Source organism: Saccopteryx bilineata, chromosome 1, assembly GCF_036850765.1.
Source record: "Saccopteryx bilineata isolate mSacBil1 chromosome 1, mSacBil1_pri_phased_curated, whole genome shotgun sequence".
In the NCBI taxonomy this organism is placed as follows: Eukaryota; Metazoa; Chordata; class Mammalia; order Chiroptera; family Emballonuridae; genus Saccopteryx; species Saccopteryx bilineata.
Window position 1 is genome coordinate 379,517,228 of NC_089490.1, and position 144,179 is coordinate 379,661,406.

General features: G+C 39.7%; 2 protein-coding genes and 1 long non-coding RNA gene across 4 annotated transcripts in view; 2 read left to right on the plus strand and 1 right to left on the minus strand.

Annotated features, from left to right (window-relative positions):
- Positions 1-13,355: 13,355 nt before the first annotated feature.
- Positions 13,356-44,213, minus strand: APIP (APAF1 interacting protein). Of its 2 annotated transcripts, none has more exons than XM_066251263.1 (7): positions 44,023-44,213; positions 24,484-24,584; positions 20,026-20,074; positions 18,682-18,799; positions 17,170-17,242; positions 14,197-14,364; positions 13,356-13,586 (listed from the first exon to the last, which is right to left on the minus strand). In XM_066251263.1, the coding sequence occupies exons 1-7, from the start codon at positions 44,095-44,097 to the stop codon at positions 13,487-13,489; spliced, it is 684 nt and encodes a 227-aa protein (XP_066107360.1). In that variant the 5' UTR covers positions 44,098-44,213; the 3' UTR covers positions 13,356-13,486. The 2 variants fall into 2 exon arrangements, with proteins under 2 accessions (XP_066107360.1, XP_066107359.1); XM_066251262.1 differs by having other exon boundaries at positions 17,170-17,305; positions 44,023-44,211.
- Positions 44,214-44,382: 169 nt separating this feature from the next.
- Positions 44,383-100,531, plus strand: PDHX (pyruvate dehydrogenase complex component X). The gene is made up of 11 exons (XM_066251264.1): positions 44,383-44,605; positions 58,086-58,166; positions 69,865-69,965; positions 78,704-78,903; positions 81,869-81,967; positions 83,843-84,017; positions 86,122-86,269; positions 88,924-88,982; positions 92,304-92,462; positions 96,445-96,509; positions 99,520-100,531. Exons 1-11 carry the CDS (start codon positions 44,443-44,445, stop codon positions 99,776-99,778), a joined length of 1,509 nt encoding a protein of 502 aa, XP_066107361.1. The 5' UTR covers positions 44,383-44,442; the 3' UTR covers positions 99,779-100,531.
- Positions 100,532-133,464: 32,933 nt separating this feature from the next.
- Positions 133,465-144,179, plus strand: part of LOC136320736 (uncharacterized) — a 24,512-nt gene continuing 13,797 nt past the window's right edge. Inside the window, exons 1-2 of the long non-coding RNA XR_010728371.1 lie at positions 133,465-133,993; positions 138,574-138,619. This is a non-coding gene — a long non-coding RNA (uncharacterized lncRNA). The remainder of the gene's footprint in view (positions 133,994-138,573; positions 138,620-144,179) is intronic.

A 144,179-nucleotide genomic window follows, 5' to 3' on the forward strand; every position in this document is an offset into this window, starting at 1 on the left:
GGATGTATTGTTTAAATTTAAATTGAACCATGGAAATCTGTGGAATGAGCCCATTCTATCACTCTGAAAGGTTCACCTGTCCCACACCGGCCGGTGAACTATCCCATTATCAATGCACTCAGAAAGCGGCTCTCACCGGGGCTCCCTCTGAAATTTCTTTGTATAGCTATGAGGCTTGTATGCAGATTAACTTAAATTTGGGATCTCAAGCTGTAGGAGGCTTTAAACCCATCAGCCAGGCATCACTGTAAACATTTGATCGTTATGCTTTCTGACCACTGGGGTGAACATTCTGGAAATTTCTCTTACTACTCTGGCTGGCATATATGCACACTCAACAGATCAAAGGCAGGCCCTGCAGTAAATCCAGCCATGTGGACACGGGCTGGTAGAACCACTGCAGCAAACAAGGGCAGGTATTGGGAATGAGAGTGGCGTGAAAAGAAGGTCCAGTTCCCTAGGGTTGGAGTTCAGGACCAATTGTGACACATGGAAGATGGAATTGATTTGGAATGGGAGAGAGGTCTTAGGAATTTTGAGCCGAAGCATAGTCTTTATCCCCCCCCCCCCCATCACTAAGCAGTCCTTCGAGAAAATGAACTGACCCTAGAGTAATACATAGCCTGTCAGTGATTTGGAAAACCACATCCACACAGATGACCTCATTGCTGCCCTACCTGTATCCAGGAACCTGACACAAAACCTGGTGTCACTGAGGAGAATGGAACTTCTAGCAGTTGCTTTATTTGTTTAAGCTAAGGTGTAGAAAGAATAAGCTCTCCTCAGCTGGAATAAGTATGGTGAGATCTGGCACTTAACTGCTCTTAACTCTCTTGCAATCAAGATCATTATCTGCAGTCTCCATGAACTAGACAGTAGAATCTTCACTACTGACATCTCAGCAGGGATTATGATCCTTTCTACTTATGGAACATGAGAAAGCCAGGCCTGGGAAATAGCTGAGACAGAATGCATGCTTGAGAAAACAACTCATCAAACAGGACTTTGTAATTGGTCCAAGCTTGGGCTGAAGTTGACAGTGGCACAGTCAGAATTCCCTGTGTCTCTGTCTTTTCACCAAACTTCTCCCATGAGTGGTCTGTGCACACTTCTCAAGGTCTTCTCCTTGACCCTCTGACATCTGGCTTTCATTCTTCAGGCTTCCCCAAGCTCAGCCCTCTCCGCTTTCAGACCTGGTTTGTCAGTACTTTCTACAGTTGCCCCTGTTCTCTCTCTTAATGGATCTCTACTACTCACTCTTTCTCCAGGGTCCAGGTAAAGGCAAGAGGAAAATCATTTGTAGCCTTCTAACTTGGGCTGAATCTGATGATTGATATACTTGCATGTTGTGGGAGACAGACCAATTCACTCCAAGCTCTGAATTGTGAGAGCCTGGACATATACTTTGCTTAAATTTCCAGCTGTGTGATTGATCACATCCTCTAAGCTAAAAGTTTGAGGCATTTAGGGCCAAATGGTGGCCCTAAATTATTATCGGAATGTCTCCTTATTACCTTTCTCCTTACAGTTTATCAGAAGGCTGCATAGTGGAAGACTGGTCTGAGGTATATAGACACTAGAAGGTTTTATGAAGAAGAGCATGTCTTTGATTTTAAGCAGATTTCCTAGAATTCACCAATTGTCCTTTTAGCAAATTCAAAAGTGCACCCAAAACTTAAAAATATCAAAAAAAAACTAAACCTCTACTTATTAAGAAGTATATTTGACACTTTGCATACATGATCTCATTTATACCACCATCTAGGAGGCATTTTCCAAAGTCATATCACCAAGGAATGGTAAGGGTAAGACTCAAAGTTGTTTTTCTGAAGCTATAGTCCATGTTCCTAATATTATGTGAACTTTCCACCCCCAGTATACTCTTGATGTTTTAGAGATGCTATTTTACCTACTTTCTCCCTTTTGAAATGCTCACATCTTAAACTGAATGCTACGCTCCTCTGGTTTTCCACCTATTTCCTCTTTCTCTAGTTCCCTTGTTGGTTTCTCTTCTTTTTCTTTACATGCTAGAACTTGCCCCAAAGCTTAGCATTTCTTCACACCCTTGGAAAGATGATCTCTATTCATGGCTTCAATGAACACTTCCACAATCCCACCAGATTCTAAATCTGAGGACAACAGAGACCAGACCTGTCATGCCCCCTGGAAAATGTCAAACGTCTTGCGGGGTGCCTGACATACAGTAGGAGTTCCATAAATATTGTTGGATAAATAAATGGATGAGTGGATGGATGAATCACTAATCTGTTGAGATTTATCATATACTGTTTTGCCCAAAGTCTAGACTCCTATTTTCAGCTCCCCAACAGATGTTGCCACCTTCATGTCCTGTCATTACTAAGCAATGGTAGTAAGAGTTTGGTGGAACTACTGAGGGTTTTAGGAATTTGCTGGGGCAGACACACCTGTTGGACTCTCTCATGTTTTCCTTTGGGAGGAAGCTGTATTACCAGGTTATAAACCTCTTACAAAAGAGAACAGAATCTATTTCCTTCCAATAATGTGGGTTTGAGCTCCTTTGGGAGTGATTCAGTGCAGCTGCTAAGTGGCATCCTTGTTAAATAGGCATAAATAGAAAAGAATTTCTGCATCTTAAGTAACTGGTAGCTCCTTTGAGAGTTGGAATATCACTGCATTCAGTGCGTAAATAAACCCTAGTGTTGAATGCCCAAGGAGACTTAATTCTAGGTCAAGTCTAGGCATGGAGAATAATGAGCTCATAGCCATGAAGAGTCAAGATTCTTTCAGGACCTCCAGATCTGTCTCCTAGTTGCCTTCTCTTACTGCACATCCAAGTATGCCCATAAACTCTGGCTGTGAATGCCCAAGTTGGTGGCTGTTCTTAGTTGCTAGGGGTGTGGTCCACAGAGGATTTTTTCAGTCTGAAATAATTAATCAAATAACTTGTGGGAGGGATTATCAGAGAGAGATTTAGAGGCTGGATGACATCTACTGGTTGAGTCATCCTGTCCAGTTGTTTCATACCTGTTCTATAGTAGGTGCCTTCTGGTGGCCATTAACATGTGATTCAAAACTCTTCTCGCTTCATGCCTGCTTTCATATACATCCTCATGCTTCTATCCAAGACCAATGTGATCCCAATTGTTTAGTCTTTCTCCTTCTAGGCACCTGATCAGCCAGGTAGGACATTTGCCACTGCCTCTGAGTCTGCACGTATTTTACCATTGAGCCCCTTCTTTTGTCCATATAAAGTAGGTAACCAGACTTATCACCTGATTGGAAGAATTGGAACAATTTTTGCATCACCACTATCTTTTGCGGCCACACCTGGGTGGGGATGTGGTGCAGCTGATGGCCAGTTTTGGCTTGCACCCATTTACTAAGTTAAGCCATCCATAAATCAAGTGCAAGCTTTTTCCTTCTCTTTCAATGGCTGGAAGGAATCTAGCAATGACCAGAGGTGTGGGCTAAGGAAGAGGTACTGGTGCAACACGGATGAATGGCATGGAAGCCTGAGCTCTCTGCTCTTATAACTGGTGACCTCTTGCTCAGCTCATGCTTGACCTTCAGGTGCACCACCGCCATCTTATGGACTGTGGCTGGGCCTGTCTGAACTATGGTTTGGTGGGTTTACAAAACCCAGCTCATTATAATGGTGGGTGTTTTGAATGCATGGCAACTTGGCAGTATTATTCAAAATTCTCCAGAGATATAAAACCAATAGGAGATATCTCTCTCTCTCTTTCTCTCTCTCTCTCTGCATATATATACTATATGAATACATATACTTACTTTAAGGAATGGGCTCACACAGTTGTTAGGCTGGCAAGTCCAAAATCTGTAGAGCAGGCCCGCAGGCTGGAGGCCCAAGTTGATGTTGACATCTTTCTTGATCAAGCACCCCTGATTTATTCCCACAGAACTCCCCCGGCTCCTGCTAGTACCTATTACCTACAACCAGGTGTTGCAGCTACTTGAGGCTCTCTTTCCTCTTTTATTGAGCCTAGCACATCCTTGGCTGGGTCAATCTGTGACTTAACCCTAGTTATTTATTTAGTGGGCAGGAGAGGAAGTGAGAACAGAGCTTGGGGGATGCTGTCTTAAGATAAAGGCAAGAGAGAGTACTGGCTCCTAATAGGGAGGGGAGTTCATTGCTGTGGGCTCAGAAAGTTCAGGAAATCTGGGAAGTAAAGGTTTTCGGGGACATACTGCTGATTCCCCATCCAGTGGGTCAAGGTCCCAGTCTTGTTCAACAAGAGTCTTGATCACAAGGCAGACTGGCCTTAGTTGAATGTTGAGATTCTTTGAATCTCAAATACTCTGATAATTAAAATCCAGCCTGTTCTTCAGCTTTCTTTGTTCTTGAGGAGGTGAAACTGCAGGAGGTGAGAGTCTCTTGGCTAAGAAGGAAGCTCTCTGGCTTTCAAAGTTGGCTATCAATTACCTATTCATCACTCTCAGCCTTTTGTTATCTTTTACCAGAGCAACAATCACAGTAGCCATCCAATCCCACTGTCGTTATAGTAACTATTTCCTCCATAATGTCCGAATGCCTGATACCTCGTGTGCACTAGTGTTTTCTCTTCCTTGGTATACCACGTCACTTTACCATCAGTGAATGTTTGAACGACTGCACCATCACCGTAGCAGGGCTATCTTCTCCACCTACCACTAGAGGGTGTCCTCAGTGTTAATTTGGTGATCAGAGATTCAGATCCAAAACTTTGCATTATACATACTTTCTCAGACCACTCTTGGTACTATCACAGGCTGAATATCCCAGGTAGCGCTGACTCTGAGACCAAAGTTGTGTAGTATCTTTATTGGGTGGTGTCACTGAAATCAACATATGTGAATAGGGTGACCAATTGAGTCATCTTTTTTTTTTTTTTCCCCCTGGGACATTTTTGGTTTTAGCACTGAAACGCCAGCATCCTGGGACCCCCTCCACTTCCACCACAGTCCTTGGAAAACACTACCTGTGGAAGGGAGGGGCAGAAGCAGGATTGGACAGAGGAGGAGTGAAGCTGCAGTGCAAGCCCAATGGCCTTATCTAATTCCATGAAGAGAGAATTCAGGAATGAGGCTGGCCCATTAGATATGTACAGGATCAGGCTGAAATGGCTGGGCCTTTATAAGCTTGATTCCTCAGTCACTGGGTTTTGTTGTCCCTGAAAGGGCATAGTAGCCTTGAGTGAGCAGCTCTGTAGCTGAAATGATCCCTGAATGCTGATAGAACTCCTAGGCAAAGGGATCTGGCTGGTGCATTTCTGTGTCCAATATGAATGAACATAAACATATCCTATGTTCTCATCTGTGAAAGGATGCACAAGATATTGGTAACAGTGGCTACCTCCAAAAAGAGGAAGCAGGTAATCAGGAGAACAGAGTAGAAAAAATAATTACTCTAAGGAGATACTTATTTGTACATTTTGTATTTTTCTATTATATTAAATGTATATGTACAATGCAAATGTGGTATTTTTTGAGTGAAAGGAGGGATGATAGTGAGACAGTCTTCCACATGCACCCCGACCAGGATCCACCCAGCAACCACTGTCAGGAGTGGATGCTTGAATCAATTGACCTATTTTTAGTGCCTGAGGCTGACATGCTTTGGCCAATGGATCTATCCTCAGCGCCCAGGCCAATGCTCCAATCAATCAAGCCACTGGCTGTGGGAGGGGAAGAGGTAGAGAAGGGGGAGTGGGGAGGAAGATATCCATACACTGGGCCAATAAGCCAACCAGCCAGGGAAGCAAATGTGAATTTAAGTTGAAAAACCTACTCAATAAATAAACGTGGAAATAAATTAAGTGATAATTTAGAACCTAAGGATATAAACTATTCTTAAAATAAATTATTTTGGCAAATATTTATTAAGTACCTATTATATGTGCTAGGATCCTGAAGATTCAAAAATAAAAAAATAGACAAAACCCCTGTTCTTATTGATCTAAAAGTCTACCACATCCCTTTTTTAATCAAATGGATAAAAAACACTTAAATTTGCCTGACCAGGTGGAGGTGCAGTGGATAGAGCATAGGATTGGGACATGGAGGACCCAAATCCTCCATGAGGCGGGTGACTTCAAAATGCCGAAGTCACCTGCTTGAGTGGAGGCTCACCAGCTTGAGTTCTGGCTCCCTGGCTTGAGCATGGGATCATAGGCATGACCTCATGGTTGTTGTCATTGGTTTGAGCAAGGGGTCACTCACTCCGCCCCAATCAAAGCACATATGAGAAAGCCATCAGTGAACAACTAGGAGCCACAACAAAGAATTGATGCTTGTCATCTCTCCCCCTTTCTGTCTGTCCCTCTCTCTGACTCTCTCTGTCTCTGTCAAAAAACAAAAACTTAAATTCTAGCAAGTTTATGCTTTTAGTTTTCAGTCAAACCAATATAGCCAGGTGGGTAGAATGAGATGAATAGTAATATTACTTAACAGATTTGGTCTGGAATTGCCTCTTAAATTTAAACAAAGTCTTAATAGTATATCTACCAACACAGGGCTTTAAAACATTCACATTGTTTTAGCCTTAACTTTACTCTCCAACATTAGTGCTTATATTTCTATTCCTTTCTTTCCCTTCACTGTTTCCCCTCAAATCATCCTACTGTGTAAATTTTCACATGATCCTCAATCCTTTTCAGAATGAGTGTGGGTATATATAAATGAAATATAAATGCTCTAACACAACATATATGTTTCTAAACTACCCTTGCTCTGCTAAAAAGAAATAAGGCTTATGGGATTGGCAGGACAAAAAACCTATGGAACTAAGTAACCAGAACAGCATTAAAAACAATAATATTACTAATAAAAATGCTATCAGCTGGCTTGCTCTCTTCTAATGTTTGCTCCTAGCATCACTGTTAATTATTTACTTCCTTACATTTCCATGAGGCTGCACTTCCTCTTTAAGATTTTGGAGGGCAGGTTTCGGAGGGCAGGTCTTGGAGGGCATTTGCTTCTAAAAGACTGTTTTCATCCAATTTAGCAATCTGATTCCATCTGAAGGCTTTTTCATTGGGGGGGGGGGTGTCTTCTTAAAGTCTTCATCCACACCTGCCCTGATAGTTTTTTTTGTTTTGTTTTGTTTTACTGAGACAGAGTAGGGATAGACAGGGACAGACAGGAATGGAGAGATGAGAAGCATCAATCATTAGTTTTTCATTGCACACTGCAACACCCTAGTTGTTCATTGACTGCTCCCTCATATGTACCTTGACTGTGGGGCTACAGCAAACCCAGTAACCCCTTGCTCGAGCCAGCGGCCTTGGGTCCAAGCTGGTGAGCTTTGCTCAAACCAGATGAGCCCACGCTCAAGCTGGCGACAATGGGGTCTCGAACCTGGGTCCTCTGCATCCCAGTTCAATGCTCTATCCACTGCGCCACCGCCTGGTCAGGCTGCCCTGATAGTTTAACAAAGTAAAAACACTGAGGGCTTGAGAAATTTTTTTTTGTAATAAAGTACAAACTTCTTCAGATGTTCAGCTTCCCCACCCTCCCACCCCCGCAAGTTTTCCCTATTTATTAAAGCTTTCTCAATTGTCAGAGCTTGCCCTGATGGTTGTAACACAGTGTGCTGAGAAAAATTGTGTATGAACCCAGACAACTTTCAGGGAAGGCAATATGCCAACATCATTTACCTATTTACCAATTGTGTATGAAGTGCCTAAAAGACTGTGGTCTCAGCAGCATTAATGTGAGTTAGCCTTTTATTTCATGCAATTGTGTAGCATCTGCTAGCCAGACAGAGTTATGAGTTAAGACTGTTAGGAAAGAACTCATCTCAAAATCACAAGTCAGAAAAAGAAAGCGCGTTTGTTCATCCCTTCTAATTCCAAAGGATCCATGTACTGAAATTCACTTTTTCAATAGTTTTCTATTAGAACTTCCTATTTTTTAAATTAAATTGATTAGAGTAACACTAGTTAACATAAATATACAGATTTCAAGCCCTGGCTGGTGGCTCAGTTGGTAGAGCATTGGTCAGCATATGGACTTCCTGGGTTCGATTCCCAGTCAGAGCACACAAGGGAAGCAACCATCTGCTTCTCTCCCTTCCCTCACCCTTTTCTGACTCCTCCCATCCTGCAGCCAGTGTCCTGGTTTGAGTGTTGGCCCTGGACACTGAGAATAGCTGGGTTTGTCTGAGCACATCAGCCTCAGGTGCTAAAAATAACTTCGTTGATTTGAGCATCAGCCCAGACAGGGGTTGCTGGGGGAATTCCAGTTGAGGTACATGTGGGAGTCTGTTTCTCTATCACCCTTCCTCTCATTTAAAAAAAAAAAAAAGATTGCACAGGCTTCAGATAGAACTCTATTTCTGTGGTTGCTTTTCCTGCTTCTCTTTGTGTGTTGGTTTCATCCTCTTCAGTAGGAGACAGGTGTGCCTGGCAGAGAGTGGAGTAAGGGTCCTGACAGCTCTTTTTGAGTCAGGAACCTCATACTTGAAACCGTCCTTGTGAGCAGGGGACTGGTGTGCCATCATTTGCCAGGCCTGGGTCATTTGCTTATGCCTGCAGCCAGAGGGCAGGTGGGACCTTGTGACTGACAGCTGTGTCAGAACTTTCATAGAGTAGGAGAGTGGTTGAAAGTGGGTTCAATGAATAAGGGGAACTGGGCAGACTCCAACAGTTTACCACTACGTAACACCAGCTCCTGGGTACTGAATATAAAAGTAGCTGAAGTTAGGAATTAAAAGATCTTTAGGAAATAGTCAAAAAAATGGAAGGAAGTTTAAAAGATTATGCTTAAGGTCAATGTAAAAATATTCAAAGTGCTAACATGCTGAGAATATAGGTGTCAGGAGAGGAAGTACCATCAGGACAGAAGAATAAAAGGATACAACAAAAGATACAGGTTTAAAGAATAAAAAATGAAGAGAAACAAGAAAAAGGCAAAGGGGGAAAAATGAATAAAGCAATGAATAAAATCTCCCTAACTAGGAATGCATGGAGAGAAGGAATTGAGGGGAAGGAAAACAAGTAGGAGAAGCTCAGTCCCAGCTGTGAAAGATGTAAGAAAAATGAGTGCTAACAGATACTTTAATGCAATGCGGATTCGGCTTATGATAAAGTTTTTCTTATTGAAACTATAGGTGGTGATCTTCTTAAGTAAACAAGAAAAATGCCTGAAGAATACATGAATGCATTGTATGATTGAAGATTAACAGCTAGAGGTAGTTAAGGCCTGGGTTAAAATCACACTTTTTTGTAAGCTGGGTGAGTCAGAATCATTGTAAATGCTAAATAGTAATTCTTATGAAGTTACCTTGGGGCAAAAGTATTATCTTTCACAATGCCAGCTTTCACAACCCAAGGTTTTAACAATGTCACTCTAGGCTGGGAGGGGAAATCGGCATCTTGAATTATGTGGATAAAAAGAGCAAAGGAGAAAAATTACAAGAGGTTCGGAAACTCAGGAAAATGGCAGGAGTCTTTTTCAAAGAATCTCTATAAAAAGCACACACGGATTGCTGATACGACATTTATGAATGTAGATCAAAATGAGTTAATTCATTCTATTGTGTGATAAAATCACTGCTTAGAGACGCCATGCAGTTAAATGAACTGCAGTAATTGCTAAAATTGAGGGAATTTAGAGGGCAGACTTATCCCTGACATCTTGTAAAAAGGCCGTCTTTGAAAATGACTTAGATGCAAGGTCCTTAGTGGTTTTTTTTTTTTTTTTTTTTTTTAAGTTTTTCTCATTGATGTGAGAGAAAGGGAGAGAAGCATCAACTCCTTGTTTCACTAGTTGCTCCATTTAGTTGTGCACTCATTGACTGCTTCTCGGATTTGCCCTGACTGGGGTTCGAGCGTGTCCTGACTGAGGGGCGAACCCACCTCTGGTGCACCCAGTTGACGCTTTATCCACTGAGCCATCTGGCCAAGGCCCTTAAGAGTTTGAGTTTAAATCAGTATCGGTACATTTTTAAATTCCATGGGACAAGTTATCAGGATTCTTATATCCGTGAAGAACAGCTAGAACCAAGTGGAAAGGCAGAAATGTGCAGTCTTAGTGTGTATAATAAGTTCATTATTAAGAATGGTAGACGGAGGTAGGGAAATAATTGCTTCTTTAATAATATCCTAATATTCTAACATTTTGATGGGCACCATCTCTATAAGTATTATTAGAGTTTTGTTAAACATATTTTAGTTCCAGTAAAATGTCAGAAAGAATACACTTGAAATTTATAGAAGGAATGAAAATAGAAAAATCAACCTGAAAATGTCCTTATATACATTACATTAAATTAACAAATCAAGCGCATAAATCTGCATTTTCTGAGAGAAGTTTGTTTATTCAGTTTGGGCAGATGCCACAGAATTTAGAGCCAAAGGCCCCAAACTCTCACCTCTACCAGTCATGGGCATTAGGCAAGTTAATCTTTCTGAGCCATGTTTTCATTTGTACCATGGGGGTTTATTTAAAAAAAATTTTTTTTTGATTGTCTACTAGGCGTGAGCACAGGGGTATAGAAATTAATAGAGAATAGAAAAATAATTCCTTGGTCTCATTTGCACAGATGTAGCCATCACTGCAAGAAAAAAATAGTATTAAGTAGGAAAGTAAAAGGTACTTAGTAAAATTATAAGTAAAATAACAGAATTCTATTATTTATATTTGAAATGATAAAAATTAATTGTATAGTGCAATAATAAATGGAAACCCAATGCCTCATTAATGAATGGTGTTTAGAGAAGTTTTCGGAAATATTAGGTCAGAAAAGCCAAAGATGCTTCTTTGTGAATATATTAAAAATTCTGTTGGAGCCTAAGTCTCTAATGCTTATTTCAGAAGCCACATAGGCTTTAAGAGGAAATTTCCTTTATACCCATAAGAGCAACTAGTATTCTTTTGATGAGATGAAGTTGAGTCAATGCAGGGAAGTGCAGAGGGCTTAGTGAGTGATATTGGTAAAATTTTGACTTGGGTAATATAACTTCCAAATTTCATTTTCTTCATCTGGCAAATGGAAACAATACCTTCCATGATTATTACAATTGGATATAATGAATTGTATTTAAAGGTTTTTATTACAGTGCATGTGTTCCTAAGAAGTAGACGGCCATGATTACTACAATGACACCTGGCCTGTGCCAGATGCCGTTCTAATGACATGAGTACATTCATTTTATCCTCTTAACCTTGAAGTACTTCTAATTCAGAAAGTTTCAAGAACAATCACAGAAGAAATTAATACAGCATTTATGATAAAAAAAATTGGCTTGCTTATTTTCTGGCCTCTTAAAAGTCCAATAATGAAAAACTTGCAGAAATTTAAATGAGGAAAAAAATAGAGGAAAACTACATTTACTTTTCCTTAAGTAGGTTTATTTGATTTTCAGAAAATAAACTTTCAAGCAATAAAATCACACAATTAGAACTATGAAAGAGATGAACATCTTAAAATCACAAAAGAATACCTATTTCAGTGATGACCATCTCAAACGTGATTGATTCAGTGATTATACATACTGATCAGTGAAATGAAAAACAGATTGTTTCTTCCATAGCCATGTTTTAAAGCATGGTGGGGGAGAATTTGAATTGCTTCTTGAAAAGTGAGATCAAGGTTACTAGACCCACATCTGACCACTTAACTAGAACTGCTGAGACAGCAGTTTTCTTCATCAAAAGGAAGTATTTGACCACATTGAAATATAAGATGAACCTCTCCTTAAGGTCATGACTTTGCCTTTCTTAGTGTTGGGGACAGTCTCTGGAGAACTCTATTGAGGTGGCTCTAAAAAGGAGCTGGGTGGGACCAAAGAACTAAAACCATTTGAGAAACAAATGACAGACTTCTTGACTAAAATGTTAATTCCTTACTCAATCTGAGAGAGTGGCATGTCCTGCACTTAATGAAATAAAAATGTTTGATCTAGAGCTCTTAATCCTTCATTCATGGCCAAGCTTTTCCCTTATTTAAAGAAGCAGGAATCATGAGAGACCAACAGTCACAAGGGCACGCGAAGAATGCCTGCTGCCCCCTTCCACAAACACGCACTGCACACCCCTGTGCCAGGCGCTGAGCACAAGCCCTCCCAGAGCTGTATTTGCACTCACCTTTGGACCTCCGCTCCTAGCAACCACAGCGTAGGGATCATATTCTTCTGGATAAACGAATTCAAGAGCAGATACTTTCGCCAGCTATCGCCCACCTTTGAATCAAGTTTTGTTAAGCCTTTCTGCACTTCCAGGGGTGAAGACATACAAAGATATCCTCTGCGGCAGCAAAGTGTGAACGACTGGTTCTTCACATACATGATCTCATTCATTAGCCCCATTAAAAAAAAAAATAAGGGAAATGAGCCTGACCTGCAGTGGTGCAGTAGATCAAGTGTCGACCTGTAATGCTGAGGTCCCCGGGTCAAAACCCCAGAAAGCAACTACTATGAGTTGATGCTTCCTGCTCCTCCCCCACCCTTTTTCTCTCTCTCTTCTCTATCTAAAAATCAATAAAGAAAACAAAAAAGAAAAAGGTTAAGGGGAAGTGACCAAAACTATTTTTCCCTGGTGGGAGAATCTCCACCAAGAACCCAGAAAACAGGAATTTACCGAGTGGCTGACAATGTGCCAGGATTTGTCTTACAGTGAACGAAACAGATGTGTCTTGGAGAGGTTTTTGGCATAAGCATTCAGGAAATGTTTGGGTGCAAGGGGACAGTGATGGTTTAGGGGGAAGAAAAATCACTAGCGTTGTTTTAGGCCCTGGTAGGTTTAAGGCACCGATTAGACACCCAAATGGTGAAAAGGAAAGGTGGAGAGGTAAGTCTGGAATGTAGGAGTCTGGGCTGGAGATAAAACACAGCGAGTTGCTAGCATATAGATAATATTTAAAGCTATGGGGCTGCATGAGATTTCCTAGGGAAAAGGTATAGATGAAGAGCATGGTCAAGGACAGAGAACCCTGGGCCCTCCAACATTTCAAAGTTGAAGTCTGATAAAGAAAAATTCAAGGAAAGAACCACTAAAGTGACGGATGAGGTAAAGAAAATCCACATCCGTCTGTCGCGGAAGTCCAGAGAAAAATGTTTCAAGGTGGGAGTGATCACTAGTAACGCTACTGTAAAGTCACATAAAAACACAGAGAACTGACCACCAGTTTTGGCAAAAACAGAGTGTTCATATCATAAGGAAGTAGAAATTTCCCAACGAGTTCCACTATCACCGGCAACTTTAAAGAATAAAGGGAATCCTCTGGAATTGTATATAAAAAAGGGAATCCATTTAAAGGGAATATTTTGTTACTTATTGAAAAAGAAAAACATTCATCATAAAATTTTTATTCTACTGCATTGTCATTTAAGATTACAAGAATATAAGCAACTATCATCCAATATCAGAAGAGATCTGTAATATTCAGTGACAAATCAATGACAGCGTGGAAATTTTCAATTAATTAAAAAAATAGGTTTCATTTAAGTAAAACTAAGTAAAAACTAAGATAAACTTGGTCTCTGTAAATAAACTTCCGTTTGGTTTATATAATCCCATTTTCTCCGACAGGAAACTGTGTAGGGTCCAGTCCGACTTTCTTCATTGACACGGCGATGTCAAACAAATAGTCATAGCACTCACACCTACACAAGAAAAAGCAAAAGGAATAGGAGGTCTTTAGAGAAACAGGTCTCCAATCCTAATAATCACACTTCTCTGCATCAAGTTAACCCTGCTCCTAGCAGGGTTAGGCATATTTCTTAATTTCAAGCTAAATTTTTCTTATTTTGCTCCCAACATTATTAAAACACAGAAAGGAATTATATTGAATCGTGCAACCATATTATATACTTCTCAGGATATAAAAGGAAGTTTAAAATGTGCAACTTATATACATTAAATTTTTTTACTATGTGCCACTTTTTGAAATAAATGTAGCAAATTATATAACTTGGATTAGCTTTACTTTCTCTTCCAGCCCTAAACTCCGAGAATAAGACCTGTGTCTCCTTTGCAACAAAGTGCATAAAGCCTTGCCAAATATCTTGTCCAATAAATACTTCTTAATAAATGAATACATAAGCGAATTAAATATCAAGAAATAATAATATGGAATAAATTATTTAAATTTAAATCAATTTGACCAATAACATATAAAAAAATCACATTTTATTTAAAATCCTAAGACATTTTGTTCTCCTTAATATTTAGAATGTGGTGACTTGTCCCAAATGTTTTTTGATTGATACCTACATGGTTTTGGCCTTCTCCCATGTTTCTCCCCAGACATAGACTCCATGACGTCTGACTAGAACCGCACAGGAGTCTGGGTATTCGTTCATTGCACGAGCCATTCGTTCTTTGAGGTCTTTTTCCTCAGGTGTATTCTCAACAATAGGTACCACCAACATATCATCATATCTATAAGACACAACAGGCCATTTTCCCCCATTAAAATAAAAGTATTCATATGTAAAATTTATAATTTTTGCAAGCAACCAGTTAGATATCCTCTTTATATCTGGGAAGCCACTCCAAATCATGAACAAGATGTTGCATGTTATTCTGTGTATCTTGCACAAACATCTGTATCAAAAGACACCTTGAGAATTTAGCAGGCATTATTCTAATCCTAAGAGTAAGTGGCAGAAATTTGTACAGGATACCAAAACCTGACAAATACATGATCAAGATCATACAAGTATTTCCTTGAAGCAGAGACAATCAAAATATTTTTAATAGGAGATAGGAAATGATAGATTTCAGAATCAGAACTGAAGGAAGGATTAACAATTGAACTACTTATTAAGTGGGAATTTTTCAATGATACAAAACGTTTTACTGTAACTCTGCAGGAGCCCAGGCTGTCTAAAATAGACAAATAAATGAAGACAGGTGTGGTCTGTTGCACTGGGATAGCAAGAACCTCTGGAGAGCACCATTAAAGGTATAGTAATCTTTCACAACATCCTTAAGTAGGTGGCAGTAGAACTTCCTTCACTTCCACCTTGTTTCAGTAAACACATGATGAAATCAGAATACACGTTTTCCTTTTCTTCACGTAATAACACTGAAGCAAATAACTTAGTTACTGTAAAGTTTAAGTCTATCCCTGAGGCCATTTATAACCAATCGAAACTCAGACAAGTTTTCCTTTTTACGTGACTTTTTCTTGTGTTGGTAATATAATATCTGCTTTTTCGCTCCCTCTGTAATGGCTGAACTTAACCAAAAAGTTCTGCTAAAGTATCATCAGAAATTGCTACCTCAGGGCAGGTACAGGCTAAGTAGTTGTCATATGTAACTTGGCCAGCCATTATTATTAGCAGTATGGAGTTGCTCATTATTTCACTTAAGTAGAGAAAAATTATAAAATAGGGAAGGGCTGAATTGCTAGTCACAAATGCTTCCTAAGATTAGCCAGGAGAACCACAGACTTATATTTTTCTCTAGCATATACTGAATAGTCAGGTGCATTTTCAGGGGAAAAATAATTTTACAGCAAAAAAAGAGCTGAAAGCTAATTCTGGCCAAGTCACCCACTTTAAAGATGAAACACTAATCCTTAAAAACTAAGTGATGAACAGAGCCAGGGGAGTCCTTGACCATCAACCAAACACACGTTGCTCCCAAAAGGGAGGACAACTATATTTAAATATGGTGACCTCCCCTGATAAGATTTAGGTATTTAAAAATTCTTTCTCCCAAGATGAACTTAAAAAAAATAGAGCAGAGACCACCAGAACCCTCCGTTCTTATTTCACCCAACCTTCCTTGCTCTCTTTTGAAAACTGGATTCTTAGGATTCTCCTCAAACTCAGATAAAATATCACTGCCCTCTGATCTGTGATAATGACCCTGTTACTGATTTCCCAGCCAGGTTCAAACAGAATCACAAACGATGTCTCAACAAAAGTTTTTCTTTATATTCTGAAACATTCAAAAGAATATACCAAATGTGTGTGTTACAATCCATAAGAAATGCATCTTCTAAAAAATTCATGTCCTTTTCAGACGTGAGTTTCAGAACGCTCTGCTGTGCTGTTCCTGTGCCCACCATTTCATATGGTCTTCCACTTCTATTCCTGCACCAAAGCCCTCAAATGCTAATGAAATTGATATCACACACACTGCCTTTTCTTCAAGATCCAGATACGGAAAAGGCAACTATACTTTCTTCAGTATGTACACTCTCCTAATATAAATATTTAACTTTTGTAAATAGGTATTTCACAGCGCTAAAGAATGCTTCAGGCATACAATAAATATTAACTAAAATCAAATTAAATCAATTTCTCAGCACACTAGTTTAAACATGCGCCTTCTATTACATGCAGCAACAATAAGATATTGCTGTAAGGACACTTTAGAAAAACTGGCACCCTTTTCTCTATTCAAGGCCCTTTAGGAAATTAAGAAGGGTAAAGACGCAGGAATGAGAATGCCAATCCATTCAAATGAAATGCTTGGCTTGTCCCTGAGCACTGAGAACGTGTTCTGTCACGTCACCATATTCTAGATTGATGGATAATTACTGCATTTTTGTAGGCTGATGGATTTATTTGATTTTTATCTAAGCTTTTGTTCTATACTATCAATGCCTCTTTCCACACTGAAAAGTTAGAAAAATGTGGGGATCTACCTAATTGAAATAAATAAAACTTATAGATGTATAATTGTTAATATGAACAGATTCTAGAAATACTAAATCAACTCAAAATGAAGTAAAAAGCTTTAGTCAGGGCTGAAACTCCCTGCAGACAAAGTAAAGGCGGGAACCTTCCTCAATGGGGCTTCAATGTAGGGACATAATCTTTCCATCTTTATAGAAGTCTCAGCCGAGGCCTTGTCATTTTGCTCTGACAAACATTTCATTATTTGTGTTGCTAATAATTTACCCAGGCTGTGGTAAAAGTGTGTGTGGGGGGGTAGACATCTGAACTGAATCACGAAGAAGAGATCTGGAAGTATAATATTAGGTGGGTATTATTTTTTTTTATTTTTTTTATTTTATTTTTTTCATTTTTCTGAAGCTGGAAACAGGGAGAGACAGTCAGACAGACTCCCGCATGCGCCCGACCGGGATCCACCCGGCACGCTAGGTGGGTATTATTTAACATAGATTCCACAACATCTCACTAAATTCATTTAAAAAGTCAGTAGCCTGTGTATCAAAAGAAGAAAAAATATTTTTTAAATTATTTAAGCAAGAAAAGAAAAAATTACCTATAATATCCTCCTGAAGTACATTTCCTTATTCCTTTTATCATCTCTTGATGTGTAATTTTAAACTCTCGTCCTGGAAAGAGAAGGGTGGCCATGACAGCAGCTTTAGAGTGGCTATGAATCACAGCGCCAGCTCCTGGGGGGGCGGGGGGGGGGAGAAAAGGTCACGTGCTTGGCAAAGGCGGAATTATACTTTTTAAAGAAAAAAATTATGTACACACACACACACACACACACACACACGTGCGCACACGCGCAATAGTGCATCCACACACACATATTTATATATGGTTACAGACCTGTTTTTCTTGGCATGGAATTAGGAGGGAGAAAGAAAGAGAAAAATGCTAATAAGAGGACTTAAAAAGCAAAATAATTATACTTTATCCAGCATCAGAACAATTCACAATGCATGTGCTCAGGAAGTGTATTTTAGATGGTCTGAAGTACAGCTATAATAATCATGGAGGTCATAGTCACAACAAGACTACCACTTATTTAGGGATTCTTGTGTGCCTTTTTATATGTTACCTCTTTGCGTTATCATCGCCACCATAGAGGTCACCACTTAATGGTCACCGGAGACTCAGAGATGTTAAAATACTTGTCTACGGTTCACAGATCATGGTGACAGAACTTTAATTTGCACCCAGATCAGTCTGACCCATAGTCATAGTGCAGGACATATGTTGGTAGTGTAAGGAATAGTCGGGATTTTAAGGTAGAGATGTAATGAATTTACCTAAAAAGGATTTTTATGCTATAAAATTCAGTAATGGCTATTTTTACAATTGGAAATTATTTTGGCTTTATGCTGGGAAAGGTCCTTCATGTTATTAGAATCTGTTCCTGAAATTTTTATCCTTTCAATAGTAGCTGTTAATGTTTAGGAATAGAACATAGCAGTAATGACCAAATCCATACTGATTCTGGTCAACGACCATATTAAAGCACAGTTCCAATGACTGTGCTGCTATGGCTGGGCCAGTCCTCATTAGAATTTTCTACTTTCACAGTGGCCTCCAGGTTCAACCTTTCTAGGTTGGTTTGATACCATGATTTTGGGGGAATTAAAATAAGACTCCTATTTTTATCACACAATACATTTTTCAAAAAGAGAGGACTACTCCCACTAAGGTGAAGAGAAGGCCGAAGCTCCCTCATTGCCATTTGACTTCTACTACAAGTTTCCAGGGGTACAACTCTAAGTATGGAAATCTAATTGTAAACACACTCTTCAGTCAATTTGACAAGCTAGTAGAGTCTACTGATCTAGGTTGGAATTCTGGCTCCAATATTCACTAGCTGAATATTTTGGAAAAAATCTTCCCAGAGCCTCTGTCTTCTCATATGTGACATGGAGCAGTAATGGACATTCCACACAGGCTGATGCGAGGACTGAAGGGGTTAACATAGTAGGTACCCAAGAAATGTGAATGGCAATAGTAATTACCATTATTTAGGGAGCCTATTCTGCAAATATTCTTCATATCAAATGGACTTTCTGCCTACCTCTCAGAGTGTAAGCATTCATAAAAAGAGGAGTACACTGGCTCTTTTTCAGATTCTTATACTGTGGAGGTCTGCTGATGTCCTGTTCATTGATGTCACAAATAAACATGTCTTCAGGCTATTTACAGAGGGCAAAAAAGAAAAGAGGAGGTTTATACAATATCACCAGAAATCTCCTTTCTTGTATGTACAGGAGTGGGCAAAAGAAGCAGGTTTACAGCTGTGAATATGCAAAAGAGTTTATCCTTGTGTTATTAGTTATTAATTATTGTATTAGTTATTTGTATTACGACTGTAAACCTACTTTTGCCCACTCCTGCATATAATATACATTCACATGCAGAGTGATCAGACATATGTACACATATTCAACTCATATTTTAAATATTCACATAATTATAATTTCAATCTAAAAGTTTTTACCCATTTGGAGAATAAAAAATATTTTATGCTAATGAAAATATGCTCAAGAGAGCTAAGAAAAATCTTCCTTTAGAATTTGGAGATAAATGGATATGGACTAATTAACATGTATGCAATGTTGCTTTCACTTAGGTTCTCAACTTTGCTCTGTGATTTCACAATTACATTTCAGAGAGACTATATAAAGAAACCATTATTCTAAGATGGATGTGATAATTTCATAATATGAGGAAAAATAGAGAGTAAATTTTTTCTTATCCCCTGAGATACTTAACCAGTACTAAGAAATGTTCATCTCAATAAAGTATATTATTCTTGAAGTTCTAAGGAACTATGTACAGCTACAGATATTTCTTAGTAATGCATACATATTCCTGATCACTTTTATTTTCCAGGGTTTTCTACAAACTATAAATGACAGGGTTAATTTCAAATGTTTTATTAGCAAAGCATTATGCCATGGATAGAAGTATTGTATTCTAGCATTAATACAAATGAGTCTTCTCAAAATTTTCAATGGTTTTATAACTTTAAATTGGAATAGCTTTGTTATTATTAAATAGGAATCAGTTTGGCTCATTTGAGGCCATCATCTCATTATCTTGCTAGCCTGATAAAGATGGTATTGCAATGCTGTAAAGTTAGAACCCTGTTTTATTACATGGCTTAAGATTGCGCTATTCACTTGTGCCCTCTAGAGGCTGAAAGAGAGTTCAAAACATAGTGGTTGCATGGAGGATACTTAACCTAAAAAAATTTAATACCTACTCAACAGACGTTTGTTGATGAGTCATTTAAATGATCATAGTATAACCACCCTTCAAAACTAACATTTCTTTTCAAATTAATTGCACTTCACAAAACAATGGTCGAGTAGAGAAGAAAAGACATTTGAGTTTAAGAAGGATCTCTTCACCGTACCTGAATCCGTTCCTTCTGCACTCCTGAAGGAGCAATGTAGATTTCATTGCTGGTAACACAAAATACAGGAATTGGTATCTACTTAACTCTAATGTTCTGCTTTTGCACAAAGAAAAACGTTCCCTTGCACTCCAATCATTAACGTCATACAAGTAGCGGCTTGATTTAATAAACGGCACAGGCTGTGTAGGAAGAATACCAAATATTTTAATGCCTTCGTAATGATGGCAACACAGTAAAATGTTGATAGTTGCTTTAACTTTTGTGTTTTCATATATATTTCTTTTAATGGGGCAAAATCATTGGGAAACCAGGCTTTTATCTGGTTAGGAGAAATAACATCTGAAAACACAAGTCTTGAAGCATAAACCTTTACGCATGAATAAGCAGAGTTGATCTTAGTATATGTGGAATACAGCTATTATTCTAAAATGCAATTGGGGGAAATACGCTCACTAGGTGTAGACCTCTGTCTTGGAAGGAATCAGGTTTAATTTTACTGTTTGAAATACTCTTATGCTAAAACATGAAGTTCAGAGACCCCTGCTGGACAGTTCCCACATCAACATCATGCTCCCTTCTGGGTGGAACAGTATGTTCCCTGTTTACATCTACCTTATGAAAATATTTGGTGATGAAGCTAACACAATTACCAAAGTTAAAAACACAAAAGGCACGGCTATATTTGTAGATCTCTCTGTTACAGAATGTTGTGTTGTACCCTACCAGTTCGCACAAGGTGCTCTCAAATTTGATTTGGAAACTAATTTCAAAATCTCTAAATTTCCTCCCTGGTCATCAAAGGTCCTTTGGCTCCTTTTCAGTGTCGGCAGCTGCCAGAGGGGATGAGAGCCCCAACACAATGCAGACGAAGGAAGCGCCAGCACACGCAGGCTCCGGCTTCTGCCACTGAGGCACAGACACAGGGACACTGAAGAAACACGAACTGTTTCATAGCGAAAATGAGAACGACAGCCTGTATTGAATCAAGCTGTCAGGGCTGGGGTCACCTGTAAACCTGTAGACGTGGACCTGACAAAAATGTAAGGCGAAATGAAAGTTCCTCTCATGGTCCACCTGTAAATGCATCTAGAAAATAAATGTAACAGTGGAATCCAGAGCACAGTGAGCAACAGTCAAACATTTGTTTTCACTAAGTAGCTCATGCTTTGGAGTTCCGTTGACTTAGAAGACCATAGACTGGCAGTCCTCTAGGACCAAATGGGTAGGGAATCATATGGTTAAAAAGGGCCCTTTGCAAATATAAATACTAGTGATCCAAATATTTTGACCTTGTGTCACACGGAAGAAACTCTAGAGCCATGTGTGGTAAGCCGCCTTGCAGGTATTCTTCTGTGGGAGAAATTCATGCAGTCCCGGGAACAGGCCCAAGTACAGTACAAAACAGTCTGCTGGTAAATAAAATCCATCTCTAAAGTAGGAAAACCCAGGGTATTTATTCTGTTCATTCAAGTGATTCGGTACGCCAAATTGGTTTTTAGTACTGCCTTTGTAAAATGAAAATTAGTTTAGACTTTGATCAGCTTTTGAGTAATTAAGAGATTAAGTAAATGGGTTTCAAGAAAAAATATATTTACACCTACAAAGAAGGAGATATCTGGATAAAAAAAACGGAGAAGACAGAGCTTTTATTTTAGGAGGGAAACCTGCCAAAGACTAAGCACGGAGCATTCGCTTGGTGCTGGGAGCCACAAACAGAAGCACTCTAAACTGCAAGGTGTGAGGTGTTGGAGTTTACTTCTCTATACTCCCTGCTCCTTCACAAGTGGGAAGCAGATGCACAAAACCCACGAATTCATAATACATCAATCTTCATTTACTATCTAGTCATTTAAATCTTACTATGCCTTAATTATTTCATCCATAATATGGGCTTATGCATTTTAATTCTAATAGCATGCAACAGGGTTAGCATCTCTGACACAGAGCAATGTTAAGCCGTGAAAACAGGGAATGCTAATGAATGGCAGGGACCCCCCCCCCCATTTCCTCCTGATTTAACCCTTCTGTGTGTCTTAAGCTGTTTTTTATATATTGTACATCTTTTGGTATCATACATCAGCAGCATTAGCTGGAATAGTGTTAGCCAAATCTTGGAATCAGTAAATAATTTTATATACCCGAAAAGCTTATTGTCAGCATTAGTCTGGAAACATAATCATTGGGTTTGTACTTCATTCCAAATTTATTTGTTCTATGCATCAGACAAAGAAAACCACACTTCCACTAATAACATGAAAATATTGCTGATGAAGTAGTTGAGGTGGGTGTTGAAAGTAATTTAAATATTAGGGGGAAATTCAACATTTTAGCACAACTTACCTAGTTTACTATGGAAGCACAAATTTACAATTCCAAATTCAGTGCCATAAAATTGTGGCTGTTTCCACTGTGACCTCCAGAGGGAGCTCCTCGCCCACTAAGAATCATACAGAATTTAACTTGCTTGTTAACTAACTGTTGTACTATAAAAGTCGTTTAATTTTAAAAGATGCCAATGTTTTAGGGTGACCACACAATTTATACAGATTATAAAAATTCTTTTAGAAAGAACATCATCTCTTATGTCTTTATGATCAAAAAAGTTCCCTCTTGAGATTTGCAATGACCCCTTATCTGCATTCTATTTTTAACTTTCCTTTTGAAATGGTTATTTTTACTTAGTTTGGTAGAAAGCCCTATTTTTGTTCATATAAAAATACTGCAGCCTGACCTGTGGTGGCGCAGTGGATAAAGCATCGACCTGGAAATGCTGAGGTCGCCGGTTCGAAACCCTGGGCTTGCCTGGTCAAGGCACATATGGGAGTTGATGCTTCCAGCTCCTCCCCCTTCTTTCTCTCTGTCTCTCCCTCCTCTCTCTCTCTCTCTGTCTCTCACCCTCTCTCTCTCCTCTCTAAAAATGAATAAAAAAAAAATACTGCATATGCAAATAAAGTGTTAACTAAAGGCAATATTTAGAATATGATTTATTATAAATAATACAGCTGAGAAACCAATACTGGAACTCAACTCCTAAATGAATAAAATAGCAACAAACGTTTTTGTAGAACTTAGCTGGAAACGAGTCATCTTAAAAGTTTTAGCGGAGTAATCTGAAAGCCTGCGTGCACAGTGCTGACGGGACACGTCAGCACCGGGTAGACAGTAGGAAAAGAGGCAGGGATGAATGCCTAACGCACCACATGAGTGTGACCTTTCCAGAACTGGTGCCCCCCCCCACACACACACAGAACTGTGACCGTTGTTGACTAAGGCCCCTGTGCATTCCCCACAGTTCAATTACTATTTCATGAGTTACTTGGTAATTTGAAGTAGATGAAAATACAATGGCATCATCTTGTGGAATGCCATAAATTCCCCTTTGTTCAAAATGTCCTGATTAACATGGACAACCGTGTGGTGATTGCTGGGGTGGGGGCGGGATGAGGAGAAGCTATAGGAGGAATAAATGGTGATGGACAAAGACTTGACTTGGGGAAGGGGCACACAATACGGTGTATAGAAATGTGTTGCAGAATTGGGCACCGGAAATCTGTATAATTATGTTAACCAGTGTCACTCCAATAAAATTCCATTAAAAAAATGTCCTGATTACATTTTACGTTGTATTCCTTTTATACAATGCAACCTCCTTGAGGGCATTACTATATATACTCAAACTCAACATTATATAAATATTGTAGTAAACCAATTTTGTTAAAGAAAGCGAATTAGGATAAAAAAAATATCAAGTTGCTCAGTTTAACATTCAGCCTCCAGATGATAATAGTCCTAACCATTTCAAGAGAAAAAACACTTGAGAAAACGAGATTCCACAAACTCCCTTTGCATCGTCCAGTAAGTGACAGTTCTTCATCCTCTTGGAGGAAAGATGCTGAATAAATCTAATAAAGTATTAAATACTCTTCATTCCTTCTGTTTCTGGTTCAGTACCTATTTTGTCCTCTGAGCAACATGGTCCAGCAGGTGCTATGCCCACTAATAATGACACATGTGCTTAGAAAGGCATAATGCCTTGCTTCTGACTCAGTAAAATGTAATTTTTAGGATTTCGATGGTCAGTAACCTATAAAGTGACTTTAAAATACATATCTGAACCTTTGTAAAAAATTCTACCTACCTAGAGGGGCCCTTTACAATTCCAGACATGAACATACTTAGCAGCAAGTTATTTAACTGTAGTACTCCGAAGACTGAGGATCAAATTATTCTGAGCAGAAGTTGTGTTCTCAAGTCCTTGGGTGCTTATTATATTTGCAACTTCAGCCTACTTTTTCCACTCTGTTATACAAATATTTATTTCTCCAAGTAGAAACAAAATACCCTTACTACATGTAAAAGTGTATATCAGTTGTTATTTGGAAAAAATGCATGGTAGTCTATCAGTGGTCTAATTTTACAGAGAATTCCCAGAAATGAAATCAGCCAGAAACTTACCCATGCTTCAAGCTAATTCCTCCTCCAGTCCCAGTGACCCAGCCCAGATGGTAAAACTGTTTGCAAAGCTCTGGGATCAGGTATCTTGGATGTTCCTTCTCCTTAAAAAGAAGACAATGATTGTAAAAATAGACATTTTTAAATCAAGTGACTATTTTAGCCAAAATCTCTATTAGCAAGCCAATTTAAGGAGGTTTAAGAAAATCTCCCACAGAGAGTATACTACTGTGAGGAAGAAAACTATTATAAGACAAACTTTGTTTTTAATGTTTAGAAAGTGGATATACTATATTATTTGGCACCGGGAATTACTCAGTATAATGCCTACAGTCCTACACTATGGAATAGGCCACAAAAACAAAGAGGGGAAATGCCCAGTATATATTACAAAACATCTACTGACATCGCTGAAATAAAATAAAATCCAATGTTAAAAGGAACATGTTTGTCATTTTGTAAATTTCTCTACACAGAACATTTAATTAAGGGATGACATATATAATAGCTATTCACAGTCTGCACGTTGATTCAATTTTTTTAATCTAAAAATGCCTTGTGTTTTTACCATAGGGATTGCATTATTTTCTCTTATCACAAAAGCAATATGTACTCATTATGTATATAATATAAAGTCAAGAAAGTAACATAAAAAGCACTCACTCAGAAACAATCACAATTAATACTTCCCAGGCCCATTTCTGTGAAGACTGGTGTGTATAGGAACATATGTATATATGTTGAGATTGTAGTAAGGTACCAAAAAGCTGCAAAATTAATATTGATATTTTAGGAGGAAAGGTCAGGCTTTCCTGTCCCATCCTTCCTTTAAGGAGGGGACGGAGAAGAATGTAGAAGTTTCTGGCTTGCAAGAACAATGGGTCATTTAGTTTTAAATCTAAAATAAAGGTTAACCAAGAAACTTCTCTTTCAATGGGAGACAGAATTTACATACCACCTTGCATTGATTGAACTTCCTCCCCCTTCCCGGAATCTTGGGGGTAAAATACCTCTAGGCAAAGGAAGGAAGATGAACCCTAAAAGATCTGTAAACATCTTTGATTGTGTTACCTTGAAAGTCTTAATGTTTCTGTGTATCCCCTAAACAAATGTTGTAAGCTTGTGCCATGATGTCATGCTCTCCCCTGCCCGTGTGTGATCAAGAGTATATAAACAGCCCCGGAGATGTACCTGGCACACATGATTTGGGTTTGCAACTGCCCCGTGTCAGCCATATGCGGCCAACATATTTAATAAATCTACTCCTTTAATAAGACTTCAAAATTCATCTGGACTTGGTGTCTCTACGTAAACCCATGGAATTGAGGTATGTGTACTTTACAAGATAAACACTGAACCTTATTTATTTTTATTGGGGTATAATTGATACATAACATATTAGTTTCAGGTGTACAGCCTAATTATTCAATATTCCTATAATACTGTGAAATGATCAGCGTAATAAGTCTAGTTAAAATAAGAGCCTTTATTTATATATAAGTCTAATAATTACTTCTTTAGAGTAAAACACTGTTTTCCCCTCTTTTTTAAAGTTAGAATTAATGAAAACAAAAATAAAGAATTACATATTTGGCACTATGATGTATGTAAAGCCAGTAGGTGCAGCCACCATCAAAGCCACCTGGCCCGTATAGGTTCGCATTTAATTCAGACAGATCATAGAGAAACAACTAAGCTGAAAACTAGTGGTCCATTTTCCTTTATTCCAGACTTGCACTCAGCAAGTGAGTAAAAACACACAGTGGGAAACACTTCCCTTTCCATTCGGGCTCCCAAAGCCACTGACTCATCCGAGTTTTCCTAAAATCAAAGGCTCCCACCTCTTTGCCTCCATTTCGGCTGTGACCTCTCCTCCATGTATCCTCTCTCTCTCCCCTGAAACTGTTGTGGACCGTAAATGGCAAAAAAGCCATTGTAGATTCGAAGCTTAGCAAAAGGCTAAGTTCTCCCCCCCTTCACCTCCATATTGGCTATGATGCTGAGTATTTGCACCCACTTCACTTGCTTGCTTAAGTTGCTGGAGGCAATTTACATGCCCTTCCTCTTACTCTTTGTTCAGATGTTGGTTAATTTCACTTATGCATGGTAGAGGGATTCCTGTTTATGCCTTGGAAGAGTTTCTGTTTTAGCCTCGGATGTGTAACTTTGTATCAAGGACTTCCTTGATTTGCATATGGCTATGTAATAAAGCAAACTGGAGCTATGGGGCACTCGGATATTGCCATCAGCATTGAAGAGTCCTCCCGATCCCATCCTTTTTTCTTAATAAGTCTGTTTTCTTAATTCCACACCATTCTCACTCAAAACCCAGAATTAGGAGCTGCGCTGGTCTGCGGCAAGTGGCACCCAAACAGAAGACTTGAGTACAAGAAAACTAAACTGAAGGCAGGTGACAGAACTCCCTAAGTGAAGTGTGCACAGTGAGTAAAGAAAGTTTTTGGGGAAAGTATAATCGGGAGTAAAAATTATGGGAGTTAGGGTAAAAAATAAGGGACTTTTTTTGAGAAATGTTTCCTTATGAGGACAAATCATTGTCTAAAGAGTATCAGGGTGAGCAGGAAACAGAGGGATGTGAATACGAGGATACCTTGGAGTCTGAGGATGACTCAGGGGATAAAAAATCTGTGGCTATGGCTGCCTTAGCCGCGGGGCCTCCGCTCCCCTTGGCTCCTTCCTATGTTCAACCCTCTGCTCCTCCGTTCCCTTAGCGGGCTGATTCCAGAGTCTATAGCTCAAAATCTGGGAAATCCCCTCTCCAACAATCTATAGACCAGGCTCGAAATATAGGAGAAACAATAAATGGCTTTACCCGTTTTCCTGTTGTAGAAAGACAGGACAATATGGGAAGACTAGTGCAAGAACATGAACCTGTACCTTTTAGAACTCTGAAAGAGTTTAAACTTGCTTGTGTTCAGTATGGGCCTACTGCCCCTTTTTCACTTGGTTTATTAGATACTATTAGTGCAAAGGCACTTCCTCCAAATGACTGGAAGGTGATTGCTTGTGCTTGTCTCTCCAGGGGTGATTATTTGCTGTGGAAGTTGGACTTTCATGAGGGGCCACTGAGGTAGGGGAGAAATCTCAGCATAGTCAACATGAGCCACTGGTTACAGCGACTATAGAATTTGCGAATGGATAGAGGAGACTCAGGTATTAGGAAAGTTACAGCTTTTCCTGTTATGGTCTGATTCTCTTTAATGTTCTAACTACAATCTTCTGAACTATCATTTTGTTTCTTTCTTATTCTTTGCCTGGAAATTGAGGCAGGGGACCTATGTTGGATCTGACTATGGAAAATATCCCAGCAGCTGCTGAGGGCAAATTTTCTCAGGGAGATTTTGTTTAGTCCCATCCTTTAGTCCCTCTGTCAGAAAATGCCCTGACTAAAATCAGGCAGGCATCTTTTTAATCTGGTTGTGCTCTGAAATCCCAGGTTTCTCTCTGGTTTGTCTAATTCTTGTTTCTGTTTAGTGTTTGTTTAATGTTATCTAAAATGTGTCTGTTTTTAAGGCCTGAATTAAGTTCTTTTTCTTTACATGCAAAAATTGGGAATGCTGGCTCTAATATTTAGAAAAAATAAGATGATTTTAGAATTTGTAAGGAGCACTCATTTAAATTTAAATAGAATAGAATGTAGATCCTTAAGACTTACTGATTTGGTTAGTGCATTGTGAGGTGTGTTCAGAGTTAGGAGCCAAATAGCAATTAAAGTATTAGGATTAATCAAAGTTGTATGTTATACTGGTGTTTTTTGTGCATAAATTGTCTTGTTTATGTGTAAGGTTGTACTCATGTAGGCAAGACAAAGGAATTGAGCAAAATTAAGCAGGGCCCTAATAAGTCAGCTCAAGAATTTGTCTCAAACTGCTTCAGGCAGTTAGAAGAATAGTATAAGGATGCTAATTCTGCTTCTTGGTCCAAACCCTGCAAAAGGGACCCCGAGAAATTTGAGGATTCACCTCTTCTGATTTTGCCAATTGGATTTAAAAAATAGGTCAGGAACATCCTGAAATGGAACTAACAATACAAGGGCATAAATTTAAAGGACTTTTAGATACTGGAGCTGATGTATCTGTTATTGCTAAGCTACATTGGCCCCCTTCCTGGACCACTTATGCAGCAGCCACAGAATTACAAGGTATAGGGCAGAGTAAATCCCCTCAACAAAGCTCTAGTTTTTTACAATGGAAGATAAAGAAGGTCATTCTGGACTTTTTCAGCCTTATGTGCTCCCTGGATTGCCGGTTAATTTGTGCGGTAGAAATGTTTTGAAAAATATGGGAGTGTTGCTTGTCAGTCTTAATAGTTTAGTTAGTACTCAAGTGCTTAATCAGGAATCTTTGCCCAGTAAGGGACTAGGAAAAGAACAGTGGGGAATTCTCACCCCATAAAAGTGACACCCAATACCAGAAGGCGTGGATTAGGATATCAAAATTTAGCATATGGGCCTTAGTAGCTCCTGCTACCCCAATAATGCATTGTGAAGACCCAATTACTTGGAAATCAGATAATCCTGTGTGGGTAAGCCAATGGTCCCTTTCTCAGGAGAAACTTAAGGCAGCTGCTCAATTGGTACAAGAGCAGTTACAGCTTGGGCACATTGAACCATCTAATAGTCCATGGAATATGCCTATATTTGTCATTAAAAAGAAATCAAGAAACTGGAGACTATTACAAGATTTGAGAGCAATAAATAAGACCATGGGAATTATAGGTCCTCTCCAGCTAGGACTCCCTTCTCCTACTGCCATTCCATGGAATTTTCACCTTATAATTATTGACTTGCAGGACTGCTTTGTTACTATTCCATTTAAGCTCTCATGATTACAAGCGTTTGCAATCAGTGTTCTTTCACTTAATTTCTAGGCTCAAATGGAGCAATACTAGTGGAAAGTTTTGCCTCAAGGTATGGCTAACAGTCCTACCTTGTGCCAAAAATACATTTCTCAAGCTATCTCACCAGTATGAAGGCAGCACCCTAAGATGTACATAATTCATTATATAGATAATATTCTTATTACTTATTCAGATAAAGACATTGTGTTGACCATTTTGCAACAACTAGAATATTCTTTGAAAGAATCAGGACTTTATATAGCTCCTGAAAAGGTACAGCAATCTTTACCTTTTTCTTATTTAGGACAAATTACTGAGGCGCAACAAATTCGTCCACAAAAATTAGAAATCAGGACAGATCATTTGCAAACTTTAAATGATTTCCATAAATTATTAGGAGATATTAATTGGCTTAGACCTTCCCTGAAATTAACTACCGGAATACTGAAACTATTTTTTGATAATCTTAGAGGCTCGGCTGAACCAGCTTCTCCTCGGCTACTTACAGCTGTGGGACAACAAGCTTTAAAGTTTGTAGAAAAAGCCTTGCAACAAGCACAACTAAAATGCATAAATGCTGAAGAGTCAATTGCCTTACTAATTTGTCCCTTGAGTTACACTCCAAAGGGACTATTGTGGCAAGCTTCAGGTCCTATTGAATGGATTCATTTAGCTGTTACTCCTAAGAAAGTTTTATCTTCATATTTTGATCTTGTCGCCTCCTTGATTATCAAGGGGCGTAGGCGACTCTTACAGCTTATAGGCTTTGAGCCTCAAATTGTTGTTGTTTCTTTTTTCAAAGTATCAACAACAATGGCTCTGGGAAACTTCCACTAAATGGCAAATTGCTTTTGCAAATTTTACAGGCCAAATTGATTCTCACTACCCAGCTGATAAAATAGTTCAATTTTCATTAATTACTATATTTGTATATATTTCCTAAAACAATTGTTAATGAACCCATTCTTGAAGCACCTACAGTCTTTACTAATGGGTCCAGCTCAGGAATAGCAGGCTTAATAATTAATGGACAAGTTTATACTAAAATAATTCACCTTGAAATCAGCTCAAAGAGTAAAATTACATGCCATTATCATGGCTTTTTAGCATTTGCCATGTTCCTCCATTAATCTGTATACAGACAGCAAATATTGACTTATGGTTGTTTCCACTATAGAGACTGCTGTCTTGGGGACAACTGCTGATGAGGAACTATTCTGGCAATTTCACCTTCTTCAAAGACTTATACATCAACATAAAGCTCCATGTTTTATTGGACATATTCGAGCTCACTCCATGCTTCCTGGAGCTTTAGCACAAGGGAATGCAAAAGAAAATTATTGGAGCAACCATGACAAGTCAAGTAATTCAGTCTCATACTATTCATCACCAGAATGCTGCAGCCCTGCGTAAACAGTTTCAACTTTCTCGGGAAGCAGCATGGCAGATTGTTAAATCCTGTCCAAGGGGTCCTATACTACAATCTGTCCCTTCATTTGGAGTTAACTTTTGAGGACTCCTACCAGGACAACTTTGGCAAATGGATGTTACTCATATACTTCATTTGGCAAACAGTCCTTTGTCCACATTACAGTGGATACTTATTCTGGATTTATAGTAGCCTCTGCCAAACAGGAGAGGCTGCTAAACATGTTATAGCTCATTGTTTGTATGCATTCTCTATTATTGGACTTCCCAAACTGATTAAAACTGACAATACTCCTACATATGTATGAAAAACATTTACTATATTTTGTCACATCTTTTGAATTATGGGAATTTCTTACAATCTTTAAAGTCAAGGTATTATTAAAGTGTACCCAGCAAATATTTAAGGTCAATTTTAAAAAATATATAAGGGGGAGTCATATCCTGGAACTCCTGCAAATCTACCTTATCTTTAAAAAATTTCTTTGGAATGCTGATGAACAGGAGACACCAAATCTTTTTCTCTTGCAAACTTCTACCCTCTTTTATTTGATCCAGCTAATAATGCTGTCTTGTCTTTTTCCAAATAGCTCCAGATATACAGAAAAGAATTATATAGGCAGATGGGGATCCTCAAACCCCTCAGCAAGATCTTCTGAGCATAGCTTTTAAGGTCTATAATGACCAAGAGACAGAAAAAGCCCAAAAGAGATCAGGTGAAATACCAGCTCTTGGCATACGCCCTTGAAGGCTCCAACGTGCCAAAGGGGCCTCAGAGGACTCCATCTGGGCCCTGCTTCAATAGTGGAAGGGAATGTCATTGAGCTAAAGCCTGCCAGGTTTCTCGGCCCCCAACCAGGACATGCCTTTGCTGTGGAAAAAAGGGACACTGGAAGGTAGGCTTCCCCCTTGCTCCTCTAAGGGAAGGTTTAGTCTCTTCCAGCTCTGCTCCAGCCACCTGTGACCTGACCTTGTCCAGCCTGCTGGGACTTGCCACTGAAGGCTAAAGGTGCCCAGGGCCATCGATCCCCATCTCACATGGACAACCCTAGCGTATTTCTTCCAAATAGCAGGTAAACTGATCTAATTTCTTATGGACACAAGGGCCACTTACTATGTCTTGCCTGAATATTCAGGTTTTTATTCATTCCCTCGAAGATCTCTGTTGTGGATATTGATAGTCCTATTTTCTGCTACTTTGTTTAATATACAGTGTTTCCTTTATTTCTCCTACTTCAATGCCCCATTCATATTTTAGGTTGGGACCTACTCCTAATTTAGAGCTCTTTCTCCTTTTTGCCAACTTCTATTACAAATTTACCTTTGCCACTCAGCTTAGTGTATCCCAAGGTTCTCTTTACCACGCCACAGTTGCAGAGCTCCAGGGAAAAGCACCCTGGTCTCATCTCTCCAGGCAGAGGAGAACAGAAGCTCCATCTCCACACATGGTGCAGATGGTTTTTCCAGTCTACCTGAATCATTACCAGCTAGAAGCAGTGGTTATTGGGACTTGGACGCGAGGTGCAAAGTACAGAAATATGACAACAATTCCAGTGCCATGCGGACTTTTCCTGGACTCCTGCTCCTTGTGACAGCTCCTAATGGACTGAACGGGGGTTGGGTTGCATTTTTCAGGGATTTAGAATGGTGCTGGTGCCAACTTGGACTTGGTGAACATGTTAAGGACATCTTTTATATATTCTTGTTATATTGGCTAAGAATTTGCTTAAAGGCTTTAATCACTGTAATATATTAGAACATTGTTTGGGTATCTGTTAGCACTGGCTATACTAATTTTATGTTTGTTCTACATTTTTTCAGTCTGCCTCCAAATTAGAATCAGGGAAACTAGGAAATCAGATGAGTGCAAATCTCAGCACACAAATTTAAAAGAAAAAAGAAAAGGGGAACATGTTGTGGACCGTAAATGGCAAAAAGCCATTGTAGATTCGAGGCTTAGCAAAGGGCTAAGTTCTCTCCCCTTCACCTCCATATTGGCTATGACGCTGAGTATTTGCACCATTTCACTTGCTTCCTTAAGTTGCTGGAGGCAATTTACATGCCCTTCCTCTTACTCTTTGTTTGTTCAGATGTTGGTTGATTTCACTTATGTATGGTAGGGGGATTCCTGTTTATGCCTTGGAAGAGTTCCTGTTTTAGCCTCGGATGTGTAACTTTGTATCAAGGACTTCCTTGATTTGCATATGGCTATATAATAAAGCAAACTGGGGCTCTGGGGTACTTGGGTATTACCATCAGCATTGAAGAGTCCTCCTGATCCCATCCTTTTTTCTTAATAAGTCTGTTTTCTTAATTCCACACCATTCTCTCTCAAAACCCAGAATTAGGAGCCGCGCTGGTCCATGGCATGGAACAATGGGATCTCTCCAAAATGGCCTCCTAGCTCCTCCTTTTAAAACTTTTCCGTGGGACAACCCTCTCCTCCAGCACACATTAGCATAACCAAGCCCCTTCCCAAGCAAGAAGGGCATTAATATTATCACCTGTGCAAAGGGCAGCGCCATCTTTAACAAAAAGAGAAAACAAAACCAGAAAATGCAGATTTTACAACTCATTTGCCTGACAATGTGCCACCATAGCTTTGAAAACAACTAAAATGCTGAATAAATTATTTTTTAAATATTTCAAAAGAAATGGCTGAGCTGGCAAGAACGTAAGAGTTCCGAGGGGCTCTAAAAGAAATCAGAGTCGGTCTACCTGGAAGGGAAGTGAGCTCCCAAGCCATCATTTCCCTGAAGGTATCTGCAAAACTCTGGTGACCTTGAGTTTCGATTTTGATAGCTCTGCAAGCTACTATACAGAAACACTGATAAAACCTAGGCATGCTCAAAATGGGACATCTAACAAAGAATCCCTATATAGGCTGGGGACCCCAAGGAGCTGAAATAAATCCACTGTGCAGACAAACAGCAAGGAAGCTTACCTCCATAACTCTTGGCACTGGGTAAAAGGGAAAAAACATCTTTGAGTCCAGATTTTACTGCTCAAAAAAACTAGGGGATATTTTATCACTTCATATTCATGTTAAAATGTCCCCTTATTTTTGTGAACAGTATATTATTGAACAGACTGAATTTTCAGCAACTTAACTGGATTTCTGAAATCATGGTGTTTTTCCAAATTCACTGTTGATATGTAACATAAACATTTTATTTTCAGTAAGTATTATGGATGTTAAATTGATGGAGTAGATTGAAAATACAAAATTAAGAACTGAGGTACGTTGAAATCTTTTAAAGATCTGATTCAACTCAGGGCACAGGGATTGATGGACATAAAGTCCAGTCCTCATCACACCGTTTGTTGCTTTCATGACTTTGTGTTTCAGTTTACTGATCCATAAAATGAGAACATTATGAGGATTAAAATGAGATACAATGAATATAAAGCATCAGCACAATGTGTGACACAGTCATTGTTAGTTTCCTCTCCATTTCGATGAGTTAAAAATTCTTGAATTAAAATTAATAGTAGAGCTATGTTGGTTTTTCTTACATCTGTGGTTATGAAATCTGGCCAAATTATACATACCCTTATAATTTGCTATTTCCTTTTTTTAGAAATGTAAATGCTATTCTAATTATATGGTAAAGTACAGCTAATGAGGAGACTCCTGTAGTTTTTCAATCCTTGAAACCACCAATTTGCACAGCAAGTTGCAAATAAAGAGTCTGTCATTAACAGTCTCTCTTTGACCTTTTGTCTTTTCTAGTACTGAGGTATTAGAGCAATTAGCCAGCTTCATTCTACAGGAATAACAATGACAAGGCAGCTGTTGTTAATAAAGTTTCACTCAATTGTTCAAACCCACAAAATTACAGACCCAAGAAGAATAACCACATAGCAGCGGGAACCAACAGAGAGATATTTGGTAAAAATGCAGTCATTTAAATTGTCCAGAATAAAAATCAGAAAATATGTAATTAACAAGACCTGACAGCAGGAAAAAGTTTAGTTTGCATTTAGTTTTCCAGTGCATGCCAGTGGCATCACTTGTCTATTATTGATGCATCTGGTTTTCAATTAGAATGAGAATTTTGAAAGATGTATCTAAAGATGGATTACAATCAACCGCTTACAGTAAAGGTTCTGCTCTAAATTAAGTGAGGGAGAAACATTTAACAGTATATATAATATTTTGTATATACTGAAAACATTAAAGTCTCAAGTTTTTGAATCAGTATTCTATTTTCCCAATTTTTCAATCCAGCATTTTAAGGAAATCAGTCCCAATCGTCATTGAGATATTTGCTGACAGCAGCCCATGGCTCTCCCCTCCTCTACCTTCTGTTTCAATTTAAGCATAATAGAAGCTTGTATTGCTCAGACAGAGGTTTTCCCTGGGACACTAATAAAAAAATATAAAGTAAATATGTATCAAAGGTATTATTTATTCCAGCATTTAATGAGAGAACAAGAAAGATGTTACAACTGGAACCAAAGAGAATTCAAAACACACACATGCACACATAGGTAATCAGGAATCCTAGATTTACAAATAAAGCGAGAACAGAGCAATAGCCACCAGGCAGCAATAAGCTGAAGGTCCATAATACAACTTGCATTTCTATGAACAGTAATCATCTACATTACTGCCAGTATCCTACGATTCAAACAGTTGTAAAATGGCTCAAAGATAGCCCCAAGACAGGGAGCAATCCTTTCTGCTCATTTCAGTCTTTGACAACTGTTCCTGACACTGGCCTCAGGAAGGGACTGGATGCAGACACAGCAAACTTGTCAGCACTGTCTCTGTCTTTGGTTTTTGTTCCTTTCTGCACTTGTTTCATTCTCCTTTCTGTGCATACTGGTCTTTGCAACTTCCCCTCCACTCAAAGCCCTGCACACACTTATAAACTCTTATCAGTCTAACTATTGATAGAAATCAGAAGACCCTAAGGCAAGTCAGTGACCCTTTCTGTTTCCTTCTATCAATAATATGGATCTCTGATTCTCGACTTCTGAATTTCAAGACCAGTAGTTTTTGTTGTTTTTAAATTTTAGGGACTGACAGAAGGTTGCCAGGTTATAGCATTAATCATATTTAACAATTCCTATCACCTTCTTCAAAAAATAAAGTATATTTTTAACATTAAGAAAAAAGTAGGAAGGATAATCTCAGAATAAAAGGTAATTCTTTAAATTGAATGCAATTTTGTGAAATTCACTTTTTCACTATCCTTATTTTTATTATTTTGTAACAGTCAAGGAAAAATTCTTTCAGAGACTGATATAAATATTTTGGGGAGAATTAAAGCTATCTTTTCCTATTTGGTCCCCTTGTCTACAATTTCTCCTCCTTTTTCTCCACCTTACCCTTCACTATCCTGTGAGCACTAAAATAACAACCTACTTTGGTCATTGAACTCACATCATCTAAAGCCCAAATACCACCTTCTTATTCTGTTAAGTCCTTCTGTTTTCTTACCCTATTTTAACTTTTCAAAAACTTTCTTACATAAATCTCCTAATTCTTTTCAACCTGGTTGTGGAGGTCAACCACTAGGATGGCTCTTAATGATCCCCTGGTAAATAGTAAGGTGACCAATCATCCTCCTTTAAGGAGGACAGTCCTTCTTTTGTAAGTTCTGTCCTCCCCCCAAAAGTATCCTCCTACATGTCTTCCTTTTTGATATTGGAAGACTAATCTGTAAATGTCCGTATTTGATCGATGCAGAGTCAATCCATTGAGTGTGATGTGATATATTTGTATCTAAATGAGTACATTTTTCTTACAATTATTATTAAAATTTAACAGGCATGTAAGCATAATTACAATATGAAATATTACAAATGTTTTTATTATGCATTTATCAAATTATAGTATTATTGTTGCAATGAAAAAATGTTTCTTTTATTTACGATGTTGTTTTCTTCTATTTATTTTTGTCCTGCTTTTCATTGTAAAAATGTTGGTCACCTTATATATTGATATAGTTCCCTGACCTGTGGTGGCGCAGTGGATAAAGCGTCGACCTGGAAATGCTGAGGTCACCGGTTCGAAACCCTGGGCTTGCCTGGTCAAGGCACATATGGGAGTTGATGCTTTCAGCTCCTCCCCCTTCTCTCTCTGTGTCTCTCCTCTCTCTCTCTCTCTCTCTCCTCTCTAAAAATAAAATAAAAATAATAAAATAAATTAATAAAAAATTTAAAAAAAAAGCCTGACCAGGTGGTGGCGCAGTGGATAGAGCGTCAGACTGGGGTGCAGAGGACCTGGGTTCGAGACCCCGAGGTCGCCAGCTTGAGTGCGGGCTCATCTGGTTTGAGGAAAAGCCCACCAGCTTGAACCCAAGGTCGCTGGCTCCAGCATGGGGTTACTCGGTCTGCTGAAGGCCCGCGGTCAAGGCACATATGAGAAAGCAATTAATGAACAACTAAGGTGTTGCAATATGCAATGAAAAACTAATGATTGATGCTTCTCATCTCTCTCCGTTCCTGTCTGTCTGTCCCTGTCTATCCCTCTCTCTGACTCACTCTCTGTCTCTGTAAAAAGTAAATAAATAAATAGATATAGTTCCTCTCCACCTTGTACCAGGGTTGGTCTCTAAGACTAACAATTACTGCAAAAGGGACAGCATGTCATGTCTGGAATCAGGATATAAGACTGTAGCTTCCACATTGGTTGCCTCTCTCTCTCAGATCACTTGGTGTGGGAAAAGTCAGCTGTTCAAGATATTTAGGCAGCCTACGCAGAAGGCTGTGTGGTGAAGAACAGAGGAATGTGGCCAACATCATCGAGCTTGGAAGCTCACTCCAGCTGCAGCCAAGACTTGAGATCAACCTGTTGCTCCAGCTGACGGCTTGACTGCCAACTAAAGAGATACCCTGGGCTCCCTGGATTCCTAATCCTCAGAAAATGGGACAAATGTTTGTGTTTTAAGCTTAAGTTCTGGGATACCTGTCAGGCAGCAAGAGATAACTAAGACATTTTCCTGCCAGCCAAGAATACTCTTTTTCTTTGTACTGTTACTGCTCACGCTGGATCCCCAACAATCCCAACTCTAGCTGTCAGACTCCTGCTTGTCATCCTTCACCAACCCCCACCCACTTCATTGACTCCTTCTGTCATCGCAGCAAGAAGTGATCTTTTTCCTCAGACTCTGGGCCAGATCATTTGAGCTATGTTCTTTCTTATGGTATTGGTTATGGAGCCCTCTCATTCATTCATTCAGCAACTTTTACTGAAGGACCCAAAGAAATGAATATGAGTAAGATCCTTACCCTTGAGGAACTCACACTCTAGTAAAGAAGTTAACAGTTACAAAGCAACATACAATACAAGATGGTTCAGGGCATTATGGGAGCAGAAGCTATGGGTAGGAGGGAGCAAGAGTTAGGAAAAACTTCATAGAGGAGGAGATGGTTATATAGTGTTAATGAAGGACAGTGGGAATATGCTGGGTAAGCTAAGAGGAGAAAGGGCATTTCAGTCAGAGAGAACTCTCAGTAGTTGGAATAATTATAATTTAGATTCTGTGGGATGGAGGGGAAGCAGAGTATAGAGGATTTACCATGCCATGCACAGGAGTTTGGACTTTATAAATAGTTGAAAACCACTGAGCATTTTCAGATAGATGACTTGATACGACCTCAGTTTTGAAACATTTCCACAGTGGCAGTGGAGTTCAGAGGAAAGGTGGTGACCCAGGGAGCAAGAGACAAGACCAGCAAGGAGCTGGGGAAAGAGTTTTAAAAGGAAATTCCAAGGGAGTGATAGTGGAGATGGACTTGGAAGGTATTTTGGAAGTTGAGAAGAAAGGATGAACTTTGGGTGAGAAAACTGAAGAAAAGGAAGGCTTCAAAGACTTCCAAGTTTTGGGTTAGTTGAGTAGTTGTTAGTGGATAGTGATGCCACTCTCTGGGATGTGAGTCACACGCATTTATTGAGTACTTACTGGTAAAGCGTTTTCCTGGAATTTCAGCTACAAACAAGACAAAGTCTCTGTTTTAAAGAAATTTCATGGCAGGGGGTAGTTTTTATAAAGTAAACAGAAAATAAATAAGTGGCAATAAAGGAACAAGGGACTTAGAGAAAAACAGCAAAGATCAACTTTGATTAAGGAAGGCTTATCTGAGCAAGACACATTTAAGGCTTAACAGACGTGGAAAACCAGGGTATGATGGATGAGTGTGTGCACAGCCAGGTTTCCTGCTGGGAGAGGAAGCCCCCCAGGCACAGCAAACAGCGGGTGTGAAGGCCCTAGAGCAGGGGTCGGAACCTTTTTGGCTGAGAGAGCCATGAACGCCACATATTTTAAAATGTAATTTCGTGAGAGCCATACAAAGACCCGTGTACATTAGGCATTAGTCAATAAAAATTTCATGTTGTCCCGGAGGACAGCTGTGACTGGCTCCAGCCACCCACAACCATGAACATGAGTGGTAGAAAATGAATGGATTGTAATACATGAGAATGTTTTATATTTTTAACATTTATTATTTTTTATTAAAGATTTGTCTGCGAGCCAGATGCAGCCATCAAAAGAGCCACATCTGGCTCGCAAGCCATAGGTTCCCGACCCCTGCCCTGGAGTGAGGGTGTGTCTGAGGACTTTAAGGAACAGGAAGAAGACTAGGTGACCAAGGCAGAGTAATGAAGTGTTGAGAGTGCCAAGCTAAGAGTCTGCAGGACCATATCACACTGGGGCTTGAAAGCCCCGCTGATGAGAACAATTCTCCAGAAGGGAAATTGATTCATGGTAAGAGAGACAAGGAGAGGAACAACTCTAGTGAGATGGAACAGAAATCCTGAGCATAAGTAGAAAGACTGGCCTTCCATTTTACAAAATGAGAAGGTGATGGGTTCAAGTTTAGGCAGATGTGTGGTGGTGGTAAGTTCATACCACATGACTTCTACTTTCTTAAGAATAAACACAGTCATCAGTTTAGTGAGAGTGTGGGAAGAGGCTATGAAAGTATTGAAAAGAGAATAAAAGGTATAAACTAGTCATCTCCAGAAGTGCGACAGCAAACTACTAGGGAAACACAGGTTTGCTGGGCAGCATTAAGTGCAAATCTGAGGTTAAGATCTTGACCAGAACGTGAAGCCTGTTAACACAGTTGTGGAATTTTCTCTAGCAACGTTCGGCTGCACAGTGCAATCACAAACAGGATAGTAGGGTCCATCTTGGGTTGGAGTTTTGCTAGGTCAACTATATTTGTAAATAAGGTCAATCATGACCTTAAGTAACAACTGTTTCAATGAAGTGGGCATAAAAGCTAGATAAAATGAGTTAAGAAGTAAAAAAAACAACAAAAAAACCTTAAGAGGTAGAGAATTCTAAGAACTCTTTCATTAGTGTTGCCACGAAGGGCTGGATAGGAAATTAGAAAAACTGGTTAATAGTTTTTCACATGTTAGGAGGTAAAATTAAGGAAAGAGAGAAACTAAAGGTATAGGAGAACAAAGGCCTAACTAATAGGTATTCACTGAGCCAGAAGCTGAAATAGGAAAAACAGGGAAGTGTTCTCTTTAGACAGGAGGGAGAGTAAAGATGCAAGTAAATACGGGGGAGGGGGGGGTTAGAGAGGGGCAAAAGTAGGTTTATAGTTATTCATATGGAAAATACAATAATAATATATAATACAAGAATAACCTGTTTTTGATACAACTGTAAACCTATTTTTGTCCTACCCTGTATGCACTAATACAATTGATGTCAAGAATAGCTATCATTTTTTGAGTGCTTTTTTGTGCCATGCACTATTCTACAGCCTTTATAGGGAGACTTTACTTAATCCTTTCGATAACTGTATTATACTAAGAAAGATTAGTTTGTCCAATACCACTCAGGTGGAGAAGCATGATTTGAATCCAGGCAGTCTGATTTTAGATGCCTTGTCCTTAGCCTTTTAATCATAATACAGTGGAAAGAGGAGGGAATTGAAGTTGACAAGTTCATCCGTGAAACAGGCTTTGGGTAGAGAATGAGGGCAGATGGTGAAGTTTTGGGTATAGTCACCCAGAAGATGTGAAAGGAAGCTCACCAGGGGACTGCCTGAGGTGCTCAGAAGCTAGCAACAGGATATCATAAGATTTGTAAAGACAGTAAAGGGGTTGGGAACAGGCCTCCCCAAGATGTGCCACTTTGGCATGTAAATTATTTTGAGCAGAAAGTAATCGAGGCCCAGCAGACCTAGGAAAAACTTTTACCTCTCCCTTAAGGAATTTAAATTTGGGGTCTTGCCCATATGAGTCACTACCAGAAATAACTTTTCATAACCTATCTATAAGGCAGGGCAAACTTCTGATTACTTAACATCTGCTCTTCTTATCATTCTAAGAATGACCTTCCTCTCCCCTTGATGCTCCAAGTCCAAGGGCATCTAACTTAGCTCAGAAAATCACATATACTTCATTTACCTTTCTGTCTCTGAACCTCATGTATTTCGGGGGGGGGGGGTATCTCTGACTCTCTTATGTATACGGGGCCCCTTTTGTACTATGCAAGTAAGTTTGTTATTTTCTCTTATTAATCTGCCTCATGCCGAATAGACAAGCCAAAGAACCTAGAAGGGTAGACGAAAACTTCATCCTCTCTGAAAAGTAATTCACACTAAAGTATCCGGCTGGTTATTACTTTTAAATTGGGACTTTCAGCCCTAGGAAGCATAATGGGAGAGGAATAAGGGGGTTCAATTTTTTCCCTTCCTCATAAGCAAGGCTTCTCACATTGTATTGAAATCTTTATTTTTCTAGTGTTCCTCTAGACCGGTGTTTCCCAACGTGGGGCCCACGCCCCACAGGGGGGCAATTCGATAGTTAAGGGGGGCAATTTGAAAATGGACTCCACAAAACTTTAACTCTTTCGCCCCGGGCCATTTAAATGCAATGCTAGATATCGGTGCCAAATTTAACAAAAAATGCAATTCTTAAATAATTGCGGTAAATAATTATTAAGTATAATTTCGTTTGACGAGACCAAAATATCAACTGGGTGATTGGCGTCGTCAAGTAAACTTCGTCCTGGGTTCACCGCGGAGCGTGCCGTCTGCCGCGGGGAACCCCGGACATTTTAAAAACTCGGTAAACAACGCAGTTATTCTCACCTAATTGGCCCATCGCAATTTCTGTAGTGTTTCACATCATTCAGTTGGTGTTAATTTGAAATGTGTCAGTCAAAACTGTTGTAAAAACTCGTTGATTTAATAAATATACATATATATATTGTATAGATATAATTGGTAAGTATTTGATTTTATTTTTATCAATATTAAACTCTTTATTAAGTACTTCTTGCATCGGGGCTAGAAAGCACTAATATTTTATAAATATTATTGGGGCTATAATAGTACATGCATGACAATTTTAATTTTAGAAGCATAACTTTTCAGAAAATTTTGTCAAGTGGAAAAAATATAGATACCTTTTGATTTGCGGTGGTAGTGTAGTAAATGTGTTATATACATTTAAATAAATATGAATTTTTAGTATACATTTACTCTATGTCACATTGAATATATTTTAACACATATTTTAATATTAGTTTTTAATTGATCTTATTTTTATTTCTTATAGCCCATAGTAAAATGAGTGGTGCAAGCAAGAAAAAAACTCGTCAATATTCGGAGGAATATTTAAAATTTGGGTTCATACCCGCTGTTCACGATGAGCGGATTCCTTTTTGTCTTTTATACCAGCAATGCTTGACCAACGAATCAATGAAACGAGGTCGTCTTGAGGCGCATTTGAAGGCGAAGCATAGTGCTCATATTAATTCAGATTTGAGTTACTTTAAAACTTTAAAGAAAAATTTTGAAAAAAGAACAACATTAAAGTCTCTATTTACTGCTCATACTTCAACTAATAATCGTGTTCTTGAGGCTAGTTATCAAATTTCTTTATTCATCGCTAAAACTGGAGAAAATCACACTATAGGCGAGAATTTAATAAAACCGTCAATATCAGCAGACTAACCAAATTGGAACCGAATATAAAATCTCTGTGCAGCAAGCATCAAGCGCAAGGATCACACTAAATTAAAATAATAAATTAATATAGAAAAATCTGTATTAAAATTATTTGGAATTTAAATTTGTTTTTCATTATATGTTTTGAAATTTTACTTACTGTTTTGTTAACAATTTCATAGTGATTTCTTCCTAGAACCTATCATTTATGTTTATTAAGTGAACAAATCAATTTTTTAATGTTAAAAATTATGTATGTTACATAGGGGGGGGACATAAAAATTTTAGAAAGGTTAAGGTGGGGCATGGCACAAAAAAGGTTGGGAAACACTGCTCTAGACCCTAGGCCATTTGTCTTAATCATCACTGTATCAATGAGCAGGTAGGTGCTCCATAAAATTGTTGATGTGTACAAATAAATGAAAAGCATAAACAGCCCCAGAGTGGATATGCCTTTGACTTCAGCTTACGGAAGAATCCTTTCGATGATCATCCCATAATCAATTTTCTTTCTTTTTTTTTTTCAGAGAGAGTCAGAGAGAGGGATAGATAGGGACAGACAGACAGGAACGGAGAGAGATGAGAAGCATCAATCATCAGTTTTTCATTGCGACACTCTCAGCAGTTTTCAACCCCGGCGGGGGTCAAACGACCAAAACACAGGGGTAGCCGAAAGCCACCGGAAATACATATTTCTGGGGTCGCGACCCACAGGTTGAGAACCCCTGCCTTAGTTGTTCATTGACTGCTTTCTCATATGTGCCTTGACCGTGGGCCTACAGCAGACTGAGTAACCTCTTGCTCAAGCCAGCGACCTTGGGTCCAAGCTGGTGAGCTTTGCTCAAACCAGATGAGCCATAATCAATCTAAACTGAGGCAGGTAAACTGCTCAGAGGACAAGTGCTGGCTACGGAGGCACAGCTCCGGTCCAGGCCCACGTTTCCCGGGGTGACGTGCTCTGCGTGGGGCCGGTGCTCAGTGCGCAGGGGACAGCCGAAGAGCTCCCAGTCTGCTCCAATCCCACACCAGCGCCGCACGTGCCCGGGATGGGCCCGTCTTCCTGATAAGTTCCTTTAAGACACACACTTAACACACCACAAACTCTCATCCGTTATTTCTACTTTTTTCAATGTTCAGTGTCCAGCTCCCATCGTTAGACAGCCCAGCCCCGGGAGCAGATCGTCTTGGGCCGAAGCCTCACGTTGCCATGCAGTGCGGAACGGCGGGGTGCAGGGGTCGCGTGGCGCTGGCAGCCCCGCCACCTGGAAGCCTCCGCCGCAACCGCCCAGCCTCTTCGGAATCGTTCACCCGAGGCCCCGCCCCTACCTGCGCGTCGCATCGCCGCGAGCAACAGTCTCCCTCCGCAGCGGGACAGCCAGACATGGCCCCGACTACGGGCATCCACAGCTTGTTAATTCGCACGACTTTGCTCCCAGAGATCGGTCGGAGCTACCGCAACGAAGGTTTAAATACAATCAGGCGACACTGAAGACAGCCCGGGGGCGGGACGGACTAGGCGAAGGGCAGGAGAGGGAGGGCCTCGTTGATTGGAGAACCAGCGGCGCAACGTCTCGGCGGGGAGGCGGGGCCAACAAGGTTGGGGCGGGGCTAGGAAACTTTGCCTAAGACACAAAAGCGACTGGCGTTTAGGGGCGCGTCTAACTGGGTGAGAGGAGGGACCTGGGCGGTGCTTGAGGACAAACAGATCAGGCTTTGCTGCGGGCAGCCGGTGAGAAGGCCGGGAAGATGGCGGCCTCCTGGAGGCTGGGCTGTGACCTGCGGTTACTGCGCTACCTTCCAGGCTTCGGCGGCCGGCGAGGCCAGGGGCTGGTGGTTAAGGGGGCAGCTGAGTGGTCTGCCGGCCGTGGAGCTAGTTGGAGATGGCTTCACAGCACGCAGTGGCTGCGGGGTGAGTGACCGGGGCCGCCCAGCGTCTCTCTAACTAAACGGCGGACGTGGGTCAGGGGCTTTTTGCTTGAGGGCCCGCTTTGGGGTGTGGAGGATCTGCGCGCTCCCTGTATTCTCGGCCTTTCCTTCGGGAGCGGTCCGCTGACCTGGCCGCCTGTTAGTGCATTCCCCGAAGGACTTTTTTGGAAGCGGGGAGAACTTGACTCCGTCTCTGGCCCCCGTGTTGGTATGGCTTCTGTTGACCTTGCCTCGGGATTTGTTTTTTGTGTGTGTGAGGCGCAAAGATAGGCTTTAATCGCTCTTCTCTCAGCCCTTATCCTAGTCACGTCTCGGGTTCCCTTAGCGTTGTCAGGCATCCCTGACCCGGAAGAGCTGCCTAAGGTTGCTGGGATTCAAAAGCCACTTCTGACTGTTATTCATTCTTGTGGCCTTTCTCTAGTGGGAGACCTTCCCCCCCCCCCCCTATCTAGGCCGCTCGGGTGGCCCCACGTGAGGAGGGTGAAGGGTTTTAATTTGTAAATGCCCGCCGCATCGCACACACAGGTCCGGCAGAACTTGAGCGTGGAAGAGTGAAAAGTTAGGAGAGGAAATAGTACCGTGAAGTTTTTCATAGGAAATAGGCATTTAGTAATGATATTGACACAATTAACATTTCTTCGGTACTTAACAGTAATATAGCACGTAGGGAATTATTTTTCTTTTCATGGGGATGGAGTAGGGTCATAGGACCAATATTTTTTGAATGTGGTACATACCTGTCGGTGATAGAACAAATACTGTGTGTGAATGGAAAAGAAGACAATTCTTACAGATTTAATTAGGGAAATAAAGTATGCCTAGATTTAAAGAGAAAAAACCTTAAGATCCTGCTAGCCTGCTTCTTTCACCTGCTTATTCCCTGTGGGCTTCTGATTTTTGACAGCAGTTCTATAACAGAGGCAAATTCTTTGGTGAGAGTTGATGGTATGGTAGGTATTTCTGCCGAAACATGGATACCATTTTAGGCTTGATCCTTATTAAGTGGTTCTACTCTGATACTCATAAGATTAATACTATTCTTTGAGTTCTTCTTTAACTGGAAACAAACAGAATAGCCGGAGTAAAAGTAGAGTTTATCAGAAGGATATGACATGTATGAAGCACTTCTGGGCCATGGGGAACTAGGATGATTTCATCCTTTTCTTCTAGGACTCCCGTGGTCGTTCTCCTCTCTCTCTCTGATTTACTTTGTTTTTCTCTGCAAACTTGCCAATAGATGTACTCATGGTTTCTTCCTCTATAATGTCAGCTTGTCTGGCCTTAATGTTGATTCGGGCCCTTATGCCCCATGCTCTTTCAGTTTAGTTAAGGTGGGCACTGTCATTTCTGCCACCTAATTCTGAATTCCCTGGAGGGAAACTGGTGTCCCCATTGTAGGTCAGTCCTACACAGGGCACATAGGGCTGATTCTTTCAAAGGGTGCAGTTTGACATTTTCTTTTAAGAAAGGAAGTATGCCCTGGCTCGGTAGCCCAACTGGCTAGAACATCATCCCGGTGCGCCAAGGTTGCAGGTTTGATCCCCTGCTGGGTCACATGCAAGAATTAACCAATGAGTGCATGGATGGGTGGAATAGCAAATTGATGTTTCTCTCTCCCTTCCTTCATTTCTCTCTCCCTAAAAATCAATCAATAAAAAAAAAATTAAAAAGATTTATAAAAGGAAGTATGAGTTGGTAACCACAGATTGTCATGTCTGTTACTATGACAATCTGATTAAAGTAGAACAGTAGTGAAGTGCTTCTTTATTTTAGTTGTGAGCAAAGCAAATCTAGGCCAGTCAGTAGTTGAGAGATGTGTGACTAAGGAAAATAGGAAGAATATAAATGAGATCTTATAAGTGTGCAAAACTAATAAAATTTGAGTGATCAGGAAGTACTTAGTTCATGTTTGCATTGCTTTAGAACATTTTGTTGTGTATATGAAAGTGAGACATTACAAGTGCCATCACATAATAGAGCATTCACTGTTTGCCAGGCGTCATTTTAGATTCTTGACTTGCATCACTTCTAATCATCATAAGAGCCCTGCTAAGGTTAGTTGTGTTTTACACATTGGGAAATAGAGACTCCGTGAGGTTTATCTGTTTACCCAAGGTTAGTTAGTGAATGACTGCTTTGGAACTATGCACATGATAATATCCAGAGGAAGGTACTCTTTTCTGGGGCTATTTTGGAAAGAATCTACTCTGACTAACCAAGGGATGAATACTATGGATTGAATTTTGTTGTCCTCCCCAAAACTCAAATGTTGAAACCTAAAGCCCAGTGCGATGGTATTAGGAAGTGGGGGCCTTTGGGAGGTGCTTAAGTCATAAGGAAAGCCCTCATGAATGGGATCAGTACTTTTATGAAAGAGACCCCACAGAGCTCTCTAGTCAGACCCTGCTGTGAGGTGAGAAGGTGCCATCCATGAAATAGGAAACAGACCTGCATCAGCCATCACAAATCTGCCAGCATCATGATCTTGAACTTCCCCGCTTCCAGAATTGTGAGGGAAAAAAAATGTTTATAAGCTACCAGTCTCAGGTAGGTTTTATAGCAGTCCAGACAGACTGAGACCTTGGGCAGTGGGGTCACTAACTCAGAGCACATGTTCATAAGAAAGGTGTACAGCTGAACCCAAAATTGGTTTTCCGCTGGCAGGAAAGAAGTTGGGACAGTGGGTTTGGAAATAATAAGTAGTATTTATTGAGAGCTTACTATGTTCCATGTGTCCTTGGCATTTTACATGAATTAACTCATTTAGTACAGCAGCTAATGCTGTGCTCTGATAATAGACATCTAGTTCAACCCACGTCTGCCTGATACCAAAGCCCATTTCCTTCAGTGTTAGGTGGTAGCTTGGCGGTGGACATCAGCTGAACAGTGTCAGCATGCTTAAATTGTGTTTACCATGTGAATATTCTAATTGAGCCCCTCTTTTTTTAATAGAGTGAGATATAAGTAACATCTGTTTACATTAAAATAGTATTTCAGTGACAATCATGATAACATCATTTTAGAACAAATTAAGATACTAAAATTCTAGACCGCATGTAGGGTAACAGGACCATTTAAGAGAGAGTATATGTTTAAGTCTTCCTATTTGTAAGTTTCTGAGATGATGCTCTCTTAAATATGCCTCATTATTATTTTGTGCTTTATTTGCCTTTTACACAAAATGTGTAAATCCTCTATTAAGCTTGTGTTCATTCTTTTGGTAGACTCTTTTTAAGTGGAGGAGTAATTTCTTTTTGTGATTGTTTCAGGATTGCAAAATAAGCTAATATTCATGTATAGTTTAATCACAAGAAGACCAGTGTTGCAAGAGGAAACCTCTTCTGAAGTGTTCATTTCACTCAGAGGAAACAGTTCTGCAGCTTTTTATTTTATTTGTACTTGGTAGGCAGTACCTTTACAGTAGCTAGTGATCTCAATACTTTTCTGCAACCAGGGACTTTCTTATATTACATGAAATATTTTTAGAAAAGGCTTAGGGTTCTCAAATTTAAAATTCAGGAGAGATTCCTTGGAAATCTACAAGCATTGTTTTAGAGGGATACAAAATCTATTTGAAAACTGATAAAGGCTGTACCACTTTTTCAGAAAAATGTAGCACTTTTTCAAACTCTTGCATAGATTTCAAGGAACTCATAGATGTCCCTGTAATTTATAAATACTGCCTACCCTATTACCATAAACATTTATTGGTCATTTCCTACAGAAAACAGCTGTGCTGCTTTGCAAGGATACTTACTGTATCTGAGAACAAGAAAGATGTGTTTTAATATAGGGATTTTAATTATAAATAAATGACTAGTGGATTCATTTACATAAGTGACTACAACGAAGCCAGTAATTTAGAAATCATTTTGGGGTTTTTTTTCCTTATTAAGTGAGAGACAGGGAGGTAGAGACAGACTGTTGTATGTGCCTCCACCGGGATCCACCCAGCAAGCCCCCTTCTAGGCTATGCTCTGTCTCACTGGGCTGCTATTCTGTTGCTTGGCAACTGAGCTATTTTAGTGCCTGGGGCGGGGCCATGGAGCCATCCTCAGCACCCTGGTCCAACTTTGCTAGAACCATTTGAGCTATGGCTGAGGAAGAAGATAAAGGAAGGTGGGGGAGGGGAAGAGGTGGAGAAGCAGATGGGCTCTTCTCCTATGTGCCCTGATGGAACCGAACCAGGGACTTCCACATGCCAGGGTGATGCTCTACCACGGAGCCAACTGGCCAGGGCCAATTTAGAAATCTTGATTCAGATCTGGGTTTGGATTAAATTGACTTGTGCATTTAGGCTCATCCGACCATTCACCTTTCCCTAAACATTCATACTTCTCTTTTCTTTCATTTGCTCATGCTATTCTTTCTAAAGGAATGAACTTGTAGTTTGAAATTTTCCTCATTACTTAAATGTCATACTCCTAAGTCTTTCTATAGGGTCTTGGTAGGGAACAGATGACACTCTAAAAATGGGTAATTTGAGTTGAGTTTATAAGTAATCGTTTTTGTAAATTCAGGTTGTAGAGATGGTGCTGTACCAAGGGACTGTTTACAGGAAGGTGCTGTCACCACTTCTAAGCTTGAAGAAGTTTGGCAGGGCTCCGGAGCGGTTACCAGACTTGGAAAGGAGGGAGCCTGTGGGAGGCCCTGTGATGAAACTGTGCCCTGCAGTTAAAGCAGTGGTAGTCAACCTGGTCCCTACCGCCCACTAGGGGGCGTTCCAGCTTTCATGGTGGGCGGTAGCGGAGCAACCAAAGTATAAATAAAAAGATAGATTTAACTATAGTAAGTTGTTTTATAAAGATTTATTCTGCCAAACTTAGCGAAAATCCGACATAAAGTACTTGGTAAGTAATTATAATTATATGCTTTAACTTGCTGTAACTCTGCTTTATAAATTTTATAAAGTAAAGTTACTTCCCTACCTTATAAATCACCATTACTGTGGAACCGGTGGACGGTTAGAAAATTTTACTACCTACAGAGATACAAAAGTGGGCGGTAGGTATAAAAAGGTTGACTACCCCTGATTTAAAGGATCCAGCCAGCCCCAGATGACCCCACAAGGAGGTAGCTGGGGAAATAAATACCCTGTCCTCATTTTCTCTCTTCAGTCTCCTGCTTTATGCTGCCCATTGACAACCCAACTGGAGGCCAAAGCCCGTGCAGTAGTGTGGGGGAAGGTTGAGACATACATCTGGGAAGACAAATGGTGAATAGCTCCCATACCCACTGACTTACATTGGTCGTTCCACTGTATACCCCAGTTATCTGAGCACTCCTCAGGATGTCTGTGACTACCCACTAGACTGGTCCAAGCTACCAACACCTGTCATCTAGATTCTTGCAGCAGTGTCTCAGTGGATGTCCCTGCCACCACCCTTGGCCCAGTACAGATTATTTCCCACACAGTGTTCAGAGAGCTTGCAAATTATAAGTCAGATCATGTCACTAAAAACCCTCCAAGAGCTTCTGGCTAAACTCAGAATAAAATCTGAAGTCCTTACTCTGGCTTATAAGGCCCAGTATGAGGTGAATGCTCTCCACCTCTCTTCTCCGTCCCTCCCGCATGTTGGCTTCTTTGTGTTTTGAACATACCAAGCACACTACTCATTCTTTGTGCTTGCTGTTGCCTCTGTGTAGAAGCTCTTCCATCAGATGCGTGCATGACTTCCTCCATTCAGTCTTGCTCACTTTTTCAGAGAAGCCTTCTGAGATCAACTGATAAAATAGTTCCTCACTTTGTCCCCTTACCATTCTTTATTTTCTTAGTTCATAACACTGTGAAACATATTATTTTCCTTGCTTTACCATGAGATTAAGGATTGTTTGTTTTTATTCACTTTTTAATCTCTAACCTCTACCTGGTATGTGCTGAATAAATATTTGTTGAATTAATGACAAATAAACAAACAAACTTTTTTTCTTTCTCCTCCATTCCACTCCTGTGCCATGAAGTGATCTTCCAGAAATGCCCACACCCCAGCTTAAAGCCCTTCCATTCCTCTCTAATACTTTTTGGGTGAAGGCCAGAAGTTTAGAAGGACCTGGTACCTAGGTGCCTTCTCAGTCTCCCAGGTCAAATGATCTAATGGGTGAAGGGGAAAGGACGCACATTCATGGGTATTTTCAGATTGTACTTATTTTAGCTTTTCTGTGAGGTTTATAGTGACCATCTAAAAGCATGTGCATTTTTTTAAATAGAATAATGAAAGTTAGCTATATATGGAACTGCAGACAAGTTCAGTTTTGTATTGTGGTTATTTCTCTTACCTGCTCAAAAGTTTTTTTCATGGCTTTCCATTGCTTTTTAAATAACCTCAAACCAAAAGTAATTTTTGAAGTATACTATAAGGTACTATAGTACTATGAGGTACTATAATCTCAGGTAGTAGTTCCAATATGCTTTTTTTTTTAACTTACATGATCCACCAAAACTGGTCCCAATGATTTTATGAGAGTTTGGTTTTCAGATGTTTACAGTTGTTGAAATAGAGGCTGTGAGTTAGTCAGTGTTAGCTGTGAGACCAAGGCTGAACTAGGTAATGGCAAAAGTAAGAAGGAAACCAAGTTTAGGCTGAGAACTGAAAGGAACCCATAAATCCACCTCTCGCTGCTGGAAGAAGGAATTATTAAGTATGATAATGTTATACATCTAGCCGACTGGACATCAGCATCCAACCATATCTGTGCTGCCTGCTTATCAGTAAATAGCTAACATGGTTGAGACTGACTTGGCCCTTTGCCAGGACCCATTGTGATGAAGACTGCGTGTGTTGCCTTCTTTAATCCTTACAAAACTCGTATTTTACTAAAGAGGCGACTGAGGCGTAGAATGATTAAGTAACTTGAAAGGGGTAGAATAAGTTTTTTTAATTACTTAAACATTTTGTTAAATAGTAAAATACTTATTTTAACACAGCAATATATAATACAATATTTATATATATAAAATACTATCTATGTGTATAAAATATAATATTTGGTTTGAATAGTCAAATAGTACAAAAAGGCTTCTACAGTACAATAGGTCTCTGCCCTGTCTCTTCCTACTTTCCCAGTCAGAAGCAACAGGTCTTCTCTCATAGCTTTCTTCTGGTGTTTGCTCCTCTTCCTATTTACACTTTATTATTATTTTGGATGAATGCTGGCCAGTACCATACCACCATGTTTTGCTTCTCTTGTTCTCTTAATGTTCTTACTTAAATCCCTATCCATTCTTTAGACCAGGGGTCCCCAAACTACAGCCCGCGGGCCGCATGCGGCCCCCTGAGGCTATTTATCCCCCCCCATCGCACTTCCGGAAGGGGCACTTCTTTCATTGGTGGTCAGTGAGAGGTCGCAAAGCGCAGCGTCGCTCACGTACAGTACTACTTCTGGTGACGTGGTACACACGTCATGGCTCCGGAAGCACATCATATCACTTGTTATGGCTAGCAGTGACAAATATGGAACTGGACATTGACCATCTCATTAGCCAAAAGCAGGCCCATAGTTCCCATTGAAATACTGGTCAGTTTGTTGATTTAAATTTACTTGTTCTTTATTTTAAATATTGTATTTGTTCCCGTTTTGTTTTTTTACTTTAAAATAAAATATGTGTGGTGTTCATAGAGATTTGTTCATAGTTTTTTTTTATAGTCCAGCCCTCCAGTGGTCTGAGGGACAGTGAACTGGCCCCCTGTGTAAAAAGTTTGGGGACCCCTGGTGTAGGCTGAACTTCCATTCCGAAGTGCCCTCTCCAGGGGAAGCCATCTCCATTCTTTCAGTGTTCTGTTGAATGAGGGTGCTTGGTTTAGCTTTCTGGAGTCTCGTTAGTCAGTTATTTCTCATCTATTCACTTTTCTGCTTCCAAAGTTTTATTCCATTGTTCCTTTTTCCCTCCCTGTCCCTGCGGGTTTGTGTCTAAAAATAACAAAAACAAAAGCATGTTTTTTCCTTAATATTAGATAAGATTTGGAGGGGGAGTGAAATTGCATAAGTTTATTGTAGAAAGTTAACATGTTGATTATAAGAAACAGATGTAATGAAAGGCACTTGTAATAACATCACTAACTAGAGAGTACTGTTGGCATTTTGGAGAGTATCCTTTCAGTCTTTTTCTAAAAACTAAGCAGGTAGAAATTAGATGATGCTATGTTTACTGTTTGATGCATCTCTTACATGTTTTTTGTATGATGCCAAGACATAAATGATGTTTTCACGCAGGCTATTATGCCTACATTTTCTGTTGTCGTCCACTGATATTTTCAGTGTATTCTTATGTCAATACCACACCAAAATAATTATTTGGACAAAGAACACTTACGTGACAAACATTAAAAAAATGCTTTGGCTGCCTTTATCCAAGGCAGGCGTCCCTAAACTACGGCTTGCGGGCCGCAATGCAGCCCCCTGAGGCCATTTATCCAGCCCCTACTGCACTTCTGGAAGGGGCACCTCTTTCATTGGTGGTCAGTGAGAGGACCACTGTATTTGGCAGCCCTCCAAAGGTCTGAGGGACAGTGAACTGGCCCCCTGTGTAAAAAGTTTGGAGACCCCTGATCCAAGGCTTCAGTGTTAATAATATTCTGTGCCTGGGGGTTGATATTTAAATTACCCATACACTTCATTCTGCTTTATTTTATTCAACCTGCAGATGGCAGAATTGTTTTCCTTGAACAATTTTTAAAGTTTCAGTTATACTTATGAGTTCTTGCCTTGAAAAGAGAGGTGATTAAATGATTGGCATCTCTCCTTCTTAGAGAAGCAAATTAATATAAATATTAGGAATAGGGAGCCACACCAAGAAAGTACTGGTTAATATCCTTCTTTATTTAGTCTGTCTTCATTTCATGATCCTTGTGTTTGGATTATAGTGGTATAAATGGACTAGAATGGTGCTTGAGCTGTACCATATGTAAACTGCTCAGTGTCCTTAATTATGTTAGTCAGCCAAATGGAGCTTAGATCTGCTTCATATTATCCATGAAGCAATTTGATCTGCATTTGTATGTTGTCTGCATGTTATCTTTTTTAATCTTGAGAACTTTCAGAACTTATATATAGATCATCAATTTAAAGCTTTGATATAATTGATTTTGCCTGAAGGATGAATGTTTTAGGATTAAAATAACCTTAGGGAACTAGAAACTAGGATTAGATCAGCACACAATATTTGGTGTTGAAGACAGAATTATGCTGTAGGAAGTTTGTGTAGCGAAACTGCTATAATATTCAGTGTTTGATAACTTGCTCATGTGCCCTGTGTGGCAGGTAAAGCAGCAATGTGCTATGCAAAAAATTTTAATGTGTCATTTTATTGATGCAAGAAATAGATTAAGACAGTTTGAATGATTTGTGAGACTCTACTTTTAAAATCAGTGTGTTTAAATATGAAAATATATATTACCATAGTCATCTTAAATATTTTTTTAAACTGCCACGAAAGGACAGACTAAATTATTAGTAGTTTGTTAGCTTGATAAAAAGGAATAGAACACTAAAATGACTACAAAAGGGTTAAATTCTAACTAAATTTGGAGTGTTTTTATTAATTACGGTATTGAAATAACCTGTATGACTAGTGGAGGAGAAAAACCACATTTCCTTTGTTCTGCCTCATAGACGTGCCCAGCTGTTCGCAGGAAGAAACGGGTGCACATTTCCAGCCTCCTCAGTTTGACAGGGGAAAGGTAGAGCGTACTGCTTACTGGAACAGAAGGGGAAGCTAGATTTAGTTTCTAACGAAATTAGACGGTATTAGGTATAGGTTAAAATGCTGAGGAGTCTGGAGAAGTCCACAGGGTTTCAGGAGAATTGGTGGCAACCGTAAAGGGCGAATATTAATTATGTGCAGTCCTGTCACTCAAAGCTGATGTTACGTTTGTATAATTACTTTTCCACTGGAAAAATACATTTGAAAAAGATGTATATAATGTTCCAGTTGAAAGAGGCTATATTAAAATGAAATATGTACCATTATTAATAAATTAATGCTATGTTTGAAGTTATTTTCCAGCATGACAGTTTAAGGATTGGTTAGATTAATCAGAAAATACATTGCACATTTTACTTTCCATAGTAAGCCAGTATAATCAATCAAAAGATAGTCCTGAATAATGGAAACGTCCAAAATGTCTTTGTTTTTTTGTCACCTTTGTTTTAGAGTAAGGATAGTGATCTATTACACAATTTTTATATTTTATTGTCATTATTCAGAGAAGCAATTTCAGTTTATCCATGAAAGGTGGCTGTATGAAGAATGATTACATTCTTTTTATTTTTAAAATATGGACAATTTTGAGGCTTTTGATGTGGTAACTTGAAAAATAATAAATGCAAAAATTTTATAATGCTAGTCCTTAATGTCAGGATTAATGGAAATGTGAAAGTCTCTTAGATGAGAGATTATAATGGCAAATAGAATCATAAAATAAATAGGAATTGCATCATGGTGACTAGAATCAAGATGTAAAAATATTGAATACAGACTTTGTTTTGAGAGAATTGATTTAGTGTTTGTCGTAAATTGGAATCTGAACATTGAATTATTGAGGTCCATTTATTTTGCGTCTTTGAAGTGGAACACTTTGATATAAATTTAATGTGTATATGCATATTTTATATAATTTAATGTATATGAAATAATTTATCTCATAATACCTGGCTTGAACTTTTTGTTAGAAACAACAGCTAGAAAAAGTTAAAGCAGCAAATGGGATTTGTGTTAAGTTGTGTTTTTCAAGGAGAGACTGGCCTCCTTTCATTGTGCTGTTAGATTTTTCTTTTCTTTTTTTCCCCCCTTTCCCCCCCAAAACCTACTTCGTCACTACAAGCTTTAAAATATTAAAGACTCAGGTTTAGGCTGGCTCTATATTCTTTAGGCAAATATTTTTTTGTTTTTGTTTAATCAAGCCGTGTAAAAAATGAAAAATGTGTTATATATACACAAATAATATAGGAGCTTAGAAAGCTCATTTAATTATTCCAAATGTATTGACTGTACGAAGCTCTGAGTATTTTTTAACAATTCTTGCAGTTAAATGTAGGCTTGTTACAGTTTGAATTTGAAGATGCATCACTGTTACAGTTTTGCCTGTGTGTGTGTTTAACCTAAGTGCCCTTCCATAATTATAATTCTGTTCACTCAAGAATTTAGTGCTCCAGTGTTTTATAGACAACAATGTCCTGAGATTGTACATAGTAGTCTGCATTATTTTATACTTACTCGATATATGAATCATACCTATTTTAATCCATGAGGATTTACTTTACTAAGAAAATAAATGAGACTTTTTAAAAACTATATATATTTAAACATAACCCTGCTTTTCAACTAGAGGTAGCTTGGAAATTGAAACTGTTACAGTGAAGGTTATTGAGATACATAGTGTGCTGTTTGTTCTCCAGTTTTTTCTGAGATAACTGTGTCCTTTAATAATAAATCAGGAGTCAGGAAACTCCTTCTAGCTATTTTTTTTTCCTTATTAAGATACAATGCATGTAAAGATTGCCTGTTCTCTTCCAAATTCAAAATACTTATTGTCAATAGGAAAAGTGGTTTCTTAGTACAGTAATTCTTTATGTCTAAGGCACAGAAAGTGTTTATTAGGATATTCGATTATACAGAAGAATAGTGCTCACATGGACTTGATGTGTCTGGGTTGTAATGTTTGAATTTTGAGTGAATAGGCTATAAATAACCAGTGATGATCCTCCCTTGTAATTAATGACAGGTGGTGCAGTGGAATATAGTACAGCCTTGAGAGTTAGGCAGAATTCAAATCCCTTAATTTGAATTGGTTCTCATTGATAAAATGGGTGTGTTGACTTGGAGTTTAGTTCTGGCTCTAATTGTTGGAGTGTTAGGAATGATAATTCTTTCTGTTCTTAGAGTTTGGTACAATTGAGAGAGAGGCAAAAAAAAAAAACGATCATAAAAATCAAAAGTAATAATTTTAATGCTGATGGTTTCATTAGGTTGGAGAATATGACTTAGATGTGTGGCTTTCTATATTTGGACTTCCCAGTATAACCCCATGTTTAGACTTTGGGCTTTTTGAGAGGGAGAGTTTGTGTAGACAGAGCAAACACACATGCCTGTGAATTGCTTCCGCACACCCAGTGGGACTGACGTGGGTACAGAGAGAGGTGGGCTTGTCTCTTTCTCTGAAAGGCAGTCCATTTACTGCTCGCCCCGCCCGTGGAAGAGCTGAAAGGAAACTGCAGGTTCCCTGCAGGTAGGCAGTTCTTAGAAGAAAACGAAGAAAAGGCAGGCATATGTCCCAGTCCTTTTCCTAATTCTTTAGAGAGGAGAGAATGGAAAAGGGAAAGAGGACAGAAACTACCTTCCAAATGCTTAAGAGGAGGAATTCCTTTATCATGAAGCCATAGGAACTCTTCCTTTGAAATTACAGTAAAATTAGTTCAGTTTCCCAAAGGAAATAATTAACCTCATTTAATAATAGTGTTCAGTACCCTTGCTTTTAACCCTAAAATATCAACAGAGGAAAAAGAAACCCCATTCTGTTTCCTTCCATATTGGAAATAAGTTAGATATGCAGTGGTGTTTGCCCCTTTGGGGTCAGATTGTTGAGTTATCTGAGTAGAGAATAGGGTCTATGAAAGAGTTCATGGAAATATAATTGTTACCATGGCTACTGCTAGAGCTGGAACATGCTGTTAATTTTATTAGTATGAGCTTTGTATAAGTAATCAAACAGCTGTGTGCTCTATGAGTATGGTCCTGTTCAGTGGGTGACTATTGGGAAGCACATCTGACCAGATATATAGAGAACCGTTTTTGCTATCTAAGGAAAAGTAGCGCTGTGTTACTGAGAGGTCTCCTCGGTCTGACTCTACCTTCTTGGACCCCCAGTTGAACTGTGGTATGGAACAGTCTGAGATTAATGCAGCCACTTCAGTTCGCTTGCCTGATCACCCTTCATGAGGCAAGCCGTTCTTTCACACTCACCAGCAGGAAGCGTTGATTCTTGAACAGGAAAATATTAGAGGAAAATAAGAACAACCAATTTCTTAAAAGTCTCACCTTGATTAGTCTGTTGTAAGTTACCAGAACACTAGTTTTTCTTTTTTAATTATTTGTTTTTTTCTTTGATCATTTTACTTGTAAATATTTTTTTGTAGCCACAAACGGGAAGGAGAAGATGAAACATAAATCAACTTTTCTATTTTTTAATCTTGTGAACACCTTCCTTGAGAATATGTGCAGGGTACTGGGGAACTATGAGAAAGGAGTTGAAAGTATCCCAAAAAAGTTTTATTTTTAAAAAGTTGTAAATTTTATGTTTCCATACTACAGTATATATTTCCTGGATACTTAGTTTGACCAATTGGGAGTCTTTCCCAATTGTTTTCTTTCTCATGTTGAATTTGGTATTAATTTACTTGGACTTTTTATCGATGCCTTGTGAGGTGCATTATTTATTGTGGCTAATCTTTCCTTTTTTCAATTGCAGCTGATCCTATTAAGATACTGATGCCATCCCTGTCTCCGACAATGGAGGAGGGGAACATTGTGAAATGGCTGAAGAAGGAAGGTGAGCGAGTCCAGTACTAATGCCTTGTGTTCTTTGGTCATTTTTTTCCCAGACCAGATGTATTACACAACAAATGATGAATGAAATAAATTGGCTTCCTCTGTTAGTTAATCTAAGTTTGTTTAAATACGGTTTTCCCATGGTAACGTAACAAAGGCTTCTGAGTTCAGCCTATAACTTTCCACAAGCTGAGAATGGTAAACTGTTTTAAGGTTTTTTGTTTGTTTGTTTCCCCAAATTTTATTTCTTATACTTAACTTTTAGTTTCAACATCATAAATTTGTCAGTCCCCTTAAGTTAATTTATAGCTTTATGATGACTGTGTGTGTGAATGTGTGAGTGTGTGCGTGTTTCCTGGAGCTAGGCAAGCTGATTATACATTGAATTGGAAAAAACAAATAAGAATAAGGAAGACTCTTGAAAGAAGAGCAGTGGAGGAGGATTGTTTCCCAACTATATATTGAAACATTTTTAATTAAAACTGTGGTATTGATGCTTTAAAAGACAATAATAGAACTGAGTGGAAAATGAGGGAATTCACAGTTACACATGAGTACTTAGTATATAATGAAGGAAGACAGTATTAGATTTAGTCTTTCTACTGTACATAGGAAAAATAATAAGTGAATCAAATACTTAATGTACAAAAATGAAACTCTTCAAGTACTGGTGCGGGGTGTGTAGGGGGTGTGACTCCCTCTGAACCTGGAAGGGAAGGAAACATCCTAACTACGACTCAGAACACAAATGCAATAAGGGTACTGTTGATAGATTTGACAGTAAAAATCGTAACTTTTATATAACTGAAAACAAGTCAAAAACAAGTGACTAATTAGAGTATAGTTGCAGTTTATTTCACAGAGGGTTAATATCCCTAAAATTGAGATAATAAAACTATTAACTCAGTAGGAAAATGGGAAAGATATATGAACAAACGGTTTTCAGAAGAATTGCGTATTGCCTTTAAACATATGAAAATATCTTTAGTCTCTTATTAATTAGAAATAAACTAATACTACACTGAGATAGCATTTCTTATTGTTCATGGTGACAAATTAGAAAGTTTGACAGACTATTTAGTTGATGATGCTGTGGAAAGAATGGTGGAAGCAGGCTTTCCCATACTTTTCTGGAAGAAATGCAAAATGGTCTAAACTCTGGAGAAGAGAATTTGTCAATAGCTAGGCAACACTACTAGGGACTCTATCTCAGTGTTACACAGGCAGAAGTCATTTGGCATAACAACAAGCAACAGAACTAGACCTCCAGGAACTCAGTTAATTAGAACTGCTAGATATATAAAAATGTATGTTTGAAATGATTAAATATACAAAAGAAGGAGTTAAAAATACAAATAAACACTATCTAAAAAGTCTAGGCAGATTTGATAAATAGAATTTTTAGCAATGAAAAATACTGTCTCTAAAATTTAAAAACAAAAACTAAAGGTTGGGTTACAATGTGGTTAAACATGACTGACCAAAGAATTTGAACTGAAGACCAACCTGAAAAAATTAGCTTGCAGCACAGAGAGAGAATGCAGTAGAAAATATGAAAGAAAACTTGAGACATGAAGAATAAGCCTGACCAGTGGTGGCACAGTGGATAGAGTGTCATCCTGGGACTATGAGGTCCCAGGTTCAAAACTCCAAGATTGCCAGCTTTGAGCATGGGGTCATCTGGCTTGAGCACAGGGTCATCAGCTTGAGTGTGGGATCATTGACGTGGTTCCACAGTCACTGGCTTGAGCAAGGGGTCACTGGCTTGAGCAAGGGGTCACTGGCTTGGCTGGAGCCCCCCGGTCAAGGCATATATGAGAGAAGCAATCAGTGAACAACAAAAGTGATGCAACTACGAGTTAATGCTTCTCATCTCTCTCTCTCTTCTTGTCTTGCTCTCTCCCTTGCTTAAAAAAGAAATAAAAAAGGAATAAATGAGACTCAGTCAATAATCCAATAGAAGGAATTTCATCCAGAAGGAGACAAAAGAGATGAGGAAAAGATAATATTCAAAGAAAAAAAATGGCAGAGAATATTCTAGATTGGAGAAAGACATGTCGTATAATTGAAACAGCCAGTGCTTCATTAGGAAGCACTTCAAGTAATTGGCTCTTCAAGGCTGTTGCCATCTTTTAAAATATAGTAATTACTAGTATCTAAGAAAGTTTCACCTTTATAAATAATGTAATTAATTGGATTCTATTTTTAACTTTCTTTTTCCTGATAAATTACAGAGCTATGACTATTTCCATATGCAGTATGATAGAGTGTTGGTGTCATTAAATAATAATTCAGACACGAACAGCTTTTCAGGCTTATTATAAAGAGATTAAATTTTACCAGACTTTGGGAACTCATAGGCAAGTAGATAAGACAGTTCTTCAGACCACATTTATCTCTGAGACTTCCAGCTCACTGGCAGTCTGTTAAGTTATTCACACCCACTAGAATATGGAAAGTATGATGAAGAGCCAGGAGACAAATGGTCTCATCATTCTGTTCTTTTTTCCTTTTGATTACAGTGTCCTCTTTTATATAGGACAAATCCGGTTGTGCTTTAAGCCCATGGAGCCCATTTCCCTGATGGGCTCTTAAAATTCAGTGTCCTGTTACCTGAGGAGTAATGTTTGTTTGTTAGTACATTATAAATAATTGAAAGCAGTATTAATCCTCGGTTCTCAATAATTTACTGGCTTCTTTTTTAAAGTTAGTCACCTTTGTGGTTTAATTGAGCATAGTTTCTTTTTATTAACATTTATGCACTATGCACATGGGTATGACTGTCTAAGTATGTTTGGTACTTGATATATTTATAATCACTTGGTTCAGTCATTCTCTATCAAAATAATTTATATTCTGGTAGAAAACTTTTATAAGCCTTTTTTTATTAGCTATGTTTTTAAAATTTGTCTTGAGATCTTTATTAATACTTGATCATCATTATTTAAAACAATGAGTTTAGATCTTCAAGCATTAAGAGGATTAAAGTTTTTTCATAAAAAGGAATAGTGTTGTATCTTATGAATCGAATTTGTTTTTAAGCAAAGGCTGATCTGATAGCCTTTAATGGATAGAGGTCAGTCTTAAAGTTTTTTGTAAATCTGAGACTTATTCACAACTACTCTTATAAAGTCGTGTGGGGGGTGCATACATGGGTAAAGCCAAGGCAGTAAGGGTGCAAGGAAAGAGTGCTGGCCTGGCGATCATGGTTTGTCTTTTGGGGTCCCTACTCTTCCATGAACTATCTGGGAATGAGTTGAACTACATGGGATCTAAGTATAGCTTTGGCTTTAGAATTCTCTGGTAACTGAACTTTCTTTTCTTTTTTTAAGTTCCAGAAACATGCAATAATATAGCATATAACTTATTCCAATTTTTGTTGGAAATCTTTAAAAAGTCATTTTATAATGCTTATTAGAATACTTAATTTCATCTGAGGATTAAGAAAAGCAGTATGCATCATAAAATTAGTAGAGAAGACCTTGGCCATTTGGTTCAGTGGATAGAGCATCAGCCTGCCACGCTGACATCCGGGTTCAATCCTTGATCAGAGCACACATGAGACATAACCATGTGCTTCTTTCCACTGGCCTCTCCCCCCTTCTCTCGCTCTTCCTCCCATAGCCAGTGGCTCGATTGGTTCAGGTGTCAGCCCAGACACTGAGGATAGCTCAGTCAGTCCTAGCGTTGGCCCCAGATAGGGGTTGCTGGGTGGATCCTGGTCAGGGTACATGCGGGAGTCGTCTCTCTGTCTCTCCTCTTCTCACTTGAAAAAAAAATTAGAGGAGAAAACACTTAAAAGGTGCTATACAACATCTCTTGAAAGGTGAATTGAGCTATAATTCCTTTTCTTTGTTACAAGATTGTTATATGTGGGGAAAGTGTGCTCCTGATATTTTTAGTTTAATTAAAGTGGGTATGGTTTACTCTTTCATCATTTGGAAGAAGATGTGTTAAAATGACAAAAAGGAAGAAAATATTCTTGTTGACTCTTTAGTAAAAAAATATTTGAGGGTATGAAAAACCTTGTTTTTTTTCTTGAGACATTAGCATATATCCCAAAGCTCTGGAGCAGAGCTAGGCCAAGATGGAGTGCTTGGCACAGTGCTGTCTGGGCCACACTGCTGCCCCAGCAGTGTCTGGCTGCTGCTCTCGGGGCGCGCTCGTCTGGCATTTTCTGTGGGTATTCCTTCTGTCGTGTGGTTGGGAATTTTAATATGTCAGGTGGGTTTGTATAACTGTCAGACTGGAATACAGTGTTTGTAGTTCAGAAGTAGAAGTGTCTTGAAGAGCTTTGTCACTGATGTGTTATCACGAGGCACCACTGGAGAGAATATGGGTCTCTGGCATCAACTGTAGAAGAGGCTTTGCTTTCTGTTATTTTGGAGTCCTTTTATAATGTGTTTGTGGTGCTAAAATGGACATTTTTTGAAATGGGTAATTTCACAAATAACATTTTTTCAGTGTACTATTACATATAGTAACACAACTTTATTGAGGTATAATTTACATAACAATGTTTACCTAGTTTAAGTGCACAATGTAATAACTTTTAGTAAGTATATATAGTTTTACAGTCATCACTGCAATCCAATTTTAGAATATTTCTGTCACACCAAAAGCTGCCTGGTGTGTGGTTATAGACACTTTCTTCCTATATCACTAGCCCTAAACAGCCCTGATTTGGTCTTTGTCTTTTACCTTTTACCTTTTACCTTTTCTGGACATTTTTTTTCTTTTTTTTTTTCTTCAGAGACAGAGAGAGAGTCAGAGAGGGATAGACAGAAACAGAGAGATGAGAAGCATCAATCATTTGTTTTTCATTGCACATTGCAACACCTTAGTTGTTCATTGATTGCTTTCTCATATGTGCCTTGACCATGGGCCTTCAGCAGACCGAGTAACCCCTTGCTCGAGCCAGTGACCTTGGGTCCAAGCTGGTGAGCTTTGCTCAAACCAGGTGAGCCCGCGCTCAAGCTGGCGACCTCGGGGTCTCGAACCTGGGTCCTCGGCATCCCAGTCCAATGCTCTACCCACTGCGCCACCACCTGGTCAGGCTTTTCTGGACATTTTATGACAACAGAATCACATAATGTGTAGTCTTTTGTGACTGGCTTCTTCCATTTAGCATGATTTTGAGGTTCTTTCATGTTGTAGCCAGGTATCAGCAACTCATTCCTTTTGTTGCTAAAGAGCATTCCATCGTGATGCTTTCGTACTCTTATTGTTAGTATTTCTGTTATGTCACTGTTTTAGAATTGGTCAGTAGAATTATAGATTATAGTATTATTCAATAGAACTTTCTGTGATGATGGAAATGTTCTGTCTGCACTGTCCGATACAGTATCCACTCACCACTTGGCAAGTTCTTGAATGAACAGTGCAGTAAAATGTAAGAGGTCAGAGGGATGTGAGGAGTTACAACTTTGCCCAGTGGTTTCCTTCTCAAACTGTTACTCATGGCCTCAGCCCTCCTGCAGAAACTAGATGGTCTAGAAGCCAGGTTGCCTGGGTTCTTGTGCCATGCAAATAATATCTTTTTCTCCTGTATGATGAAATGAAAAGAGTTGGCAGCCTCGCTGACTAGGGGCCCTTCCTCTATTGTCCAACACTGCCATAGGCACTGATTGGATGGAATTGGCTTTGCTGTCTGTCTGTACTCTTCTTTAACCAGATTAGGAACTTATTGAAGCAGGGCTGTCTTACTATTTTTTACCACAATGTCTTACAGTGTCATTCACATAGGGATTTAGTAAATATTTTTTGAATAAACAATTGAATTATTTTTTGTCGGTAATCATGGCTGTCATGATGGTTCAACACAGCACAAAAAAGAGATTATTTTCTTTAATGAACATTAACAGGTGAACTTGACTTGAACCATTGAGCTAAAGCCAGCCCTAATGAGCATTAAAGTAGACTTGATTTACATGGTCTTAAGATAAAAACTTAACTCCCCTGCTGTTACTACCTCACCCATCTTTTAAATGAAGACTTTTATTCCTCATTTGTTTCAGAACAGAATTATTTTTTGAAAGTCACAATATTTGTTTAGTGAATAACATAAAGACCACTGTTAACTGTGTTTCATTAAGACTATATTTCATACCCAGAATTTCTAAAGAGAATGGGAAGCCTCTTTATTCTCTAACCGTTGGCCCTGGCAGCTACCCCTGGGACCAAGGAAGGATGATGCTGCTGGCTTTGGTGCTGGGAAGCGGCCCCCCTGGGTGGCCTCTGCTTGGCCCCTCCTGGGGCCCGCACTCTCACTCCTGCCCGCTCCACTCGGCTGCACCATGAGAAGATGGCACAGGGGCACTGCAAGGCTGCCATCTCTTTCTGCAACCAGCCAGCAGACATCAATGTGGCAGCTGCGGAGCCATCTGTCACCCCACACCGACCATGATGCTCTGTCTTAGCTTCCCAGTTTTCTCCTCTCAACTCTGAACTTGTGGACAGAACCATATCTCACTGTTGTATTTATTAATACCCAGTTCTTAGTATAATGCCTTGTACATTAATATTTGCTGAATGATCTGTTTGAAATAACAGAGTATAGACTAGGGAGATAGAATGAGTATTAGTTATTAATGGTTATTAATAATTTACCTAACATTTTAATCTAAAGATGTTGCAAAGCGTTATTTGACTATGTATATGAAGTTAACCTAACATTTCTAGTTCTTGTGGGGTTTTTTGTTTGTTTGTTTTCACTCAGCTGCACATTCAAAACCTTTCTGAGAGAGAGATTAAGTAACCTGGTCAAGATTACTATTAAGTGTCAGAACTTGGACTTAAACCTTGTCTGAGTTAGAAGAGCTTTTTGTAACCATTCTGCCATGTAGCTTCTGTAAATTCTAGTGCTAAAATGTTGATCAAAGCTGAAACTGAGTATATTTGGAATCTTCATGGCTCATTATTTGGTCTCAAATTTTTTTTGGCATTTGTATATGTAAGGTATTTTTCCCCACGGAGAAGGAAGGAAAGGGCCCAGAGCAGCAAAGTGTGGAATAACAAAAGGCTTTATTGAGTACAACGCATCCCACCTGGCAAGGTTCCCTGGCCCCGAGGAAAGAAAGATGGAGACCAGGGAAGTCGCAAGGATCAAACCTCGTGGGATATATTTAAAGGGTCCCTCTAGGGAAGTCAAGCTAATATGACGTGGTGAAATCTCACTGGCTGGCAGACGGTCGCTTTTTTCCAAGGGGTTCCTGCTAAGCTTCTTTTGGTGTGCTTGGTTGTGGGCTGTCCTAGCCAAAGTTCGTGGGTCTGGGTTCCCCAGGTGACCATCCCCCATTATCCACCAACCTTACAGTATAATGTTTGATTCATTGGTAAATAGAATCCTGGTTTCATGATATCTTAAAGGTACTGAGTTCTTATATAATAAGATGGCCTTTTAAAGTTGACTGTGGTTCCTCTGGGAAGTTCACCATACAGTAACAGATCCTTTCCGGGGTTTCTTTTCTTTATCCCCATTCTTATATAGCTAATACATATGTCTATGTTATGTGAATAGATGTATATATAATTAATATAAAAGGGAAATAGGCTACCTAAATTTTTAAATGTTAGAAACATGCTACCAAACAAATGTTAGAACCAAAAGAAATATAAAGAACAGTTTGATTATACCTTATGAGGAAATGAGGATGTGTGAAATTATTGCAATTTTTTTTTGAAGTGTTTTAATCTTTAACTCATTATCTGTGAGGTACTAGCCTAGGGAATTAGGTAGACTGTGAAACACTACTTAAGGTGTGTCCTGTTCCTATTATGAAGAAGCTCATAGTCTGGTAAACAGATGACAACCTAATTTTGAAAAAAGGTACTTAATAGTAGCAACATAACATTTTATACTGCAATTTCTGATTCATTGGAAATAAATTACAACTATGTAAAGCCAGTAGCCAGGGCCACCATCACAGCAGCCTGGCCCATGCAGGTTCGCATTGGATTCGGACAGTCGGTAAAGAAACAACGGAGCCAAAAACTGATGGGCCATCATCTTGAATCCTAGCTTGCACCCGGTGGGCAAGTAAAACACACACTGGGCTCCAAAACCCACTCACATTCAGTGCTCACAAAGCCACTGACTTATCCGAGTTTCCTAGAATCAAAGGTTTCTAGCTCACCAGCCTTATTCTCCTCTGTTCCCCATCTCCTTCCTTCTCCCTGCACAAGCTCTGCACAAACTGGCTTCTCCTCCTGGTCTACTCCACGTGGCCTTTTCTGCTCTCCTCTGCTCTCTCCTCTAATATTAATCTCAGGAACTAAAGAGAGCAAGCTCCCGTTCTGCCCTCATTTTATACTGTAGATTCATAACCTTTAATCCAATATACAAAATAGGGGAAGTCTCTAATACAAAGTCACTTATCTGAGGCATAATGGCATTGTACCACCCCACATCAAAAAGGGTGGGAAAGGCTTAGTCCTAAAACCAAGCCCCAGGCCACAAGGATCCTGCCTGCCCACAGCCCGCCCCCAACACACATTAATATCACCTGGGCAATGGCCTCCACATGGGCAGTGCCATCTTTAACAAAGTGAGCATAATTTCTATAGTAGTTTGTTGGGCAGATTTTGTTATCTGCCCAACAAACTACTATAGAAATTCAGGAATAGGAACAAAATCATCTAGGTTGAGCTATAGCTGAACTAGAATTTGTAAATGGTTCTTGAAAGGATGTTTGGAATTTAAAATAGATGAGCACAAGCAATAAAGCATCAACTTCTCTTTTCCCATGGCCAGAATTTCTTTTCTAGGTGTCTAGAAGTATTTAATTGCTAGCTGCCTAGTTCAGTTGTTTTCTCCTTGGTTACAGCAGAAACATATAAAGGTGTGAATTTCTTTCCTTTTTGAAGGACAATCTATTTTAACCACTAAAACATCTGTTATATAAAGAAGTGTGTAAGATGATATAATCTGGCACTGTAGCTTTCTCTATGTTACATACAATGAATGGTCTTTCTGGTCTAATTCCTACTTACCCTGCCATCTTAATATCTCAGACCTTCTCTCAGGTACTATGAGACCAATACCCCAGTTTCCTGGGTTTTTTTGTGTCCCCCTCCCCCCACCCCCTCTACCCTTGACCTTGGGTATATTGTGCCTTCTGCCTGGATTACTCACCGCCCTTTTATTTCATTGTTTCCTCCTCATTTTTTCAGGCTCAGATAAGATGTCTTTCACCTTCCAAAAACTGAATTAGATGCCCATCCTGAATATTCCCATAGCATCCTGACTTCACCTAATCCTGCTATAAATTCCAATTAACTTGTCACTAGGAAGTAATCTCTTAACTTCCTCCCAACCCCCCACTTCTGTGCCCTCAGTGCCCTAATGTGTTTTCCATAAACAGTTGTTGAGTAGAAAAATCTCTTCATCTCTTTATACAAAGCACCTTTTAGGTGTTCGCTAGATATTATCTAACAAATTTATTTCATTAAAACAATATATATGGATAGTTCTGAACTGGTTAACTAAAGATATACTACAACTATCTATGTGAAAATCTTGGTATACAATGAAGTAATTTCTGTACGGCGACCTCTCAGAGCATATTTGTTATCTTAGTATTTTAGGTTTTCCTTCATATTCTTTTATTGAATGTTGCTATTCATATTACTGTACTAGCTATTTTGGGGGTATGTGTGTAAGGAGGGTTATATCTATGTTGCTTATTTTTCTATCCCTATTTTTTATTTTTGTTTTAGGTCTATTATAAGCCACATTTTGAGAATCTCTGCTTTTAGTAGGTAGTTTTAATACATTTATATTTATTACAATTGCTGATACATTTGGATTTATTTCTGCCTTTTTTGTTTTTGTTTTTATTTTTTGCTGTTTTTCTTTTTATAAATATTTCTTTTCAATAAAGCCTAAAAAAGTTTCTAGCATCCTTTAACTGTCATTTAAATATTGCCGTATTCATCTATTCTTTTTTAAAGACTTGAGTTTTACACATTTATAAACACTTAGAAATGACCTTGTAAATGATTACTGGTTAACATTTTTATCAATTTCTGTGCTAATTTGTTTCTTGTAGCCCATCGGTTGCCTCCCTGTTCACTTTTCTTAATGATCTATATTTTGTAATAACTCATAAGTAGGCAGTAAATTTTCTAACTCTTTGTATGTCTGAAGAACACTTTTTCTTTGTTCTTAAATGATGGTTTGGCTTCATATAGAATTTTAGAGTTATTTTCCTCAGCCTTTTGAAGATATTTCTCCATTGTGTTCTAAGCTCTATAGCAGCTGCTGAGAAGTGTGCTCTCCGTCTGTCATTGAGGTAATTGTTTTTTTTCCCTCTGAAAGCTTTTACAGTTGTCTTTTTGGTGTTAATAGTAGCAATTTCTCTACAGTGGATCTAATGTGGATTCATGTTTATATAATCTGATTATCTTTTTTTTCTGTTTAACTTTTTAAATCAAGTTATTGTAGCAAGTGTGAACTCAGTTAATTTTTACATACATGAATATTTAGGCTACTACCACGTAGAGGAAGATACAGAAGACTGTTTCCAATAGGCTACAAGGCTTCCTGTGTCCTTCCCACTTCATACACCCTAGGTAGCCATTATTCTAAACTCATTCAGAACTCTTAAAATGGAATTGTTTCAGTTATTGATTTTTGTTGTTTTGTTTCTTAGCATTAGATTTTTTGACATGTTTTAGAACTTTGTTTTGCAGTTTACTTTTGAGGGGAAGATGTTTGTGTTTAATATCTTCCCTTTCCATCTCTCCCCTGCTGTCCCTCTCCCACCCTCCAATCAGGGGTTTTGCTCTTGGTATTAGAGATATTGACAGGTGCAGTAATGGAGCCCGAGGGCAGCTTGGTGCTGTTCCTGGTATAGAAACAGTGTTTTTGTTCCCCCACCTTCCTAGACCCACAATATTTACTAAAGCCACAGTCCTAATTGATAGGTATTGATTGCCAATTTTATCAGCCTCCTATTAGGAGTAGTGGAAACCACCCAGGCCTAGCTTCAAGTTGAGAATCTGATTTGAGTCCCCTAGCTTCATGAGGTCACCTTCAGTTCCCTTTACTCTGGGAGAAGCTGCTATCCTTTATACTCAGTCTGGTTCTAGAGCTAGAAACCAACAAGTCAGTCCTGCTCAACATTTTTGAGTTTCCATGCAGTTTCTGTTCCACAGAAATGTTTTTTATTTGACCTCAGTGTATCTTTGATTATCATTCTCCTTTCTTAATATGCTTTATTCATTATGCTCTGTGGTGCCAGCAGGTTTCTGAACTCAACCTGTGGTGTTAACCCAGAAGCTCTATTAATTGTAAAACGTTTCTCTTTGTTATTAGAATAATAGTCAAAGTATTTATATATTATAAAGGAACAAAGGTGGAGTCTGAAATTCACTTTTTTATAGGAAGATATGCATTTATTGCTATTGTCCCTAAAATGTGATTTCATTTTTATATTTGCTCAGTAATCTTTGTATTTGCTATTTTATATAACAAATATCCTTTATGTCCATTATAGAGCTTTTGGAAAGTAAAGCATCCATCTATACACACATGCAAACACACGTACATCACAATGAACTGCTTGTAATTCCACAGCCCAGAGATAGCTACTGAATATTTTGGTGTTTATTATTCATGTTTTACACACAAACACACCAGCTCACATACTAACATTCATATTCTAAAAAAACAAAACAAACCCAGTCTTGTTTTATAGGTGAATCTGTGAGTGCCGGAGATGCCTTATGTGAGATAGAGACGGACAAAGCTGTGGTTACCTTAGATGCAAGTGATGATGGCATCTTGGCTAAAATAGTGGTAAGTTTTTATTTTGATTGATTTCAGGAGGATGAGTTCTTAAATGTAAAGTTATTCAAAATAAAATTACCTTTAATTTTTACCTCTTTATTTATAGTATTGTATTATCTGCTACATGATACATTTTAAATTCAGACATATGAAATATTTTAGTGTTGAGGTATAATAATAGCCAGTGGTGGTCAGACAACAGAGAACTATTTAAACCTTAACCATGGTGCTCAGTGTTTCCGGTGTCCTAGTTGAGAATGAGAAGCATTCTGGCCTGAGGGATGAGAGAGGGCTACTTGAGGTGGAATTTGAAGACAAAGAAAGCAATAGGTTGTTAAAGCTTAGAACTAGCAATTTCAAAGTTTATGATTGGTAAGATCAAAATGAAGGGGCGTTTTATTCTTATCACGGGAAAGGAATAAATCTTACCTTCATTGTTCCCATTGTCCCCAGGACTGAAAGTGTGTCGAGTCATCTGCTCAGCTCCTTTTGCCAGACAAGGCTGTTTTGAAGATGTCCTGTGAAGTATTGTCTCTAGGTTTCTTAGCCAGACTCACCGGCCTGGGTCATTCTTACAACTTGGACATTGTTCTAATCATTTAAAACATATTTATATGAAAAGATGTGTGTATGGAATATTTTACATACTTAAATATAGTTGAGTTGAGTCTTTTCTGTTGATAGTATATTTTCTGTTCCATTTTTATGGAAAATATGTTTGTGGATCTAGCAAGACCAGTCCTTTTCTTTTAGATCTAAATTTAAATATATGCAGCTGTTAAACAAAAACACTTACCAGCCTAAAGCTTTTCTAAAAGAAAGGATTTGTTGGGCCAAATGTTAGCCAGAAAAAGGACCTGGCCCTGGAGGCAGAAAGTCTGAACCACCAGCAGCAGGGCTAGAAACGGAGAGGACAGGTCACCTGTCCTGGAGATGAAGGCTCTAATGCAAACAGTTAGGGGGAGAAAGATGTTCATTGTTTTGAAAAAATTTACATTGGCTGTAGATACAGGGAGGGGGGGACGTAAAGAGGAGCTGGTTCTGGGCAAAGTGCATAGTCCCTAGGAAGAAGTATTTGTTCCTTTGGATTGGTTGTGGGCAACTGTCCAGAAAGTTCAGGCTAAAGCAAGAAGCAGAGGCACCTGGCGGTAGGCTTCTTGGCTCTTCTTTTAGATAATCCTGCAAATAGCTACCTGGAAGTTAAATCGAAGTTTCAACGTGTGCTCAGGAGTGTGAGCAGTCTTTTGTTGGTTTTGCCCAATAGTTGTTAACTGATTAACCTCTCCTATCTCTTCCTTCCGCCTAATGTAATTTAATTTAGGACAACTCAGAATTTTCTCCTTGTCACTGTCATTTTGAAAGCTCTTCTCTGAACAATCTTTGCTTTATAACTAATTTAAAATATGGAGCTACATCTTGGATACACTAGTGGTTTTAGTGTAGGCTGAAGTTAGTACAGCCCTTATTGTCTAATATAAGAAAGGTTACTTAAATACCAGAAGAAAATATGAAATATCGTATAGCTGTTAAAAACTATTTCCAGAAAATGATTTCTTTAGATATGTGTACATTAATAAATATTTTTAAAATTTTGAAAAAATGGTTTTAAAATTGTATCTAGATAGTGATTTCAGTCTTGTAGGACCACAAAGAAAAACATAAGTATAGAAAAGAGTAAATGTTATAAAAATGTTGAATGTCTTTGGGGAGTAGAACCAAGTAATCTTTCTTCCCCATTTTTCCTATATTTTCTGAATTTTCTATAATAAGCATATTATTTTAAAAGAGAAATATTACAGTGTATGTGAAAGGTAAATGAATCAGAATGCATAAAGCCTGACTATTTAGGGTTATGTGGTATATTCACTGATGGTACTTGTTTGTTTCTTAACTGCCAGAATATTCAATAGATAGTGTGTTGTAGCAGTTAAGACTATAGATTCTGGAGTCTTACTGCTGTCTGATTCATATAGCTAATAAGTCGTGACAGTTATTTATTTTTTAATGATTGGCAATTTCTTTAACTTCTCTCTGCCTTTTTCTTCATAATAAAGTTAATACCTATGTCCTGGGGCAACAGTGGAAATTAACTGAGAGAATACATATTGCACTCATCACAAGACCTGTTACCCACCAAATGTCAATAAATGTTGCTATTTCCATTATTATTATAATTATTCTCTTAGCTCTTGGTGACCATTAGATCACATGCTTTCTGTATGTTTGTAATAAATTGTAACGGTTGTGACTAAACATTAAGTGCCCATTCGTACCTTTATAGTTTGATTTGTACAGATGAGCTGCACATCTATTAGTAGTTCCTTGTTGCTGTGTTTTCAAATCTGAAACTCCCCTCACCTCTGCTTTGAGCATGAATGTAACACTTTCCTTTGTATATTCTTTCCAAAGACCACAGTTTGAAATGTTATACTCTAATTAGATATAGAGATACACAGTTTTCATTTGTTTCCCTTTTTTCTAGTTGCTTTTATTTTTTACATTCTACTTTGGCAGGCTTCATTTACTTGTCATATACCATTAATATATCTAATATTAATAGCTGTGAAAAACACATTGTTGAAAGTGCTTCCTTGAAGGAAATATGAACAGAAGGCTAAAATTTCTTTGCTGTTATAACTAAATATAAATATATGATGTAGCAGCTAAGATTATAGGCTTCGAAAATATAAATATCTGTACCAGAAATAGTTTCTTTGACTAGTTTATGCAGCATTTGAAAAAAGAAAACGGTTGTTTGAATTGCAATATGTAATAAATCCAGCTACATTTTATTGTGTGTGCTTCTGGCAAGCTGTATTCCTGGTCTTCGATTGTCTCGATTGTTTGGCTATGAAAGTCTTCCAGAGTTGATAGAATTTTCCAGTTAGCTGCTTAGCAGTGCATCTCAGACTGCTAACAGTGTCATAGGTCGGTAGTGCCTGTTCATCTGGCCCCCTGACGCTCTGGAAAGCGGCGGGGTATATGATTGATAGCAGCGTTAGTGGCACAAATATAGCTATTTTCTTGTCAAAGAAAAGATTGTATGAATATCTTAGGGCTTCATGGCTTTATTAGTTCATGTACTTTTGGGTAATAGAAGCGAGAGTATATTAATGTCACAATGTATGCAATTTTACAGGGGAAAAGGGAAAAAAAAAATGAGGTGGCATTTCCCACCCCCCCAACCCTACATGAGCAAGCAAGTTACTCCTTTTCTTTCCTTTTGTTTTATGTTATTTTTTAAAATGTTTATTTTATTGATTTGAGAGAGAGAGAAAGGGAGAGGCAAAGACAGGAACATGGATCTGTTTCTGTATGTGCCCTGACCTGAGATTGAACCGTCAACCTCTGTGCTTCCAGATGATGCTCTTAACCAACTGAGCTATCTGGCCAGGGGCTTTTGTCTTTCATTGTAGAATACTTATGTTAGCATAAATAGTAAAATGATTTTTATAGGAATACATAAAGCAGATTTTACTTTCAGACTCAAGGACTTATTAAAGCCAGGAGATGATATGAAACTCATTTTTTTTAGTTTTCCTACATTTTTGAAAGAATTAGAAATTATAACCTATTTTGCTATTTACAGGGATTTATTTCCACACCTGGAGGGGTTTTTACATTCTCCCCTCAATTTCATTCTTTGTGTTTAGTCTTATAATTTTTGCCTCTGAATTCCATTTTAAATATAAAATAATATTTATCGCATTTCAACTAGAACCAGAAAAAAAAGTTTAGAAGCTCTTAAAAAATGTTAATAAAGACTATTTGCTGCAGTTTAGATAATTTTATAATTTATATTCAATTTAGTTCAGTTAATGGGAAAGTTAAATTCTCATTTAATTACTAGTAAATGGTTGAGCAGAAAACCTTAAATTATAGTACGCATACTGGTTCACAAGTTTAAATTTATTACTCTACACATTGGATAGCAGGTGTTTTAAATGATAAATTAATAAAATAGAATATTAGAATGACATTCTTGGAGAGTTTATTGGAGATTGTCTTCAATTTATTTCTTAGCTTTATCTCACTCTAATACTATGTCAACAGTGTTTTCTAAAGAATTTTTTTCAGGATGGCTTTATTTTATTGTTAGGTATTCCCCCCCTTATTTTTTATTAAATTCACATAAGTGACTTCAAAGTTGCATTTTATAGTTTGAAAGTTTGTGGATGAAATTTAAACTTGTGTGTCAATTAATTCTTTTCTGTGGACTTTTTTTTTTTTTTAATAATTTTATTTTTTAAATGGGGTGACATCAATAAATCAGGATACATATATTCAAAGATAACAAGTCCAGGTTATCTTGTCGTTCAATTATGTTGCATACCCACCACCCAAAGTCAGATTGTCCTCTGTCAACTAATATTTTTAATTGAGAAAATACCTTCTCAGAGCTCAGAGACAATTCTATTTTTTTTTTTTTTTTTACAGAGACAGAGAGAGAGTCAGAGAGAGGGATAGATAGGGACAGACAGACAGGAATGGAGAGAGATGAGAAGCATCAATCATTAGTTTTTTGTTGCGCAGTACGACACCTTAGTTGTTTATTGATTGCTTTCTCATATGTGCCTTGACCACGGGCCTTCAGCAGACCGATTAACCCCTTGCTCCAGCCAGCGACCTTGGGTCCAAGCTGGTGAATTTTTGCTCAAACCAGATGAGCTCACGCTCAAACTGGTGACCTTCGGGTCTCAAACCTGGGTCTTCTGCATCCCAGTCCGACACTCTATCCACTGCGCCACCACCTGGTCAGGCGAGAGACGATTCTATTAAATGGAAGATATTCTCAGTTCTATTTTTTTCTTAATGTAATACATGATATTAAGATGGTTAATGAGTCTATGTTCCCCAAAAATTAAAAGCTAAATCAGTTATAGTCCACTTTAGATCTTCTCTTTTAAACTTGTTTTTTAGAATGGTAACACTGTCCTGAGGCGCTGTATGAAAATTGGATCGTGTGACTGCAGTTCACAGATTTGGTACTGATTGTACTGGGTGCTATCTCCCATGCCAGACTGCGTTTGAAAATGACTAGTACCTGATAGCCTTGTGATATTGAGCATTTAACACCTTTATGCTTCAGTTTTCTCATCTGTAAATGGGAATATTAATAGCACTTAACCTCATAAGCTTATTAGAGCTAAAAGAGTTATTTCTGTGCTAGAACAGAGCCTGACACACTGTGACTCCAGGACCTCCGTGACCGTTTCTCTGCCCCTCTGCTTTACCTTGTCATTGATTTGTATTTTCAGCTTTAGTGTTTCTTATTTGTCTTCCTTTTAAACCCAAATTCATTGTGTATATAAGTTAGCCAGTATATTTAAAAGATGAAAACAATTTAAAACGATAATGATTCAAACCTTGGTGGAGAACTTTTACTGAGAGTTCCAACTAGCCAGGTGACTCAGCTCATCTGCACTGACCACTCTGCATGCTCCTTCAGTACTCACTGCAGCTCTCAGCTGTTCTACTTTTACAAAGAAAAAGATTTAAATAGTTTAACTTATTAATTTTTAATGTCAGAATAAAAACACTGTGTTTACCAGCTCTTACATGGAATGAACCCCCTCAAACAGTTGAGGGTTCCCAACCTCTGCTGTGGTTTTGTTGGCTTGTGACTTCATCTCCTGTCCTTTGGCACACCCATAATCTTAGGTGGCTGTCCTTAGCACATTTGTAGATGATTTAAGCCAGCCTGTTGAGGTATATCTGGTGAAGAGGCCCTTCTGGGAGTTCATGCCTTGGGACAGAATTCAGCCTCTGTAGTGTTGTGGAAAAATAGTTTGTAACAGGCCTCACCACCTGTTGTTTCATACTTGCTATTTACTCTGTAGGACTCCAGCCTTATTAATGCTGGGCTTTAAGGAATGAATTTTTCAACCCTTACTAAGGGACACTCCTCTGTAGTCCAGTCTTGATCCGTGTTGAGTATAGTTTTTGTTTTAAAAATCAGTAACTTGGAGGAAAAGACCACACCATGATAATAATACCTTTTACACTTAGGTAGTGGTTACTAGATGTCTGGCCCTGTTTTGTGTCTTCTCTCTAACTCATTTATCCCTCATAACAAGTCTGAGTAGCTACTATTATTATTTCTATTACGGATGAAGAAACAGTCATGGTGAGATAAACTAAGACCAGGGAAGTCTATGTAAAGGACCAGGGGGTAAGGCGAATACATTGAATGACAGATACCAGATCCAGTATTTCAGCATTAACCAGCAGTTTTAGCAGGGCTAAGTATAAAATTCCTGCGTTCATATTAAGAGATCAGTGGCACAAGGGTGGGGAAGGATTTTGATCGAAGTAAACCAGTGCCTGGGAAAGAACTGAGTGTTTGAGGTGCCCTGGAACTCTGACTGCTTCAGTGGAGTCTCACATCCACGTCGCTGCCCCAGAGGGAGCCGGAACAAAGGCTTGCTTGTTTGGTTTCTAAACACAATTGGGAAACAGCATTATTTACTCTTCTATGTTACTAAGTCTACACCAATTTTAAATATTTGCTGACTAAAACAAAAGCAAACTAGTCTACAGGAAACTAGCACACCTCTAAAAGATCTCTAAGGGAATAAAAGATTTCTAAGGGACCAAAGAAAGTTAGAGAAATGACCTTAACGTCATTTAGTGATTTAATGACATTAAATGGAACAATGGTAGACATTATTTTCTTTTAACTTCTGCTATATATTCAAGTTGTGAGGTAGTATACAGTTGTCCATTATATTTGGGTATCATACTTCATGGTGTCATTTTTTAATGGGGAAAAATGTGAAGAGTTAAATTTTATTTGATATTTAGATATGATAAAAGTTGAAATACTGAATGCTAGTTGTTTTGTGGAGATGTCAATTGGTAGAATATATATGGGAAACATTTATATGGTTTATTGTAAATAAAATAGATTAGGTACGTGTTTCAGATTTAATATAGTGACTGATTCAGATTTCAGAAGTCTATTGATATTTTTCAACACAACATTTCTATTTATTAAAGAATGCTTTGCGTTGTTCTTTTTACCTGAATATTGATCCTATTTCTAGTTCAATTTTGATAGAAATTAGCATCAAGTGGACTTTATATCACTTAGTATTTGTTTCTATTAATTTTTTTTTTAAATGTCAGCCGTTTTGCTGGGTGATTTTTGAGTTAGCAATGCATAAGCAAGTAATTGGACTTTTTTAGAAGAAAAATTAATAGTAATCTTAACTCATTTTTTTAAATGTATTAAATGAGTAGTCTAAAGAAGTAAAACTGTTTAGTATGTGATGAAGAACTAAACAGATTGTTGTAGGTTTTTTTAGTATTTTCCCACAATTTGCAGTTCCTTAAGTGTTTTTACCAAGTTTTAAATACTCATTTCTTATATATATTTTGTTTAATCTTGTTTCTTCTCCAGCAGTAATTACTAAATTAGAAAGCCTCCTTACCCCCAGAACTGATATTTTGGGAATAGTGCAAGTACTAATCAACATCAAAATGAGTGTTGCTCAGAAATGTCAGTCTCATTCTAGCAGTTATGCTTTTAATTACTGTATTAAAATCCTTCAACCTGTCATTCAATCCATTAAATTACATCTGTAATAAACTTTATTTAAAGTAATTGAAAGGAAATAATAGAAAAATTTTAAAGGAATGACATTTTATTCTATTACCAAACTTATAAAATATTGTCATCTGAAAGTTTTCTGGGGATAAGAATCGCTCTTTTTTAAAAAATAAATTAATACTACTGAAGCACTTAAAACATATTTACCTTAAGCTTTATCTTCAATCTTACTTATATTTTTAAATGGCCTTATCTATGAAAGTGTGTTTGGCCAGCTGAGACACTACCATGTTTCTTACATGCCTATAAAAATTTATGCAGTTTTATTTTATTTCTCAGGTTTATAAATATATAGAGAAAGGTGGAACTGCACTTAACATTAACCACAGTATTCAACCAATTCTATGTATACAATGAGATGGCTTTTTTTTCTAGATTAAGTTTATTGAAAATATTTTTCTTTAATTAATTTTTGTAAGGTAAATAGGACCCATTTTGGGGAATTAATCTCTTATGAGTTCTTGGAATTCCTAAGCCCTGTATAGAGACTCAGGGAAAGACAGATGGTTGAGACATAGCCACAGTCTTCTGTTTTGGTTTTGTACTGATTGGCATCAGAAGGAAGATGGCCCTAGATGTCATATATTCCAAGGCTGTCAGAAAGAGGTGAAATTCTAGATTTTTTCTTTATTTTAGGACAGCAGTTTTCAACATTTTTAATCTCATGGCATATATAAACTACTGAAATTATGGCGAACACCAAAAATTATAAATGACAAAAATAAATTTGACAGAAATAAATAGGTATAATCATTCCCACCAGATAGCTATTTTTGTGTTGGCTATTGTCATTTTTTAATTTGACAGTCTTAAGGGAAAGAGGTCAATGCCCCTGACTAAATAGTCAAGTACTGCATATTCTAAAATGTCATGTTGCACACTGGCTGAAAATCGCTGTTTCCAGAGGTAGCGTTAGTAACTAGGACGGGAAAGTTGTAAGGGGAGGTGTGAGTGGGGGAAGGTAGGAGTAGATGAATGGGAGGAGGGGGAGGCAGGCTGTCTTGGAAGCAGATTTTAGCTCAAATTAAGAGGTATTTCTAATGACCACAGAATGAACCATCAAAGAAATAAACTACTTCATAAGGTCATAAGCAAAGCTTTCCATCTGTAAGGTTCTTTTCTTTTTAAAATGTAGGTTGAAGAAGGATCTAAAAATATACGGCTAGGGTCACTAATTGGTTTGCTAGTTGAAGAAGGAGAAGATTGGAAACATGTTGAAGTTCCTAAAGACGTAGGTCCTCCAGCAGCCGCCCCAAAGCCGGCAGTGCCTCCGCCCTCGCCAGAGCCCCCTATCTCTGTCCCTGCGAAGAAGGAGCACCCTCCAGGGAAACTGCCGTGAGTATGTTTATTTGAATGACAATGTAAAAATAAACATGGCAACCTGTAGAGTATTTTAATCATTATAATATTTAAAAGATATACAGTAAGTAGGAAGATGCTGACCTTCCTTTTTTCTCTTAGGAAGCTGAGATTTAGGAATGGGTATTTTACCACCATTGTTCATTCAACAAACAAATAGTAACTGAACACCTGCTGTGTTCCAGGTGTACTGGGCAAGCCCGCCCAGCACACCCAGGGGAGAACAAAGAGGTCTGTGTCCACATGGAGCTTGCATGGCTTTAGAATTCCAGAATGGAATTCAGTATGTAAAACTTCATATTGTGTTCCCATTCGTGGATTCTAGTTACCAGGATAAAAATACAAGTAGAATTGATCATTTTAAATGCTTTCCTTTTCTAACTGTTCTGCATTTGAGTTAAAGACAGATTAGAGCTCAGCTTCATCTAGTGTTTCTGAAACAGCACATATGCTTAGGAAACGTCGTCTTACTCGAGCTTCCCAGAGCTTGAACTGGTGGGCTCTGAAAACTAACAAGTTTCATGCATTTAATATTCTCTGGAACACAAACTTATTTTATAGAAAAAAGTTATTTGTAGAGGAGGTCCTAGACCCACTTTTGAACTTAAATAAAACTGCAGACCCAATTTACTTAGGATTTTTTTCTTTAGTTTACTATAGTCAGTCCTTGTCAGAAAAAAATCAGTGTTTTTGAAGTACCGAGTTTTAAATTCCCATTGTCACACAGTATTTCTGACTTCGTTACTCCCCTTTATTTTCTCTTTCTTACTAAAATCGGAATGCAGGCTCATGGACGTTTTGCACTTACTTCCCTTCTCCCCTTTAGAAAGAGGTGGCAGTGTGGATGCACCCTGGCTCTCTGTCAGGGTCCTTCGTTAGAGACCTACACAGGTCTGAGGCCCCTGGTGTGGGTTTAAATCCTGCTGACTGAACCTGCAGTGTTGGCCAAGCAGGGATTTTCTTTTTTTAAAAAGTGATTTTTGAATTGGTTAATTACTAGTTAATCTCATGTAAAAATGGGTAATTTCAGTGAGGATTTGGAAGCACCAAGCCCACATAGTAGAGCTCTTCCTGGCAGTGCAGCACGTGCCATAGTCGCTCCTCTTCCTTTCTCCGTAGTAAACTTACGGACTCGGCCCCTTCTGTAGTCTTCCTATCTGACTGTGCAGTTTGTGTTTGCTGCTGTGCTTGAAGGCCTCAGATGAAGAGTAGGCACTTACTGGTCATGTGACCTTTCAGTGTGCCTCCCTTTTCTTGTCTGTAGAATCAACATAATGTTTTTGCCTCTCTTACTCTTCTGGAGGGTATGTACAGTAAAAAATGCTCTCATGTAAAAATACTAAGGACTTGAGCAAGTTCATGAAAGATACACTTTGCCTGATCTGTGATGGCACAGTGGATAAAGCGTCGACCTGGAATGCTGAGGTTGCTGGTTCAAAACCCTGGGCTTGCCTGGTCAAGGTACATATGGAAGTTGATGCTTCTTGCTCCTCCCCCGTTCTCTCTCCTCTCTCTCTTCTCTCTCTCTCTCTCTCTCTCTCTCTCTCCCTCTCTCTCTCTGTTACCTTAAAAAAAAAACTAAAAAGAAAAAGATACAATTCAACCACAATAAAACCATCTAGTTAAAATAGGCAAAGTGTCCAAAGAAGATACACAAATGGCCAATAAACACATGAAAACATGTCTAATATCACTAATTCTTAGGGAATTGCAAATCAAAACCACAGTGAGAAACCACTTCATACTCATTAGGATATTATTTTAAAAAAAGCAAAAACCCTAGAATGTTACAAGTGTTGACAAGGATGTAGAGAAAGTGGAACTCTTGTGCACTGTGGATGAGAGTGTAAAATGGTGCAGTCACTCGATGGGGAAAACTATAGCAGTTCCTCAAAAAATTAAAAATACAATTACCCTGTGATTCAGCAGTTCCTCTTCCAGATATTCACTCAGGAGAATTAAAAGCAGGGATTCAAAGACATATTTATACACCCATGCTCATGAAAGCATTATTTACAATAGCCAAATGGGAGAAACAACCATGTGTCTAAAATGCGCTCTAGCCACACAACGGAATGTTGCTCAGCCTTAAAAAGGCAGTAGATGCTGGCATACTGCCACACAGGTGAACCTTGACCACATTATGCTAAGAGAAATAAAGCAGTTGCAAAAGTTCAAGTACTGTGTGATTTCCGCTTACATGGGTTATGTAGGATAGTCAGAAAGGTAAAGACGGCAGAATGAGGGTTGCCTGGGGTTGGGGGAGTGGGGAACGGAATTACTGTTTAATAGTACTGAGTTTCCTTCTGGGAAGATGAAAGGATTCTGGAGGTGGATGGTGGTGATGGTTGCACAACCATGTTATTATAGTGAATGTCACTCAGTTATATACGTAATATGCTTAAAATGATGTTTTAAATATATTTTACCACACACAAAAAATGAAGGAACGTTATAGTTAGTTCCTTATCTATCTGTGTGATGAGCCGTGTGAAAAGGAGAAACTCTCTCCTTATGTTTACTTTTTAAAAAAAATATTTTATTGATTTTGCAGAAGGGGGGAGGAACGAGAAGTATCAACTCATAGTTGCTTCACTTTAGTTGTTCATTAATTACTTGTCATATGTGCCTTGACCATGCCCAGGATTTCGAATTGGCAATCTCAGTATTCCAGGTTGACGCTCTATCCACTGTGCCACCACAGGCCAGGCTGAATATTTATTCTTTTTAAAAGAACATTTTAAATAGTAACTAGTTATTAAATTCATTTGAAAATGTTTTGACAGTAAAAGAAATCAGATTCATGCAGATTTATTCATTTGTGACTATTTTAGCTTTGTTTTTATTTTTTCCATTATTAGCAAAACTGTTTACAGTTAGATATATTTGAATCAAATATGAGTGTTAATTGAGCTCGCTAATCTTCATGTGTTCTTCTTAGGTTCCGTCTGAGTCCAGCTGCCCGTAACATTCTGGAGACACACGCCCTGGAGGCCAGCCAGGGCACAGCCACCGGGCCCCGGGGCGTCTTCACTAAGGAGTACGTGGGTGCTTTCTGTAATGACCAGTTTTAGTATTTATCATGATCACTTTTTTTCTGAAAGTATTTAAAGAAGAGCTTATTCAGTGTTAAGATTTAAAAGGAAGTTCACTATTCTTTTTTATTTTTAATTGGTTTTGGTCTATGTAAAATTGTATTCTATGCAAGGGTTGTTTTCTGAATAGTTGCAGCATTCCTGAAGAACAGTTCTAATTTGGTAACTAAGCCAGATCCTTAGAAGTGGTGATAAATGCAGAAAACTAGAGTGCAGAGTAGTGAAACTTTATATTATTTTAAAGTTTGTATGACATAACATACAATCACATTTAAATTTCTAAAACATGGAAACATTTTTAAAACCAATTTTATTCTTATCTGTTTGGATTTTATTCACTTGTATGATCAAACTGATTTCCATATACCATTGGGTCTCTTCTTGGATTTTCTTTTCTATTAAAATTCCAAATGAATTTTAAATAAATAGTCTAGCCCTACTGGCAGGGTTTGGTAGGGAAACTGGTATTTTTATTGGGATTGTGTCACATTTTAAATTAACTTAGAATTGACATCTTTATGATGTTGAGTCTTCCTTTCTAAGAACACTGATATGTCTTCCCATTTCTTTAAGTTTTGTGTCTTTCAAATGTATATAAAAATAGGCCCTGCTCTATTGAAACTTACTCTAATGGGGAAGACAAAGATTAGTGAGATGGGCATATGAACTAATTAAGATTGTATGTGTCACATTCCTATTGGCAGTAGTATCAAAATTTTCAAATTGAGTTAATGTTTTAAACCAGTACGCTATTCCTATTTGTCTAATTTAAAAGAATTGAGGGCTTGACATATTTAGTAATCTATATCCTTTTAAAAAACAAAGATACCTTTGTTTTACAGAGAAATACAAAGGCAAGTTTATTACTAGTTTAGTTATTTTTTGTTCTAAATGATGTTGTGGATTAGGTTTATTGCATTAGATAGTGATGATAACATATTAAGCAAAATTAACCATGGCATGATTTCCTGGCCATAAGCAAACTAATGTGCACTAAACAGTGATTTAGTAAGTACCCTAATGAAACTCCTAGCTATAGTAAACTTCATAGTTTCTCAATACCATGTGAAAATTATTTTACAGGTTATAAAAATAATTGGTTTAATTTATGAATTGTTCGCCTTCCAAATGACAACCCCTGAGAATTAAGTTCTTTTTATTTTTTGTATTTTTCTGAAGTTGGCAACAGGGAAGCAGTCAGACAGACTCCCGCATGTGTCTGACCAGGATCCACCCGGCATGCCCACCAGGGGGCGATGTTCTGCCCATCTGGGGCGACGCTCTGCTGCAACCAGAGCCACTCTAGCGCCTGAGGCAGAGGCCACAGAGCCATCCTCGGCGCCTAGGCCAACTTTGCTCCAATGGAGCCTTGGCTGTGGGAGGGGAAGAGAGAGACAGAGAGGAAGGAGAGGGGGAGGGGTGGAGAAGCAGATGGGCGCTTTTCCTGTGTTCCCTGGCCGGGAATCGAACCCAGGACTCCTGCACGCCAGGCCAACACTCTACCACTGAGCCAACCGGCCAGGGCCGAGAATTAAGTTCTTTTTTAAAAATAACTATCTATATACCCAATACTATGATAAAATTCTAATCATTGTTTGGTTTTTGAAAATATGAATGTTGTAGGCATGGACAAATAATGTGAATCAGCAGATCAGGTGATAGGCAAGATTCACTTGCCTAGCTGAAATCATTCATTTTGCATTATAGCCTTGACATGTATATGTTTCTGTAGCTTCCTTCCACATCCACCTCCATTTTCTACAAGTTCTATTATTGTTCTCATTGCTAATCATGGCTACCTAACTCCTTCTTATCCCCAGGGATGCTCTCAAGCTTGTCCAGTTGAAACAGATGGGCAAGGTCACTGAATCCAGACCGACCCCCGCCCCTCCCGTGGCTCCCTCTGTACCTCTGCCGTCACAGGCCACAGCCCAGCCATCTTATCCCCGGCCGATGGTCCCACCGGTGTCAACTCCTGGGCAACCTAACGCAGCGGTAATGTCATCTGAATAGATCTTTATTTTTCAGATAGAAGTAAGAGGGAAAATAAACACCATTACTATATGCTTTACAAGTACTTTTAGCAATCTATTTTAGTAGCTGCTAAAAGTGATAAAGACAAAACCCTCCAAATGCTTTTATTTGCACAAACCAGATTTATTTGTACAGTGCTAACTTCCAAAAGGAACATTAGAATTATGATTCAATTTAAATTTACTACAAGTTCTACAACTTTAGTGACATTTATATATGCTGTATAATCATAATTCTTTTCATGTCTTTTTCTCGGGTGTGGCCCTAATAATTGGTAGCTGATACTAGTTCCCTTTTGTGGATGTGTTTTGATTTTTGATTAAGGAAATCGATAGTCTGACTATGAAGAACTATAGAGACTATGGTAACCATTTTTTTCCAGAGGTATGTGCAGTATGACTGTCCTTTTTTTCTCAGCTTGTTCCGGTGCCTCTGTCTGTCTTTCCTAGGTTTCATGTCATTTCCTTAACATCAGAAGAAATGCAGAATAATCGATTTATTTAAAATTGAAAGGGCACTTCAAAAATAAAAAATAGAGACAAGCCTACACTACTTTTTCTAATGGAGAAATATATTTTATTATATTATTTTAAGAGTTGAAAATATACAGTTTTAATAGGAAACATTTTTAATATACATTAATGATTTATGACTACATACACAAAGTTTGTAATCAAATCTTATTTTTTTAATTAAATGATTCAAATTAGAAAAATAAACCTTACTTTCAAATTCTTATGGTATATAGGAAGCATTTGTTCCATTTGTTCAGTACTTTGTTTACCTAAAATGATTAGTCAAAAAAACATTTGTTGGACCTGGAATACTGAGGTCGCTGGTTCGAAACCCTGGGCTTACCTGGTCAAGGCACATATGGGAGTTGATGCTTCCTGCTCCTCCCCTCTTCTCTCTCTCTCTCTCTCTCTTTCTCTCTCTTTCTCTCTCCCCTCCTTCTCTCCTCTCTAAAATGAATAAAGTCTTAAAATAAATAATTAAAAAAAAAAAAGCCTGACCAGGCAGTGCTGCAGTGGATAGAATGTCAGACTGGGATGCGGAAGACCCAGGTTCGAGACCCGGAGGTCGCCAGCTTGAGCGTGAGCTCATCTGGTTTGAGCAAAGCGCACCAGCTTGGACCCAAGGTCGCTGGCTCAAGCAAGGGGTTACTCAGTCTTCTGAAGGCCCGCGGTCAAGGCACGTATGAGAAAGCAATCAATGAACAACTAAGGTGTCGCAATGCGCAGTGAAAAACTAATGATTGATGCTTCTCATCTCTCCGTTCCTGTCTGTCTGTCTCTGTCTATCCCTCACTCTGACTCCCTCTCTGTCTCTGTAAAAAAAAATAATAATAATGAAAAAAAAAAAAAAGAAGAAAGCATTTGTTGAAAAAGAAGTCAGCTGTACTTCCTGCCTCTATATGGTCCCGAGCTCTTTGTAACCCAGTTACAGAATGATGTAAAGGGCAGGAAGGGATTAGATGTTCATTAAGTCCATCGTGCTTTTGTTAGAAGTTCAAGGAAGATTTTATTAGGAATAACTTAATAGATTATCTAGTGTATTGGATTAATTTTTTTCTCCTTAATGTAATTTTTGTAAGTAAGAATTTCTTTTTAGTTGGTTGAGTGATTTATTGGCTGCTTCGAGTATTATCAAGAAATGATGTTTAAAAGAAAAGTTGCTTATGGGTAGTATCTCTGGTGTGTGTGTGTGTGTGTCTGTGTTCATGTGCGTGCACACATCCATCCATGAGAAATTATTCATGATTTGTTAGATTTCTTTTATCATCTAAACATAGTAAAATGCGAAGTCCCATTCACAACTGAACCTTGAATTTTTCCAGTTTTTTCTATAGTCATATACTATGAAGTTTTTCCCACAGTTTAATACTATAATGTTAAAATTCCTCAGATTTCTTACATTCTTTCTTATACTAAGAATTTTTAATAGTACTTTTTCTATATTAATCTTTAATTGTTATCATAAGTAACTGAGACCTGATTTCTGTTATAAAGTTTGCTTTTTTTCCTTCCGTTTATGGTTTAAAGGACAGATTGTTACTTCTTTGCAGGGCACATTCACTGAAATCCCAGCTAGCAATATTCGAAGAGTTATTGCCAAGAGATTGACTGAATCTAAAAGCACTGTACCTCATGCGTATGCAACTGCTGATTGTGACCTTGGAGCTGTTCTCAAAGTTAGACAAAAACTGGTCAAAGGTTAGTAAAATTCAATTTACTTAATGCAATACATGTGCTATGAAATCCTTTATAAAATGCATATTGTTGGCTTTTTATCTCAGTTTCATCATTTGCGCATATTTTAGTGCTAGAGAACAGAATTGCTTCTCTTTTCCTCTTAAGAAACAAATTGGTTCCATAGTATTGAATAAACTATACTTTTTTGGTTTGATACCTAAACAAAGCAGTCCTTAACATTTTAAATAAAAGTATAAAATCCAAAACTGGTTTAAGAATGTTTTAGGTTATGAGTATGTCTTAGATAGCACTCTTTTGGGTACAGGGTTTATTTTTTTAATTTCTTCTTCAAGATGCACTTTAGGTAATGAAATTTGTAATGTTACTCCCAAAAATCAATTAAAAATAAGGTTGCTAAGAGACATCAGATTAAACATGAAGATAACCTGAGAGCTTTTAAAAGTTCAAGGAACCAAGTCGAAAGTATTCCAGAGAAAGTAATATTCCACAAGCTAACCCCGGAAGCCCCCTTCTGGGTCTCAGATCACCCTCTTTAGCTATGATGGAGAGGCTATTATGGGAATTCTTGTCCTGGCCCTTCCTTGCACGAGGCAGGAAACAGTGCTGTTTCTGTGGAGGTGAAGATTGCAGTGTGGGATCTTCACATGGTCCAGGGTTTTTATGTCCTTGTAATTAGGAATTTTGTGGCAAGTCTTTAAAGAGCTCACATGATTTCTGTATTCTATGTGTCTCTGCACCTCCTTTTTATATAAGGTTATGATGTACAACATTCCATAGGTATGTTCCACACTTCTTTCTTTTGTAACAGCATGCACATGAGAATGTTCAGTATTTCCTCACAAACTATTTTCTAGTCTCTTAATAAATGTCACTGACAGTCTCCTTTCTGTATGTTTAAAAATTGCCATAATAATGAGTTAAGTTAAAGGAACTTGAAAAATTACCTTTGCACATGTTAGAGTTGCAATGCCTATTAGACATATATATAGGTGAGAATGCCATGGAAAATTGGATGTATAAATCTGAAGCTCCAAATACATCAGGATTAAAGGTAGAATTTGGAAGAGTGATCACATAAGTGGTATTAAAACTGTAGAACAGAAAGTTCTCACCTGGAGACATGGCAGCATTCAGAGGAAGAAACTGAAAAGGAGTGAGAGACGGAGCGGAAGGAAACGAGAAGAGACGGTGACAAAGCCAGTGAGAGGAAGTAGGTGAGAAAAGTGTTCAGCGAAAGAACACTAAAATGTGGGAGGTATGGTTGGGGCAGAGGATTTCTGGTCAGGACTAGGGACCTGGGCTCTGCGTGTGGAAATAAATCATCAGCAGGTAGGTGGTTTCGGAGCTCTTCACTGGGGGTACCTGTGGATAACATAAAGGGAGAAGGAAACCGAGGGGGGATGAGACGTAAGCGTAACAAGTCCATCAAAGACTAGGGCCACATATTTGAATATGTATAGACTCTGTCTTTTATATGGGTTGTCATTAGAAGTTTAAGCACTGGAAATCCATTTATATTTCTGTTCCTAAAGGGATTTTAACCAAACAAAAAAAGTGTCTCTGGAAATTGGAATCAGAAGAGCTATGAATTAAACAAGCAGTCGACAGTTACCATGGCAGTTTGGCAGTATTTATGTTTATGATAATTCATCTAATCTCTTTCTGAAATCTTCAGCATGCCTTTGGAATGAGCTGTTGTCCACACAAAATTTCGTGATGCTGTAATAACAGGATTTGTGATTCCTGCCACATACCATTGACTAGATCTTGATCTTAAAGTCATCTTCTGGAAGCTCTTGCAATGAAGAATCAAATGTAGTTTACATTTTCTGACACTTTCATACGCACTGGGAGAAGCAAAATTATAAATCAAATGCCTTAGTTATATCAGCTCTGTGGCGAGGGGTAGGACCTCAGCTTTATCTTAAAATCATCATGTGTACTGGCCGCAAATCAATTCAAATGGATTCACCATAAAACTAGGCAGAAGACCTCATTTTCCTTAATATACCAGAACCTGCGCCAGCATTGCCTCATCTTTGGCATTTGCTGTATCCTGTTTTGTTAACTTAAAAAGCAGATCTTCTTTAACGCAGTGGTCTAAAATTCTCATTGTATATACCCTGTTAGTAAAAATAAGTTTTTGAATCTCCCCCAGATAGGTATTTTTTTCTTTGAAGTGACTACATGTACCGCTGTTTTAATATAATCAGCATATTATAAAGCATACATGGAATTGTGACATTTGAAAAGGATGAGAAAAAAATGAATCATCTTGTAAACTTCCTGTTCATATACATCATACAGAGACTGTTTGTCTCTTTAGAGAGATAGGGATTGATTCTTTTCTTTCTGATTGTGGCTATAATGTATCTTTCAAGGTCGTGTGTATGAAAACTGAGCAATTTAAAATAATTGTAATCAAGTCCCAGAAGTAAACTTTTATACTCAGTGTTAATAATATTCATCCAGGACTTCTTATAATGCAAGTTTTTCTAATCAGCAGAACCTTATTGAATAAGCAAACAAAGAAAACCCTGTAATGTTTTTTATTGTTTGTCCCTGTAGTCCATAATTTACAAGGTTGAAATCACAGCAGTCAATGTTAAAGTTTACTATGAATGCTAATTTTAATATGCTTGTTTTTCTTTCAGATGACATTAAAGTGTCGGTAAATGATTTTATCATCAAGGCAGCAGCTGTTACCCTTAAAGTAAGTAGCAAACCCCAATAATTTTGGCTTTTAAACTAATCTTGTACCTCTGAATTTTTATGATAAATAGAACTATTATTTTTTGTCACAAACATTTTATAATTTTGTTGCTAAAACCATTCTATCATTTGATCTTTCTCAGTTTTACAGATGAAGAAACCAAGAATCAGCAAGGCTTACAACTAGTTAATTGTAGCAGCATAAAGACCACTTAGTCAGCCAATACTGATTGATCCCTGATCTTGTGATAAATACAGTTTAGGCATTAGAAATATTATAGTGAACAGAAACCTTCATATTTTCTGATCTCATGGGGCTTATGTTCTATTTGGAAAAGACAAAGAAATACTACACTGCTCACAAAAATTAGGGGATCAGGGAATGTGCAGATACTCCAGTACTTTCAGCCTTTTGTATAGTGCATTTTCACCAATGACATAAAAGTTGGTTTTGCATCTAATATGCATAATCAAACAACTTTCTTTTACTTGTCATTTGCTTTTCTGATGTTCTTGTTTAATAAAAAACTCAAATGCTTCTTTTTTTTAATCACTTCATATTTATTTTAAAACATCCCCTAATTTTTGTGAGCAGTGTGTGTGTCAGATAGTGAAAGTGCTGAGGTGAGGAAGGTTACGGACCCAGAATAACAAGGGGTGTTATTTTCGAAAGGAAGGCCTCTCTGGCAAGGTGGTAATTGAGACAGGCTGCAGAAAGAGAGGACATGAGCCAACTAGCTAGATTTGTGCTAGGTTATTCCTGACAGAGGGACCAGCAAGCAGAGGGGCTGTAAGGAGTAGATTGTCATTTGAGACGTAGTGCTGAGGATACGGTGTGCCTAGAGTACATTAGCAAGAGCGGAGGATGGGAGATGAGATTACATGAGGCTTTGGTGGCCATGGGAAGGACTAGGGATTTTAGAATAAACGATAAGGAAGTCTTTGGAGGGTTTTGAGCAGAGGGCTAGGACGATCTGACTCACACTTTAAATAGAAAGAGGGCAGACTGCTGTGGCTGCTGTACGGAGCACGGCCTGTGGAGAGGCGGGGGAAGCTATGAGCTCTCCTGGGGGCTGTGCAGAGGACCAGCGCTGTAGACGAGGGTGGCCGCCGTGAAACGGGTGGAGTGGAGGTTTGGGTCACAGGACAAAAATAGAGCTGACAGGATTTGCTGATGGACTGATGGGATGTAGGTCCTCAGACAAGGAAGGATGATGATTTTGGCCCAAGCAATGGGAGGCATGGCGTTTCCCATGTACTCAGATTGGGAAAAGAGACAAGTGCCGGTGTGAGGCAGGGAGTCTCGAGGGTGCTTTTGGACCTGTGTATGAAGTTGAGAAGCCTAACGCTGTCCCAGGGGAGGTGGCAGGAAGGCAGGCGGTCTGACCAGAAATGTGAGTCTGAAAGTCAGGCTTCCTGGCGTGCTGCTCAGCACCATTGTCTCCCATGCCTTCTTTGTATAACAGGGCTGCTTTCTGTGTCACTGCTTAGTGAGTGCTGTATTTAATGTACATGTATGAGGAGTCTGTTTCTACTCCCTGAACAGTGAGTTTAAGGGCATTGCCTTTTCAGCTGTTCATATCTAAGTGTTTATATCGCTTTTGTCTTTTGACCAAATAATATTTTGAATTACATTAGTAATTTTCTCATTATGAGTTGGGCTTGCCCTCCTTAAGTGGTCATTAGCCGTTAATATTTAATTTCATAATTTTGTATCAGGAGCCATAGTAATTGTACTTTAAATTTTGTGCTAGCTTCTTCAGCCTTTTCCTTTTTTTTGAATCAATGACTTCATCAAAATAAATTTGGGCACTTTTTTCCTTTCTTTTCTCTGTGACTTTTCCAATATTGTAAAGATTTTTATTTCTTAAAATTTTATAGAATTCACCAGTAAAAATTTCTGAGTTCTATTTTGAGGAGGGAACGCTGATAACTTTCTCATTTCTTTCCCCATAATTATTGAGCTGTTTAAATTTCAACTTTTTCTTGAGTCAGTCTTAGAAATTCATATAGTCCCAGAAAATCATTTATTTCATCTGGGTTCCCAAACTTATTAGCCTAGAGTTGTTTACATTTGCTTCTTATGATTATATTAATGTCTTCAGTGCCTGGGGGTTTTCTGAACTCTGTCTCACTTTTATTATTGTATATTTTTACTCTCCTTTTATATTGTTTCATTATGTATTCCTTCATTTCCTTAGATTTATTTTGGTTAGAGATATTTTGTTAGAAAACTTGAATGTATAATTTATTAAACTATTAATAAGATTATTTAGATTATAAATTTTCTTTTGAGTGCAATTTAGGTTATGTCCCATTGGTTTTTTGTTGCACAGCTTTCTAATTAAATTTATTTGCCAAGTATTTTTCATTTTTGAGAGTTGTTTTGTTTGTTTTGTTTTACTTTACCCTTATCATTAAAGAATTTTAAATCTTCTAAGAGGTTGGGACTCCATTCATTATCTGGACATAACAGTTGAGTGCACAAGCTGAGCCTTAAAAGGTGGAGAAGAGGTTAAAGGGAGAGGAGCATAGTGGCAGGAGAGGCCTGAGTGAGGTGGGGCCTCGTCCTGGGGGCGTGGGCAGAGTGTTTACATTACACCCTGGGGACCTGGTTTGAGTGTTTACATTCTGACTCGGGTCCTACCCTGTAGAAAGCATAGAACTTTTGAGAAATTTGTTTCTGTTGACTATTTTTCAGCATTTTCTGCTAATTTTACATTATCAGTGCACCTTGTTTCCAATCATTTAATTATTTCACCTGGGTTTTCATTCTCAGTGTAGTTGTATGTATATTAAATATATACATGCTCCCATATAGGACATAATGTTTATGAAGCTAGACAATCTATTGTAAGAAAGGCCCTTTTTAATGACCTGCTGGTGTCTCCCAGAGCTGTGCTGAAAAGTCAGGTGTCCTTCGTGCTGAAAAGGAATGTGGGTGAATTAATTTCCCATCTTCCCTCTCTTTCTTCTCACTGTCATTGGTCAAATGTGAAGGAAGTAAAAGATTATGTAGTTTCTAGCAATCAGGTTTAACAAAGGAAGCTTTTTTGCTTAATTGTGTTATAAAGAGATCAAAATATGTATATCAGAATTTTCTCAAGCTTGCTTCAGAAAGATGGTATGCTTAATTATTTTTCCCAAACATAAAAGCTATTTAATACAGAAATCCAAATCATTTTTTAAACTCAATTTTTATTTTCTTCTGTATAGCTACATTCACTTTCAAATATGCATAATAATGTTAGTTATTTTTCTGTAATCGCCTTGGTCTAAAGCTGCTTCTTTAGTAACATGTTTTTCTGTTCCTGTTTTCTAGCAAATGCCAAGTGTTAATGTAAGCTGGGATGGAGAGGGCCCAAAGCAACTGCCCTGTATTGACATTTCAGTGGCTGTGGCAACAGATAAAGGTTTAATCACACCAATCATAAAAGACGCTGCTGCTAAGGGTATACGGGAAATTGCTGACTCTGTGAAGGTATGTACGCCTTGTAAGAAATACTGTGCTTTCAAAATGTTGGAATTTACTTTATGATAAAGTCTTGACATGCTCTAGTCACTGTGATTGATATGTATATAATTACTTATGTAGACAGCTGTGTGAGTGTGTGTACATATGTATGTATGTATGTCTTTTCAAGTGTTTGTCATTTGGATATATGGTGTTTTAAGAGTTTATCCATGTACGACCCATTTTAAGAACACTAAACATTGAAAATTTCAGAAATAACATACAAATAAATTAGGGTCAACTGTGTTCAAGTTATAGATGAATACTTTACTTCCCAAAGTCTAAAATTCAACTTTAAAGATATTTTAAATAGATTTTAGAGTTAAAACTGAAACTGTTTCTTTGAAAGTGGTAGCAGACCTTACTATTAACATCATTTTATTCTAAAATGTTTCATTTTCTCTCCAGAAGTGGGGCCACTAAAAGTATTTATTAGTATTCGGAAAGCAAAATCATTTTATTTTTCCTGGGTTTTTTTAAAAGCAGATAGGTAGTTTTATTATAGAAGAATCTGATTTCACTAAAAATGTCACTTTGAATAAGCAGGAACACAGGCAGTAGGTCAGCATTGACAGCCTCAGTCATTTCTAAGAGATTACTGGGCGGCAGAAATGTCATTGTGTTAGCATTGAAAATTTCAGATTCATTTAGATAAGTGATTGTTCTTTCATTTACCAAAGACCACTTGTATCCATAGTGGTAGAGCAAGTTCTGCGGGGGATTAAAAGTAGAAGGTAAGATTTCTGTGGGAAGCCGATGCTATATAACCTACTTACCTAAAACAGATAAATGCGAGGCACTCTAGTGTAAAAGGCACACTCGGGATTTTAGAGTAAGATACAATTAATGGTGAGCCTAACAGAATTGTCATTTTAAAATCTTTCTTCACTTGTCTTTGAAAAGATTTATAGACTGTGTTTTTATAGATAAAAATGCAACTGTCTTTTATAATTGAGAGGTGGTATTAATTTGGCCAATTTAAAAGTCAAAGCAATAGAGTTTGTTTTACTAGACTAGCACATGCCTTTTATTCATTAGGGGTTTTCAGCAGCACGGAGAATGTATGTATTTTAGTGTTTTTGTGAAGTTGAAATGGGATTGAATTTAATCATAGTGTTAGCATTTTCTTAACCTTTATATGTATTAAATTTTAAAATTTTACAATTATAGGATGTTTTCTTTGATTCTGACCAATTTATCAATTTCACTACTGTAATTAATAAATAGTTCTTAAAGTAGCCGTGTTAGCCTTCTCTCTCCCTTCCATCCTGAAAGAACCAGAGTTGAGGTGGTGATAAGGAAGCAGTGTGAGCAGCCTCCCCACGGTGGGAGGGCAGTCCTGCTAACCCTTTGAGGGTCCCGGGGTCCTTGGTTGTCCTTCAGTGCTCCCTGTCACTCCCAGCAGCTCTTAAGGTTGCTGTGCTCTAGCTTCCCATCTGCGCTTCTCAGTCTCCCTGCTTCTCTCTGCCACCCTGTATCTGTCATCAACACTTCACTCTTATTCTTGTGACACACCCAACATGAGGCTGTTTCATAGAATTCTGTTAGCTCAGTATTATAGCTGGAACCTAATCATCCCCATTTTAAACTTGAGGATGCTGAGTTGAACACCTTTAAGAAATTTGCCCAAGGTGATGCATTTAGAAAGCAGAAGTGGTGATTTATTTAAATCCAGCCATTTCTCCCTTCAGATGCCACTTTCTTGGGCCTTCTGTTGCTTCCAAAGCTAAGTTTCCTGCCTTACCCTGTTTTATTGTCTTTATATGGTTTATCAGTCTTTGAAATTGCCTTATCTATTGACTGTCTGTGTTCCCTCATATCTCACATTGACTATCTTGTTTATTGCCACATAGTCAATTCTAGAAGAATGCTTGGAAGATAGTTAGTGAAATTTTTTTAAATTTTCAATAAAAACTGTTACTGGAATTTATTTTCCAAGGTGTCTGTGGGTTCCGGGAAATGCATCCGTGGACTCCAGGTTAAAACACCTACTATTTACTTCTTGACCCTCAGTAACCCAAGGATATCAGTGTGTGGTGCTAAAGGCATGTCTCAGCCAAGTTCAAGTTTGTACTCCCTAACGGAGTAATGTAGCAACATGCCTTAGGTCCCTCACTGTTCTTAATTCTACATTAATTATAGCAGTTTTAAAAGGCAGAGGTAAAGTGTACCTCATTAGTACCCAGTGTAATTTTTGAATGAGTCAATAAGACATATGATATATTTTTAAAAGTGTTTGCTAGTCATCTTGCATTATATCCTTTCAGCTGCATGCTTTATGTAACAACTGCTTTGATATGAAGTTCATATTTTCACATTACCAGGAAAAGACAATGAGCAGTCTTTAGGAATTTTTAGAACCAACAGTCCTCCTCAGAGTCTATTTTTTATTTTAGGCTCTTAGAGTTCATTGACAAGAATATCCTACTGATGTATTTAGGGTCTACAGAGATCTTTTTTAAGTGTATTATGTGTGCCAGCAATCTAGTTTTTGAAACGAACATGCTTTTTATTTGTTTTAGTGTGGTAGCTCATCAGGATATGTGGAGATCATCTGCCTTTAAAGAAATGCCTTTCAGAGTCCTTATGATATGTGCCTGTTCAAATCCTGTGGACAGTTGTGTTGCTTACGGCAGGAAGGAACCTTTGTAGGTTGTTCTCTCTACTTCTGATGCTCCGTGGCTCTCCTGTAGGTTGTTCTCTCTACTTCTGATGCTCCGTGGCTCTCCAAGTCTGCCTCTTCCTTTTTCAGTCTGGTTTCAGTAGCTTCATGTGTCACTGTAGCCGCATAGTTTGTACAAATCTGGAGTTGTTTACTTGCACTAAGGCACAGCAATACATCAAGATCGTTTTTAGATTTTTAAAGAATGTTTTATTTTTCAAAATTAAAATCATCTATGGTTTAAAATTAAAAGTTATTAACAGTGATTGAAACTGTATTTATGTTAGCTATATAGTACAGAACATTTAGTAAGCCCTGGGTTTACTTCATCTACCCAAATGACAATAGTTTTCCTCTTCTCATGAAGTAATTCAGTATTAAGTTTTCATATGTAATAACTCAACCTCTGCTTCCTTGCTTTGAAGCATTGAAAAATAATAAATTAACAGAAGAGTGGTTCATTGCAGATGTTAAAGGCACTCTCAAGGTATCTGTCTTTCCTTTTGGAAGTTTTTAATATCAGTATTGTCAGGAATGATATAAAATTACTGCATTCTAATATTCTGTGTGGCAGTGCATATCAGACTAGGTCATTCAGGAACTGCTTTAGCTATGGGATCAAGAACCAGAATAATGTCCATTTTCTGGGGCTTAGTAATTCTGCTTCTGAGAATGTATATGAAATCATTCAGTAGAAACCAGTGAACCAAATTATGACACTGGGGAAATGACTAAGTGAATTCTGGCAGATGCAGTCTTTAGAATGTTAAGCAGACATTTAAAAATTGTTTATAAAAAGTAACACAAAAGATGCTTATAAAATTGAAAAGTGAAGTATAAAGTTCTGGGTTTTTTTTAACAACTGTCTGAAATTATGTCTGTTATGGGTAAAAAAAAAGAGGCAAAAACTGATATGGTGGTTTTGGGTTACTTGAAAATACTAGATTGATAAGAATGGCTTCATCTAATATTTATGAGAAATAATTTTATGGAAAAAACAACTAAGACATTCTGCATAGTAATGGTGTACAAGGTAACTCCTGTATTTGAAGACTTTATAAAGGAAAGTGATTTTTCTAGAGTTTTGATTAACATCTTTAGTTTCTTTAGATTATCTGTGTTCTATCTTGTTCATGTTTTTAGAGAAAATTTTGTCTACATCTTTATAAAGTCAAATCAAAACATAACAGAGATGAGCCTGTACCCTGTGCCGATGTGTCAGGGGACAGATCTCCTGTCCTCTGTGGAACATAATGCCGCTTTACATGCTTGTGTGTGTTTCCACAGACTCTGTCCAAGAAAGCACGAGATGGGAAATTGTTACCTGAAGAATACCAAGGAGGATCGTTCAGGTAAAATTTAAACTCTGATTATCAGTAGCATCAAACAGATATAAGACTTATAATGTCCGTGTTAACCTGTTTTATTAATTTTCTGAAACCTTTTTAATTTAAGCTAAACACTAAATACATTAAATATCTGTATTTAGATAACAACATGTGTGAAAATATTCTTCAGACACATCAGATTTTTATATCAAAGCGAGTAGGGACCCTTTAGGGCAGGGATCGGGAACCTTTTTGGCTGAGAGAGCCATGAACGCCACATATTTTAAAATGTAATTCCATGAGAGCCATACAATGACCCACGTACGTTACGCATTATCCAATAAAAATTTGGTGTTGTCCCGGAGGACAGCTGTGATTGGCTCCAGCCACCCGCAACCATGAACATGAGCAGTAGGAAATGAATGGATTGTAATACATGAGAATGTTTTATATTTTTAACGTTATTATTTTTTTTATTATTAAAGATTTGTCTGCGAGCCAGATGCAGCCATCAAAAGAGCCACATCTGGCTTGCGAGCCATAGGTTCCCAACCCCTGCTTTAGGGTTAGCTAGATAGCTCATTCAAATATTCATGGAATGACAGAGTTTGATGTTTTTTAAAGAATATATAAATACAGTAGATTTATAAACCTCAATTAGTTTTTTTCCTACCTGTGGTCTCTTATAAAGTACTTTGGGGAAAATGTTAACACTGAGACCCTTCAGTTATTATCAGCTCTTGTTTTGTTTAAGTGTAACTTACACACAGTAAAGTACACTGAGTGTAGCTTGAATGTTTTAGAAAATAAATTTGTGGAAGAAACCAAAGCAGAATATACTCTCTCAACTCTTCCTAATAATCAGCCCCTTAAAGGGAACCACTATTCTCAAATCACCATTGAGTTGTTTTGATAGCTTTAATCTTTATGTAAATATACATTCTTAGTGTCTGGCTTTTTCACCCATCATTAATGTCCGTGAGATTAACCGTGTTCCTGGGTGAAGCAGTCATTTATCTGTTGTTATTGCTGTATCTAGTAGCATGTAGTATGCTTTAAAATGATGCCAGTATCAGTTTTACTCTTGGGCGTTGTGATGTTCAGAGTTTGGTGCTAGTACAAGTAATGGTGCTATGAACATTTTATTAGTGTCTTATCATGACTGTATATATATACGTATTTTTGTTGTATACACTGAAAGTAGAATTGCTGGATTAAAAGCGTTAGCAGGTACTTCCAAACAAATTTCCAAAATGGTTATACAAATTTATACTTAACAGTGTATGAGAATTTCCATTAGTAATGTTAAGTTTTAAATTTTAACAGTTCTCGCAGTATATAGTGGTACACCTAGGGGTCAGAGAAATGCAGGTTAATGATGTTGAAACAGTTTGCATTTTTCTGTCATCCATGAGCGGCTATCTGAAAACTCATCAGATAAAGTACCTGTTGAAGTCTTCTGTCTATTTTTAAAAATGATCTGTAGGAATTCTTATTTCCAGATACACAGATCTTTGTAGGATATACATTATTTCAAATACTGTTTCCTACCCTGTTGCCTTGCCTTTGGAGCTTTCTTAGTGGTGTTTTTAAATAAAGTCCTGTTTATCAGTATTTTTCTTGATAGTTGGTCCTTGTTTTCTGTTGGAAATTATAGCCTTAAAGAATCATGAAGTTATTCTTCTATGTTATCTTCTAGAACAGCGATTCTCAACCTGTGGGTCGCGACCCCGGCGGGGGTCGAACGACCAAAACACAGGGGTCGCCTAAAGCCAGCGGAAAATACATATTGGCTTTAGGCGACCCCTGTGTTTTGGTCGTTCGACCCCCGCCGGGGTCATGACCCACAGGTTGAGAACTGCTGTTCTAGAAGCTTTATAACTTTTCCCATTTAGATCATTATCCATCTAAAATTAGATTTTGTTTATTGTGAGAAGATAAAGGTCAAAATTCTCCTTTTCTCCCTCATGTGGATATAATATGACTGTCATATATTGAAAAGATTACTGCTTCTCCATAGCCTCAAAAAGGTGACCATATCTGTCTGTTCCAGTCTGTTTCTCTGTTCTTTCTTCTTTTCAAATGGCCTGTCTACCCCTTGCTCAGTACCACTAAGCTATAACTTTTTTTTTTCCTGAAGTGAGAAGCAGGGAGGCAGAGACATAGGCTCCCGTATGCGCCCACCTGGGATCCACTCGGCATGCCCACTAGGGGGCAATGCTCTTCCCATCTGGGCCATTGCTCTGTTGGAACCAGAGCCATTCTAGTACCTGAGGCAGAGGCTATGGATCCATCCTCAGTGCCCGAGCCAACTTTGCTCCAGTGGAGCCTTGGCTGCAGGAGAGGAAGAGAGAAAAAGGAGAGGGGGAAGGATGGAGAAGCAGATGGGCACTTCTTCTGTGTGCTCTGGCCAGGAATTGAACCTAGGATTTCCACATGCCAGGCTAACGCTCTACCGCTGAGCTAACTGGCCAGGGCTCCAAGCTATGACTTTTGATACCAGTAGTGAAAGTCTGCCAGTTTTGTTAACTTTCTTTCAAAACAAATTTTAGAATCAACTTGTTATTGGTCTTGCACACACCGAGTCTTACTGGGGTTTTGATTGGGATTGCATCAACTTTTTTCATTAGTTTGCAAATTGACATTTATATAAGAAGCATTGAGTCTTCCAGTGACTTAGCTAAATTTACTTAATCTGACTAGTTTATCTGTACAGTTTTAGATTTTCTATGTATAAAGTCAGTTTATTTGTAAATAATGACAGTTTTATGTTTTTTAGCCTTTGCACCTTACATTTCTTTTTCTTGCCATATGCCACGCTACAACTTCTAGTTTAGTGCTGAATAGATGTTTCTGTTAGTATTGATATTTATATGTGTCGATATTTGATACACCGTTGTTGATACTGTTGTCTTTGGTCTCTGAATGACTTGGTGTGTGGGCTGTAGCGCGGTTTGGAGTGGACTAACCTTTGCTTGGGGAAAGTCTTCTTTGATTGATGACATGCACCTTCAGAGCTTTCTGTTTCCTCTAGTATTTCCAACTTGGGGATGTTTGGCATCGATGAATTTACCGCAGTGATCAACCCTCCACAGGCCTGCATTTTGGCCGTTGGAAGGTTCCGGCCTGTGCTGAAGCTGACCCAGGACGAGGAGGGGAACGACAGACTGCAGCAGCGCCAGCTCATCACAGTCACAATGTCGAGTGACGGCCGAGTAGTAGATGACGAACTAGCTACCAGGTTCCTAGAAACTTTTAAAGCAAACCTGGAGAATCCTATGCGACTGGCTTAGTTCTCAAAGATAGAATTGGTAGCCAGAAACATGTACTATACAAAAACAAGTGAGGTATTTAAGTGTGAAGTGGATGAAATGTGTATTTATTTAAGGTGAAAGAGTTTGACCTGAGTTGTCTTTATCTGCAATGTGGGTTTAATGTTGTAGAAATAAATGATAACAAACTGTAACTAATAAAAGAAAGAACATTTTAGTCAGATCTTAACCTTGGTGCTGTACAAAGGGGGGTGTTAAAGTCGATGCCAAGTAAATTATATGTTTGGCTCCTCGGAGCATCTTAGAATTTTAGAATATATGATAAATTGTATACTCATAAAGTTGTTACAGTTCTACTTAATTGTGTTGGATTGGATGTGGTCTTCAAAATAACATCCGTTAGGTTAGCAGTGGGACCTCACTTTTAGGAGCACTGCTGTAGATATACTTGAACAATTTAATATGTACAGAAGTTTATTCTGGATAATAGTAAGTAAAGAAGAATCACATTGTATTAGGGGTTGTGGCAACATTATTGAACTTTTTATGTGTATATATAAAGCCATATGTTTTAGAGTGCTTTCTATAAGTCTTACTTTTTACTCCTGTGACACTGTGAACTTCTCAAGAGGAAGAATTAAAAAATAAAAAATGAAGAGAGACCAAAAAAATGTGTTTGTTTCAAAGGTCAACTATAGTTTAAATATCTAAACCTCAGAAATAACTGCTCACCTCCATACTAAGTTGGAATATATTAAAATAAATTATGCTGTTTTCTACCAAACATTTTAAGTTAGCGTTGCTTTGAACACAAAATGTTTTTCTTAATGCATTTTAATCAAGTTTGTATTATGCAATAAGATGTGAGAAATTGAAAATTTTTTATTGTGTTTTAAATGTTAGCACACAGAAGTTTAGTGAAACCTTGAGGTGGATTAGTCATTTCCCTGGAACACTTAAAGGGGACTCTACAGGAAGAAAGGAGGAATTTAGAGTTAAGACATTAGGGAAACGATGGGTATGGAATTATAAAGAGAGCAGAAAAGAGGCTTATGAAGTGAGAACTCTCCTTGTTATTCCACTCATGATATGAAATGTTCACTAATCATTATAAAGGTGAGAAGAGTGTTCGTTTTTTTAAACAGTTCTGCTGTAGCTGGCAACATTGTTGTACCAAAATCGTATGGTAATTTAACTCACCAGTCACAGAAAGGCTCCTGTTAGTGTCCGCTGATGGGAATTGCCTAAAGAAAAACTGTGTGACATCAGTGATGTGGTGACTGCACACACTCAAGAAAAGAGCCTTCTAGAATTAGAGCCCCAGGCTATCGATTGCTAAGAAAATGCTTAATCCAGTTACTCAGTTTCAACAAGCTGTTTTTAAAAATAGTCACCTTTTGTCCTGTTAAGTTTTACTCAAAGTTACAACCAAATGCTATTTTTAAAATAACTTGTATAAGTTATTTTGAGTTAGTTTTAACTGAAATTTTTTCCCTAATTTTTATATCTAAGGAATAGAGCCTGAGACAGCCATAAATAGCCATTAGATGGAGGTTCTGTTTCCCACGAACTGCGGTGCATAGACCATAATGCGAGTTTTCCTGCAGGGCTTGGGCGCTCCCTACCACAACCTGCCTCCCGGGGTTGTGCGGACTGCACAGGAGAAACGCTGCATAAACTGAAGACATTTTCGCAACCTGGCTTTTCATATCATAGGTTGGTCCTCATGGTTGGACTGTGGTACAAATGCTTAGGCAGTTGTAATTTCTATTTTAAAAAAACCATTCTGTTTCAGTGTGAATCAGTAACATGGATTTGAGAGGGCTGTTGTATGCTTGGCTTGCATCGTTGTAGGGAATGCACTGCACTGGCCGAGCGGGCTCTGTTCCACGTTTTCTGTGTGATTTTAGTACTGATAGGTGTCGCTCTGAAAGCGTATAAGATGGAATTTTATACCTGGTCATCTCTTTTCTCATTTAAACAGGGAACATGACTGTAAGCCAGTGGCCGCCACCGTCACAGCCATTCGGGTGCAGGTTCCCATTAGATTTGGACAGGCGGTAATGAAACTGCAGAGACAAAAACTGATGGGCCATCCCTTTATTCTAGCCCCACACCCGGCCGGCGAGTAAAAACACACAGAGCACCAAAACCCACTCATACATTCTCCGGCTCCACAACCAGAAGAATCTTTTCCAAGTTTTCCTAGAATCTAAGGCCCCTACTAGTCTCAGTGGAGCTCGCAAGAGCCCTCACGTCTGTTTCCCCGTCTCCTCCTCTCTGCACAAACTGGCTTCTCCTTCAGCACCTCGCCATCCTGACTGCCCTCTCTCGCTCTGCAAAAACATGGCCTTCTTCCCTTCCTTCTTCTTAAAACTTTTTGGTACAAAAGCTCTCCTCCAGCTCACATTAGCATAACCAAGCCCCTTCCTACGCAGGAAGGTAATTAGCCATTTCATGTGGGCAGCGGCCATTTTTAACAATAAAAGTGAGCAAAATCAACACAAATTTTATAAATGTATTTGCCCAACAATGACTAAAATATTGAGAAGCCTTGTAAGGAAAAGGCAGCACACATTCCAGTTAACACTTGGGCAGGAAAAGATCAGCGAGCATTAGAATTTGTAAGTCAGAACAGCCCTGCTTCTCCCTGGTTGCTGCGGCTAGTTGACATTTACAAGGACAGTTCACTATTTGGTGTCAGATTAAAATTACCAGCATACTGCTGGCCAGACTCCTTTGCTTAGAACATTACTAAGAAATTTATAGGTACTGCTGTATTTTACATATAGCATCAAATGAAACTTGTATTTTTAGTTTTTGTTGTTGTTTTTCTCTTTGCGTTTTGGATTTAATTTCATTCTTCTTTGCATAGGTGCCAACCATTTGGGCCTTATGCTAAAAGTAAACCTAGTTTCCTAACCTTTTATTGAAAGGTAGGTGGTGCTGTGAGTTAATATATTGTACTTAGCATGAGCATGTGGGAGAAAAATAAAAATGACGTTTAAATCTTAGTGTTCAAAGGAGATTTGTCCTCATTACATGTTGGATTGTGAGGGACTTCATCTTAGGTGAAGTGACGAAGTGAAAAAACAAGTGTGTGCAGGGAAGAATGAACCATTTGCTTCAATGTGACGTTCTTATTGGGAAACACGCGTTGGTCTTTGACGAAAGAAATAACAGCGTGGAATTATTTTTAAGATGGGTCTGGCCACAGTATGCGAGGTCGGTTATAACGGGAAAGGCAGCCGGCAGCAGGAGCCCGCTGGAAGCTTTCGCTGCCGTGAGAGCTTGAGTTGCCGCGATTCTGCACCCGGCCAGGTGGCTTTATCGAAGGGGAAAATGGAGGCTATTGGCATGCCAGTTTGCTGCGGCAGGTTGTGAATATATGGTGGGCGGTGCTGTCGGAAGCAGATGGGCGCTTCTCCTGTGTGCCCTGGCCAGGAATCAAACCCGGGACTTTTGCACGCCAGGCCGACGCTCTACCACTGAGCAAACTGGCCAGGGCCAACAGGTAGCCTTTTAAACTTGGAGTAAATGAAGGTCCTATTCTCAGCAGTGACACTAATGTGTTTGCTACATGCACGCTTCCACCAATGCGTATGCTCTCTGTAGTGGTTCTCTGTGCTTTACGGTGATTGTACACAGGAAGTGCTGAGGGATTTTTGTTTCCATTATGGACAACCACTATTTAATACCCGAAATCCTGTAGTTAAGTGTTACAACTTCTACTCTGAGTGGCAGGCTTAGAAAAATATATATAAACTTTTTAAAATTAGGGGCTCAGCCCTAACCAGTTGGCTCAGTGTTAGAGTGTCAGCCTGGTGTGTGGATGTCCTGGTTTCGATTCCCAGTCAGGACATACAGGAGAAGCGACCATCAGCTCCTGCAGCCATAGCTCAAATGGTTTGAGCAAGAGCAAGTTGGCCCTGGGTGCTGAGGATGGCTCAGTGGCCTTGCCTCAGGTGCAGAGCATCGTCTGGTAAGGGAGCTGGCCCGGTGAATCTCGGTCCGGGCACATGTGGGAGTCTGTCTCTCTGCCTCCCTGTTTCTCACTTAAGAAAAAAAATTGGGGGCTCAGTTCCTCTAAGGATAAAACCATGATCTAGAACACATTATTTTTAATAAATATCCTTGAATCTGGGCAAAATTCAGAACCAAAGTAGTTACCTCAGCTTTTGTTTTGGAGGCTTCCATATTGGCAACCGGATCAGTTAGTGCCCAGTCTTCTGTCCTGGCAACCTGATCAGCCAGGGTCCAGCTGTGGCAGCCCACTGGGTGGCAGAGAAGCTCCTTTGCTGCCTGGGCCAGATCTGTCTGCAGTCACCAGAAAAATACGAGGCCTCCCTGCGGGGCACAGGTCAGCCTCAGCTGCCGGGCCTGTGCTCTGCGTTCACGGTGCCACAGCGGCACGTGGTGTCCGTGTTGGGAGGACCATGAGAAGGTGGTCACTAGGCCGAGCCAGGGCTGCTTTTCTGGGCGCGTGAAAGGGGCAAAGCCTCACTGCACGTTCTGGACCTGCTGGCCGCACACGCAGCAGCTGATGGCCAGACACCTTGCCGAGAAAACGACGTGCTAAAAAGGATCATAGGATTGTAGGGAACAGGCGTTGACTGGCACATTTGAATCTGAGAGGCAGTAAATTAATTAGTACCTGGCATAACAGTCTAGATAGGCTGGGAAATAAAATGTGATCTCATAATTGGGAATAATGACAAAGGTAAGACACCTTACAAAGTATGTTAGACCTACTTTGTGGGTAGCAATCTACCTAGGCAAGAGGTAATATGGAGACTTCACTGTTTCAAATAAATCCCCATATTCACAAGGTGAGATGTTTTTTCAATGTTAAAATGTTGAAGTACGTTATTCCTTCAACACTGCTAAGTATCTGTGTGTGAGCATCGTGTATTCACAGCGAAAGGCCCTTACCCTCTGTCAGCTCAAACTGGTAAATTAATATTTTTAAACTCTTCTTTGGGAAATTCTCTACAGAATTTTTATTTTCTACATAGATATTTTAGTCATATAGTTCTCATGAAGTACATGTAGACCTTTTCTCTTCAAACTGCATATGCTGACCATGAAAATAGAGCGAGAGCTAACTTACTGTGCTCCAGACGTTGTTCCAAATGAACTCATTAAGTCTTCAACACAACCCCATAAGGTACGTACATATTAGTATTATCGGTATTTCACAGAAGACACATCATGTAACCTGTGCAAGATGACACAGTTAGCAAGTGGCAGTGACAGGATTGAAGGCAGATGGTCTGGCCCCAGAGCCTCACAGGAGATCCTTCTTTTAAAAACATCAATTTTATAGGAAATTCTGGAGTTTATTAAAAAACATGAGTTGGCCCTGGCTGGTAGCTCAGTGTGTTAATGTTGCCCCAATACGCCAAGGTTGCCAGTTCAATCCCAGGACAGGACGGATACATGAATCCAACCATCAACCAGCAAATGTATAAACAAGTGGAACAACAAACCATTTTCTCTCTCCCTCCCTCTCTTCCTCTCCTCCTCTCTCTAAATCAATAAATTTAAGCAATTTTTAAGAGGTTGTTGGAGAAATACCACTGTTGATAGAGTGAAAACAGCTTGTTGAACTCAGCACCTCCTACAGGAGTACAGAAAAGTGTTTGCCTAAAAGCCCCAGTAATCTTACATTTAGTGTGCTCTAGACTTAAATATTAATGAATGATGTGTTCTTTAACCTTCTGGTTCATGAATGGGTGGCAGCTGGTGTGGATTAATAATTAAGGGTCAAATAGAGAAACACTTCACTGTTCTTATTTAGAGGGCAAGCTATTGGGTGATGACCAAAGAGTTCTTTACTTTTACTCTGGGGTAACAAGTTATAGGAAAAGAAATGTCTAATAAAAATTTTTTTTAGGTTAAATGTCTTTGTGGTTGAAAGTACATGTTCTCTCAATGCAGAGGGCAGAACTTGGTAAATAGAAACATCTTGATTTTTCCCCATTTTGTAAGTTTCTTGGATGTGTTTTTGTTTGAAATACAGTATATCGCTCCCCCCCCTTATTTTTACTATCACCAAACAATTATTGTCATAAAATATAATAACACATGGCTCGTACCTTGTAGCATGCCAGACTAACTGGATTTCCCCTACTCTTTGATCTTTCCAAGCCCCCTGAATGTGTCTGACTGTCACCAAACACATTCCGTTCTTAAGGGTCTGGGGATCTTGTTAGAGCAATTCCATGCCTGGGTTTCAAGAACACATGAATTAAGTAAAAGTATTTTCATTTATTAAGACTAACTTTATGCTTTCTGTAAGATGTTCCAAAGCCAGTTTGTAGTGGGTGGATATGTGAACATTTTATGATGGTAGCATTGACTCATCTCTTATTTGGAGGTCAGAGAAGTCTCTTTGTGCATTTATGTTTGTAACATTACAGATAAGGTATCAAAAGCCAGTTATATGAAAACTCCTTATCTGCATCAATAGTTTTTTCATTGATGGAAAATTGGACTCCCTTTCATTGGGGGATGCCTGTTTAGCAAAAGTTTCTACTTCAAGATACTCAGGTAATAATAATAGACATGTGGTGAGCTTTGGCATTTGTCTTTTTTAAGAGAAAAATCATTCAGGAGATGGTGAAGGGGATAAGATTATAACAAATGGAAAAATACTTAAGGTATGGAGTAGGACACGAGTAACATGAACAGTCAGAAATCTGATATGATTAGAGATCTTTTTTGTTTAAGAATACTTTCAAGTTTCTTTTTTTTTTTTTAGCACTGAAGGAAATTGCGGCATTTTTCAGTCCATAAGATGCACTTTTTTCCCCCAAAAGTGGAAGGGAAAAGGCCCATGCATCTTATGGAGCAAAAAATACAGTATTTTATTAAATATTTTAATTTAACACACCATTTGGTTCAGAATATGTTTTTCTTATTTTCCTCCTCAAAACCCTAGGTGTGTCTTATGGTCAGGTGCGTCTTATGGAGAGAAAAATCCAGTACTTAGTGCTTAGGGTTGGCTATTGGCATTGGCCTAGAGTTACCAAACAAGAAGACTACCAAGTACCATTATTTTACATTTCTATACATCTTGGTTTGGTAACTTTTATTTCACCTTTAGAAAGACATTTTAAAATCAAGCAATGACAATTTAAAAATAAACATGTGGCCCTGGCCGGTTGGCTCAGCGGTAGAGCATCGGCCTAGCGTGCGAAGGGCCCGGGTTCGATTCCCGACCAGGGCACACAGGAGAAGCGCCCATTTGCTTCTCCACCCCTCCCCCTCTCCTTCCTCTCTGTCTCTCTCTTCCCCTCCCGCAGCCAAGGCTCCATTGGAGTGGGATGGCCCGGGCGCTGGGGATGGCTCTGTGGCCTCTGCCTCAGGCGCTAGAGTGGCTCTGGTCGCAACATGGCGACGCCCAGGATGGGCAGAGCATTGCCCCCTGGTGGGCAGAGCGTCGCCCCATGGTGGGCGTGCCGGGTGGATCCCGGTCAGGCGCATGCGGGAGTCTGTCTGACTGTCTCTCCCTGTTTCCAGCTTCAGAAAAATGCAAAAAATAAAAATAAATAAAATAAAAATAAACGTGTGGGAAACCCGGATATTCATGTGCCCTCAGCTTTGGGAAAGGTGGAAATACTCACTGCTTCTTTGTTATTCCAGACATGTTCCAAATTTGACAGAATTCAAACTCCTTTTTTTCCTACTTTGATGCCACTACCCCCATCTCCTCTGCCCCCAGGGAGCCACCTATGTGGATTCAAGGGGTAGGACCTTTATTAAGTTATGGTGCCAGGACTCAGAAAATCTCTAATCTTTGCCACGTAGCAGGTGTGGTCAAATCAGCCTAAAACTGTCACTTCGTGGAGGGTAGCGTTCTTAGCAAAGGCTGGATTAGGTAGATTAGATTATATGCTTTGAGTCTTCAGGAAAATCTCTTTGTGTGTGTGTGTGTGTTCTTGGACAATTCTTTGTAATTTTCTAGACAAGAATGGTAAATTGGGCCCTCGCCGGTTGGCTCAGTGGTAGAGTGTCAGCCTGGTGTGCAGAAATCCCGGGTTCGATTCCCAGCCAGGGCACACAGGAGAAGCGCCCATTTGCTTCTCCACCCCTCCCCATCTCCTTCCTCTCTGTCTCTCTCTTCCCCTCCCGCAGCCGAGGCTCCATTGGAGCAGAGATGGCCCGGGCGCTGGGGATGGCTCCTTGGCCTCTGCCCCAGGCGCTAGAGTGGCTCTGGTCGCAACAGAGCGACACCCCGGAGACGCAGAGCATCACCCCCTGGTGGGCAGAGCGTCGCCCCTGGTGGGCGTGCCGGGTGCGGGAGTCTGCTTGACTGTCTCTCCCCGTTTCCAGCTTCAGAAAAATACAAAAAAAAAAAAAAAAAAAAGAATGGTAAATTGCAGAGCTGAGATCAGGGCATGGAACCGATCGGATAAAAGAAGCCCAGGAGAGCTCAGCCTGTTTTTGTTCCTGATTTTGGCAGTGGTGTGCTGGTTAACGTTTAACAACGAGCTCTCTGACAGAGAAATTTCTGTTGTACATATAATCAAATGTAAGTCTATTAAAAATTTTACTGATATACAGATAATAAAATATATAATTCACATATTTAATAGACTTGCAAATCTCTTAAATATAATAAATGTGTAATACACTAATATAATTCAATAAAATATACAATTCACAAATAATGCAACATATAGTACACTTTCTTGTAAATTTTATTCACAGCTCACTGACTCTGACAGAATGTTTTCACTGATTTTATGGAACTCTTGTATCTGTAGCCAGGCTACGGTTGCAGTTGATGCATAAATATGGTTCCTGACATGAATGTTGGTTGATATTTTTCTTTACATGAAAGAGTAAGCTGAAAGTTACAGTGTAGACATATGTTGGGATTTCACTTGCCAACGAAGAAAGTAACATCTTTAAGGAAATCAGGCAATTTTTGAATACTGTATGAATATTTACATAAATATTGTGCTATTTTGACATTTTAAAGTTTAATCTGTATTATTTACATTGTTTCATCACTTAAAAAAAATTTTTTTACCCGTATTACCCCAATAAATTCAATGAAAAAGGGGAACAATAAATGCACAAAAGAAGCAGCAAAAATATTTTGTCCATTACAACTGACATTCAATATTATATTAGTTTCAGGCATACAGCATACAGGCAGACATTTATATAACTTACAGAATGATCACCCTGATAAATGTCGCACCTACCTGCCGCTATATGTAAGTTTCACAATATTGTTCTACTTAATAAGCTGTGCCTTACATCCCCGGGACTATTTTCTAACTGCTGGTGTATATCATACTTGTTCCCTTCACATTTTTTACCCCGCCCCTATCGACCTGGCAACCATCAGTTTGTTCTCTGTCAGTGAGTCTGTTTCTATTTTGTTTGTTCATTTTTCTTTTAGACACCACATAGAAGTGAAATCATTGCTTTTTCTGTCTGACTTACCTAGCAGACAGAATACCCTCTAGGTTTACCCCTGTTGTTGCAAATGGTAAAGATTTCTTTCTTTTTTTTTTTTTATGGCTGAATAATCCATTGTGTATATGTATCACATCTTTATCTGTTTTTTGATTGGAGCATTTAATCTACTTACATTTAAAGTAATTATGGGTCTATAGTTATTGTCATTTTATTGTTTTCTGATTGTTTTTGTGTTCTCTGTACCTTTTTTAGTCTCTGGCTCTTTTCTCTTTTATGTAGTGACTTTCTGTAGTGTTGTGCTTGGACTCCTTTTTCTTTATTTCTAGTGTATCTCTTGCAGATTTTTGGTTTGCCGTTACCATGTGCTTAATATACGCTAAGCTGATGGTTGCTTAAGCTCAAACACCTTGTACAATCACTATCACTTTTCACTCACCCCCTCCAAGTTTATGTTTTTGCATTACTTTTAATTCTTGTGTGTGTGTGTATGTGTGTGCATGCACATATCCCTTGATTTACTCTTGGAATCACACATGATCTTCCTATTTTTGCTTTTGTGTTACTATAATGTTGCTTGGTCTGCTGTCTACTCTGTTTGCTTTTGTCAGTGGAAATGTTTTTCTATGCAATATTATCTTACTCGTATTTTTTATTTTCTCAAATAAGTCTCTTAACATTTCTTGTAATACTGTTTGGGTGGTGATGGAACTTTTTCAGCTTTTTCTTGCCTAGGAAGCTCTTTATCCTTCTATTTGAAATGATAGCCTTGTTGGGTAGAGTATCTTGGTTGTAGTTCTTTTCTTTACAACACTTTGAATGTTTTGTGCCAATCCCTCTGGCCTGCTGAAAGAAGGGATTGAGAAATCAGTTGATAATCTTAAGGGAGCTCCCACATAGGCGACTACATTTTTCCATCACTTGCTTAAATCTAGGACAATCAACCAAGCCCTGATTTTTATCCTTTGCTGATTTCCACGCTATAAATTCTCTGATCTCAAGTTACCAATGTGATGTCACTGAAGGCGGAGTTGGACAGAGATGCCCGGCCAGGCCCATTGTATATACATTTCCCACCGTTATACATACAGGAGATGTACAAAACCTCAAGAACACAGGCAAGTGTAAAATGTTGTAAATGATTTAGGAGTGACATGCTTTGGCTGTTATTGTTTATGATATAATTTATTTAATAATAAACCTATATAATTTAACATATAGCTGGGCTTGCGAATTCCTGAAAATGTAATCCTTGGGTCTCACATGCCGTCTTCAGCACACCACTGGCATTGTGCCTTCCAACTCAGATTAGTGGTTCTCTAATTGTGGTGATGGGGGAGAAGACATGGGCCAATAGCCATGCTTTTTAGAATAGAGTCTGGGGCCCCACCCCTGGAGATAAGTCTGAGATGAGACCTGGAATTATAGTTTAAAACAAAAGCAAGCCTCCCCAGGTGATCGTGATGTGTGAGCAGATTTAGGAATGATTTCTCTGGCTAGAGTGCGTATGATCCAAGCCAGCTCACCAGGATCCACTACATCAGGGCTTGGGGCAGGAGTCCCATTAACAGTATGTCTTTTATTGCCTGGCCTCATTCTCTGCTCATTTATTGTATCCTTTCGGAGCCTCATGGGGGAGAGGAAGCCTCGGGGGCTGAAGAGAAAGCATCCCCATATTTGAGACCCTGGGACTCAGGCACTTTTTCTACCCCTCTTAACACAAGGTATCTTAGCTAGCACCACTACTGCCCTACGGAAGTAGAAACCAACCCGATTTCTCAGTTCCTAAAACAGAAATTGGGCTCTTACCGACCACTGACTGGAAAAGGCGGAACTGGATATGAAAGTCGGTGCGTTCGCTCGTTAGTTGGAACCATGAGATCTCTTGCTGGGCGTGGCTGCTGACTCATGGGGAAGTTTTCTGTTCAGCGGCCCACGTTTTCAAATGTCGTTTATTATTTAGGAAAGCTTAACAGCAAAGGATGAGTGGCTCTTGGGTTGGTGTGGAGCCAACAGATGAAAAAGTATGGTGGCCTCCAACCTTTTTGTTTTTTTTTAATTAATTCATGAAAACCTGAATTTAGAATGCATGAAGTGGAGAGTGATGTTATTTTTTTCAGAAGGGCTTTTGCTTTATAAAGAGATTCACAGGAATTATCTAGAAAATTCCCTTCAGAGAGTTTTAAATGGTGCTTACAAAATTCTCATGGATATATGAGTTTATAGAAATACATCTATGGCATTAAACAGACCAAACCTGCATTCATCATACAGCATCCAGAACCTGCCTCCTTATATCTGTGAAATAGGAGCTATGACCCAAATGGGGGAGGGCGAACGTCAGGCGGTTACGTACTAGTGTAAGGTAGGTTTGGGGACAGTAACACAAAATCCATTTTCTTTGCTGAGAGTCACTAGGCTGAGTGTCACTTGCAAGCAATGTGACTGAGCCAGCAATTTTGAAACTTGCTTTTGTCTCTGTAATATCCTGGTCAGTGATATTACTAATGAAACCTCAGGAACCTTAGCTTCATTGAAAGTTTTAAACTTTTAAATTTTTAGAAAAGTCCTTCATGAAACACATATATAAAGGGAAAAATTAGGGGTTTTGGAGCAGAGAAGCCAGTGTGTAAAATGAGATAAACCTCAAAGCTTATGCATTCATAAAATTATGTCACCTATTAACTTTACCCAAAATTTCTTACAGAATATTTTAAAAGCCTGTGTCCAGAAGTTGGGGGGGGGGGGGAATGATTGTTAAGGGGTCATTAGGAGTCAAGTTGTTTTCTGGAGCAGTTTCCAAGTTCTCTTATGGGCTTGTGAATGTAAACTCTGCTACAAATAGGGCAATAGGAGATATTAGGACTTTGCCTGAGCCTTTTTTTTTAAGTCCATTTCCATCTGAAAACTTCTTGAGGCTCTGTGAATGCTGGATTTCAAACGGAGACTAACCAGATGTGATAGGGCATGGAGAGCCGAGCTTAGAAACAGAAGAAGCAAACCCATGTGGTTTGTTTCGTTAACGTGCTGTTGCCTCAGTTTATTCTATTTCTACCTTCGCTGTTCCTACTTGGGAATGTGTAATATTCTGTGCAGCAATGTTCTCGTGAAACAGGGAACCCAGGGCTCCCTGACCCCTCTCGCCACATTTCCCACTTCTTCCCACCACGTGGGGCTTGCTGACTTGTGTCTCCACCTGGTGCACACTCTCTTCCCATCTACAAGTGCCAGGTACACTGCTGCCCATCATCTGGAGCCCTCATTTCATGACCGTATGCGAAGAGATCCTTCCTCTTCTAGGAAGCCTTCTGGGACAATCGCTGTCCTGTAACCCTCTGCAGCCCAGAGTACAGAAGATAGGGGGTCACGGCTCTAAGTCTCCCGGAGAGGTAGCCTGGTGCACAAAGAGGCACTGAGCTCCGACTGGTCTCCCCACGCTCTACATGCTGTCCCTGGGGCCAAGTAGCAATGTCACATGAAGTGGATGGGGACACAAGCTTACTAATGCGTGTGAGCTTCAGCGGTTTTGTCCTTTCACGATACCATTCTATATTACAATTCTGCTGTCTCTACCCTTCGGTGGCTCCTATTTAAGATAAATGTCTCAGCGCAAAGGACAAAGCCCTTCATGCTCTGGCCATGACTCTCCAGCCTCTTCCTTGACTATGTCCCTCTGCTGCATCCACATCTGTCTGTCTGTTGTTTGGACCCCGCACACACACACACTTGCCACCCCAAAATGACTGCTACTTATCCTTTATAGTTTAGGTCAATCATCACTTCTTGGCTTTTGAATGGATTTTTCTGGGATCTTCCAGGTTGGGTCAAGCACTCCTCTGCACACCTATAAGGATCTTTCCTTAGAGCACTTCAGGCTTTGGGTAGTCATGACTTTTGTTATCTCACTCACCATATGGTGAGCTTCCTAAAGAACAGACCATGTTTCTTCAACTCCGTCCCCAGCACACAGCAAAGTGCTGGACACATTGTAATGCCTCAACTAGTATTTGGATGAATAAATTATCTCTTGCATTACCTGGAAAATAAAATAACGAATATGAAGAGAGGAAATAAAAATGATATGAGATCATCTCTGAGCTCAATTCCTACAGAAATCAGAATTTACCACGGTTCAGTGACCCATGTGAGAGAAGAAAGGCGCAGAACTGTGTGCCCTTGCCTGTGATGGGTGAGTGCTGGAAAGCCGCTGTGTGACTCAGGTGTTCCCAGGAATAGCAAGCCTGATCAAGGGCAAGCACACTACTCAGAAAGGGCTTGAAATAAAAATTATCACTAAACAAACAGAGAGCTCTCTTCAGTTAAGAAATAATTTAGCCGCAAGAATGCGTCAGGATTCAGAACAAATAAATCTAGATAAAGAAGAGATTGTATCAAAAGGAAATTGTTTCGTTAGCTGGAAAGTTAAAAGGGATGATTCATAGCTCTCCTGGGTTACAAAGTACAGGAGGTAAATCAGTGACCTGGTAGCAAGGAATCTACAGCTTCTTATTACCCGGTGCTTTCAGCTGAAGGGTAAGAAAGGCATTCATTCTCTGTGACAGCCAGCATGCTGCATTGCATTGCTATTTGGTTGACAGGAGTCAAAAGAAAGTATCAATATAGAGAACTCTTTCCAAGTTGGCTAGAGTGCACACATCGGAGATTAGAGCCTGAAGCTGTATCAAATTGCACAGCTGTGTTGGTTACCCCACCACCGCCACCATCGCCACCAAAGGTGCAGTCAACTTGTGGAGTGGGTTGCATACAGATACCTGTAAGCAGATCATATTGCGTTGTTCCCAGCTCAGCCCCACCCAGCTCTGAGAGGATTAATTGTGGAAAAAACCCAAAGGGCACAAAACTAAACAACACTCACTAATGTTTTGGTGAAACTTTTCTACAGTAAATATGCACTGAAAAGAGGCCCAATCTGGAACATTGGGGCCTGGTGCAATGAGTTTAGAATCAAAATAGCATAAATTCTCATTACAACCTTTCTACAGTGAACAGGCAAGAACTTTCCTGGGAAAGGGTCTTATTGGGTTTGGATAGATCTTTTTTCTTATCTTTTCTTTAAATTTTTTCTTCTTTTTCAAAGTGAGAGGAGGGGAGATAGAACAGACTCCCGCATGTGCCTTGCCTGGGATTCACCAAGCCATCCCCATCCAGGGCCGATGTTCTGCCCATCTTGGGCCATGCTTGCAACCAAGCTATTTTTAGCACCTGAGGCAGAGGCTCCACAGAGCCATCCTCAGTGTTCAAGGGGATGCGCTCAAACCAACTGAGCCATGGGTACAGAAGGGGAAGAGAAGGTGAGAAGGGGGAGGGGTGGAGAAGCAGATGGCCTCCTCTCCTGTGTGCCCTGACTAGGAGTCGAATGCGGGACATCCACATGCCAGGCCCATGCTCCACCACTGTGCCAACCTGCCAGGGCCATAATAGACTTCTTTTCAAAATGAACAAGCGCCTTGTCTTTTCCTTTGCAAAGATCTTGCTGGACTAGAGTCAGGCTCAGTGAAAGGCACTTACTTTTCAGGAGGCTAAAGCTGGGAGAGCAGAAGGAGGCAATCAGGACTTCTGGTGACTGTTCTCTGGAGACCCTGGAGACACAGCTTCTTTCTTCTCTAAACCAGTCCTGAGGGTGGCTCTCTTTGCCTGGCCTCTGGTGTTCCCTTACCCAGTTTCATTTGAACATTTCCTGCCCCAAACCACATCACCACACTGACAGACAGGTCAGTAGGTGGCAAAGAGATCCCAAGCTGATAGTTGATCTTTAAGTGATTTTAGGCTTTGCTGCCGGAACCATCCTAACTTACCGCATTGCCACAAAATACTTGTGTTTGTCTATGGTGATGGAGGAGAACGCAGCTGGTAAGGAGGTCATTGTCTGGCTCTAGTCTTGGTTCTTTGTAAATTACTGGCAGATAAATTGTGATTCTCACACTTCCTCTCTCACCTTCCGAGCAAACATCTAAGATGCTCAACTCTCAAATCTATTTTCCTCTATTCCTGATGGTTACCGAGTACCTAGCATGGAGCCAGACCGCCTGAGTTTCTACCGCTTCTGTGTGACACAGGTTAAGTTGCATTTATGCCTTTCTCCTCACCTAAAAAATAGGGGTTATAATTATGATATCTCATAGAATTCTAGAGGGGATTAAATGAGTTACTATATGTAAAGTGGTTAAGTGTTATTTTTAAGCCCTTTGGCATGCACGAATTCTCAGATCGTCAACCTTTCGGTTGCAAAGCACAGAACATATGGCTGAAAGAGATGTGACTGTCTAACCAGCTTCTCATTTATTACACAGAGACAACTAGAATCCAGAGAAAAGACAGGTCTTTCCCCAAGCTGATGGCCTTTAGAGATAAAGCGACCAGTAGCCCTGGAACTCCCTGCAACCGGAAGCAACTTTTTTTGTGGTCCATGGTTATTGGACAGCAAGAGGATCAGATTTCCATGTAATAAATTGACCACTTCCTAGACTAACTAGTCTTGCTTGCTTAGAATTTCTAAATAGGCATAAAGCAGGGGGCTTATGGTTTATGGATATAATGTAAAATTCTGAGTGTGTGAGTTCAGAAGGAGACATAAGGATTTCAGAAGGCAGAATTACAAGGGACTGGTGGACAGAGCTCCTATACTTCAAGGGCCATGGAGCTTTGCTTTCCAGATAACTGCATAGTGACTGAGGGAGGCTGCACAGGAAGAGATGGCCATCGATTCTCTAATTGGGGCTAAAATGTTTTTTTGATTTAGTGGAACCTGTAGTTCATATATATATGCAGCATGGCAGCACAGTGATGAAATTGGCTTCAAGCAAACAGTAAAATGGGTGATTTTATTTTTTTATAAGTGAGAGGAAGGGAGACAGAGAGACAGACTCCCACATGGACCCCCATGAGGATCCACCCAGCAACCCATCTGGAGCTGACACTTGGACCAATCGAGCCACTGGCTGTGAGAGGGCTAAGGGGTGGCTGGCAGGGGAAGAGAAGCAGATGGTCGCTTCTCACGTGTGTCCTGACTGGGGATCAAACCCAGGATGTCCGCATGCTAGGCCAATGCTCTATTCACTGTAAGACGTCCGCCTGGAATGCTGAGGTCACCAGTTTGAAGTCCCGTGCTTGCCCGGTCAAGGCACATACAAGAATACAAGAAGCAACTACAAGTTGATGCTTCCTGCTTCTCCCATGCTTGCGCTCTCTCTCTCTCTCTCTCTCTCTCTCTCTCTTTCTCTCTCTCTCTCATCAATAAATAAAATTGTAAGACACACACATACACACACACACACACACACAAAGGTTAACACACATACATTAAATCTTAAAATACACACACATTAAAAAAAGATTAGGGTGAAGTCCAGTGTTGACTGTCATGGCAGGAAGAAAAGAATTAGAAATCACCCTTAGAATATAGCCAGTCCACAGGCCCAACTTGTAAATAGACCAAAGGTCATGCCTTTTTATTGTGTATGTGTGTGTGTGTGGGGGGGGGGCAACTGTCAACCTTGCTGGTCACGTGGTCTCCTAGATCCAGTGACACAGGGGAAGCCCCAGGACAGCAGGAGGGTTTCGCTCATCAGCCCTTTATTTCTGCTGCACCGGGCAGTCTTCATCCCCTGAGGGCTGGGGATGCCTCTTACTGTTTCTCTCAAGGGTTCTCAGGAACTGAGTTACCAGATTCTGTCACTTCCTTTACTGAATTGATTCTTTATGCCTCGCCGAGCCCCTGCAGGTTAGGAAGTAAGCCGTGTCTGTTCCTCGGGTTGAGCCTGCTGAGGTTTTGCAATAGCCTCGAGCAGCCTGGTGCGGCACCAGGAAGAGGCACCAGAGTCCCTCTGAGGACGGGACAGTGTCCGGCTGAGCTGTGGCCCCCTCTCCTTCAAACTAGGATGTTGCTGCTGTAGACGAGGCGTGGTATGAAAACGAATAGCCTGAGAAAGCACAGCAGGATATGAGCAAATTAAGAAATTGGGGGTTTTCCCTCGGGTTTTTAGGCACGAAGGACCCATCTTCTATAAAAACTTAACTTGAAAAAGTACCGACATGAGTGAAGGTAGGGGCAAGTCCAAAGCCGAGACACCGTGTCTATTCTAAGTAAATCCACTGAGGGAATTTCCTCCCTTTAAAAAAAAAGTGAAAATCAACGATTAGAAACCACTGCTTTCACTGTTTTCTCTAATTTTCCACTCTCTTCTGTGGGGGGACTCTTGGAGGTTAGTCAATGAGAATCCAGTCAATGGGTTCAATGATCATGGAAACTAATGACTTGATCCTACTTGGAGCCTTTATTGAGAAGGAAAGCAAACTGGCACAGATGGCACGGGCCAGGGCACTTGAATGCCAGGCAAAGGGGACAGGAGACGAGGCTGCGGTGAGGGGAGTTCTCTGCCTGGTGCATGGGAGGGCGGTGCCCAGGTCTCTCAGAGGGGGCGTCCACCGCCTCAGGCACTAGAAAACCCAGCCTCCCAGGGCATCCCTGCTGACTCTCTCCTGAGGGAGAGAACCTGCTAAACCTCTCACTAGCCCAAATCCCATCCCCGTTTGTTGCAAGAAGTCAGCCAGCATCCTAACCCTACTGAGGTCCTCGATTGCTTTGAATTAGGGGGCCCAGAAAGCCCCCAAGATCTTGCTGTCTGCTTTCTGACAGTTAATTGAAAGTGGAACTTAGCAACAGGATCCCCCAAAGAAAGTAGTAAAGTGGGCAGGTTCTAGGAGCAGGTTCTCAGTCGCTGGAGTTTGTCTACAGGTAGCCCGCCCCGTGGGGCCACGCTGCTGCTCTGTCTGGGGCAAGACACGTCGTTTCACAGAAAGCAAGACAGCTTTTCCTTTCCCTCCAAGGGTGGCTTGCCTGGGAGTGATGCTGCTCCATTATAGTTGTTACAGTTGTCGCTTTGAAACACTCATTGTTGTCTTCTATTTTGCTGTTGCTATGGAAACTGTAATAAATAGAGAAGTGCGGTGGTTTCTTAATAGTCTCCATCTTCAGATGCACTTCTCTGCCAGGTTACCTGAGAGCACACAGCTCTGGGGGAGAAGGGGGCGGGGAAGGAGGAGGGGGAGCGGAGAGGGGGCACGGGAAGCCCTGGGCAGTGCCAGTCTGGCTTCACGTCTGGGAAGCGATGCGCTCTCCTGCCAGTTCCTGACATGTGCTGTGGTGTTGTTTGCAGAAGGGTACAGTATGTGCATTATGCTAGGCTGCTTTGTTTTGGTTTCTTTTTTTTTTTTTTTTTTTTTTAGAGCGCAGAGTTAAATCCAATGTTGATGTTTTGGCTCTCTTTCATGCAGCTTTCCTTAGGGGGCTGTTTACAGATACTTCGGCATGGCATCACCCGACTCATTCCAGAGGAATCCGGTTGGTTGAGTGTTCCTAATGCTTTTGCTCCAGCTGGGGACATGTGTTTCGATTTACACTGTGCACATTGTGCTTGGATGGACCATGGGTATGCTTCATTCCTATGGAAGACGTAATTTGCAACAGAGGACTTGGAACAACAACATCCTGCCTACAAATTTATTAGAACAAAATTAGAAAAGACTAATTCAGACTGTTTTTTAGATAGGTACCATTTCAAGCAGCGAGCTCAGTGTTATTCTCAGCCTTACCTGATGGAACACAACAGCCTTACCTGATAGAACATTAACCCCTACCTACCACACTCCGTATCACTCCCAGTCCCAGAGATTCCCAGAGTATCTTGGGTGGGGGCCTTGAGATCAATGATAGACAGATTTTTTGAGAGAGAGAGAGAGGAGAGAGAGGTAGAGAGAGAGGTAGAGAGAGAGAGAGAGAGAGAGAAGCATCAACTCATTGCTCCACTTAGTTGTGTCCTATTGATTGCTTCTCATATGTAACAGGGCTCAAACCAGTGACCTTAGGGTTGAGCCGGTGTCCCCGCGATGGAGCTGGCAACTCTAGGATTGAGCCAGTGACCTTGGTACTCTGGGATGATGACGCCAGACCGCTGGCCAGGGCCAGATATCTTTACAACAAAGTTAAGCTCAGCCATAGTTAAGAACCACCAAGTCAACCAATGTGATCTTTTAAAGGCAATTTACAATAATGCCAAATCATAGATAACCCTGAGGATAGGAAGAGAAGGAGTCATGCACAGGAATAAAGACAGCCGAGTAATGCCCATGTTCCCGGGGGGTGGGGTGCGTCATGGCTATAGCCAACCCTTATCTCACGGGCTAATTTGACTTTACATAAGTGCTACAAAACCCTATAAAATGTTATGCTTTTAAAATCAGAAGCATTGGAAGATCATGATTTCATTCGGCTAAAGCTGACCTCCCATACAAAAGTGGCGAATATTAGTGAGTCCACGAAGAGTTGTTTATTAGGTGGACAGTGGTTGGCTGGTTTTCAGTAAATACAGCTTCAGTTGGACAAGGACACAAGCTTTTAAGGGTTGTTTGTTTTTTGGCACATATGATAGATACATAAGCTTGTAATAACCACCTACTATGTGCCTGGTACTCATCTAGTGCTTTACTCACGTCACCTCTCAACATCTCTACAAGGGACACATTATGATTCCTATTTTATAAACAAGACAGTACAGGGACTTGCCCACCTACACTCAGCTAGTCAGCAGAAATTGGAACTCACATCAGTGTGGTCCCAAAGCCATGCGCAGCCGCTAGACCACTCAGTCTCATGCCCTACCCTGTGGGTGGGCTACATTGGAAAAACAAAGACCCTGGAGCTGAAAGCTATGCAACCACTTCAGAGCAGTGCACAAGAGACTTTCACACAAGGATATGTTCATAAGACATGTTCTAGCAAAGGGCCAAATGCTCTTGTAACCGTGGCAGTGATGACTGACGAGCTTTATTAAAACTATATTAAGCATGTATGGCGGAGTGTTAACCTCTGTTAAATCTGGGTGGTTTTATTTACCTCTCCATTTTTCTATATGTTTGAAATATTTCATTGCTAATCATTTTGGGGTAAAGGAACACGGAAGAAAGTGGATGAGCTCTTCGGCGTTATGAATTATTCATGTAGTTTCCCATTAAACTGAAGGGCAGATAATGGCTGATACAACCTCAATAAAGATTAGGTGGAGAAAGGAATGTTTGCTAATTAACAACAAAAGAAAGAGAAATGTGAGAAATGATTAAATCACTGGCTCCTGTGCTGTTTTGTGTGCTCCTCCAAAGCATTGCCCCGGTACCCCGTGTCTCATCAGCTTAGTAACTGGACACAATTAGCCAACAGTGCACGCCAAAGGAAAAGAGACCTTGTTAGTTTTGTGTATGATGCTAGTTGTAGGTGTATTGTTTTTCATAAATGGTATAAGCACTCATGAGCTGGAATTGCTGTACATTACACACTCAGAATTATGAGACCAGCTGCCCCAGTGATCACTTGGACTTTGGAGTCAACCTCAAAGGCCCTCTTTGGCTAGGAAAAGATTCTTTCAGATTCCAGCAGCTTTTGTTCAAAAAGCTTACTTACACTTTCTTCCAAATTCGGCGTGATACACCAAGGTTGCGCTTCGATTTTTATTTTGGGTTCATGGAAATTATAAATTTATAGAAGGAGGTGGGGGAGGGGCACAAAGAAAACTAGATAGAAGGTGACGGAGGACAGTCTGACTTTGGGTGATGGGTATGCAACAGAATTGAATGACAAGATAACCTTCATTCTATAAATGAAGTTTCATTTCCTAATCTTGCATTTGAAAGCAACTGACCTATCTCAGCCAATATTTGTTGTGTATTCAATATATAAGGAAGGAGTGGCCATTTTTCTCTTAATGTATTTAGCTGGTAGACAGTTGTGTATATGTCTTAGTGGGAGCTGTTGATTTTAAGAAAAATACAAATATAACTAGGCTGTGACAAAGAGAGTTCATCTAAGTTTTAATGAGCCATCTCACCTCTCCCTCTGCTGAATTTAAAATATCCACTTTGACACTTGAGTCTCTAGGAAGATTGAAGATAGAAAGGGCTTAACAAACAATTCTTGCACATGTCCACCATATTAATTTTTCAGAAATCAAAGCCACCTATACTATATAATTTTTTTTGTTTGAAAACTGTAGTAAGCACAATTAAATAAGACTAGAAGAATATACAAACCAGCATGTTCACAAACATTACCTTTCTCTTTTATTTCCATAAAATAATGTGTTTATTCAATTTTTTTATAAATAAATTTTTATTTTAATGGGGTGACATCAATAAATCAGGGTACATATATTCAAAGAAAACATGTCCAGGTTATCTTGTCATTCAATTCTGTTGCATACCCATCACCCAAAGTCAGACTGTCCTCCGTCACCTTCTATCTAGTTTTCTTTGTGCCCCTCCCCCACCTCCTTCTCTTCTCCCTTCTTCCCTCCCCCCGCCCCCAGTAACCACCACACTCTTGTCCATGTCTCTTAGTCTTGTTTTTATGTCCCACCAATGTATGGAATCCTGTAGTTCTTGTTTTTTTTCTGATTTACTTATTTCACTCCGTATAATGTTATCAAGATCCCACCATTTTGTTGTAAGTGATCCAATGTCATAATTTCTTATGGCTGAATAGTATACCATGGTGTATATGTGCCACATTTTCTTTATCTAGTCTTCTATTTTTTTTTTTACAGTGATTAAAGCCTTTAAGCAAACTCTTGGCCAATACAGCAAGAATCCATAAAAGATTAGTGTCATTAACATGTTCACCAAGTCCAAGTTGGCCCCAACACTATGTCAAATCCCTGAAAAATGCAACCCAACCCCAGTTCAGTCCATTAGGAGCTGTCACAAGGAACAGAGGAGTCCAAGAAAAGTCCACATCCAGGAAAAGTCCGCATGGCACTGGTATTGTTGTCACAATTCTATACTTTGCAGCTCATGTCCAAGTCCCAATGACCGCTGCTTCTAGCTGGTAATGATTCAGGTAGACTAGAAAAGCCATCTGCAGCATGTGTGGATATGGAACTTCTGTTCTCTTCTGCCTGGAGAGATGAGACCAGGTTGCTTTTCCCCGGAGCTCTGTGACTGTGGCTTGGTAAAGAGAACCTTGGGATACACTAAGCTGGGTGGCAAAGGTAGATTCATAATAGAAGTTGGCAAAAGGGGGAAAGAGAGCTCTAAATTAGGCGTAGGTCCCAGCCTGAAATATAAGTGGGGCATTGACGTAGGAGGAATAAAGAAAGCACTATATATTAATTAAAGCAGCAGAAAATAGGACTATCAACACCCACAACAGAGATCTTCGAGGGAAGAATAAAAAACCTGACTATTCAGGCAAGACATAGTTAAGTGGCCCTTGTGCAAATGAGATCAGTTTACCTGCTTCTTGGAAGAAATACCCTAGGCTCATCCACAGTGCTGTAGATGGGGCCGACGGCCCTGGGCACCTTCAGCCTTCAGTGGCAAACCCCAGCATTCTGGGCAAGGTTAGGTCATAGGTGGCTGGAGCAGGGCTGGAAGAGACTGAACCCTCCCTTAACCTTTCTCTTGAAGGTGATATTTTAGATAATTTTTATTTTATTTTTTACTTTTCTATATTTTCAAACTTCTCTCTACTAATTCTAAACAAGAGAAATTACAATAACTGGTTAAGGTCAAGAAAAAAAGGATAAGAAGTGTATATTCACCTACATGCTACAAGTAAACCATTTTTAGTGAGGGGATGTCTCACTTCATTGCACACTTGGTGAATGAAGAACATGGCCCAGCCTGCAGAGCAGCCCTGGTGGGGGCAGGAGTGACTGCTGTCTGGTGGGCAGCTTCTGCACTGGAAAGAGCCTGGACAAATCTTCCTCCTCCAAGAAGGCTTTAATGAGTGGAAGCTTCACGAGGAAAGGGGAGAAGTCTAGGAAAACTGTCTTCTCTCACCACACTGGGCAACACGGGCACAGGACAGGGTAATTAGTGTGATGTCTTACTCGGTGCAGGTACTCAGCAGTGTCATTGAATGTCAGCAATGTCCTGACTCCTCCAAGACATTGCAGAGCAGACACGGATTCACAGAAAGGCATTCAGAGAAGAGAGGAGTCAGCTGGGTCAGCAACTCAAGCTGGGCTTGAGTATCACTTATGAGAAGATCTCCTGGAAGTCTTTTTGTTTTTAAGATTTTATTTAGAGAGGAGAGAGAGAGAGACAGAGAGAGAGAGACAGAGAGAGAGACAGAGAGAGAGAGAGGAGCAGGAAGCATCAACTCCCATATGTGCCTTGACCAGGGAAGCCAGGGTTTCGAACCAGTGACCTCAGCGTTTCAGGTCGATGCTTTAAAACGCAGATTTCTGGGTGTCACTCTCAGAGACTGAGGCTTGTAAAGTGCTCCCATAGACTGACTTGTGGGATCTTCTTTAGGACTAATTTTCCTCTTTACAAACAAGGGAACTGAGTTAATGGACCTGACTTTTTCTTTATTTATTTTTATTTTTTTGCATTATGCTAAGAATTCTACATGAGTGTTGTCCTTTTTCCAAGTGTCTTCCTTCAGAAATGCCATGGTTACTCATCGTCTTTGCTCAAAGCATTGCTCTGCCTCCTGATTTAAAACTGTTTTCAGAACACATGGGATTCTTCTAACTGCCCTCAAAGTGGCGGCACACCTTTGAGAGGGGGAAAGAACACTAAAATGATTTGAAATATTTATGAACTGAGACATGTTATAGTAATAGAATGACACAAGCTTGATTTATTCAAAACTTTTTTCAAAAATTATTTCTAGGCCCTGGCCGGTTGACTCAGCAGTAGAGCGTTGGCCTGTCGTGCGGGGGACCCGGGTTCGATTTCCGGCCAGGGCACATAGGAGAAGCGCCCATTTGCTTCTCCATCCCCACCCCCCTCCTTCCTCTCTGTCTCTCTCTTCCCCTCCTGCAACAAAGGCTCCATTGGAGCAAAGATGGCCGGGGCGCTGGGGATGGCTCCTTGGCCTCTGCCCCAGGCGCTAGAGTGGCTCTGGTTGGGGCAGAGCGACGCCCCGGAGGGGCAGAGCACCGCCCCCTGGTGGGCAGAGCATCGCCCCTGGTGGGCGTGCCGGGTGGATCCCGGTCGGGCGCATGCGGGAGTCTGTCTGACTGTCTCTACCCGTTTCCAGCTTCAGAAAAATACAAAAACAAAAAACAAAAAAAAATTATTTCTAATAAACAGAAAATAACCCATATTCATGTACATTAATGCAATCAATTTCAAATGTCTATCTGATGACTAAATGACCATTAAAATAACAGTCAAGATAAATATTCTTGACACATATTCTTGTACTTTATAATCATTTTTCTAGTCAGTTTTTTTCCTTTAAAATATTTTATTTCTTATAAAATGTAATATGGGTAATTATGATACATAAGTAACAAAATAAACTTTAAAAAGTATTATTTTTGGTGTCAAAACTTTGTGCACTACAAACACAAATACTTTATTAATGTAATAGCTTCAATGATCATAACATTTTTCTGGTTTGAACACGTTTTTAATTTAATTAGGTTATTATATGTTTAGCACTTCTATATGCTTAAATTTTTTAAAATTAGTTCTTTTTTTAAAGAACTATTTTATGTTCTTAGAAAAACTGAGCAGAAGGCATAGAGATCTATCTCCCATACATCCTTTGCCCTCACAAATGCCCAAGCTCCCCCATTCTCAACGCCCCCTATTCTCAATGTCCCCCACCACAGCGGTGCCTTGAATGCAACCACTGACACCTCACTATCACCCAGAGTCTGTGGTTTATATTAGGGCTCAGTCTTGATGTTGCACATTCTATGAGTTTGGACAAATCTATGAAGATATGTTTCTGCCATTCTAGTGTAAAGAGTATTTCACTGCCTTGAACATCTCTGTGCTCTGCCCACATACTTAGTCATTTTTAACTAACACTGTCACCAGTATTTTCCCCCAAAATTTTTTTCAGTGTATTTTTATTATTTTGTGGAATTCTTTTTTCATAAAATTTTGAGATCTTTGAAGTTGTGATTTATAGCGACTACATTTGAAATTCTTGGCATATGCAAATAACTTATAGTAAAAAAAATATTTTTAATTGAGAAAATATTTTATAGATGCTGAAGTATCTGGTAAGATCAGGGCAGTTTATACTGAATAGAGGATATCCTCAATTTTATTTTTAATATGGAACGAACTAAATAGTTCAGCCTAAATATTTTTACATCCTGTCTTTCAGCTTCCATTTAGAGTAACTTTTTTGGTAAATCCTTTTAAAGACAGAATTTATCATAAAGATTGCCTGTATTATTATTTTTAATATTATACCAAATTTAAATGCTGAGAAAAATCATGGTGTTCTATGCTTACTTCATTCTGGCACGGAATACCACTTTCTCCAATTAAATAGAACTAATGCAATTAAAATAGAAGCTCCATTAAAATATCCTTCCTCCATGTTGAGGCATTCCAAATTCCATTACCTATTTTCTAGATCAAATCTCTCACACTGTTTGAGTGATCATTATTTGATTTGTTTGGTCCTGCCTTGGCTTTCATAGTATTTCAATATCTTCTTGATTGAAAGCTTTGTCCTCATGAATGGCACAAACTTCGCCAGCGGCATTGGGGAGTTCTCCATCTATCCTGTACTTTCGTTAAAAATTTCCAGTGGATTTTAAATAAAGGTCGATCAAATTTTAGCATTCTCCTTTCTAATTAAAGTAATAAAAATTCAGTACACTGTAGAACACTTAGGTTGATTTATAAAATAATGCAAAGGTTTACAAATGTCTAAACTCTGATGGCTTGTAGGAAACAGGAAGATAAAGCTCCCATCACTCTGCTACACTTTTGTTTGTTTGCTTGTTTAATTTCAGTTACAGTGCACGCGAGTGTGTGTGTAAATTTTGACAACACTAGCTTTTATTTTTATTAATAAAATATTGTTGCTTCTTAGTACAAAATTGTAGCTTACGTGTGCACCGAGCCGGTTTTAAGTATAAGTCTGCTCTGCGGGCTCTTTCACTCAGTAAAAACGTTGTTTCTACTATGTGGCAGTGCTGTCACCAAAATTTACATTTAGACAATCAGTGGAAAAGCAAATAAGTTTATTATCATTATTAAACATTTCAATTGAATTCACAGTTACATTCAAAATAAGCACAAGTGTTTCCCTTTGGACAGGAGGAACTTCTAAAGTTCTCCTTGGATTCCATGAGTTGGATTAAAAAATATCCAATTTTAGAAAATTATTAAACTCATTTTCTATTTGAAGTATCAGACAACAGTGGTATATAAAATTAAGGTGACCAATCGTCCTCCTTTAGGGAAGACAGTCCTTCTTTTGTAAGTTCCACCCTCCTTCGAAAAGTGTTCTCCTACATGTCCTCCTTTTTGATATTGGAAGATTAATCTGTAAATGTCCGTATTCTATGAATGCAGAGTCGATCCATTGCGTGTGATATGACGTATTTGTATTTGACATGATGATTCGTTAAGGATCAGTATCTAAATGAGTGCTTTTTTCTTACAATTATTATTAAAAATTAATAGGAATGTAAGCATAATTACAATATAAATATTACAAATGTTTTTATTATGCATGTATCATATTATAGTGTATTATTGTTGCAATGAATAAAATATTTCTTTTATTTACGATATTATTTTCTTCCATTTATTTTTGTCCTTTTCATTGTAAAAAAGTTGGTCACTTTAGTAAAATAGGTCTTTTTTGTGTGTGACAGAGACAGAGTCAGAGAGAGGGAGAGGGACAGATAGGGACAGACAGGAAGGGAGAGAGATGAGAAGCATCAATTCTTTGTTGCAGCACCTTAGTTGTTCATTGATTGCTTTCTCACATATGCCTTGACTGGGGGGCTCCAGCAGAGTGAGTGACCCCTTGCTCGAGCCAGCGACCTTGGGCTCAAGCTGGTGAGCCTTGCTCAAACCAGTAAGCCTGCACTCAAGCTGGCGACCTTGGGGTCTTGAACCTGGTCCTCTGTGTCCCAATCTGATGCTCTATCCACTGCGCCACTGCCTGGTCAGGCTAAAATAGGCCTTTTTATAAAAATTAAAACAAACAAACAAAAAATAAGCAAAATGAACTGAGAATATTCAGTTGGTCTAGGTGCCAAGCCCTTCTTTAGGACCTGGCCTTAGCAGTGGTCATCGTGGACACATTCTTCTGTAAATATCCCTTAAGGGCGAAATAGAAGCCAATGCTTCCTCAGCAGTACACTCATACCTTCTGGTATTCCAGCAGTGGGGGCTTTGTTGTGACACACTGTAGTAAACAACAGATAGCACCGTTAGTAGCAAGGGATTTAGATAGTAAACCCCAAATATATTTGTGCCCGGTATACTTTCATCAATTGTCTTGAGAGACAGTAGTTCTCATTTTTCACCAAACATACTCTTCTAGTTTAGTTTTGGATTGTTTGGCTCATTGTAGCCTAGCAGATCTGCAAACTGAAAGCATTATCAACCAATAAAATAAACAAATGGTTGTAGATTTATACAACACAATCACTGACAAAACCACTGCATGTGACTGTTCTTCCCACACACTCTTTGCTCTGACCGAGCAGTGTCTGTGTACTGCTTGTACGGTATTTCATAAATCCCTGACCCATGATTTCCATTGTCCTCTGACCCTGGTGACGGTGGTCTGGCATTTTCATCAATCTCAGGCTGTGGCAAGGCCCATGCACCACTAGCTGCTACCTGGAGAGGCCAGCAGGGGTGGCAGCAACATCAGATGGGTGTCCCATCATCACTGGAGAACTGAAAGAAATTGAATGGTTCCTAAACACGTCCATCTCTGAGCTCATGAATAAGAAGTATTAGTTATGCCAGGTGGAAGCATGGCCAAGCTCACCTGTGGTGGACAAAAAATCTGAGCACGCGTTGTCTCTGGGCAGTGTCAGCAGGGGTGGCTGAGAAGGGGCACGAGGGGACCTGCTGGGATGCTGGTCGTGGACTCCTGCCTGGTGGGCTGGGATTGAACAGCTTTTGTCAAATCTCAGGATGTACACTTAAGATTGTGCATTTATATACACTTAAGATTGTGTATATAAATTTTATATCAAAATAAAAATTCTTAAATGTTATAACTGTATGCATGATCGAGTATTTATAATGACATGTGTTGACATCTGCAATTTATTTTATAATGCATCAAAACATAAGGTCAATTAATAGATGGAGAGAAGGCTAGATATATATGTGATAAAAATAAACATAATAAAATATCCACCACCCAATATTCACTGTGAAATTATTTTAATTGACTGAAAATGTGGGGGATAAAACAGCTTTCCTGGGTAAATTGGTCCACAGGGCAGAAAGGACTGCCTTTGTCACGTCAAACTTGCAGTTCCCACAGATAACAATTTTCATTGGTAATATTGCCTTTGAATATGCATAGACAGCAGTCTAAATGCAGGTAATATCTCAGCTGTGACTACAGAGTGGCAGGACCAGTCAGCCAAGTAAGAAGATGTCATATCATTTCATTTCGTAAATGAATTTATTTTATGGTAAATGGAATGTTTGGTGTCTAACACATATACAAATATATGTATTTACACATATGTATATGATATATGCATTACATATCTAAATAAATATACATACATATTTAATAGGCTTAAAAGATATACACCAAAAATATTAGCCATAGTTATCTCTGCATAGCAATACCTAAGGTGATCTTTTTAACATTTCTTTCTTGTTTCTGGTTTTCTATGGTTTTTGAATTTTCTACAATGAACATTTATTTTTGTGCCATGTCGCAAGTCTTCAAAAATGTTCTATGTTAAATGCTTTCTTTAAAAAGCAAGCCAAGTTTTTTTATTTTTTGCATTTGGGCCAAAATACCTTACTTTGACCTTTTGGTTGAATCTCCATCTCTTGAATTACTTTTCTGTGGGGCATGCTTGGGTTTTTTCTTAAAATTACGGTCAAATACACAACAAAATTTACTATTTTAACCATTTTTAAGTGTACAGATCTGTTTGTTAGGTACATTCGCATTGTGTGCAAAAAGCACCACCATCCATCTCCTCTCTCTTGTCATGTCAAACTGAGACTCTGTGCCCAGGACACAACTCCCCCACCCCTCCTCCCCCTGGCCTCCCCTCCTCCCTGGCCTCCCCTCCTACTTCAGGTCTCTGAATTTGGCTACTCTAGGCAGGCACCTCATGTAGGTGGATCCATACAATATTTGTCCTTTTATGACTAGTGTACTTCAGTCAGTATAATGTCCTCGGTGTTCCTCTATGTGCTTCATAATTTTTTTTTTTTGCATTTTTCTGAAGCTGGAAACAGGGAGAGACAGTCAGACTCCCGCATGCGCCCGACCGGGATCCACCCGGCACGCCCACCATGGGGCGACGCTCTGCCCACCAGGGGGCGATGCTCTGCCCATCCTGGGCGTCGCCATGTTGCGACCAGAGCCACTCTAGCGCCTGGGGCAGAGGCCATAGAGCCATCCCCAGCGCATGGGCCATCTTTGCTCCAATGGAGCCTAGGCTGCGGGAGGGGAAGAGAGAGACAGAGAGGAAGGCGCGGCAGAGGGGTGGAGAAGCAAATGGGCGCTTCTCCTGTGTGCCCTGGCCAGGAATCGAATCCGGGTCCTCTGCACACTAGGCCGACGCTCTACCGCTGAGCCAACCGGCCAGGGCCAGAATTTTCTTTTTAATGATGAATAATACTCCATTCTGTGTCTATGCCACATTTGGTTTATTGACTCATTTGGCTTAGTGATGACGCATTGCTTCTCCCTTTTGACTGTGTGAATAATGTTACTGCAATAATGGGTGTACAAATACCTTCTTGAGTCTCTGCAAATCTTTTGGGTTTACCCAGAATAAAACGGCTAGATTATATAATAATTCTACTTTAAAGTTTTGAGGAGCAGCAATATTGTTTCCCATGGTGGCTGCATCATCCTCCATCCCCACCAACAGTGCATGGGGTTTGCACTGCGTCCACATCCTCGCCAACACTGGCCCTTTTCTCTTTTGTTTGGTTTTCTATAGGGGTATCTGAATGGATGTGAAGTGATTTTGATTTGCATTTCCTGAATGATTAGCAATGTTGAGCATCTTTTCATGTGTTTATTGACCCTTTGTATACTTCTTTAGAAAATATTTGTTCAAGTCCTCTGCCTATTTTTAATCGGGTTGTTTGTCTCTGTTGTTGAGTTGTAGTTCTTTGTATGTTCTGAATATTACCCCTTTATGAGACGTAAGACTCGCATATATTTTCTCCCATTATGTTGGTTGCCTTTTTACTTTTTTGATTCTGTCCTTTGATGCATACAAGTTTTAAATGTTTAAGTAGTACAATTTATCTATATTTTCTTCGGTTGTCTATGCCTTTAGCAGCATAGCCAAGAAGTTATTGCCAATTCTAGTGTCATAAAGCTTTTCCCTGTATTTTGTCCTAAGAGTTTTATTGATTTTGCTCTTATGTTTAGGTCTTTACTATAGTTTGAGTTAATTTTTATAGATGGCATAAGCTAAGGATTTTACATTATTCTTTTGCATGTAGATTTCTAGTTCTCCCAATGATATTTATTGAGAAGACTGTTTTTTTTTTTTCCCATTGAAGTACTGGGCACCCTGGTTAAAATAATCTGATCATACATGTGTTTGTTTTGGGGCTCTATTATTTTCCATTGGTTTATATGTCTGTCTTAATGCCTGAATGATACTGCTTTGATTACTATAGCTTTGTGATGTTTTAAAATTAGTGAGTATGAGGTCTCCGGCATTATTCTTCTTTTTCAAGACTGTTTTGGCTTTTTAGGGGTTCCTTGAGATTCCATGTGAACTTTAGGATAGATTCTATTTCTGAAAAAAAACATTACTGGGATTTTAAGAGGAATTGCATTGAATCTTTACATCATTTTGGATAGTGATTGGCACCTTAACAATATTAAGTCTTCTAATCATGGCAGCTTTGTTTTGTATCTGCTGGATTTTCTCAATATAACTTCCATGTTTTCTATCTGTCCATTTGTATTTGCCATCTCTTCTCTGTGATATACAATGTGTCTGTAAAGTCATGGTGCACTTTTGACCAGTCACAGGAAAGCAACAAAAGACGATAGAAATGTGAAATCTGCACCAAATAAAAGGAAAACTTTCCCAGTTTCATACCTATTCAGTGCAGTTCGATGTGGGCTCACGCACAGATTTTTTAGGGCTCCTTAGGTAGCTATCCCGTATAGCCTCTACAGACTCATCACTGACTGATAGCCTACCAGAACGGGGTTACTCCACCAAACTGCCGGTTTCCTTCAACTGCTTATCCCACCGAGTAATGTTATTCCTATGTGGTGGCGCTTCATTATAAACATAACAGTATTCACGTTGCACTTTGGTCACGGATTCGAATTTAGTGAGCCATAGAACACACTGAACTTTCCTCTGTACCATTCACATCTTGACTGGCATGGCCGTGGGCTGCTCTGCTGTATAGACGGTGTTACGTCATCATCTGCACATGCGCACATGTTGCCACATCATCCTACAGAAACTGGGAGGGTTTTCCTTTTATTTGGTGCAGATTTCACATTTCTATCATCTTTTGTTGCTTTCCTGTGACCGGTCAAAAGTGCACCATGACTTTATGGACACACTGTATTTTAGGTAGTTTACTCAACTTTATCCTCCAGTTCACTAATTTTCTCAGCTGCTCTGTCTAACATCCTGCTAATTATTTTCTTGACTGCGTTTCCTTATAGTTCTTTTTCAAATCTGTCTTTTCTTTTGCGGTGCTGTCCTTTGTTACTATGAATCTTGTTCATCCTTCTTCTTTTCTTAAAACTCCTCTACTATTTGAACTTATTTTGTGGTTTTTCAGACCATACTAGATCCAGCTTCTAGGGCACTAACTCTTCTGTTTATGATGCCTGATGACACTGCCCTGTAGTAACTTATTTACTGTCATAGTTTACCATTGTACTGCTTTTGATGAGGCAGGAGGCCCATGGATTCTGGATATTGGAAGTCTATAGAGAAATAGTTTGTTTAGTTTCTGCTTCTAGGGCTGTCAATGGTTCTACAACAATTTTATATTAATATCTTGGATTGTATTAATGTAACTTCAATCACCACATCTGTGTTTTCTACAGACTTGGAGTGTTTATATCTCAAGTGCAACATTTTTATTCACCTATTACCTTGGCAAATAGCAGGCTTCCTTTATATTCTTTTGTATTTTTATAATAAATATATTCTTGAAAATTTTTATAAAAAATAAAGTCATATTTAAATGTTATTATAGATGCTTTTAATAAGTAAGTTATCACTTCTGAATGGCCCAACAAACAAGGTGTTGTTTTAAACTTAAACTACACTTTTGGGTTTTCATATGAATTCAGAGGTAGCTTGGAAATTTGGGGTTTTTTAACTCTGGGCCCCCCACGCTCTTCTTTTGGTGGTACTGACAGCTTCTTATAAAAAGTCAAGATGCCTCTGTGTTGGGTGTGGCTCCCAAATTTGCTTTTGTAGGTGGTGTGACTCATTTGTTGGATTCACTTAATATAAAGTTGTGGGAAGTTGTGGGAAGTGAGCTACCTAGCAGGAGAAAAATATAGTACTTTGGGGGTTTCTAATGGCTTTCCTGAGACTAGGTGTCTGCTGAGCTGAAAGGGTATTAGCACTTTGAAGGGTGTGTTCTGTGTCTGACTGAAAACCCGGAGCTGGAATCCTCTGAGGACTCCTGGTCAGAAGGAAGGTGCCACTGAACACCCATCATGTGTGGGAGCTTGAGCCTGGTGCTTTGCATACATTACTGTGGGATTTTTTTAAATCTTTATAAAAATCCCGTTTTATAAATAAGGTGGACTAAGGCTTAGAAAGTTTGCCGGTTTCATTCACAATCATATAGGCAGTAAGTAGGTAATGGAGCTGGGACTTTAAAGCTCATGTTCTTTCTGAGTCGTCAGACCCTGAAGGATGCACAGTCAAGTCATAAATTCAATTCACTGCTGGGAAAGTATGTGAAGGGCTTCACTTAGCAACTACAATACCTTAAAATGAAAGAAAAACTGTGTATGACGAAGGGAAATTTTTTTTAGCAAAAAAAAATTTTTTTATCACTTTGTATCTGATAGTCCTGTATCTGATGGTCTATCTTCATGGTGAGGCTGGGCCCGGTATTGATATCCTCATGCTCCAGGAATCTCCTAATCTATTCCTCCAGTCCTTGTCCAAGACTGAGTTCTGATGGCCAGAATGAGCCCCAGTAGACATCAAACTGGTGCGTCACTTGATGAGCGAGAGCTTCTGAGCTAACTCCCAAGAGCTGTGACTCACTGAGGTTCTAATTATAACTTGCCCTGACTCCTCAGATAATGGGCCGGTCACAACGGTTACCAGGGACGTATTAGATCAGTCCTCTATTTGGTGGTGCTTTGGTGTTCAGCCTGTTCTTTGTGGAAACGGAGAGGAGACTGATGCACCATCAAGAATTTGAACGGTGCCTCTCAGGTTTTCACAGTGGTTTGACAAGGCCTCTTCGTCAGTGCTCTCAGGGTTCAGGAGGCGGAGGTTGGCGGGCCTGCTTCAGGTTTCAACACCGGAGACCATGAATCCCAAAGGCGCTTTGGCACCAAGAGGACGTTTTGGCTTCACGACTGAGATGGTGGTGACAGGGGATAGACTTTAGACCCGACAGAACCAGCCACTCAGGGACTGGACTATCACAGGCCATAGCAGTGGATGAAATAGAGGGCAGAGCCAGAGCGGGAACGAGAGATACGATGTCATCTGACCTGTGGAAACTGACAGACTCCTAGGAGTGCACATGGGTCCCTGCTGGGGACTCTTGGGAGTGACCGGGAAGACACGGCTGGCAGTTGGTAACCCTGTAAAGCAGGTAACAACCAGAACCTCTAAAACACAGGCTACGTGGACACAGAATGCGGGACTGAAAGGCACTGAGGGACCCACATTTAACCAGCAAGTTACACAGCCCAAACCCGGCCCAGAGGGGCCAAGTGAATTTCCTGCATCACACAGCTAGTTAGAACCCAGTGCTTTTCAATCCCACAAGTAGTGTCTTCCGTGCAGAACAAACATCAAAGTCTTTCCTCCAAAATGAAAAGGTTTTGTTGTGCTTATGATTTAGTTTACTAAAATTAAGGGGCCTTGGGGGCCATTTTAAAGGACACGGGCAGTATGATTCAGGGGTCTGTCTCCAACTGCAGGCTCTTCAGAACGTGATACCACATCTGAAGCTCTCTCAGTACTGTTCATGAGGACATTTTTCTAGAGGGTCCGAAGCTCAGGGTTCTGAGCATGAGTGTGCACTGGGACCTTTCCTCTTCCGCCCCGGCGCCCCTCCGTTACCCCTGCCCTTTACACGCCCCATCAGCACTCACCACATCGCTCACTAATGGGCCGGGGACAGACAAGGAACCAGAAAAGGGGCAAATCTCAGCCTGAGTCACACTGAGAGACAGCGAGACCATCTGCCGAGTGTAGAGGGTAGAAGTCAAAGCAGATCCGGACTTGGGAGCCGGGGAGGGACAGGTGTGGAGGGAAAATGGAGCAACGGAGCAGAGTCTAGGGAAAGAGAAGCAAAAAGATTTCCTGTCTAGTCTTAGGACTCACCCACTGATGGGCGCTCCCAGGGCAGCGGGTTGGGGATCAAACGTTGTGGGATTGTCCAGTGATTGACCAGAGCTGCCTGCCCTGGACAACAGAGGGAAAGGTAACGCACTGTGTATTCGCAGTTCATGGCCGTGTTGCCCCGTGGTTCGGAGTGCAAGCACAGCAGATCCTCCCCTCCCCTCCCCTCCCCTCCCCTCCCCTCCCCTCCCCTCCCCTCCCCTCCCCTCCCCTCCCCTCCCCTCCTCTCCCTTCTCCTCTCCTCTTCTCTCCTCTCCTCTCCTCTCCTCACGGCTGGAGATCTTGGGCAAATCATTTATTTCTTTAGTGTCTCATTTTCCCAATCTGTGAAATGAAATTAAAATCCATAAAGACTGTGTGAATATTAAGTGCAATAATGAAGGAACACTCCCTAGATCAAGGCATGTGAGAAAATCAGCATTCAATAAATGTAAACTATTATTATAATGCTATTCCCTGATCTTGGACAATTGCCATAACAGTTTTGGGGTACCCGTGATATGTAAGCATGAGTCTCAGATGTAAAAGACCATAGCAAACATGGGGTTAATTGGGCAACTCTTTCTCTGATGGTACCTGCAAGGTGTTTTTATTCTAAAGTATTTGAAAGAAAACTTAAAACTATGTTTTGAACTTAAATGCAGGAGCGAGGGAGGGAAGGAGGGAGGAAGTGAGGAAGGAGAACGCTCTCAAAAACAATGTGGATTTCATAAAAACAGCCTCCACTTAATCCACACTGGCGCTGAGTGTGGGCTTTTGTTTAAACCACGTGTGCCACTTACTGAGCTGGCTCTATGGTTATTTTTAGTCTGCAAACTTTTGAAAAGCTTCCTTCTGTGCTGGAAGTGTGGAATGGGGGGTAGGGGTGGGAAGAAAGAGATTTTGACCAGGCAAGCTTGGACCTCAATCTGTGTAGCAGACTGCTGTGTGTGGGCATGAAGCTGGCAGATGGGAGCTGAAGGTAGCAGGTGACTTCTTTTTTTTGAATTCTACCTTTTTGCCCTACTAAGACCAGCCTGTGAGTCCACCGCCCACTTCCAAGTCCCTCAACCAGAGGCTCTTTATTGGCTCATGCCCTTAGTACTTTAGGTCTAGGAGAGGAGGAAATGCCCTATTATTCTCTCCTGTCCCTTTTAAGAGGTGTGCTCCTTTGCTAACTATTCTCCTCTCCCCCTCCTTCTTTCCTCCCTCCCTCCCTCCTTAGTGCCCAACCTGCTGGCCATGCCTCATTCTCTGAGTTCTTACACCTTTGCTTTTCTAAGTCAAATCCCATTGTAATACTCCGTGACTCTCCTTTAGGGTGGACATGTGTCCAGCTCCTTAATTCTATGGTTCCTCCGTCCCTCGTGTCCGATGGTGACCCCTCTATACCCCAGCTGCTCGCTCGCCTGTGCATTCCCTGGACTCTGCTGTCACCAGGACGTACACCACCTTTGACGTCTGCATGTCAGTCCCCCTCTCTCTGCCCGTCACCTCCTATCTGTACTTCACCTCCTCCATCATTTTTATACTTCAACTCAAAGGTAAAGCCTTGGACTCCCCACCGCCCTCTCCCCACACAGCAGCTCTCTTGTTATTCACATCCCATCTTGTCCCAGCTTAGATTTCATGGTCCACCATATACTCACTGTCTTGAAAATTCCCCCAACTCCTTTGTTCCACCCTGTGTCCTATTCAAATGGCAGAACTTAAAAATTTTAATATTCTACCTTCTACCTTCTCCACATATATCTGAACAGTTAGAGACTGCAGGAGCAAATCAAAGAATGAAGTTCACTGATTTCAGTTAAAATTCATAATCAAGAGCCTCAGAAGATGTCCAGCAACACTGCTTTACTCTAGAGGTCTAGCCTTCCCAGTTTCCAAGGTGATGATTTGTACCCAGCCTCTTCACTTATATCTGGGTGGGCCTCCCCCCACACTTCACTAAGGATATAAAAGTAACTAAACATGCACTATCTTCATTCCTTTACTTTTATTTCCCTAAAATAAAGAATGCAAACCTGTCTACATGACACCCGTCTTCTACCAGCCTTCTGTTTCAAAGCCCAAAGTGTCTCTCATCTACCAGAGGTCGCTCTGCCCTGTCTGCTCTCTTCCTCTTAAGTACCCTGATACTTTTCCTCTCTCTTCTCCCTCCTTATAGCTTTAATGTTTACCTTTCTACCATGTCATTCCCACCAGTTCACCTTAAAAAACACAACAGAGAGAAAACTATTCCCATCTTTCATTAACCATCCTCCACCAGTTCTGCTCTTCTTACCCAGTATTCCACCTCATAGTTAATCTGCAACTCATTGTGGACTGGCTTTCATCCCATTTCTTCTTCTTCTTCTCCTTCTCCTTCTTCTTTTTTTAGTGAGAGACAGGCAGACAGATAGGGGCAGATAGACAGGAAAAAAGAGAGAGATGAGAAGCATCAATTCTTTGTTGTAGCATCTTAGTTGTTCATTGATAGCTTTCTCATATGTGCCTTGACTCTGAGGAGAGAGGGCTCCAGCCAAGCCAGTAACCCCTTGCTCAAGCCAATGACCTTGGGTTGAAGTCAGAGACCTTGGGCTTCAAGCCAGAGACCTCTCAGCTCAAGCCAGTGACCATGAAGTCATGTCTGTGATCCCATGCTCAAGCTGGTGACCCTGTGCTCAAGCCAGTGACCACCTGGGTCATCTGCATCCCAGGCCAATGCTTTATCCACTGCAGCACTGCCTGGTCAGGCTTATCCTTCTTCTTACTATATCTGTTTTCATCAAAGTCATCAGTGACCTTGAAGTTCAAGAGATACATCTTGATCCTCTTCGTACTCAACCCAGTTGAACATTCCCTTCCTGAAATGTTTCCCTTGCTTGATTTCCGTTCACATCACTGTCTGATCCTTCTCAGCCTCCTTGGCTGGTTTCTTCTCATCTCTCAAGATTCTACCAATAGAGCGCCCAAGGTTCAGTCCTGAACATTCTCTCTCTTTATCTACACACTCATCTCAAAGCCTTAAATGCCATCTCTGTGGGCATAGCGCCATTTCTGTGCTGATAGCTCCCAAAATCACATGTCCACCTTGATAGCTCTTATGAAGCCAAACTCTAATAATAATCATCATCATAACAATAATAATGTTATTTTTATTATATAATTTTTTAGTGTTATATAACAATATTAATAATATTATTTCTGTTATTATATAATAATATTAACAACAATAACAACAGCAAAAGTAACTGACAATCAACTGTTCTCCACATGCCAGGCCTATTTGAAGCATTTAATATAATTGAATCATTAATTTTCATCACCCCGTTTTATAAATGGAAACATTAGACACAAAGTGCTTGTGTATCTCTCAACCCACAATTAATATATAGTAGATGTGGAATTTTAAACTAAGCAACTGAGTCTACCTACTACACAGAATGTTTGATACTTATTCATCCAACATGTTACTCTAGACAGAAATCTAAAGCCATTTTGTATTATTTTTTCCTCCCGCATAAAATCTCTTTGGAATTCCTGCTCACTTTAGCTTTAAAAAAATGTATCTTGAACTCAATTACTTTCCATGTTTCCTCCCATTACCTGGACCAGGGTGTTTCTGCTTTGGCATTATTAACATTTGGGGCTGGATTATTCTGTGTTGTATGGGACTGTAGTGTGCATTTTTAGGGTGTTTAGCAGAATCCCTGGCCTCTACCCACTAGATGCCAGTAGCAACCCCCAATCACAACCAGCAAAAATGTCTCCAAACATTGTCAGGTGCCCCCTGGAGGACAGAGAACAACTAACTTAGTCCAAGCTTTCACCATCTTTCTCTCTTTTTTTTTTTTTTTAATTCAGTGAGAAGAGACAGACTACAGTATGCACCTCGACTGGAATCTACCTGGTGAGTCCACTAGAGGGTGATGCTCTGCCCATCTGGGGCATTGCTCTGTTACTCAGCAACTGAGCTCTTCTTAGCATCTGAGGCAGAGGCCATGGGCCATCCTCAATGCCCAAAGCCACCTTTGCTCAAACCATTTGAGCCATGGCTGTGGGAGGGGACCGTGGGGAGGGGAGTAAAAACAGACGGTTGCTTTTCTTCTGTGCCCAGACCGGGAATCGAACCCAGGGACATCCACACACTGAGCAGATGCCCTACCACTGAGTCAACCCGCCAGGGCCTCTCACCATCTCTTGATTGATCTCCAGTAGTCTCCTACCTGGCCTCCTTGCTTCAAATTTCATTCCTATTTTTATTTTGTTACCCACAAAATAAACAGAAAACAGAAATAAGATTGATATTCCTGTCTAAAAGGCCCTAATGCTTTCCTAATGGATTTAGAAAAAAAATATTTAAGAAAAAAGTATCCTTTTTTTTTCCTTTTAGTATCAGATTTTTAAAAGGCTTTAAATAGTCTGGCTTCTGCAGAAGTCAGCAGCCCCTCCCGTGTGGTCCCCTCTGCTCAGACACATGGGGCTCCGCTCCTTGAGTCGTTGTTTCCCACCAGCTCTCTCTTCCCTCTGCCGAAGGAGCTGCTCCTTCTCCTCAGTGTGTGTGCGCGTGTGTGCGCACCTTAACACACTCACACCACCCATACCTCACACCTAACAGACACCCCACACACCCCACACACCTTGCACACAAACCACACCACATACACACCCCACACCCTCAACACACACCCCACACATCCAACACACCCCACACATTCTGCATACACACCACACCACACAACACACACCAGACCACATACATACCACATACATACATATACCACACACCACACTACATACATGCATCACATATGTGCACATACACCACCTACCCCACTCATACCACACATACAACACACACACACCACAGAGCCCACATACTCCCCACGCACCTCCCACACCACACACACACTACCCCACATACACACATCCCACATGTGCATACACACCACACACACACACCATTTATGCACAGACCTCAGACACCCCCCACTCCTCATATATATGCTACACACACTCCAGTACCCCCTCCCCAAACACCACACACCACACACCACACACATCACACATATACACACGCCGTGCATGTGACTCCAGCCTGACTGCATTTCCTGCATCTGGCTGCTTGCCACCCTGTCGGCCTCTGCTTTAATGTCACCTTCAGGGAGACATGTCTAATCACTCTATGCAAATATGTCTTCCTTTTCCCCTTCCCTTACTCTCCATCACTGCATTGCACTTGGCTCCTTTCTTTACGTCACTTGTTGTAGGTAAATATTTATTTGTGCATTCTGCATCTCCCACATTAGACGGTAAGTCCATGAGGGCATGGGTCTGACAGTCTCACACACTGTGGTGTTCCCGACACCTGGCTCCAGGCCTGGCATCTAAGGACACCCAACACATCCTTCAGTGGAGAGGCTGGTAAAGGCAGATCAGTTAGAATGGATGAATAATTTCAAAGACTCCAAAAAAAAAAAAACCTCTCGATGGAGTGCAACGTAGTCTTGGGACTAATGATTTGAATGAGTAACAAAGGCGATTTAAGCAGTAACCAGGAGTGTAATCAGAGCCCACACGGTTTGTCTTGGAAGAGCGGCAATCCTAGCTGGGCGCCCACGGTGCATTCCTGAGCTGCGGACTGGTCCGTCCCAGGTCGGGCTTGTTGTTTCTGGCGTTGGCTGCCGGCTCCTGGCTAAGTCCTTGGGTAGCATGGTTTTCCCCCTTTCAGTTTGTGGTTAGTAACTCAGGGAAAGTACCCCATTATCAGTTCTGCTGGGTCCACATTCAGGATGTTAGGAAACAGAAATTAATTATAACTCCCTTGGGGCCGTTTCAACAGCTGTGGCTTTTGAGGAAGTTGGCTCTCCTGGATCCAGCTTCAGAGGAGGGGAGAGGGCCAGCAAGGGGGTGGTCTGCGCCTCCCCGCTCCAAGCCCACGTGCAGCATCGCCCTGGGCTGTGCCTGTGTGTGCACGTGTGTGTGCACGGGCCAGTGCGTACACTCGAGCCCTTGAAGTGGACTAGGCATATCTAAAGCTGGAAGAGACTCTAGGCAATATTTAGCCGCGCCTTCTCCTTAGACAGAAGGAAGTTGAGGCCCTGTGGAATTTGACTTACCTGATGTCACTCAGCTAGTTGATGGAAGAGCTGGATTCAAACAAAAGGCAGGCTTCTCTTCTACCATAGCTCACTGTCTGGAAGGTTCATTTCAAAACAAACAATTTTTTTTTCATTAAAGAATAATATGTAGATTAGAAATTTAGAACTGCCAATCTGGGTGCTCTGGGCTTGATGAACACATAGAAGGGACCCCTTCCAGTGTTGCTTATGAGAGGAGTAGCACGTGGCAGAGGCCACTGTCAATAGGAGCCCAGCTCTAGGTGAAATCCCAGCCCTGCCGTCTGATATCAACCCCGTCCTCGCATCCCCACCGTGTGTGTTTCTTTGGTTTCAGCCGTGACTTATCAGCCACCAGCTGGCCTGCTGGGGCTCTTCCTCCAGCTCCTTGCTGGGGTCCTGCTGAGCTGCTGGTCAGTTCCCACCATGACTCCAACCCCCTTTACTTGGACACATATTAGCCACGTTGAATCCTGGTGGACCCAACCAACCTCTCAGCCCTTTTCTTAAGAACCCCGCAACCACCCCAGAGCACCTCCTTGAGAATACAACAGGCGCAAGAGCCCACGCTGACCGCAGCCTCCTCCTTAGCCTCTCCTTTCCTTGCAGGTATTGACAGGTGTGGCCACCGCACAGAGTGTGAGGACATTTCCCACAGGTGCAAACTGGTTTCCATTTCTCACCAAACTGTTTTACAATGTGTTAACAAGGAGCTATAGCTACACCATTGGTAGTATTCACAACATTTCTTTCTTTCTTTTTTTTTAAGAGAGAGAGAGAGACAGAGACAGACAGACAGGAAGGAAGAAAGGTGAAAAGCATCAACTTATTGCAACACTTTAGTTGCTCATTGATTACTTTCTCATATGTGCCTTGACTGGGTGGGGAGGGGAGGCTATAGCAGAGTGAGTGACCCTTTGCTCAAGCCAGCAACCTTAGGTTCAAACCAGCTACCTTGGGCTTTAAGCCAGCAACCTTTGGGCTTAAGCCAGTGGCCATGGGGTCACGTCTATGATCTACCCTGAAGCCGGTGACCTCGGGGTTTTGAACTTGGATCGTCAGTGTCCCAGCCTGACACTCTATAGCTGCACCACCACCTGGTCAGGCTTCAAAGCACGACTTAAACAAGTTCTTCCTAAAGCATGGTTTTGACGGTGCTTACTGTTATCTGTATCCCTGGAGCTGCTCTGGTCTTTGCATTTTCCAAGCCCCACTCTCCTACCTTCCTGTCTATTCTATGAACTTCCCTAAACCCTTCCAATAAACTTACTTTCTACTTCAGTGAATCCATGGTTAATTTACATTGCTTGTGCTAAAGGACTTTGGATAAAGCAATGTAGGTGACGTGACTTAACCTCCCCCGTAAGTCTTCTATATGGGATATAAAAATTCTCCTGGCACACTTAAGTCACTAGTTTTAAAAAAGAAAGGTTACAGAGAAACTTATGTAATCTGTGCTCTCCAAAGACGTAAGAGGAGTTATGGGCATGGATGACTGTTTATCCTCGGATCTGCATGACCTTGTATTACTTGCTTGAATGAATGAATGAAATAATATTACTTGCTTGAATGAATGAATGAAATTCTTCTTTAGAAAAAATTTGGCTCGTCTTTGAGTTTTCTTCCCAGGAGGAGAACTAAGTTGTAAATGACTACACTTATTTGTCTATATCATTATAGTACTATCTAACTAAGAGTCTCAGAGTTGTAATTAACAGCAAAAATACTTTTTTTTAAAGTGCGCAAGAGAGATAGATGGAGGGACAGACAGGGACAGACAAGAAGGGAGAGAGATGAGAAATATCAACTCGTAGTTGCAGCACTTTAGTTGTTCATTGATTGCTCTCTCATATGTGCCTTGACGGGGGGGGGTGCTGCAGCTGAGCCAGTGACCCCTTGCTCAAACCAGTGACCTGGGGCTCAAGCCAGCAAGCTTGGGCTTCAAGCCAGTGACCTTTGGGCTCAAGCCAGCAACCACAGGATCATTTCTATGATTCCACATTCAAGCCAGCGATCCCATGCTCAAGCTGGTGAGCCTGCGTTCAAGCAGAATGAGCCTGTGGCAACCTCAGGGTTTCGAACCTGGGTCCACAGCATCCCAGGGCAATGCTCTATCCACTGTGCTACCACCTGGTCAGACACAAAGTACTTTTTATCCAATAAATGTCTTGAGATGCAAAATAGAATTGGATCCTGAAAGTCTTGATTTCGTAAGCTCTGCTTCCTTGAGATGTTCTGGAACAAAGAATCAGAAAAGGAATCGCTTTGCCCATGGTCACATGAATCATTTTTATTGTCTAGCACTGGGCTTACATCATATTCATGGATCAACCCTGAAACAGGCTTCTGTACTGCTAGGAAACTCTCCCAAGTTGAACACTAATTCCTGGATATGACTGAACATTTTACAAGACCTGCAGTGTACCATCTGGAAGCCGCACGTAATGTAAATTCTTCTTTGAGACATGGTGACTAGGTGAGCAGACTACCCCCAGGGGCTTGTCCCAGCAATAGTCTCACCAGCATCATTTCAGGGGAAGCAGCTCCATCGTCCTCACAGGGGGCTGTGTCACACACCCTCTCTTTTTCTAATTTGTTTTGTTCTATTTCAATGATCCGGTAATGGGCAGGCATGGGAAACCCTCCTATAGGCCATAGAGAGAATGTTCTCTAAAGTCTAAGTCAAGACATGAAGACGTTCCCTCTTCTGGAAAATGGACTAAAGCATTTCTCAATAAATCCCTCCATGAAGGCTGGCATAGAAGGGCTCATCAACCTGGTGAAATTTAAAGGGAACATGCTTCTCACTGCTTCCCAAATCCAAAAGCCATGCACATCCTGGCAAGAAGAAACCTGAGGGCATGTTGAGTCAGTGCTGGAAATCAATGGGGAACAAGCTCGGTCCAGATCAGAGAGGTAGAGGCTGGAATAGTATTCTAAACTAATGCTGAGTCACCGAGGAACTGATTTTTCCAGCTGGGGAAGGATCTGATGAACTGATCCAGAGAAAAGAGTGTCAGAAGGTAGGAACACCCAGTTCAGGTCAACCCAACATAGGAACGTGCGAATAAGTAAAGAGAGCAATCTGATTGGTTTTACCAAATAACATCCTTCTCGTTTGTCACGTGACACCTTCACATCAGTGCCTCAAAGGGGCTGGCTTGCACGGATCTGATACAGAGATGAAAACACATTTAACATAAAAGCTTGCTATGTAGATCGCTCACTGCTTTTTGCTGGGGCTGGGAGGACAGGAATAACACCTGATTTCAGAGCTACCTGATTTCAGAGACCCCTGGCTCATCTTTGGGTTGTCTTGCTCAGGAAGGGAAGCGCAGGTGAAGTCGACTG

Coding starts and splice junctions, on each gene's coding strand:
- APIP (XM_066251262.1), bottom strand. CDS start 44,097: ATGCCCGTAGTCGGGGCCATGTCTGGCTGTCCCGCTGCGGAGGGAGAC. Junction 18,800..20,025: donor TGCAGAAGGAACGGATTCAG/GTACGGTGAAGA, acceptor CTCTGTAAATAG/CCTGAAGACATGTTTATTTG. Junction 13,587..14,196: donor TGGGAGAAGGCCAAAACCAT/GTAGGTATCAAT, acceptor TTTCTTGTGTAG/GTGTGAGTGCTATGACTATT.
- PDHX (XM_066251264.1), top strand. CDS start 44,443: ATGGCGGCCTCCTGGAGGCTGGGCTGTGACCTGCGGTTACTGCGCTAC. Junction 84,018..86,121: donor CTGGGCAACCTAACGCAGCG/GTAATGTCATCT, acceptor ACTTCTTTGCAG/GGCACATTCACTGAAATCCC. Junction 88,983..92,303: donor CAGCAGCTGTTACCCTTAAA/GTAAGTAGCAAA, acceptor CCTGTTTTCTAG/CAAATGCCAAGTGTTAATGT.